The sequence below is a fragment of the Phoenix dactylifera genome, chromosome 12, assembly GCF_051530095.1.
Source record: "Phoenix dactylifera cultivar Ajwa chromosome 12, Ajwa_hap1_PhDact_Kaust_v1.1, whole genome shotgun sequence".
In the NCBI taxonomy this organism is placed as follows: domain Eukaryota; kingdom Viridiplantae; phylum Streptophyta; class Magnoliopsida; order Arecales; family Arecaceae; genus Phoenix; species Phoenix dactylifera.
This window is the reverse complement of record NC_143201.1, coordinates 12,450,747-12,594,925: the sequence shown is the minus strand read 5'-3', so window position 1 is coordinate 12,594,925 and position 144,179 is coordinate 12,450,747. Positions and strand designations below refer to the sequence as shown.

The 144,179-nt window shown below is 40.3% G+C and overlaps 3 protein-coding genes, 2 long non-coding RNA genes and 1 pseudogene across 10 annotated transcripts; 3 read left to right on the top strand and 3 right to left on the bottom strand.

Moving 5' to 3' along the window:
• The first annotated feature begins 27,775 nt into the window (after nucleotides 1-27,775).
• On the top strand, nucleotides 27,776-53,344 carry LOC103721879 (uncharacterized). The gene is made up of 16 exons (XM_008812251.5): nucleotides 27,776-28,282; nucleotides 33,545-33,639; nucleotides 33,896-34,009; nucleotides 37,410-37,514; nucleotides 37,615-37,686; nucleotides 39,994-40,106; nucleotides 40,180-40,314; nucleotides 40,388-40,456; nucleotides 40,695-40,782; nucleotides 40,888-40,959; nucleotides 41,047-41,147; nucleotides 50,941-51,058; nucleotides 51,186-51,245; nucleotides 51,348-51,458; nucleotides 52,885-53,002; nucleotides 53,104-53,344. Exons 1-15 carry the CDS (start codon nucleotides 28,120-28,122, stop codon nucleotides 52,990-52,992), a joined length of 1,524 nt encoding a protein of 507 aa, XP_008810473.1. The 5' UTR covers nucleotides 27,776-28,119; the 3' UTR covers nucleotides 52,993-53,002; nucleotides 53,104-53,344.
• Nucleotides 53,345-53,546: 202 nt separating this feature from the next.
• On the bottom strand, nucleotides 53,547-67,160 carry LOC103721884 (uncharacterized protein At4g14100-like; annotated as a pseudogene).
• Nucleotides 67,161-70,088: 2,928 nt separating this feature from the next.
• On the top strand, nucleotides 70,089-75,410 carry LOC120111862 (uncharacterized). Its single transcript, XR_005513271.3, has 3 exons — nucleotides 70,089-70,651; nucleotides 70,821-70,994; nucleotides 75,070-75,410. It is a non-coding gene; the product is annotated as an uncharacterized LOC120111862 (long non-coding RNA).
• Nucleotides 75,411-76,962: 1,552 nt separating this feature from the next.
• Nucleotides 76,963-99,996, bottom strand: LOC103721880 (serine/threonine-protein kinase CDG1-like). Of its 5 annotated transcripts, none has more exons than XM_088708452.2 (9): nucleotides 98,594-99,993; nucleotides 97,329-97,538; nucleotides 96,975-97,204; nucleotides 96,367-96,493; nucleotides 96,206-96,277; nucleotides 95,818-96,004; nucleotides 95,472-95,586; nucleotides 82,651-82,705; nucleotides 76,963-81,852 (listed from the first exon to the last, which is right to left on the bottom strand). In XM_088708452.2, the coding sequence occupies exons 2-9, from the start codon at nucleotides 97,477-97,479 to the stop codon at nucleotides 81,839-81,841; spliced, it is 951 nt and encodes a 316-aa protein (XP_088564578.1). In that variant the 5' UTR covers nucleotides 97,480-97,538; nucleotides 98,594-99,993; the 3' UTR covers nucleotides 76,963-81,838. The 5 variants fall into 5 exon arrangements, with proteins under 5 accessions (XP_088564578.1, XP_026666128.1, XP_008810476.1 ...); XM_026810327.4 differs by lacking the exon at nucleotides 82,651-82,705 and having other exon boundaries at nucleotides 76,963-77,434; nucleotides 98,594-99,164; nucleotides 99,721-99,977; XM_088708451.2 differs by having other exon boundaries at nucleotides 77,264-77,434.
• A 10,299-nt stretch (nucleotides 99,997-110,295) lies between these two features.
• LOC103721881 (NAD(P)-binding Rossmann-fold superfamily protein) lies at nucleotides 110,296-128,986 on the bottom strand. 2 transcript variants are annotated; one of them, XM_008812257.5, is made up of 5 exons: nucleotides 128,750-128,986; nucleotides 128,379-128,637; nucleotides 117,138-117,209; nucleotides 111,577-111,771; nucleotides 110,296-111,342 (listed from the first exon to the last, which is right to left on the bottom strand). In XM_008812257.5, the coding sequence occupies exons 1-5, from the start codon at nucleotides 128,845-128,847 to the stop codon at nucleotides 110,944-110,946; spliced, it is 1,023 nt and encodes a 340-aa protein (XP_008810479.1). In that variant the 5' UTR covers nucleotides 128,848-128,986; the 3' UTR covers nucleotides 110,296-110,943. The 2 variants fall into 2 exon arrangements, with proteins under 2 accessions (XP_008810479.1, XP_008810480.1); XM_008812258.5 differs by lacking the exon at nucleotides 117,138-117,209 and having other exon boundaries at nucleotides 128,750-128,984.
• A 485-nt stretch (nucleotides 128,987-129,471) lies between these two features.
• On the top strand, nucleotides 129,472-129,939 carry LOC148700430 (uncharacterized). The gene is made up of 2 exons (XR_015971916.1): nucleotides 129,472-129,611; nucleotides 129,699-129,939. It is a non-coding gene; the product is annotated as an uncharacterized LOC148700430 (long non-coding RNA).
• The last annotated feature ends 14,240 nt before the right edge of the window (nucleotides 129,940-144,179 follow it).

The window sequence follows — 144,179 nt, the reverse complement described above, 5'->3', positions numbered from 1 at the left end:
ATTAAGGGGTAGTCTAAGAATTATGGTGATGTCCTCTGAGCGGAAGACCAAAGTTTAACCTCCCAATTTGAAGCCTCTCCTACTCTTATCCCAACTATGGAGAAGATGGTCTATCACTACCCACTCCTATGTTATAACCAGGATGCCGAGCATATAACAGAAAGATGTTTGCCCTATCAACACCCTATGAGCATTCGTCAACCTCTCACGAATGCCTCCTAACAAAATCTTTATATCTCTTCAGATGGCACCAACAATTTATCAAATGCAGGAGAGCTTTGTTCTCCTTCTTTTGCTTGTTGGCGTTTCTTAGCAGACTTCGTACGAGCCATCTACATGAAAGAATAGAAGTTGATTAGTTTGTTGCATCAACCTACTAAAAAATGTAAAGAAACAAAAGGTAATCAATAAGTTATAGCATGCAGTAAGTACCAAAACAAGAGTGATATACCATTATATGGTTCCTAAAGTAGCTATCATACATAATTTGTTTCAAATCAAATCAAGAATGTCGTTGCCAAGTTCTGCACTGTTATGGTATTGGAGCATATTGCATACTGGTCATGTACCAGTACAAAATATACTACAATAGTATAGTGATCATCATTCTTCTCTTTTCTTTTTATTCTACTCAACCTTTTTATATAAGACATGTAATATGGTGATTGGAAATCTCATTAAAATGCTCTATTAGATTTTCAACATTTTTCTACATGCCCAAGTCATATCCAGACCACCCTATGGCAATATCTTTTCCTAATTCTAGGAAATCCAAAACCATGAATCTGTCCTTGCCTCATATCCAATATATTCTTCAAACTTTGTTCTATTTAGATGTGATTAGAAGACCCATCAAAGACTTTTCACCAAACCTAAACTATTAGCTTCTAATATTAGTGACGATAGCCTTTAGATTGCATTAATTTCTAGTTGAAGGGCTTTGAATGCAAGGGATGAAGCTTTAGTTTCATATTGTTTCAACCACAAAATAGTATTATTAGTGTTAAACACTTCTATAGATGTGTTTCAAATTTTCTCTTTTATATATTTAGGAGTGTGTGCACATGTGTGGGCTAATGAAAGAATTTTTTTACAAAAATATCTTGTCAACTTAGTCTCTTATAGAACATGTTTGTAGATCAAACTTGTTTATGTAAGTAGATCAAACTTGTTTATGTAATATTTAATTTTTTCTACTGAAAGAAATTATTAAGCACACTTAACACTGTGACACTTCGAATTCGGACCCTTACTACTTTTTTAGGTACTTAGGTAATATTTAGTACCAAAGATATTGCTATGGTATACCAACTACCCCTACCAACCTTGGATTCTAGTTTTGTTGGTGATATTTGGCACCAATGTCCTTGCAAATACTCTAATATATGCTTTCTAATCCTCAAGCATCATCTAAACTTATTTGATATGAAATACTTGCCAAGTATCATCAAGAAACATGGAAGTAATAAGAAGTTCCATTGCGGTACTTGCAATATAAGGATATAGGAAAATTTAAGCTAGTTAGAAACATTATGAAGGTGAAAATGTGCAGAAGTTGTGAAAAATTAAATGTTTAAAGGTCTTGTGGTTGCACTTCTTGATGTCAACCAACCATGTCATAATAACAAAATATACACAAAGATGCACATGATAGACTTAAACTAGGAAAGAGTATAGGGTTTGATTGCCCTTTACATGAAAGGCTAAAGTTAAAGATATATGCAAAATTGTTACCTCTGGGCTACCAAATTGGAGCAGAGAGGAAGAGAGTTTTCTTCTAGCGAGGATGAAGATGGCTGCTTCCTTTGAGAGAGGGGGTGTTGCCCAGAGGTGCAGCCCAAGATGGGGGGGTGGGGGGTGAATTGGGTCTTTTAAAAAATAATAGCATGAAGAAAATGAGTTATTGTTATCTTCCAATAACTTGTAGATTTAGCAGCGGAATTAAAGTTGCACAAATAAAGCAGTGGATAAGATTAGGAAAGCAGTTAGAAATATACAGTAGAAGAAGAGAAATAAACCACACACACAAACACCAGAATTTATAGTGGTTCGGTGCACTCTCAGCACCTACATCCACTCCCTAAGCCTAGCTTGAAATTTCACTATAACTCAGCAGATTACAGCCTGATTATTTTCCGGGCTCACAATCAAAAATCCAGTTAGTTTTCCCAGGCAACCAACCAAAAATCTATAACCGTTTGTTTTCCGGACTCACAAACAACCTAGTTGGTTTTCAGATAAACCAACCAAAAACTTTACACTATTTATTTTTTCGGGCTCACAAACAATCTAGTTGGTTTTCAGACAAACCAACCAAAAACTTTACACCTTGCTGAATACTCCCGATTTAGCAACTTCCAATCAAGACTTGGAAGAGCCTTGACAAGTTTCAAATGAATGAAACTGTTATAGCAACAGTTAATCCAAATAAATGAATGTTGTAACCAGAAAACTTAAAGCTTCAGAGTATATAGAATGTTTCAATAAAAATGAAAGCTAAAGTCGATGAAGAGGTTGGCTGTGGAAGAGTGTCCCAATGCTCGAACACCAGCTCTTCTTGATGTGATGAGAAGCTTCGACTAATTTCCTCATAGAAAAAAGTTTCAGATGAATGTCGATGGGGATGATGAACTGTTTAGCTTTTTCTTTTCCTTTCTTTTTTTTTGTAGAAACTTCTCTTGCATTGATAGAATATTTCTTTCTTTTCCTTGTTATTTTTCTTCTAAGGTTTTCTTGAATTTATAGACGAGTTTTTCAGCAGGATTTGAATTGTTTTCTTTCCGTTCTGATGGAAATCTTTTCTGTTACAGAAGAAAACAAAAGTTGTTGCAAGCTTTCTATACAGGGGTCGACTCATGTAACTCAGGGGTCAACTCATGTTTATCCTGGGTCGGCACTTCAAGATGTTGAGACGGCTCTTGCTGTGATAACTTTAAAGGGTCGACTCTTTAACCTTAAGGATCGACTCATCTTCTTCAGGAGTCGCCTCTTTAAACACAAGGGTCGGCTCATCTTCTTCAGGAGTCACCTCTTTAGACACAAGGATCGACTCATGCAATAATTTTTCTGGCGGACGTTGAGACTGAACTAGGGTCGACTCTTCAAATGCAAGGATCGAATCTTCAATTTCGGGGGTCGACTCATTTGGAACAAGGATCGACTCTTCAAACTTTGTCTCAGGCGGTAAAAGCTCTCTGTTTAATTTGAACCACACAAGGGTCGACTCATGTTTTGCGGGGGTCGACTCATTACTATGCCATTTGAAGAAAACATGCTATAGTCAACTCAAACTTATCCTTTTTTTCTTAGGGGTCGACTCAAGTTTTTCAAACAGAAAACTTTAGACTTCATCTTTGATCTCCATAGATTAGATTAAGATCATTGTCCTTTTAGAACATATCCCATGAAGTGTTTGCGAAGAACTTATGATTTTGCAGTGCTTCATTTCTTCTGATTTTTCTTGACTTATAAAACTTCACAATTAAGCCAACATCATTAGTACACAACATCATCTCAAGTGTTTTGTAATCATTAAAATTCATCCTTTAGGGTTGACAATCTTCTCCTTTTTGATGATGACAAAATCATTGAGTCTAAAAGAATTTTGCAACAAAGCAATTATGAGAATTTTGTAATAAAGTTCAGAGCAAATATGACATTCAGAGATCTATGATAATTTCCATAAGTTGAGGAGAAAAATCTCCCCCTATCAGTTACAAACATTTAAATTATGCAGAGTTCTTTTTCTTCTTCTTTTCTTAAGGTTTTTCTTGATAGTGCAGTATCATTACCATTCCATATATGTAAATTACAATTTAAATCTCCCCCTATATATTATCTTTAGTGTAGAGATTGGAATTTTGAATTCTTTTCACATATCTCATTTCTTATATTGGAATTTTATTCTCATTTCTTTCCCTTTTTGTCATCAACAAAAGGAAGGAACAGAAAGAAAATTTTAATTTCCTTCTTTTTTTAGCTTAATCATTTAGGATTAATTATCAGTTGTGTTAAGAAGAGAGGTTATCAAACTTAATATATTTTAATGTATCAGAGCAACAAATATATTTCAAGAAAGGTAAGTATTCATTGCAATTGATAAATGAAGTACACTTGATGAAGGAAAAAAAAGTACAATTGGTATCAGTCAGCATACAAGTGTGCCAAAAAGAGATGAAATATAGCTCAGTACAAAGTTATGTTTTGAAAATATGGCGTTCATTTTAAGTTCAGTCTAGGTTCAGTCTAGTTTTAAGATTTTGAAGATGAAGGTCCAGACTGATCTTTCTTTTGCTCTTCCTTTCTCAATCTTGTTGTTTAGTGCAGAGATAGAGCCAGTAAGCTGAGTGTGTTCTTCTTTCAGTTCTTGTATAGAGCCTTGAACAGAATTTTCTTGTTCTTTCAAGTATTTTTCAATTTCAGTAATTCTTCTTTGTTGCTTAGCTGCCAGTTGCCTCAATCCTTGCAGTTCAGCTTTTACTTTTTTTACCAAGTCAGTGAGATCAATAATCGAATTCCAGTAGACTCCAGAATTGAACAGTGCTTTAATGATGTTATCTCCAATAAATTTTAACTGCCACTTCTCAAGTCTCAGTGGAGGATCTGATGGTCTTTGAATTGGTGGGGGTTGACTGACTGAAGGCTCTTTTGGAGATGCTTGAGTAGGGATTCTTTTGCCTTCAAGTGGTGTTGGAGTGTCTTGACCACTTTCATCCTAAATTTCTTTTCCTTTATGAATCCATTTGCCCTCAGTTTTGACAAATCTCATTCTCTTCAGTGATTTGTCATTGTAGAAATCTGAGTACAGTAATTCCTTCTTGATCTCCCCTTCTAGATTCAAATTGAAGTAAGTGAAGACTAATGTCAGAACCATACCATAGAAAAGTGAAGCTCCTTTTTTAATCCTTGAGCTTCCATGTATCTAATCATCAAGCAGGGTAGATTCAGTGGCAATCCTTGAATGACATGATGCATAACTAATATGTATCTCTCTGAGACATGATCAAATTTCTCTGTCTTTGGAAAGAACATCTTGTTGATCATGTGATGCAGCAGACGCATCTCAGCATTTAGTTGATTGGCACTAATTTCAGTCCAATCTTCCGTGACTTCTCTATTCAGAATGGTGCTTATCCCTTCGTTCCTATTCTCTAAATGATCTCCATTCTCTCCATCATTTGGAATCCGAAGAGCATCTCTGAGAATCTCTTCTATGATCAAGATAGGAATTTCTCTAACCTTGGATGAGATTTGACCTTGGCCAAAATGGGCATTGCTGTAGAACTTCCGTACCAAATCTGGGTAGGTCGGCACATTCAGTGAGCACAAATATTTCCAACCCATCTCCTTTAGATTTTGCCCTAATGGGAAGTTCTCCTTCTCTAAAAACTCAAAATTCACTCTTCTTCCGGTGGAGACATTTCGTATGGAGAGGGGACCTTGCTTTGAAACCGAGGACGGAGGTGACAGAGGGGTCGAAACGGGTCGAGGTGGCGGCGTTTCTTGTCTTTGTGGATTCATGCCTTTCTCTACCCTAGCCTTCGTTCTCCTCTTTGTTTGTGGAGTGGTATTCTTCCTCTTTGGTCCGGATGTAAGTTGCTTTCTTCGACCATTGGAAGATCAATCGGGACCTCGGAAAGGTTTCCTAGGGTTTTTGAAGGGTTTTTTTGTTTAAAAGAGTGTTTGAAGACTGAAAAAACTCTAAAAGGTATGAAACATTTCAGGTTCAACGTTTCAGAGAGAAAGTGTCCTTAGAATCCATTTCAAATAGTTCCTCTTTAGTCGACTCATTCAACTTATGAGTCGTCTTCTGTAAATTAGGGGTTGACTCTTTCAACTTAGGAGCTGTCTGATGTAGGTTAGGGGTCGACTCTTTTAACTTAAGAGTCGTCCCTTACTACATGAGTCGACTTCTCATGTGTATGAGTCGTCTCCTCAAACAGTTTAAAAGACAAAATCTTTTTAAATAAGATTTAAAAATCGATTGCAAACCATATATCAAATCAACTAAAATTCAACCAATAATAGTCAATCAAAATATGCAATTTATCATTCATAATCAGTCGTCAAAATGGATCACAAATGCATAATTTACCTCTAAATTTACATAAGACTTCTTCATTAAGAGGTTTAGTAAAAATATCTGCAATTTGTTTATCAGTATTTATAAATTTCATTTTTATATCCCCATTTTGAGCATGATCTCTTATGAAATGATGTTTGATTTATATATGTTTAGATCTTGAGTGTTTTATGAAATTTATAGTTTGATTTATGGTACTAGTGTTGTCACACCTTATAGGAATCTTATTTTGTTTTATGTCATAGTCCTCAAGTTGTTGCTTAATCCATAGGATTTGGGCACAGCAACTTTCTGTAGCAATATATTCAGCCTCAGCTGTAGATAATGCTATGGAATTTTGCTTTTTGTTAAACCAAGAGATTAAGTTTGTTCCAAGAAATTGATAAGTTTTTCTTGTACTTTTTCTGCTAATCTACTACCAGCAAAATCAGCATCTGAATATCCAATTAAGTCAATTGTAGATGTCTTAGAATACCATAAACCTAAATATTGACTTCCTTTTAAGTATCTTAATATCTTTTTAATAGCAATTAATTGTGATTCTTTAGAATTTACTTGATATCTTGCACAAATACAAATACTATGCATTATATCAGGTCTACTTGCTGTAAGATAAAGTAGAAATTCAATCATTCCTTTATACAGTTTTGAATCAAAAGATTTACCATGTTTATCTTTTTCTAATTTACAAGAGAGGCTCATAGGAGTACCTAATGATTTTGAATCTTCCATACCAAACTTCTTTAAGATTTTCTTTGTGTATTTACTTTGGCAGATGAAGATTCCATCTCTTGCTTGCTTGATTTGGAGTCCAAGGAAGAAGTTGAGTTCACCCATCAAACTCATCTCAAACTCACTTTGCATGAGCTTAACAATTTCTTCACATAAACTTATTAAATTTTTCTTTTTAATAAATAGAGTTTTATCAACATTTTCTCTTGAAAAATTACTCTTTATTAAAAAGTTGCTTAATCTATCATACCAAGCTCTAGGAGCTTGTTTCAAGCCATAAAGTGGTTTGTTCAATTTAAAAACATAATATGAAAGTTTATGATTTTCAAATCCAGATGGCTGTTCTACATAAACTTTTTCAGTTATAAAACTGTTACGGGGGAACTAAGCCGCCATGCTCCACGTGACCGGCACGCGCGCCCATGAAGACTACGGCTGCCCTTCGATCCAGCAGTCCGGCCCCGAGTCGGACATCTTCGGCTTCGCAGCCCGACCCCGAGTCGGCTGCCCCTTAATCTAGCAATCCGACCCCAAGTCGGATATCCTCAGCACCGCAGCCCGACCCCGAGTCGGCTGCCCCCTGATCCAGCACTCCGACCCCGAGTCGGAGATCTCTTGATAACGACAGGCTGCTTCCCAGAGGCACGCCGAGGCCTCCTGCTCCACTACTCCCTGCAACGGCTGTATCCGATGCTGTTCCACGATCTCCTGTATCAGCCGTACAAAGCGGAACTCCACTACGCCCTATCATGGCCGTACCCAGCGCTGCTCCACGACGCCCTGTAACGGCCATGTCAGTGGCCACTCCATCGCGCCCCACGATGACAAACCCCCCTGAGAGACCCCCCAGCCAGGTATATATGCGGCTGGGGAGAGAAGGGGGGGTAAGCAATATCTTCCAGAGCACTCTCTTGCTTGCGATTATTATCTCTCCTTCTCCTCCAATCTCCTCTGACTTGATCGTCGGAGGGCCCCCACTACCCCAGTGGTGGTGCGAGGCTTGCTCGCAGGTTTCCCGGTGGAAGGTGGAGCACAATCAACATCGACCAAGGCAGCTCAGACGGAATCCCGTTCACACCGCTGTGCCAATCGTTCTCGGTTTGGACCACCAGCAACAGTTGGCGCTAGAGGAAGGGACCCTGATCTCAGAGCGATCGTAATGGCACGGCGAGGTGGTCGTGGAGCTTCCAATGCCTCCGGTCGCGGGGCCTCTCGCGCCTCCGGCCGGGAGGCCGCTGCGTCTCCAACACATTCTCAGCAACACTCAACCGTTCCACCCCCGATTCAGATGGTCGAAGCCGCTCAGTTCGACCAGTTAGCCCAGCAGGTTCGCACCCTCGCGGAGGTAGTGCAGAACCTGCAGGGTGTGATGTCTCGAGCGCCACAGCGGGCCCAGGAGCTGCTGCCCCCCGAGCGCTCACCTGTCTTCCTCAACCCGCGCTCCTTCCTCTCCCATGGGGAGGAGCGCCGGCGCGAGGAAGGTTCTCGAGCACGGTCCATTCTGCCAGGACCTTCTCATCGAAGCTGCGCGGGGTACGAGAGGCGGACCCGGGCGCGTTCTCCGACCCCCCAGTCCTCGAGGGGCCCGCACTCCAGTCGGTCCCCCTCGCGCCGCTCCTTGTCTCCCACCCACCGGTCGCGCTCCCTGGACCGGCGGGTGGACGATCTCCACAGACAACTCCAGGTCCTGAAGGGCCACTCCAAAAATCTCTTCACCGACTTGGAGATCTCCTCCCAACCGGCGCTTGCCTCGAGGATCCTGCGGACCCCAAATCCGCCGGAATTCAAAATGCCGGCGATCGAGCCCTATGACGGGGCGGCGGACCCGCGGGATCACGTGGAGAGTTTCAGGACTCTTATGCTCCTCCATGGAGCATCAGATCCCCTCCTCTGCAAGGCCTTCCCGGCGACCCTCCGTGGCCCAGCCAGGGCGTGGTTCGCCGGCCTGGAGGCTGACTCTATCCAGTCCTTTGACCAGTTCACTCGCCTCTTCATCAGCCATTTCGCCGTCAGTAGCCGGCGGCGATTGGTTTCCGACTCCCTCTTTGATGTCCGGCAAAACGAGGGAGAAAGCCTGCGGGATTACCTTACCCGCTTCAACAAGGCTATATTGGAGGTCCGGAACCTGAGCCAGGAGGTGGCTCTCTCAGCCCTGAAGCGTGGCTTCCGGAAGGGCAGACTCACCTTCTCCCTGGACAAACGCCTGCCGCGGAGCTTCCAGGAGCTGTTGTCTCGGGCGAACCAGTATGCAGACGCCGAGGAGGCAGCCGCCCACCGGAACAAGGAGGCCGCCGAGGCCCCTCTAAAGCTCGGGAAGAAAAGGCGAAAAGAGGCACCCCAGAGGAGGAGCCCGACGCCTCAACATCGGCGCAGAAGCCCGTCACCGGCGAGGAACCACGGCGCCCCACGCCCTCGTTCTCCGCACCGACGCTTCAACCGGTACACCCCACTCCTGGCCCCCCGGGCCCAGATCCTTATGGAGGTCAAGGGGCGGGAGAACCTCCCGGTCCCGAGGCAGATGAAGAAAATCCCTGGGAGGAGGCCCTCTCGGGCGTACTGTGAGTACCACCGAGACCACGGCCACGATACCGAAGACTGCTTCCAGCTTCGGGACGAGATCGAGGCTCTCATCCACCGAGGGCGTCTCGGTCGATATGTAAACGACCGACGTCCTCCCGCAGACCCGCGTCCGGCCGACCCGGCCCCTCAGGAGCCTCGGGAGCAGAATCGACCCGTCGCGGGCGTAATCCACACCATCACTGGGGGCTGCTCTCGGCCCGTGAGAAACGCAGGGGGCTCGGTGGAAGCATCAGGGGTGGCCGTCGCGAAGAGGCAGCGGGTCGGAAATGTAATCACCTTTTGTGATGAGGATGTAAAGGGGGTTCAGACCCCCCATGATGATGCCATGGTGATCTCCCTCACTATGGCGAACTATGATGTAAGGCGTGTTCTTGTGGATAGTGGAAGCTCAGCTGATATTTTGTTTTACGAGGCCTTCCAAAAGATGAGCTTGTCCCGACAAGTGTTGCACAAAACATCCACCCCCCTCATAGGATTCACTGGAGACGCTATCTCGGCCGAAGGTGTCATTGAGCTGCCTGTGACTGCGGGCGTTGCACCCGCAGAAGCCACGGTGCGGCTCGGGTTCTTGGTCGTCCGTGTTCCCTCGGCCTACAACGCTATCCTCGGACGACCCGGACTGAACGCCCTTCGCGCGGTAGTCTCTACATACCATTTGCTAATGCGGTTCCCCACGGCGGCCGGGATTGGAGAGGTCCGAGGTGACCAACCGACCGCACGGCAATGTTTTCTAGCAACTCTCAAAGGGAAGAAGCCCGTGGAGGCCCTAAGCGTCGAGTCCCTTGACGCCAGAGACGAGGTGGCTTTGCGGCACGGGGAGCCGGCCGAGGGTGTGATCGAAGTTCCCCTTGAAGAGGGTCGCCCGGACCGTACGGTCCGGGTCGGTGCCAACCTCGACTCGGAAGCTCGGCTCAGGTTAGTGGAATTCCTTCGAGCCAATGCTGATGTATTTGCCTGGTCGGCGGCCGATGTACCCGGGATCGACCCGGAGGTCATTTCTCACGCCCTCAACGTCGACCCGACCCACCGACCAGTAAAGCAGAAGAAGAGACACTGTGCCCCGGATCGGATCCGGGTGGTCGACCAGGAGGTAGACAAACTCTTGGATGCAGGCTTCATAAGGGAGGTGAGCTACCCCGAGTGGCTGGCAAACGTCGTACTTGTCCGGAAGGCGAGCGGGAAGTGGAGGATGTGCGTCGACTACACCGACCTGAACAAGGCGTGCCCCAAGGATAGCTTTCCGCTTCCACGGATAGACCAACTGGTCGACGCGACTTCCGGATATCAGCTGCTGTCTTTCATGGACGCCTTCTCCGGCTACAACCAAATAATGATGGCTCCGCAGGACGAGGAGAAAACTGCCTTTATAACAGACCGGGGGCTGTACTGTTACAAGGTAATGCCCTTTGGTCTGAAGAATGCTGGCGCCACTTACCAGCGCCTCGTCAACAAAATCTTCAAAGGGCAAATCGGCCGGAACATGGAGGTGTACGTGGACGATATGCTGGTGAAGAGCCGCCATGCCGACCAGCACATCGCGGATCTGGAGGAGACTTTTGCCACCCTGCGGAAGTTTCGCATGAAGCTGAACCCAGCGAAGTGCGCCTTTGGCGCTTCGGCCGGGAGGTTCCTCGGTTTCATTGTCAACCAGCGGGGGATCGAAGCCAACCCTGACAAAATCAAGGCCATCCAAGATATGTCCCCTCCGACCAAAGTGAAGGAGGTTCAGGAGCTCGCTGGAAGGGTCGCCGCGCTCGGACGATTTGTGGCAAAATCGGCCGAACGCTGCCAACCGTTCTTCAAGGTGTTGAAGCGCCCGAAAGACTTCCTTTGGACGGCCGAATGTCAAGTGGCATTCGACCAACTCAAGGAGTACTTGGCGTCTCCTCCCCTGCTGTCCAAGCCGCAAGAGGGGGAGATGCTCTACCTCTATCTGGCGGTCTCCCCAACCGCAGTCAGCGCAGTATTGGTTCGGGAAGAGGCAAAGCTCCAGAAGCCTGTGTACTACATCAGCCGGGTCCTACGGGATGCCGAGACGCGGTATACGAAGGCGGAAAAGATCGCCTTCGTGCTGCTCACCGCGGCCAGGAGGCTTCGCCCCTATTTCCAGGCTCATCCCGTCACCCTCTTGACCGATCAACCACTGCGGCAGATCCTCAGCAATCCTGAGAATGCGGGACGGCTGGTGAAGTGGGCAGTAGAACTTGGTGAGTTCGACATCCGCTACCAGCCCCGACCCGCCATCAAGGCCCAGGTGCTCGCGGACTTCCTCACTGAGTGCATTGTGCAGGAGGCGGAACCTAGGCCGCCGAAAACACCCAGCCTCGACTTCCCAATCTGGACGCTTCACATTGATGGGTCGTCGAACCCCGAAGGTGGAGGGGCCGGGCTGGTCCTTACCAGTCCCGATGGAGTGATAGCCGAGTATGCCTTGAGGTTCGGATTTCCAGTGACCAACAACGAGGCGGAATACGAGGCCCTAGTCACAGGACTCAAACTCACCAAGGAGCTCGGCATCCGGCGTTTGAAGGTCTTCACCGACTCCCAGCTGGTGGTCGGGCAGGTCCGAGGGGAGTTCGAGGCTCGGAGCCCGACCATGCAGAGCTATGTCTGGAAGGTGCAAGCACTCATTCCCGACCTCGGCAGTGTTGACATTCAGCAGGTCCCGAGAAGCGAAAATGCCAGGGCCGACAGGCTGTCCCGCTTGGTGGGCGCAGACGCGCACAACTTGTCGAGGGCGATCTACCTGGAGACCCTGGATGCCCCGAGCATCGGCGAGGCCGGAGCGGTGATGGCGATTGATCCGGAGCCATCTTGGATGGACCCGCTCGTCGCCTACCTCGCCGAAGGGATCCTCCCAGAGGACGAAGATCAAGCTCGGCGACTCATCATGAAGTCCGCCCACTACGTACTCTATGAAGGGAGGCTGTATCGGACCTCGTTCACCGCCCCCCTCTTAAGGTGCCTCCGTCCCTCGGAAGCGGCCTACGCCCTCAGCGAAATCCACGAAGGCATCTGCGGATCGCACCTGGGGGCTAGGTCCTTGGCGCATAAGATCATGAGGCAAGGCTATTATTGGCCTACCTTGTTGGAGGACTCAAAGGATCATGTGCGGAAATGCGACGCCTGCCAGCGCCACGCCAACGTCCAGAGAGTCCCTTCTGTCCCCTTGGCACCAATCACTGCACCCTGGCCCTTCGCCCAGTGGGGAATGGACATCCTCGGACCATTCCCCGTCGCTTCAGCTCAGCGGAAATTTTTGATTGTTGCAATCGACTACTTCACCAAGTGGGTGGAGGCAGAGCCGCTGGCCACTATCACGGAGGTGCAAGTCCGGAAGTTCGTGAAGAAGAACATCATTGTCCGATTTGGGGTACCTCGGGTCCTCATCTCGGATAATGGGCGACAGTTCGACAACAAGCATTTCCGTGACTTCTGCGAGGAGTTCGGGATCGAGCATCGGTTCACATCTGTGTCGCATCCCCAAACCAACGGCGAGGCCGAGGTCACAAATCGGACAATCCTCCAAGGAATCAAAGCGCGAATCGGTCGGACGGGACAAGCTTGGGTCGAAGAACTCGAGAATGTCCTTTGGGCGTATCGGACCACGCATCGGACCCCTACCGGGGAGACGCCTTTCAGCCTAACCTATGGCACGGAAGCCGTTGTCCCCGTGGAGCTCGGACTCCCCTCACCTCGGGTGGCCGCGCACCGACCCGAGGCCAATTTGGAACAACTCCGAGGGAACCTGGATCTCTTGGAAGAAGCGAGGGAAATGGCGCAGGTTCGGATGGCGATGTATCAGCGGAGGGTGGCCCGATATTACAACTCCAAGGTCCGACCGAAGCTTTTCAGAATCGGAGATCTGGTGCTAAGGCGAGCTAAAGCATCTCGACCTGCGGAAGGTGGGAAGCTAGCGCCAAATTGGGAAGGCCCATATAAGGTTCGCTGGGTAAACCGACCTGGCTCCTACCAGCTGGAGGCCCTAGATGGTCGAGAAATTCTAAGGAGCTGGAATTCCGCTAACCTGCGGATGTATTACCAGTAGAACGACGATGCCAGAAAGACAGTTCAAAAATGTATAACGCTTTGCATTTCAATAATTTCTGGTTACAACGGCGTGCTCGTGTGATTACAAGGAATTCCCAGGGGGGAATTAGGGTGTAAAGAAAGTAAAGAAGAGGTGGAGACTCCGAGGAGCTGAAGATCTGGGATCCCGAAACCTCCATCTGAAGCGGTTGCAATCCCGTCGGAAGTGGGTGCTTCCAACCGGAGGCGCCATCGGCGTCTCACGAAAGAGACGAAGAGCCGGCGCGGATGAAGAAGAAGTGGACGAAGGAGAAGTCCACACTGCCTCCAACCGGAGGCGCCATCCACGCCCCACGAAGAGGATGAGGAGCCGCCGCCGACGAAGCTCCCGCTGCCTCCAGAGGAACGCCACCTCCAAGGGATATTCCGGTCCTCCCCAGTGTTAGGGGAGAGAAGGAATACGAGGGGGAAGAGCATATGGAGGCGCGGTCCCGGATCAGGCGTCTGGTGCAGAGCTCAATCGGGAGGCTGAACTTCAAGGAGGGGAGATGTGATCCCGGATGAAACGCCTAGAGCGGAGTTCCGCCGGGGAGACCCTCCTTGCTGATCCCAGATGAAACGGCTAGTTGGCTGAAGTCGCGAGGGGCGCGCCTCCCGTTCCTTCGGCAGGAGTCTCTCAGCCATGCGCCAGAGAGAAGGTCCACGATCCATGGCAACTTGAACAGCTCCGGCTTGGCAGGCTCCATCGCACCTGCACCTATATTTATAGCCAAACTGCGGCCCCCCGGTCGTTCCGATACGGGTGGCTCCAATAAATGCGGGCGCATTGAATCCGGAGCCGATCCGGCTCTCAAGGCGTATCTTCCCGCGATTTTCTAAGCGTCATTCTCCTTAATCGCATTTTTTGTGCAGGACACTCCGGGTGCCCTGTACCCCTAGGTCCACGTATCTCCGCCCGCGCCCAGGCCGCATCCGCCTCGAAGAACGCGCGCATCGCGGTCGCTTAACTGACACTCCTCGCAAGCAGCAACTGGCGATCCGATTTCCCAGGTAACCCCTCAATTAGCATTTAATGCCCATCTGGTGTTCCCCAGGCGACGCTTGGAGAGGAGGAGAAACACGATCGCAGCTGGCCACGGAGAAATCCCGTCGGGCGGCAAGCGACAGGCGCACGACCAGCGAGCGGAATTTCTCGAGGCTCGGCCCTCGGATGCCAGGCTAACCCGATGATCATCCCGGGAGCAGACTAGCCTGAAGCCCCGACCGGTCGCCTCGGCTTGCGCCAGCCTTGGCCGACCAACGAGCGGAATCTCCCGAGGCACGGCCCTCGGATGCCAGGCTAACCCGATGATCATCCCGGGAGCAGACTAGCCTGAAGCCCCGACCGGTCGCCTCGGCTTGCGCCAGCCTTGGCCGACCAACGAGCGGAATCTCCCGAGGCACGGCCCTCGGATGCCAGGCTAACCCGATGATCATCCCGGGAGCAGACTAGCCTGAAGCCCCGACCGGTCGCCTCGGCTTGCGCCAGCCTTGGCCGACCAATGAGCGGAATTTCCTGAGGCCTGACAACCCTCAGATGCCAGGCTAACCCGATGATCATCCTGGGAGCAGACTAGCCTGAAGCCCCGACCGGTCGCCTCGGCTTGCGCCAGCCTTGGCCGACCAACGAGCGGAATTTCCTGAGGCCTGACAACCCTCAGATGCCAGGCTAACCCGATGATCATCCCGGGAGCAGACTAGCCTGAAGCCCTGACCGGTCGCCTCGGCTTGCGCCAGCCTTGGCCGACCAACGAGCGGAATCTCCCGAGGCTCGGCCCTCGGATGCCAGGCTAACCCGATGATCATCCCGGGAGCAGACTAGCCTGAAGCCCCGACCGGTCGCCTCGGCTTGCGCCAGCCTTGGCCGACCAACGAGTGGAATTTCCCGAGGCCCGGCCCTCGGATGCCAGGCTAACCCGATGATCATCCCGGGAGCAGACTAGCCTGAAGCCCCGACCGGTCACCTTGGCTTGCGCCAGCCTTGGCCGACCAACGAGCGGAATCTCCCGAGGCTCGGCCCTCGGATGCCAGGCTAACCCGATGACCATCCCGGGACCAGACTAGCCTGAAGCCCCGACCGGTCGCCTCGGCTTGCGCCAGCCTTGGCCGACCGACGAGCGGAAGAATTTCCTGAGGCCTAACCCTCGGATGCCTGGCTTAGCGCCGGAAGAATTTCCTGAGGCCTAACCCTCGGATGCCTGGCTTAGCGCCGGAAGAATTTCCTGAGGCCTAACCCTCGGATGCCTGGCTTAGCGCCGGAAGAATTTCCTGAGGCCTAACCCTCGGATGCCTGGCTTAGCGCCGGAAGAATTTCCTGAGGCCTAACCCTCGGATGCCTGGCTTAGCGCCGGAAGAATTTCCTGAGGCCTAACCCTCGGATGCCTGGCTTAGTGCCGGAAGAATTTCCTGAGGCCTAACCCTCGGATGCCTGGCTTAATGCCGGAAGAATTTCCTGAGGCCTAACCCTCGGATGCCTGGCTTGGTGCCGGAAGAATTTTCTGAGGCCTAACCCTCGGATGCCTGGCTTAGTGCCGGAAGAATTTTCTGAGGCCTAACCCTCGGATGCCTGGCTTAGCGCCGGAAGAATTTCCTGAGGCCTAATCCTCGGATGCCTGGCTTAGCGCCGGAAGAATTTCCTGAAGCCTAACCCTCGGATGCCTGGCTTAGCGCCGGAAGAATTTCCTGAGGCCTAACCCTCGGATGCCTGGCTTAGCGCCGGAAGAATTTCCTGAGGCCTAACCCTCGGATGCCTGGCTTAGGGCCGGAAGAACTTCGAGAGTTAGGAGTCGGCAAGACGCTGCCAAGAGTTAAAAAGAAAAAAAAAGAGGAGGACGAAAGCGAGATGAAGAAACATTCGACTTGTATTAATTTTCATTGTTTCAGGGCCAAGGCCCATACAATTTGGCAAAACGCCGACATACAAAAAAAAGAGGACAACGAAAGGTACAAGAGGTCAGCTTGGAGGAACCCCCGGGTCGGGAGCGTCGGGCTCGTCCGCAGAGGGTAGGGAGGCGGTAGGAGAATCAGCAGGCGATGGCGCCGGAGAGGAGTCGAGAAGGGAAATCCCACTCAGGTCAACTTCGGGGTACTTAGCCGACACCCTTGCCAGGCCCTCCTCGAAGCCTAAGATGAAGGATTCGGACCCCGCGTCCGACGCGTCACGGATGAACTCGTCAGACTGACGATAGGCCCGTACCGCCTCCGACATATCACGGGTGAACTCGGCGGACTGACGATAAGCCTGTACCGCCTGGCGCCCGATCTCCGCACTCTTCTCGGCCAGCGCCGCCTCTGCTCGCTCCGTAATCTGAGCCTTAGCCTCCAAGACCTTCGCCACAATCCGGTCTTCAGCCTCGGAGGAGACCCTCAGCAGATTAGCCTGAGCCTCCTTATGCTTCGCCTCGGCAGCAGTGCGAGCGGCTTCAGCTTCCTCCAGGCGCGAACGGAGCTCTTGGTCGTTCGCGCGGGACCTCTCCAAGGCTGACTCCAATTCGCCCAGTTTGGCTTCAAGAGACCGGGTTCGGTTGCGGGCGCTGTCGGCAGACCACTGAGCCTTCTCCCACCTCTCTCGATAGTCCGCGACCTTCCGGGACTGCTTTTCAGCTCGTTCCTCCGCCTTCTTAACCCTGCTTTCGAGGCCCGAGGCGACTTTGAGTTGCTCCCGAGCTTCCAACAGTTGCTTCTCGAGGGCGGCGAAGCCGAGTGCCCGCTCTTCGGCCTCCCGGAGCCTCGCCTCGAGGTCCCCGGTCGTCCTGCCCGCCACAGCCTGGCCTCCCTCTTCCACTGCTTTCAGTCGGTCCTCGGCCTTCGCCAGAAGCCCCGCCTGTTCCTTGTAGCACTCCTCTAGACGGATCATGTACTGGGCGAGCTAAGAGATAGGAAAAGTGAGGGCGTCAGGCGGAGAACAACAGAGCTAATAAATGGTGAAAAGCGGCCAGAAGAACACTCACCGACATGAGACAGACGCAGCTGGCAGCCCCGACGTCAGAGACCCCCAACTCCCGGACCCGCCGACGGTCCTTCTCCAGCAGCACTGTTTCGATGAGGCTTCGGGCGCCATCGGTAGTGAAAGCCGACCCCGATTTCTCTCCGGAGCCGGATGGTGGTTCTGCAGCCTTACCCTTATCCATCGCCTGGGGAAGAGTCCTGCTGATTGTGCTCGGGGCGGGGGTCACTCCAGGAATTGATAGGGCCCCGCTCGGCCGGGGCCTCGGCGCGTCCCTCCTTGAATCATTAGGAGCCGGCTGAGTCGAAGGCCGGGCCGGGGACCGATCACGTCCGACCCGTCCGTCTCGAGCGGGCTCGGATGATACCTCCGGAATAGCGGCAGTCTCACCACCGAAGGGCTGATACAGCGTCAGCTGCCGATCCGTGCCCACGGCGTCTCCCTGATCGGTGGGCCCGGACTCGTCGGTCGGCGTCGGAGGCACCTCCTTGCGGGACTTCTTCGCCGGCGGGGCCCCGCTCGGAGGAGCTCGTTTCCTCCTCCGGACCGCTTCCAGTAGGGACGACCTACCAACAGCCGGTCCCTTGTCCGACCGCATGACGTCGTCAATCTCTGCAACAAGAACGAGATGGTCGGGCTGAGAAACCGAAGGAAAGAACGAGACGGAAGAGGAGAAAAGAGTCAAAAAAGAAATGGTGGCGGGCTCACGGTCGGTGGGGACCGAGCTCAGACCGACATTCACCAAGGTATCCTCGGAAATAAGGCGGGCCACCGGGGGGAGCTGGCCCTCGGCAACCAACCCCTTCAAGGCGGCCAAGCCATCGGATTCCTCCCTCGACAGTCTCGATAGGCCGATCGGGGACTTCATCGGCGTCTCCCAAGTCGCCCTGATTTCCCAAGAGGGATCTACATCGATGAAGAAGAAACGCTCCTTCCAGCCGTGAATGGAGGAAGGAGCCTCTTTGACGAGGCCGCACCCTCGCCGTGCCGCAAAGCACCACCACCCTTTGTCCTGGGGGTGGCCACTCAGGCTGTAGAACTCCCAAAAAACATTCAGAGTGGCGGGAATCTCGTGCATGCGGCAGAGAACCTGGAAGACCGTCAGGGCACGCCACGAGTTTGGCACCAGCTGCATCGGCGCAACTCTTAAACCCCGGAGTACCTGCACGACTAAGTCCGAAGGGGGAAAGCGGAACCCGGCCTGGAGAATGCCCTCATTGATGGCGATCTTCCCTGGAGGAGGATGGGACATCCTCTCCTCAGGCCCCGGGAGCGTAACGTTGCAGGCCTCGGGAAGGTGGTACCGAGCCACGAGTTTGTCTAAGTCTTCGGCGACCAGCTCCGACTTAATGTGGTCTGCTCTCACTTCGCCCATTCCTAATGGCTAATAAACCTACGGTCAGGACGGGGACAAGAAGGGGGGAAAGGCCGGGACGACTGGGGTACACTAGTACAAAAGGAGAAAGTATGGAGAGCCCTAAGTAGAAGAATGGGGTAACTCACCGGAGGAGAAGGAAGAACGACTCCGAGAGCGTCAAAGGAGAAGCAAGCGAACAGTCCGACGGCAACAACGGCAGCGCAAAGGGGAAACTCGAAAATGTCTGTGAAGAGGAAGACGGACGGGGGAGGGCCCCCGGTTAAATAGGCGGAAAGGCGGGTGATGCCTTGATGACGCCAGAGGACGTCTGGCCGCCGAAGGGTCGCTCGCGCCCCAAAGGCGAATCGACACCATTAAGGAAGGATGTCCGCCGAAATCCTCAGACTGCCAGGTCAGCAACAACCGCCATACGCCATAAAGAAGGCGGGAAGCTCGAAGCGCGCGCGCCTCTCCGAGGGATGGCGGCAATCTTGAAGCATCACTCCCTTCACCCGTTCCCCTTCTGGTTCCAGGCTCGGAAGTGGGGGGCTACTGTTACGGGGGAACTAAACCGCCATGCTCCACGTGACCGGCACGCGCGCCCATAAAGACTACGGCTGCCCTTCGATCCAGCAGTCCGGCCCCGAGTCGGACATCTTCGGCTTCGCAGCCCGACCCCGAGTCGGCTGCCCCTTAATCTAGCAATCCGACCCCAAGTCGGATATCCTCAGCACCGCAGCCCGACCCCGAGTCGGCTGCCCCCTGATCCAGCACTCCGACCCCGAGTCGGAGATCTCTTGATAACGACAGGCTGCTTCCCAGAGGCACGCCGAGGCCTCCTGCTCCACTACTCCCTGCAACGGCTGTATCCGATGCTGTTCCACGATCTCCTGTATCAGCCGTACAAAGCGGAACTCCACTACGCCCTGTCATGGCCGTACCCAGCGCTGCTCCACGATGCCCTGTAACGGCCATGTCAGTGGCCACTCCATCGCGCCCCACGATGACAAACCCCCCTGAGAGACCCCCCAGCCAGGTATATATGCGGCTGGGGAGAGAAGGGGGGGGTAAGCAATATCTTCCAGAGCACTCTCTTGCTTGCGATTATTATCTCTCCTTCTCCTCCAATCTCCTCTGACTTGATCGTCGGAGGGCCCCCACTACCCCAGTGGTGGTGCGAGGCTTGCTCGCAGGTTTCCCGGTGGAAGGTGGAGCACAATCAACATCGACCAAGGCAGCTCAGACGGAATCCCGTTCACACCGCTGTGCCAATCGTTCTCGGTTTGGACCACCAGCAACAAAAACCATTTAGAAATGCACTTTTGACATCCATCTGAAATAATTTTAAATTCATAAAGCATGCAAATGCAAGTAATAGTCTAATAGCTTCAAGTTTAGCTACAGGTGCAAAAGTTTCATTAAAATCAATTTCTTCTTCCTGATTATATCCTTTGGCAACTAATCTAGCCGTATTTCTAATTACAATTCCCTCTTTATTTAATTTATTTCTGAAAATCTATTTTGTCCTAATTATAGAAATATTTTCAAGCCTTCTAACCAAATTCCAAACATTGTTTCTTTCAAATTGATTTAGTTCTTCTTGCATAGCCATTAACCAATAGTTATATTTTTCAGCTTATTCAAAAAAATTTGGTTCTATTTGAGAAACAAATGCAAGATGATTACAAACATCTCTAATAGAAGATCTAGTCCTAATGCCATGTGAAGGATCACCAATTATTAAATTTCTAGGATGACTATGTGCATACCTCCATTCTTTTGGTAGACTAGTCTTACCTTTAACCATTTGATCTTCTTCTTCTTGATTTTCATCATGTTCTGAATTTTCAGATGCAGAAACATCCTTTAGCGTTAACTCTTGGATTTGTTTGTTGAGTTGTCCTGCATCATCATCGAGATCTACATTTTTTCTTGAAGAAGGATCATTAGATTCATCAAAAATAACATGTATTGATTCTTCTACAACTGAAGTTTTCTTGTTGAATATTCTATATGCTTTGCTTGATGAAGAATATCCCAAAAAAATAGCTTCATCTGATTTGAAATCAAACTTTTCCAAGTTGTCCTTACCATTATTTAGAACAAAACAATTGCAACCAAAAACATAAAAGTATGAAAGATTTGGTTTCTTATTTTTTAAAAGTTCATAAGGAGTTTTCTTTAGAATAGACCTAATAGTAGCTCTGTTAAGAACATGACAGGCTGTGTTTATAGATTCAGCCCACAAGTACTTAGGTAAGTTACTTTCACATAACATTGTCCTAAGAGTTCTATTCTTTCTTTCTACAACTTTATTTTGTTGTGGTGTTCTTGGTACAGAAAAGTTATAATCAATACCATTTTCAGTGCAGAAATTTTCAAAGTCATGATTTTTAAATTCAGTTCCATGATCACTTCTAATCTTGATGGTTTGCAATCCATGTTCATATGAAATCTTTTTATACAGTTTAATAAAAGCTGAAAATGCTTCATTTTTGTGCTCCAAAAATAAAACCCATGTGTATCTAGAAAAATCATCCACAATAACAAAGCCATAAAGTTTTCCACCTAGGCTTGCAGTTCTAGTTGGTTCAAATAAGTCCATGTGCAGAAGCTCTAAAGGTCTAGTTGTGGAGATAACATTTTTAGATTTGAAAAAAGCTCTGGTCTGTTTTCCTAGGTGACATGTAGAGCAAATTTTATCTTTTTCAAATGATAATTTAGGCAAACCGAAAACAAGTTTTTTTTGAATAAGCTTGGAAATTAAGTCCATGCTTGCATGAGCTAATTTTCGATGCCATAACTAGCTAGCTTTACTATTTTTGGTTTTCATAGCTACCAAACAATCCATGTTTTTTATGAGTATTTGATCTAAATCAACCAAATACACATTTCCATATCTATGTCCAGTAAATATTACACCACTATCATTAGTACTAGAAACTAAGCACATAGATGATTCAAAAGTCACAACATATCCTTTGTCACAGAATTGACTAATGCTTAGTAAATTATATTTTAATACATCTACCAATAAAATATTTTCAATAAAAGTTGTTGGAGTGATTCGAATGTTACCAATACCAATGATTTTGCCTTTTCCATCATCACCAAAGGTAACCATTCCTCCATCTTTCTTTTTGAGGGACATGAATTGAGATTCATCCCCTGTCATGTGTTTAGAGCATCCACTTTTCAAATACCATTTTCTGTTTGATGCTTGGGATGCTAGACAAACCTGCAAAACAGAAATTTAATTCTTTATCTTTTTTTTAAAAAAAAAAGGTACCCAAGCTTTCTTGGATCCTTGAATGTTAGCAATAATGGTTCCCTTTGGAACCCATATCTTCTTAATTGAAACATTGCTCATAAGATTCTGGCTTATAGGATTGCATGTAGTGTATTTCTATTTCAGTTTGTCTAATTTGAATAGTACAGATTTCGATTGAACATAAGTTGGCTTCACAAATATGTTTTTCAATAATTTCTATTTTCTCCAAGGATTATATCCTAAACCAGCTTTATCATAGACAACTTTCTGACTTTTAAGAATTAGATTTAATTTCTCAGAACTTAGGATGAATTTGTCTACTATAGGTTTCAGTTTTCCAACTTCTTTAGCTAACTTCTGATTTTCTTCATTCAGTTCCTTTTCATTTTTCAGAAGCAGAACATTTGCTTTTTCCAATGATTGGTTCTTATTTTTCAGTTCCTTATTTTTTAAGCTAAGTTTTTTATATTCAATCATTAGTTTAAAAAAAGCATCTTGAAGATCATCAAAAGTGAAATCATATTCAGTATTCAAATATATCTCATCTTTGTATGCCATTAGACATAGATTTGCAGCTTCTTGTTGCTGTTCTTCTTCTCCAGAGCTGGATTCATTACTATCACTCCAAGTAGCCAGCATAGCTTTCTTCTTTAACCTTTTCAGAGCCTTTTTCAATAGAGGACAGTCAATTTTGAAGTGTTCTGACTTTTTGCACTCATAGCAAACATATTGCTCCTTATGATTGTTTTTTTGCTTTGCTCCTCCTTGATTACAGGCCTTTTCTTGAAGTTTTCTCTATTTCTTCTGAAAATTTTTTTGAACCTTCTTGTAATCAGGGTCATTTTCTCCCTATTGTCGGGTTCAGAATCCTCGCTCTCATCTTCATGTAGAGTGGACTTAAGAGCAAAGGTTCTGCGCTTCTTGGGTTCGTCCTCCTCAAGGTTCTATTTCATTGAAAGCTCATGAGTCATTAAGGAACCCAGCAGTTCTTCCAGTGGGAGAGAGTTGAGATCTTTGGCTTTTTGGATGGCAATAACCTTTGCTTCCCATGCTCTAGGAAGAGATCTAAGAATTTTCCGAAGAAGATCACTGTTAGAGTAAGATCTACGAAGGCTTTTCAATCCATTTATAATATCAGTGAATCTAGTAAACATTTTAGTTATAGACTCACTTTTTTTCATTTTAAATAATTCATATTTATGCACTAGTATATTGATTTAGATTCTTTGACCTGGTTAGTGCCTTCATGTGTAACTTTCAGCCTATCTTAGATTTTTTTAGCGGTCATGCAAATAGATATACGATCAAACTCATTTGCATCTAAAGTGCAGTAAAGAACATTCATGATTTTTGCATTCAGCTGAGCCATTCTTTTATCAGTGTCATCCCATTCAATCTCAGGTTTAAATAAGGTGACGCCATCAATAATCTTAGTTGGTGTGTGAGGTCCATTGACAATAACAGTCCATAAATCATAGTCAAATGCTTGAATGAAAATATGCATACGTGTTTTCCAATAAGTAAAGTGTGTGCCATTAAAAAGTGGCGGTCTGTTGGTAGATTGTCCTTCGGCAATAGAGGATCCTATGGTGGCTGCCATGATCTTTAACTCTTGATTGTTAGATCAAAAAGTTACTGTGAGTACCAGGCTCTGATACCATTTGTTGCCAGAGGTGCAGCCCAAGAGGGATGATGAATTGGGTCTTTTAAAAAATAATAGCGTGAAGAAAATGAGTTATTGTTATCTTCCAATAACTTGTAGATTTAGCAGCGGAATTAAAGTTGCACAAATAAAGCAGTGGATAAGATGAGAAAAGCAATTAGAAATATGCAGTGGAAGAAGAGAAATAAACCACACACACAAATACCAGAATTTATAGTGGTTCGGTGCACTCCCAGCACCTACATCCACTCCCCAAGCCTAGCTTGAGATTTCACTATAACCCAACAGATTACAGCCTGATTATTTTTCGGGCTCACAATCAAAAATCCAGTTGGTTTTTCCAGACAACCAACCGAAAATCTATAACCGTTTGTTTTCCGGGCTCACAAACAACCCAGTTGGTTTTCAGACAAACCAACCAAAAACTTTACACCGTTTGTTTTTGCGGGCTCACAAACAATCCAGTTGGTTTTTAGACAAACCAACCAAAAACTTTACACCTTGCTGAATACTTCCGATTCAGCAACTTCCAATTAAGGCTTGGAAGAGTCCTTACAAGTTTCAAATGAATGAAACTGTTACAGAAATAGTTAATCCAAATAAATAATGCTGTAACCAGAAAACTTAAAGCTTCAGAGTATATAAAATGTTTCAATAAAAATGAAAGCTGAAGCTGATGAAGAGGTTGGTCGTGGAAGAGTGTCCCAATGCTTGAACACCAATTCTTCTTGATGTGATGAGAAGCTTCGACTGATTTTCTCACAGGAGAAAGTTTCAGATGAATGCCGATGAGGATGATGAACTGTTTAGCTTTTTTTTTTGTGGTAACTTTTCTTTCTTTGACAGAATATTTCTCTCTTTTCCTTGTTATTTCCCTTCTAAGGTTCCCTTGAATTTATAGACGAGTTTTTCAGCGGGATTTGAATTACTTTCTTTCCTTTCTGCTGGAAATCTTTTCTGTTACAACAGAAGACAAAAGTTGTTGCAAGCTTCCCGTTGTGGTCCCAGCAGTACAGGGGTCGACTCATGTAACTCAGGGGTCGACTCATGTTTATCCTGGGTCGGTACTTCAAGATGTTGAGACGGCTCTTGCTGTGATAACTTCAAAGGGTCGACTCTTTAACCTTAAGGGTCGACTTATCTTCTTCAGGAGTCGCCTCTTTAAATATAAGGGTCGACTCATCTTCTTTAGGAGTCACCTCTTTAGACACAAGGATCGACTCATGCAATAATTTTTTTGGCGGACGTTGAGACTGAACTAGGGTCGACTCTTCAAATGCAAGGATCGACTCTTCAATTTCGGGGGTCGACTCATTTGGAACAAGGATCGACTCTTCAAACATTGTCTCAGGCGGTAAAAGCTCTCTGTTTAATTTGAACTACACAAGGGTCGACTCATGTTTTGAGGGGGTCGACTCATTGACTATGCCACTTGAGGAAAACATGCTATAGTCAACTCAAACTTATCCTTTTTGCTTAGGGGTCGACTCAAGTTTTTCAAACAGAAAACTTTAGACTTCATCTTTGATCTCCATAGATTAGATTAAGATCATTTTTCTTTTAGAACATATCCAATGAAGTGTTTGCGAAGAACTTATGATTTTGCAGTGCTTCATTTCTTCTGATTTTTCTTGACTTATAAAACTTCACAATTAAGCCAATATCATTAGTACACAACATCATCTCAAGTGTTTTGTAATCATCAAAATTCATCCTTTAGGGTTGACAGGGAAATTCGTTCTGGCAACCAAGAGAGAGGTGAGTGGGTTCAATAAAGAGAGAGATAGGGAGAGAAGAAGGTTGGGGGGGTTGGGCTTCCTTCGGCCGAGAGAGAGAAGTAGGGTGGTTGGGATTCTAGTGAGGGAGAGATAGAGAGATGGGGGGTTGGGGTTCCAGCAAGAGAGAGATAGAGAGGTGGGAGATTGGGCTTGTTCTGGCGAAAGAGAGAGAGGTGGGGATTGGGGTTCCGACAATAGAGATAGAGGTTGGGGGTGGGGGTTCCGGCAAGAGAGAGGGGTCGGGAGTTTGGGTTCCGGCAAGAGAGAGATTGGAGGTTAGGGTTTCGACGAGAGAGAGATATGGGAGGTCTATTATGGTGAGAGAGAGAGAGAGAGAGGTAGTTGGGGGGTTGGGCTTTCTTCCAGTGAGTGGGAGAGAGGTAGAGAGTTGGGGTTCTGACGAGAGAGAGAGAGAGAGATGGAGAGGTTAGAAAGGGAGTGCTGTGAGGAGAGAGGTAGGGGGCTTCAAATGGAGAAAGAGGGTTGTGGAGAGAGAGAGAGAGAGCAGCTTTTGACGAGAGAGAAACAAAGAGGTGGAGGGGTTGGAATTCCAATGAGAGAATGATGAGCGTGGTCTTCTATGGAGAGAGAGGTTCTATAGAGAGAGGTTCAAATGGAGAAGGGACTGGGTGCGCATGTTGCTTCTCGTCCCATCTCATTGAATGCTTTTTATTATTTTTTGTTTTTCCTCAAGCCAAATAGAAACTTACCGCTGCTGGGGTTGTTGGTAGCTGTGAAATCCGTGCAGATTGGATAGTGGGAGATTTGACCGAATTTGGTTCCAAATCCGGTTGAAAGGAGCCCAATCTCCCTCTATATATACACATACATAAATACATACTTACATATATGTATATATTAACATGCTCCATTCTTTTAAATATCACATAGATATTATAGATAAGGTTTGATAGAGACCATGCGACATTATTGTACCCTTTAAGCCAACTTATGGCCTTTTCTTAGATCTTATAATATTAGGCAACCAACCACCTCTTAGAAAACTTAACATGCTTCATTCTATTAAATATCACATAGATATTATGGACAAAGGTTGGTGGGGACTATGTTGGCATTATTATTCTCTTTAAGCTAATTTAAGGTGAAACTAGAGTCCCTATTAATCCAATAGATATTCATTTGAATTTAGAGCAGCAATATATGCAAAATAGATATTCATTTCTAAGAACTTTCTAAGTTATTCTTATTCTTCTTTAGGTTTCTTCGAGATGGCTTTATATAGGCCATCTTGCCAATATAATGTTTAGCAAATCTTAGCTATCCATCTAGCAATCATTGTCTCTCTCTATGCGAACTCTTTAGCCCCTATGATTTATTATAAGGTATAGAAGTATTGTTTGAGTATAAATTTTTGAACTAACATACAGATATAATTTTTGACAAGTTATATATTTAACTCAAGTTTAATTAAAAATATAATCAAAATTTTCTTTTCCAGTTCTACATTTACACTTATATTTTCACTTGTAATATAAAAACTAAAAACATGGATCTCTAGATATTGTCTAAATTATAAAATTATATAAACAATAGGTAAACATTTTAAAAATCATTTTTGGGTAATCTTATGAAATAAAGCCAGGTTCGTGGGATTAGGAATACCCAATCGTAGGGAGAGAGAGAGAGCTCCAAAGATCTATGGATAGAGGTTCAAAAAATGTACGAAGACAGTAAACATTTGGGGAGGTCCATCATTTTCTTCTAGTAGGAAGGGGTTGGGAAGATAAGGTGATATGAGAAAGGCAGTACTTGTGATATGCTTGGACTCGTTTTTGTACATTGATTTTTTTTTCACTGGAATGTTTTTTCTAAAAAAACAATTTTTGAGAATATGATGCTTAGAAAATTGTTATTTGGTTGATTATAAAAAAGTGTTATATTATAGAGTGACTTATATTTGGTTGAGCATTTACTTTCATAAAAAAATTATATGAAATGCCTATTATATTTTTAATAAAGAAAAATATCTTACCCATAAATTTTAATGGCTTAAGGTACTTTTGAAAAAAAAGATCACAATTTCTAATCGGTAGAAAGTAGCTTTTCTATGTTCTCCATGCATTTTTCTTTCCTATGAAATATATGAATTTTATTTCATAAAATTATTATTTTTCTATCTCTTTTCTTTAAAAACTCAAACTAAATTTATATATATATTATATATATATATATATATATATTTTTTTTTTTTTTTTTTTCGCCAAACCAAACAACTCATTTGCATTGAAAATATTGTTGGCGGTCTCATCCAAACATGCCCTACCTAGGTGCAATATCACAGCCATCTGTCCATCCCATCACGACTGCACCTGCTAAACTGTTGGCAGAAAATTATAATTTGATCCAATTTAGTTTCAAATTTTAGTGAGACAGTTTTTGGCACAAGCGGTGGCTCGAGGAACGTTATGGAACTCTCTCTCTCCACACATCAAAATTAGTTCCATCCTTCCCTCGTCATTACTCTCGCTGTCGGTTGCTCTTCGCGGAAGTTCGATTGCTCTTTAGCTGTACTTCCCGTGACTTTTAGGCACCATTTATTCCTGTCCCACGAAGCCCCAATTGTCCTTCTTCTCGGCCTCTTCCAGTCTCGATCTCTGATCTTCTGCCGGCCGGCGGCAGCGATGGACACGGCGGAAGCGGCGATGGACTCGGCGGCGGCGGCGGCGGCGGCGGCCGTGGATGGAACGAGGAAGGGGAAGAGCAAGGATGTGATCCGGCTGGAACGGGAGTCCGTCATTCCCATTCTAAAACCCAGGCTCATTATGAAGCTGGCCTACCTCATAGGTACCAAAGCTTAGATATCTAGGTTTCTTTTCCCATCATTTTAAGTGATTTTTCTTCTTTGTTTTGTAGTTCGGGTCGTGTTTATTTTCGAGAATTTGAAACGATTTCTCCTCAAAATACAATTTTGATTGGTTCGGGTTCAGAAGGTTTTCATCAACTTCCTCTGGTTTGGTGGGGATTTTCGATTTCGGATGTTTGATTTGAGTTCCTGCAGTATACTGACACTTTGAATTTTCTAAGTGGAGAATTTTGTTTCGGTGAGAAACTCTGTGGTATTCTTTTTTTTCCTCTCCAATGGATGTGTCATGGTATTTCTTCGGTTTGAAGTTTTTATAAATGTCTTTTGACTGTTTACATGAATGATTTGTTATGGTGAGTGTCAATTATTAGGACAGTGCGTCACATGCTACATTCACTTGATAATTTATAGCTATATATTTAGGAAAAATGGCTTCAACTTAGCACTGCGGAGTGACTGGAGTCAGTGAAGTAGATACAAGAAGCACAAGTGGAGAAAGAATGTTGAGGAAAGTGACAGAAAAAGATCGACCCTGTGAAACAAGAACGAGTTAAATGTGAACAATTTCTGTATTGACACAGCTGTTAAAGGAGTGAGGTCCCTAATGTCAGAGTTTGGTATTTAATCTAGAATGTCTAACTTTATGTTTTGCCAGAGTAATATGATGCCAAGTGCTATACATGCTACAATTAGTTTGATAAAGTGAAAAAATATACCATACGAAAAGCATCGAATCCAGATAGTCCCATTGTGAAATTAGGAACCTACCACTGAGTCCCATCTTGTTCTGAAATTAGCAACAGGAGGGGCACCACAGCACTTAATCCTGTGTTTCTTTCCTCTGGCATGCACGAGGGTGCTAATCAAAGTTAAAAATTGAAGACGACAGTCAACTTAAAATCAGCATGCTGGCCAGCAAACACTGAGTAGGTGGATAAGCAAAGAACATGGAGAATACAAGACAGTCAAGAATTTCTGAACAAGGTGCAATATCTCCATTCTAAGAGATTTTATCTAATGCAAATACTCTAGTATCATGGGCTTAATCATTTTATGGGAATATATAGGAGAACATTCAATATTCATGAAGGTATTAAATGTTATGTGGTTCTTAGCCACAAAGCATGATATCCACAAGACATATATGTACCAAGATATGATGGAAAATATGTTTTCTTACTCAGCAATTATTAAAACTACAAGCTACAGATATGAAGAGGATTACAAATTGAGCTGAAGTACTTTGAAATACCTCTAGGGGCCCAACAACCATAGAGTTGGTGGTAGCTTGGGTACTTAAAAAAATGGAAATGCTCCCTCTGAAGTCATTGTAAAAGCTTTAGGATGAGGAGAGAATGCATCAAAGATAGTTTTGGTTGAAAAATGGGTAAACTAGAAGGCCTTGAAGATACAATAGTCAATAGTGTCTCTTACTATCCTTGTCGAGACCTTTGTATGAGTGACCGTTGTGCCCAGGGTAAGCTGAACCTTGTCGAGTCAGCTGGTTCGGGGCATACAAAACTGGATTGGTCGGCTATTGGCGTGGTTCAACCAATGGAAACATATTAAAAGCATCGGTCAGTCGGTCAGTCCATTTTCTTTGTTCGAAGCCTTGTTCAAAGCTCTATTTGAATCTTTCATTCCTATTCGAAACCTTCAGTCATCATTAAGCCTGTTTGAAGTTCGCAGTCACCGTCGACGATGACTACGTAAAACAATGATGATCCAAGTGAGTGTCTCCCTCTCTCTCTCCCTCTCTTGTTCTCCATTGCCAGATCCAGAGCTCTCGAAGCTCTCAAACTTGAAACTCCTTGGAGGTCTCTACCTCTCTCTATCTCTCTCCCTCGCTCTCCTTCTTCCTCTCCCCCCTCACCGTCTCCCTCTCTCTCTCTCTCTCTCTTCATCTCTCCTTCTTCTTCTCCCTATTTTGGTTTGCTCCGACATGGCATGGTATGGATTTCATACCTTGCTGAACTGGTCGCTGGCCAGTATGAGCTCTGGTACCAGTTTGAAAAACTTTGGTTGTGCCTTTGAAAGATCTTTGCTGCTATCTTTGGAGGGTTTTCTAAAATAGAGCCAATAATGGAATTAGTTGGAACTTGACTACCAGAAGAACCTTTTTAAAATGCAGATAGAGGAAAGTCATTTTCTTAAAACCCTTCATGGTTTCCACATCCTTATCTTGGAATATCTGTGAGTCTAGATTTGAACTTTAGCGTGCTTTATCTCCAAATTTTTTCATAACTTGCTTGTTTGTAATGTTGTCATGGAAATCATTGTGCTCAATTAAGGAGTGGAACATCTCCTTCATGAGTGGAGTACTTTTGTTTCAAGATGACAAAAAAATTATGGTTTGATTCGACTACAATTATAACTCTTGTAAAAACAAGTTTTTGTCTTATGCACCTAAAAGAACAAATGACAACTGATTTTCTTTGTAATTATAAAGGAGACTAGATGGCTATACTCAGTTTCCTTACTTAATGTGGGCCTTGTGGGCTATGTTATGTGGGTACTTATATTCGGCTCAAAGAATGCATGTCGGAATGCGTATTCGAATTGAATACGTGTGAGATACTTGGATACTTAACTTTTTTGTTTTTTCAGTTACTAGAGATAGGTCGGTAATTGGACTGATCCAAGAATGAGTTCAACCCACCAAAGACAATGTTGAAAGTGACATATTTTCCTTTTTAGATATTGTTCGAGGATGAAGGTTTTGAAATAACTTTGAAAATGTTCTTTTTCTTGTATGGCTTTTCTAAGTAGGAAGTTTGAGAAATATATATATACTAAAAGACTCTAAAAATGTTATCTTCTATAATTTTCTTTTATATGGTATTTAAGAAAAAAATTTATAATTTAGTTAAAATTAGTTTTTCTACATACCCCCATTCACCTTTTTCCTTCTTGCCAGACACTTGGATATGTGTTTGAATCATATTCTTCTATCGATGTCCACACAACATCCCTCATGTTTATTCCCAAGTGACGTTAATGAAGTATTTGATGGCTGCAAAGGAATTTTAGGTGTTTGAAAATGAACCTTTAAGATTGAGACAATTTATGGTGTTATAATTCTTTTAACAGAAAGGATTAAGAATTTGTTTGAGGACGTAACCTCCATTAATATTCTAGTCAAAATAACCAACCAGCATATTTCTTGGCTTTTGGCTTTTCAAAAGTGTTGCTTATTTAACCCAACACTGCCACCCCACCAACATACCCAAGAAAAGAAAAAGGAGGCTTGCGTCTTTAATTTTGCTAAGGATCCTTGTTGATGTGATTTTGGGTCTTGTATGCAAGTGCCGAACCACATTGAGTGCTTCCACCTTAGCTAATTACTCAGGCTAAATTTGTCCGTGGCTCTTTTGATAAGCCTAATATCGGGTTCGAAGAGTGATTAGAGACGATGGTACTAGTACTCTTTTGGTGGCATTTGGACCTCTAGGGTGTAGATATTACAAGAAGTGGAGGCAAGAGCCATTTTTACAATCTTTAGGGCATGTTTGGTATGGCTAAAAAAATTCTTTTGTTGCTTTTAAAGCAAAAAAACACTTCTTAATTTGGTAACATTATTTGAAAAGTGCTTTTACAAGAATAAAAGGTCAGAAAAAAGTGTTTTTAGGAGAAGCTACAGAACCAAGCTTCTGGCTTCTCCTTCTCTTTTTATAAAATAGAAGCTTTATCAAACATGCTCTTGGTGTGCTTGGCTTTCTGTTATTGCATTTCTCATTGGGTGATGTTATTTTTGGGGTAAATGTAGGGAGACATCATCCCCCAAAAAGGGTGAAGAACTGTCTTTCATACTTACCACCATTACGACGTAGCATATCACAAATAGAGTGAATGTTTTTTCTATTCATAAGGGAAGCCCATAAGCTGGAGGTTTCTTTGCTCATCAGAAAAGCTGATTTTCGTCAGAGGGAAACCTTCTTACCTTGGTTAAAATTGGAAATCCTATTTAGTAGCTCTTGTAACATTTGAATCCAACTTTTTTCTAATAAAATAATATAGACTGTTTATTAAATAAATTTTCTTTTAAACTAATACTGTAGAAACATCCCACATAAATATAACTCCTAAACTAATATTATTCCAAACAGATGTGATAAAACTCATGTCACAGAGAAATGGCCAAAAATAGTCTCGAAACCCATTGCTTACATTGTTTCCAGATCCAAAATTTCAGAAACCTTCTTCATGCTCACATCAATTATTGCTGACAATGATATTTCTTTGTAAAATTTTATGTGAATTTTAATTAGAAGTTGGCCTTAAAAGATTGCATATTGTGTATTTTGTTACACAAAAGGAAAAAATGAATGAGCTACATAAAAATAAAAAAAATCTTTGAGAAGCGTAGAAAATTGTTTCAGTTTGTCCCTATGAGTTGTACTTTTTGTCATCTTTCCTGATTGTGTGGATGCTTTCTAGCTCTTAAATGATCCTGTAGCAAGGCTTCAAATCTCGACCATTTCATGCCGTTTCAACATTGTATCACATCTCATGTTGGTACGGTGTATCTCCAGTGTGACAAATGTGAGTAGACAGGAGGGGCACACTGCATCTCGTACCTTACTGCTATGTGAACAGTAGGGGATTTTATATGAGATTTGAAACCTTGCCTCGTAGGATTGCTTCATGGTTGCATGAGCCTGGACTCTGTACTAGTAAGCTAGGTATCCTTCCCCAGCAGCTGGCATTTTATGTGTCAAAAATGGGTTCTCTTGTCCGAACAAGCCTTTACCAGGAATTTTTCTTTATTTCTTCAATGGTAGATGCCATGTTGAGAGCTGGTTGTAGGTTATTCTCATTTTTTGATGTATTCCGTAATTCAAAGAGATGAACCATATTGGTCTGTAATTTGTGTGGATTAAGGTATATCTATTGCGAAGTCTCCCAATATGCATGTTTGTTAGGAATCTCTGTCCACATGTCTCCTCTCTGCATCCTTTTGTTTTCCTGCACGTGTCCTTGCTGTTGAAGATTCAAGTCCTTCCTCAGTTTTTCTTATAGATGAATCCTTTTTCTTTTCCTTTTTTCAAAACAAAAGGCACACATGCTCCACTCTAGTTTCTTATTAACTAGAATGCTGTTGTTTACTTGGATATATGTGCTTTTAATATTGTGCTTCTCATGTTTATAGAATTGGCATGAAATGCTTTTGTGAATGACTCACATTTACCTTATAAATGCATACTTTTCTGCCATTTGCTACCATCAACCTTAGTCTCTTGCAGAGCATGATTCTGACAAGGCAGAGTTTATAAAACTCTGTAAGAGAGTTGAGTACACTATTAGGGCATGGTATCTTCTTCAGTTCGAGGATCTGATGGTATGCACTTTTTCTATTAAATTAAACATATTCATGGACAAGGATATCTGGCATAGAAGGATATGCATTTTCATGCAAGAATGCATCTGCTTCCACACATTTTTTTATATGTGCATGTGTATAGGCCTGTAATGGTACCCATCAACTTGCACCTTTGCTGACGTAAAAGTCATGATGTTCGGTCAAATTTAGTTTTGCTAAACTATATGTAATCAAGCTTGGGGTATTCAAATTTAGGGAGTGTTGTATTTTTCAGCAACTGTATGCCCTATTCGAACCTGTTCATGGTTCTGAGAAACTGGAACAGCAGAACTTATCTCCAGCAGAGATTGACATTCTTGAACAGAATTTTTTGACATATTTCTTTCAGGTTAGTAATCTCTCTGCACCTTGTAGCTGCATTTTTACGTATCTTTGTTATCACCAATTTTGCTATTGTATCATTATTATGATTTCTTTGAAAATTTGCTCTGCTGCATTGTAATACTCAAGATGGTACAAAGCATCAATAACTTGAAGAGTTAGATTTTTAGAGAACAAGATGTTAAAAAAACAATTGAAGACAAAGATAATTTCTAGACCGATTTTCATGTTCATTTAGAAGGTTCTAGACAATTAATAATTCAAATTTGTGTTGACCTTGGTATTTTTGTCAGCAAATTTTTGTGAAGGTAATTGGAGGATCATTCTAGCTTGAACATCATATGCATAGCACTTGAATCCTTGCATTTTCCATCATGAAATATTTGATAACAGATTTATGGATGCTATCCTTCAAGCAGACGATGATCTGGCTCATTTATATTAGTTCCAAAATATAACAGGAGACATTTTCATGATATGGTAAAGGACTGCTGATTTGCAGGTTAGTAATAGATAACAATAGAATCAAGATGGATTCAGCTAAATCAGCTGAGGTTGGAGAAAATTATGGTTTCTTATTTGCTATAATATGATCGAGGAAAAATATATGATCTAGTTTTGAGTTGTTCTTCCTTCATATCAAATTTACTAGAAGTTTGAGTTAGGCTTGATTTTAATTCACCATTGTAAGCATAGGCCAAGGATGTTTCCTTTTCTCTTTTTGTTGATTGGGAAGGTGTTTATTTCAAATCAACTCAAATCAATTCAACTCAACTAAGACTTAATCTTAAACTACTTAGGATTGGTTAGATAAATCATTATTTTCCTCCATTCTTTGTTTAGGGCCATACTTTCTGAAAGAAGAAGTGATATCAAGTCCTTTGCTAGTACTTCATCCGATGTGATTCAGTTTACCTCTACCCATCTTTCTTTCTACATGTATTGCATCACTCCTTTGTACTGGTGCATTTCCCTGCCTACGATGTATATGTTAAAATCAGCTAAATCGTCTTTCTTTCAATTTGTTCTTGGCTAGTGCTATCTCTATCTTTCTACAAATGACTTCATTTTTTCTTCTATCTTTTCTTGTATTACGGTGTGTCAATCTTGACATTCTCATTTCGACAACACTCATCTTGGGCACATGTTTTCTAATTGCCTAACTTTCTGTACCATAACCATAAAGATGGTTTGTTATATGCTTGTCATATCTTGGTTGCACTTCTTCATTTTCTCCAACTTCTCTTCAATTTCGATAACTAAAATGTTGGTTGAGTCCAAGTTAATTAGCGTCTTTGATTACATAATCTTGAGTCTTCTATGGTTGGTGGGCTATATTAAAAATGCATTTCTCTTGCCTAAAGCTATCTGCCAGTAGAAAAATTCATCGGTAGTGCTGAGGATGAAATGAAGGATTTGTGGTGCTTTGTTCATCCAATGGGGCATTAAAGTGGAAATCTAAGTGCAGCCTTTCTGTGTGGAAAACTAATGACACATGTTGAGGAGTCTATGTAGCAAGGTTCGCAATCTCGATACCTGATACTGTTTCAGTATCTTATTGGTTTGGTACGGTACGATATGTTATAGTACGATATACTTCTGTGCCGAAATAGCTCTCGTATTTTCTTAATTTTAATCTTGGTACGCCTCGGTACGGATTGGTACGCACCTCGGTATGCCTCGGTACAGGTCGGTACGCCTCGGTATGGGTGGGACGGGGCTTGTACTGACTTGAATGTGTGTTTTATACGGGGAGAAAACCGATACGATACGGTATGCCTTGTATCGGGCTGTATGGGGTGGTACGGTAGACCTTGCTATGTAGTGGTGGAATGAAGTTTAACCACTTAGGAGAAGGTGTATCTAGTAGTCAAGGGGAAAGTTCTATTTTTAGTGTCATCCTTGTGTCTAATGGTAGGAAATAGTTTGCTTTTGAATATCTCTTTCAAAAAACATTTTCTATTGCTTGTCATTTGAATCAACTTCTGAAATCTTTTTTCTTTTTGGGATGCTGAAGGTAGAAAATTCTTGAATTAGTTTATTGGAAGATGTTTTTCTAATGATATTAATGCTTTAAATGGGGAGGTTGATGAACTCCAATTTAGCATTGCTAACCAAGTGGGGTGATTATTTATTTTTTTAATGCCATAGTCTTTTTTTGTGTACTTTGTCGGTGGAGAGATAGATCCAGATAAGCTCCTGCTCTTTGTTTTTCTTCCAATTTTTTTCATTCGTGGCTGCCCTAGAGAAAACTCCTATTCTCCTTTTTAGCCAAAAAATAGAGTTAACTCAGCACCCCTTTTTAGCCTGGAAAATAATTATATTCTTGTTAATCAAAGAAAATGAGTTAAACCATATAGAAGATTTTATTTAGATATAGTTATGCATTTCTTCTTCAGGGCCTGTTTAGGAACAATACAACATATCGATGGAGGGGGAGAGGAGGCAGTGGGAGCATAGAGGGAGAGGGCAAGGAGTTAGGTACCCTGATCCCGTTGGATTAAAAAAAAAAGACCCCGAGAGGTCTTCCTTTTGAATCTTGCAGGGACCGGCGATATCCTTCTCTCTTCTTAAGCTACCCCACTCTCTCCCCCTCCGGTGCTCTCTTCCACTCCCAATCCTGCCGGATCTGGTGGATCATTGCCAAACAGGTCCTTAATACTATTTATTATCTTATTTGTCATAGCATTTAGGGGATTGTGTTTCAAATTTTCTCTCTCATAATTTTTTCCAAAATGATTTTACTTCTTTTGTCAAGCAAGCCTTGTTTTCTTCCCTAATCTTGGCCTGTTTGAAGTCCAGAGGACATTAGTGGCTTTCTCTTTAGTTGCATGATTTTGCACTGTGTATGCAAGAAGGTGGGATTTTCTTCTCGCTAGAGATTTAATGTCTGTTCCTTCTCTTGTTGGAATATCCTTGACCTAGTAATTTGGCACTGGCTTACAGGGTTGAGGTTGAAAGCTGGTAATGACATCTTCCGAACATTTAGAGGTTTTATATTGATTCATATAGTTGTTCTTTCATGAATGTAATGAAGATTTTTGGCTGTTTAATATGGAAGTAAATGTTCACACATCTGCGCTCCAGATTCTTATATTTGTTCTCCCGTGAATGTGATAAAAATATTTGCTGTTTAATATGGAAATATATGTTCATACATCTCCTCTCCATTATTCTTTTTCTGGAGTATCATGCAGTTATCTATAAATGGTTCTCATTATAAAGAAATAAAAGAAAGAATTGACTTAATGCAGTGAAACTTGTGCAAATGTCCTGTCAGCTTTTTGTTGCAACAACCTCCTATCTAGTCATACTTGAAATATCTTTGACAATTCTTAGATGACTGAGTTTTCTTTGTTGGAGTTTTTGAAATTTGAGCTCTTTTGATATTGCTTTACATGAAGCAGGTAATGGAAAAGAGCAACTTTAAAATAGTGACGGATGAGGAGATTGATGTTGCACACTCTGGGCAGTATTTATTAAATCTTCCTATCAAAGTGGAAGAATCTAAGGTTCAAATTAATTCTGAACATTTGTATTCACAACCTTATAATATGGCACATTTGTTGAATTTTATCCTTTAATTTTTCTTATTTTGTTTGTGGAATGCAGCTTGACAACAAGCTCTTGTCAAAGTATTTTAAAGAGCATCCTCATGAAAACCTCCCTGAATTTTCAGACAAGGTACCAGTCAAGTCTAATGCAGAATGATGATTATAATAACTTAGATATTTTTGTTGATATCAAGCACAATGTTTTCTTGCTATGTGCAGGTAGAACTAAAGCATGAGGCTCTCAATTTTCTAGTTGTTTTAAATTCATCATCATCTTGATAGTTTAGTTCATTGAGACTTCTTGTCCATTCTCTTTATTCTATTTCATGTTGCACAGATTTCCTTATCCCTCAATTAAGGTTTTGCTGCAGCTCACATCCCAAAGATCAGAATATTACCAATTTTAAATGCACTATTTGAGTGTCTTTTATGAAGGAAATCTCCTAGAACTTATTCTTTTAGGAGTTTATACAAAATTTTAGTATTCTTCCCTGAAATTTGATCTAGTTTAACTACTTTTTGCATTGGTAGCATGTCTTGCACATCATATAGTCATGGTTAATCCTCATTCTCCTGGAAAGTGATATCTCTGACTTTTGATATTCTTGAAATATCATTTAGTCAATATTCCAAATTCAAGAATGAATTGTTCTAGATAACTGTCAAATTTGAGGATTTATAGATTGAAATATAGAAGTGCAATTCAAAATTGTAATTTGGTTGTTCTGTGGTGATTTGGTCATATCATGGTTCACTGTACCAGCCTGAATGGATGGAAGGGACGTACCATACCGATATCCGGTATGAGTGGCATACTGACACTTGGTATGCCCAAAAAACTCCATACCATACCATACAGTAGTGACACAGTGCTAGTGTGGTACCGGTATGGGGTCTGATATCGAGACAACGAACCTTGGGTCATATCTTCTATATATCATGCAATTATTTGCTGATATATTCTATTCATTATCTTATGTAAAAAATCTGCATCTACACCATTCAATTTCACTGCAAGAACTTTGTTGTGCAAATGAAAAGCTTACCACCATCTTGGTGAGCATTTGCAATGTGTCTCTTAGATTTCAGTATCATCTATTAACTAACATCTGGTCTTGAAACTGTAAGAAGGGCATGCATAAACCAAAACCTTCCCCAAGATTTTGCATGTGCTGGATAACTAATATGTTTGATAAGTATGAGGTTGGTTGTGCACCCGCCCCCCCTTTTTTTTTGTTTTTTGGAGGTGGGGGACTTATGTAGCATCTGATCGTAATGCAGATATATGGTAAGGGCTTTCTCTTTTGTTCAAAAATTGTCTTCACTATTATGTGCAGTACTGCATTAGTAGCATCTAAACGATTCTCTTAATAATTTATCTGCATACAAAAGGAATTGAATTGCTTTTGGCTATATTTATATCTTTGCTTTCTATGCCTCATCTCTAGAATTCATTGCATTTTCCTCTCTACTCAAAGCTACCTCGTGCTGTCCACCATGCTTCATCTTCCACATGCCTCACTCCTTTGCATCATGGGTCTGAAGATAATGACACCTAAAGCAGAGGGATGACCAAGGTCCGCAGAACATCCCAAACTGTGCGGTTCCGTCTGTTTCAAGCCATACCAGTGGCTCACCGGTACGGTTCCGGCTGTAAAAACGAGACGTTTGCAGGAGCCGGAGAAGGAGAAGGAGAAGGAAAGAGACACCGAGCGGGAGAGGGAGGGAGAAAGAGAGGGGGTGGATGCCGGCAGAGGACCGGCGGAGGCTGCGGCAGCCGAGGCCGCGGCCGGTTACCCTGTTTCACATGAAACAGGGGTCTGGCCGTAGCTAAAAAATTTCGGGTTGACCACGTAAAGAGAAGGAAACTGGGGCCTGGATTAGTATGAGAAAGGGCTAGATCAAAGGATGATGACAGAAAAAACGTGAGATTTGTTGGCTTTTGTTTCTGTTTATCTCATGACCTCAAAATGTCTTCATTAATGTGCATGAAGGTGCAAATAACATGGGCTATGCAAATCAGCTATTGAAGCATCCCTGATATAAGCAAAAGAAATGCAGCATGGGGGAGGGGAAGGGGGCTGCAGAGCCAGATGCTTGAGCAAGATTTTGCGTGCCTTAAGGCCTTTGGTTCAGTGAGATAGAAAGCCTGCACACCTTTTTGCTACCATAAATTTGAGTAGAATTTCTTTCTCTTTTACTATATGTTATATATCTCATATTGAAAAAAAAAAATACTTCTATTATCTTATTGCTTTCTCGTGAAATGCCAGTTTATGTACATAGTGTGATTACCTATCATGTAGCAAAACTAGTTCTACAGTCTCATATTTTTTTTCTTTATTCCACTGATATACATCTTATTGAGTTAATTAGAAGTGTAACTATATATTTCTTCTAATTCTTCAACCATTCTGGTGACCTTGTATGTACAAAGTACGTGATTTTTCGCCGGGGCATAGGAATAGATCAAACGACTGATTATTTTTATATGGAGAAACTGGATATGATCATAGCTCGCATATGGATGTGGTTCCTCAAAAAGACCAGGTACACTAGAAATAATTATTTCTCGAGTTAAAAGGTTTTCCAATTAAGTTACTGAATTTAATGGTTACTGCAGGCTGCAAAAGCTCTTTTCCAAGAAACCAAGTCCAAAACCTAAGAAGGATCCTAAGAAAACGGATGAACCAAGTCCTGATACAGATGAGCAGGACCTATTTGTTGAACGTATTCGTATCGAAAACATGGAACTAAGGTTCTATCAGATCTCTTAATTTTGGTCCTTTTGGTGATGATATTAATTTTAATATTTTCCTTCTACATTCCAGCATGAAAAATCTACTTGGCAAGATCATGATCCAGGAACCAACTTTTGATAGGATGATTGTTGTGTACAGGTAGTTCTTTTGTCTTTCTTTGAGCATAGTCATCTAGGTTTTGGTGTGAAAAAATATTGGCCTTTTAGTATTGCCTATTGGCGATGATCCTAGGAAGGGAAAGTGCAGAGTATTCAGATATTGTCTAATTGAGCAAATGTAACAACGTTGTTATCCATAAGTATCATTGATAACCTTTCTTTATTCCTGATGAATTATAACATGTTCCTATTGTCTGTGTTAATTGGTATCTTTACAGGCGGGCTAGCACCAATAACAAGGTGGACCAAGGGATTTATGTAAAACACTTCAAAAATATACCTATGGCTGATATGGAGTTAGTACTGGTCAGTTTTCCTGCTCGTTGCTTTGCTAAAAACAGAAATCCTTCAACTTGTTTACCTTTTTTTTTTCATTGTTGACTTAGTGAGCTGGAATTATTAATTTTGCAGCCTGAAAAGAAAAACCCTAGTTTAACTCCTATGGACTGGGTCCAGTTCCTTGTTTCTGGCATAATTGGACTTGTAAGTTTCCACTTTTGAAATGATATAGTTGAGTAAATTTAGCATTATTAGTTTCTTTCCATTTTATGACATACTCATTTTGTTCAGGTCACTCTTATTAGTTCACTTGAAATGCCTAAAGCTGATATCTGGGTTGTGATAGCTATCCTTTCTGGTCTTCTTGGTTATTGTGCTAAGATTTACTTCTCGTAAGTACCTGTCTTTTAGTTTTTTTTTTCTGATGGGTTAGCTGGGTCTCTGGTGTAATATAACTTGCTTTTCTGAATAAGATTTGCTTGAGTCTTTTCTTTAACAAAATTCATTTTAATTTTCTTTTCTCTAACAAAATTCATTTTAATTTATGTAATGCAGATGTGCTAAAAGATGAACCACCATTCTGATTTTTGAATTCTTAGTTCTTAGTTTAAAAATCTATAATCTTTCTTTGTGTATGAAAGTTTAGTGATTATAAAGCACTTTATGTTTATTTTTTAATTTTTACATCAACCATGTACAACTTGGCTTTATTATTTTGTCATGTGTCCTTTGTTTAATTTCATATTACATATGATGAGCATAATATAGATGAGACAAGTACCATTGGAATGAAGATTTCACTGCTTTTAAAGCTACTAATTTGGTTTAACAAGTTATTATGCCCTGATACACTTGAGCATTTTTATAACTTGGCCATAAGCAAATAGCTACATATGATTTCATTAAAAGATAGGGCATGCATAGCAGACTATACTGGATCATTACCCCAACATGGCTCCCACCCCACCCAAAAACAGACACGCTGTTGTGCCCTGAGTCAGTCACCTATTTCTTCAAAAAAGCTTTGTCCCCCTGTGTGCATGTGTTCCCTCTCTAATTCTTTTCAAATGATTGCATGTGAATTCAGTTTCTACAGATTTGAGGTACAAGTTAGACTGGTTTTGACATTTAAGACCATTTGATTTTGTCGCCTGTATTTTTATGACCTTGATCCGTAAGATGTAAATTAAATTTCTGGCTATTATTGTTTTTCTTTATATTTTATGTACTTTTGGGATTTACCAAATGCTTGAACAGTATGATAGCTTCTGGAGAGTTTTTAGTTGGTTCAAAATTTCCTAGAATAAGAAATGTCAAGCTTGGTTGGGCAGTAGATAGTTCTGATGTAACCGTGAGGTTCTACTCTCATTACATCTTCTATTTTGGATAGAGCATTTATCAAAGGTGTCTTTCTTTGGTAACAATTTGGTTACTTGGCTTCCATAAGTCTTAGATATATTGAGATTATATTTAGTATAGTTTTGAGATCTTTGTAAAAAACTTTTGACCAAGATCTGGAACCTGTAACATCCACAAGTAAATTTCTTTTCTTTTATCGTGGATTCCACAAACTTATGGTATGCTATCTTCTTTTTTTCTTTGTTTAACTTTTGAAAGATTTCTGTCCCCTAGTCACTCTTATTTCTTCTTCATTTTCTTTCACAATTCTCCATCTTCTTCCTCACCTCTTCTCCATCTTCTTTATGCTGCTTTCCTCCTTTATTTTCCTTCCTTCCTCTTCTCGACAAACTATACCAATGAGTTCTAGTCTGTGGCTGCTAAAAAAGGGTGGCCCATTGCACGAGGCTCCCACCACTGCAGAGTTTGGGAAGGGTCAGACGTATGCTGCCTTAACCTCCACGTGCGGAGAGGCTGTTTATGTGTTTTGAACGCTTGACTCCCACATCACAATGGAGCAACCTTACTGCCAATGTCTGCCGAACTGGGTCGAACTGCCTGGTTTGGGCAGTGCCAAGTCGACCCGGTGCGAAACCGAGTTGGTTCGACTGATATTTTTGGTTCCGGCCCTGTATCGGCAGGAACCTCTATTGAATCGGGCGGTTGGTGGCCGGTTGTACGGAGTCAATCTAGTTCTGAACCTGGTTCATACTGTTCCTTGAATGATTGCCACCTGATGCTTTTAAGCATCAGGTGGCCATTGGGAAAGCCCGAGAAGGCCTTCCCAACAAAATTTGAAAGCGGCTCCGCCCCTTCTTCCTAAATACTTTAAAAATAACACCGATTTAGGCTATCAGAAGGAAGATCTAAGGCTAAAAGCATCAGGTGGCCATTGGGAAAGCCCGAGAAGGCCTTCCCAACAAAATTTGAAAGCGGCTCCGCCCCTTCTTCCTAAATACTTTAAAAATAACACCGATTTAGGCTATCAGAAGGAAGATCTAAGGCTAAATAAGGTGTGCTTCCTCCCTCCTATCTCATTCTCTCTTTTGGATGGCTTGAAAAAATAGCTCAAAAATTGCAAAATAAGAAAAGATAATGTCAAAATTTTGGATTTGAGCTTAATTTTTTTTAAATTTTGTGATTTTTCAACTTCACTTAAAAATTTTGAAATTATTTAAGCTGTGGCTGGACTCCTGTTTTGTTCGAAACAAAAGAATCGACTATGGTAGGTGCCGCGGCCTCCATCGCCCCCCCGCGGCCCTCAGTCGGCGTCTGCCACCCTCTGCCAGCCTCCCTCTCTCTTTTCCTTCTCTTTCTCTTTTTCTCTCTTTCACGGTACCGTGCCCTCGTCCGTACAGGCCCGGCACAGCCCGTCCCGACTTGTGCAGCCGAAAAATTGATATGGTGCCCAGTATCGGTTCCTCCGATCTTTTGTTAGGAACTTTTGGTAGGAAAAAGAAGTCATTGAGAGAGATTCCACCAGCAACAGTAAACTATGATTTAGGCCCCATTTGGGTGAGCTATTAGCAGTAGAGTTTTTAGAAGAAGAGCTTTTGGAAGTAGATCTTTTAGAAAAGAGCTTTTATAAAAATCTATTTACTATTTAGTAACTATATTTCTAAAATGCTGTGGAACTTTAACATGTGTTTGGTAAACAAACTGAGAAAGTACTTTTGGTATGACAAAATGACCATAAAGGACATTATATAGTATTATATAACAGAGCATAATAAAATATTCTATGTATTAATATATAAATGTATAATATAGTATAATATTAATGTAATGTAATATAATATTATCATAATATAGTAATATAATATTGTATACTATAGCATAATAATTTAATATAATATTAAATTATTTAATATAACATATCAATGTATTATGATATAATGTAATATAATATTATATTTATAGTATAATATAATAATAAAAATATAAAATAATATAATTATTAGCGTAAATTAATTTTCCATCCTCTTAATGACTGTGGTATAATATAACATAATATTAAATTATTTAACATAACATATTACAGTATTATGATATAATATAATATAATATTATATTTATAATATAATACAATAATAAAGATATAAAATATTATAATTATTAATGTAAATTAATTTTTCACCCTTTCGATGACCATGTATCTTTCTGTGTAATTATTATATTTTATTATGGGTATTTTGGTCTAAAGAGAAAAAATATTATAATTAAAAACAACTTTTCGATAATTTCTAAGGTACTTTTTTGGAGAAGCTCCATTTTCTTCTCCCAAAATGCTATTTTAACTTTCTAGAAAAGCTAAAACAACTTTTCGAAAATTTTACCATACATCCTTGTTTGATCTAAAAGTGCTTTTGGAGGGCCAGAAAGTGGTTTTTGACCCTCCAAAAGCTTTCCTAAATGGGGCCTTAGATCCTTATGCCTTCTGCAGCAGAGATTCGAAACAGCAGTGAGTTGACTCAATGCTAAAGAAAGATAAGAAGAAGGATATGTGGCGAGCTATTTGATTCTATTTCTACTTCAGCCATATTCCAGTGAATGTGGCAGACAATACGTACTATAGGTCTACCATTTCCGCTATATAGTCTTTCGGTTTCGGTGTAGATCCTCCAAGCTCGAACGATATATACGATGAGCTTCTTGACAGTAATAAGTAATAAGGAGCTAGAGAAATGGATTGCCTCCTACAAGAGCAAGTGGTCCATATATGGACTGACTGTGATGTGTGATGGTTGGACCGGTCCTACCAGATGGAGCATCATTAACTTTCTGACATACTGTGATATGAAGACTTTCTTGCACAAGTCAGTTGATGCTTCTGATCAGGTGCACGATGTCATATACATCCTTAATTTGATGGAGGAGGTGATTGATCAGGTAGGAGAGAAGAATGTCGTGTAGGTCATCATTGACAATAGGCTGCAATATAAGGACGCCGAAAAGATCTTGATGAAGTGGCGACTACATATTTTCTGGACCCCATGTGCTGCACATTGTATCGACCTCATGTTGATGAACATTACGAAATTTCATAAGGTGCAACAAAAAATGGAGACAACCCAAACCATCACCAGGTATATTTATAACCATATATGGTCCTTTCACTAATGAGGAGGTATGTAGGGGGAGAGATCTTGAGATCAGAAGTTACATGGTTTGCCACTAACTACGTTGCACTTGATAGTCTTTTTGAGAAGAAAGTAGCCTTACGTCAGATGTTTGTTAGTCCCCAGTGGCAGAAAAATAGATATGATTGATGCAGGGCAATGGGCAATAGGCTGAGCACAATATTTCATGCATTCTTGCAGCTAATTAGCTACAACCACAGCCACAGGGGAGCCAGTCATCATATGACTTTTTGTCCGAGACATTCTCTCAGAGATATGATTGATAGATGCTTAGACGAGGCCATACATCCTCTCAGCATGGCTAGGCAGAGAGGGGCACGAAGGGTAAGAAGGCAGCTGCCCAACACACCAAAAAAGAAAAATAGCAGGCACCTGTAGCTCGAAGAGAGAGTGTTGTGGAGAGTGAGTACACTCAGATTTAGACCAGGAGCAACAGTGATGATAGTTCTGGTGGTCGTGCATCTGCTGGGCAGAGAGAAAGTGGAGGACATAAGACCACTATTTATGAGACAACCACATGGTGGTCTTCGATTCATCGGTGAGTCCCACTTTACGCATACTATATAGGATAGTGACCACGATGTACGATCTGGTAAAGCCCGCGAGGATATGATTGCATATAGGAGACGAGCTCCTCAAGATCATTTAGGAGAATACGATGCAACTGTAGATGACCTTGCACATGAAGTAGGATCCTTAGACGTATCGAATTTCGATTCGTATACAGAATCATATTACCAATAGTCATAGACAGCCCATGACCCATACGGATATGGATATGCATATGGTGCGTCTGAGGTATTTTCCAGTGGCTACTATCCTATGCAGCCCGAAGTATTTTATGGGTCATATTTTTATGTTGGCAATTTCGGATGGGCCACTCCGCAGTCGTATTATCAGCCAGAGGATATCTTTTAGAGTCAGAGCTTCAACGAGAGAGAGTGCTTATAACTCGACGTACGTTACTTATGGAATGAACGTACAAGACTACAACGCCGTTTGGTTAGAGGGGTGGGCTGATGTGCCTCCTCACTATGCTGATGATCCAAATATCTACGAGTCGGCAACCACAAGTAGGCTGGATCAAGCTTCTTAATTATAGTCATGCTTTATAAATTGTGCTCTCGTCACTTTTGTACATTATTATGATCTTTGATATGTTTATATTGACTGAATGGCTGTAAAATTCTATGCCTGATGTAACTGATTTGGCAGTTGGTGAACCTCTATCTTCTCACTCTTTTCCATACTCATTACTAGCAAACTCGCATGTACAATGCAAGATTTGACAAAATTTAATGATAATCAAAGCATGGTATTATTAGATTATGTTAGGTTATATGATAATATATTTTATTTATTTTATTGTTTGATCGAAATGAATGTACAAATAGGAGAAAGATAAAAGATAAACTAAAAATAGAAAAAAAACATAAATAAGATTAAAGAAAATAAATTAGAAAAAAGTCATAACACAAAATAAAAATGAAATGAATTAAGAAAATTGAATAGAAGAAGAGTAAAAAATGGATCATCTGCAAACTACAATAAACAATTTAAAATATAATGCAATAAACTAGATTTAAATATAAATGTAAATATATAAAAATAAAATCATAAAAATGCAAACCAATATAGTAAAACAGAAAACACTAAGTAAAAAGTTCAACATCCAAATACAAACAATATTAAAAAAACGGGGTAGATAGTAAAGCACAAATAATTCTGAACCAAAGATACAAAACAGGAATTCACAAACAATGTAAATGAATTAAAAACTAGCAAAATAAGTTAACTCAAATAGAATAAAGTAAATAAAAATATTAAATAATTGATATAATAATTAGAATTATTAAAAAATTGATATACACAAGATAAATAGTAATTTGGAAATGTAAAACTACATATAAAGTGTTTTTATCAAAATTCAAAAATAGAATAAAATAAGAACTTATAAGCATAAAGACATAATGAAACATACGGTACATAGCAAAAGAACAAAAATGACTCAATTAGCAAATGACACAAGAAAAAAGATACAATAAAATGTACTAAATTAAATATAAAAAAGATATACATAAAAGTAAAACTATAAAAATATAAACACAATTAATAAAAATAAAAATATAAAACAAAATAACTAAAATAAGTATATAGTAAGCAATAAAAGATGCAAATAAAATTCCAATGAGAATGTATAAACAATATTAAAATTAGGATACAGAATGAAATAAACAAAATTAATAACATTATTTCAAATATGAAAGTTAGAAAATATATAGAGCCCTTAGAGTGGAGAGGTGGCAATTGGGATTCATGGGGATACAAGAAGGAAGAGTTCAGGTGAGAAGATGGAGGAAGGGAGATTGGGCCAATGAGGTGGAGAGAAAGCCTGAGAGGGGAGGAAGAGGATGAATCAAGAGTAGGTGTGTGCAAAAAACTGGCCGAACTGTGAAACCAAACCGAACCGATCTTTTTTGTTCGGTTTATATCATTTTTTTAAAATTCGGTTTGGTTTCAATTTGAGAAAGTCTTGAACCGAAAAATTTTAGTTCGGTCTCGGTTTGTGTTTTCAGAAAACCGATTCAAACCGACCCAACCTGACACGTGTATATATTCAAATATATATACTCAAATTGACCCAACCCCACCCATATATGTCTATATATATAAATTGCAATTTTTTATTTTTTATTTATATTTTGTTTTATGTATAAAATAGAATGTCAACCTGATAAACTGAACCGAACTGAATTTTCGGATTGGTTTCAAGCGGTTTTTGTAGATGGTCGGTTCAGTTTTGGATTTGGTTTTAGGAAACTTCTTTAAATTGGTTTGGTTTTGGGTTTAGCTCCAAACTGATGCGATTTGATCCCTGCACACCCCTACTCAAGAGTGTGGGTGGAGTTGGGCTATGAAATGGTAGGAGGGGAGACAAAGAGAGTCGGAGATGTGAAGGAGAAGGTTATTGTGTGCAGGAGGGGAGAGAGAGAGGGGAAAGGTGAGAGTGTGAGGGAGAGTAGATAAACAGGGGGCATGTGTGTCTCGGAGATTTGAGATCCTCCTTTGTTGGGAAAGAAATTTTGCTTTCAAAAAGAAAATATTATGAATGGGAGGTGATATAGGTGAGAGAGTATTTTCAGAATAAAATATCATAGATGGAATCAAAGAAAGAAAATTCTGCAATTCACAATTCTCTGTTATATAGTATAGATAAAACACATGCATATGAATGTGTACTCAATGAAAATAATCATAGATGTTTTCTCGACAGGTAATGAAAATACTCTTAAAGGGAATTGCAATATTATTGGACCATCCAATGGTTGGAGAGACGGATCTAACAGACCCTATGCTTTTGAACTATGGAATGTTATCTACTTCTCTGAGTCAATATGAGTTATCCAAAAGTTGACCCTCTCCAAGTTCAATATGTTCATCATTATGGGAGCAATGGGTTTTATTATTTGGACATTTTAAAATTAACTTGTGTGTCTAAGTTTGGAAATGAGTACTTTCCTCATAAGAAATGTTTGAATCTGGTGGTCTAAAGCTGGAAATGGACAGAAATTGCAGCAATCTTGTAAATTTTATTAGTTTTGATATTGAAAGGGAACTTTGTATCATTAGTTATATCTGATATTGAAAGAGAACTTTGTATCATTAGTATAACTAACATAACTATATTTTCTTTTCTTAGTCATTGGTTGTTATCTTAAACCAGAGTTTCCCTAATGGATCAGATGTTAAGTGGTTATGTGGTATCTCTTGAGTCGTTTCTTTGTTCAACAGATTCTATGCATCTCAATAATACATGTTACCCATCCTTGCCCTTTTTCTCTATCCCATTAACTTTGATTACTTCAAAAATTCTACCTATTGCTTTTTAGGCAGCCATTTATTTCTTCATCACTTGATCTCCATCTCTGGAGCTGAATATCCTCTTTCTACATGTTTGAACTCTCAACACTAAAAACGTAGTAGTGCCAATGTCTATATCCTATTAATCTTCTGATAAGAACTCTTCTCAAGTAAACCTAAGGGCTAAGGCATCAATAATATCTAAATCAAATTAGTCACCTGATAAGAAATCATTAATGTTTGAGTTTAAACCTTTGTCACTCATTCAACAGTTAAAAATAATTTTTATTCAATCAATAATGATTTGGGCAAATTAAGATGTTATTGTTATTTTTTTTTATTTATGGTCATAACAAAAAATCAAAACCATTTCAAGTACCAAATTTTTGAAAGAGTCTAGGAACTTTTGAGCAAATAATGGCCATTATAATTGTGATAATGGTCAATAATGTTTTCCATGTTGGTGTGTTATAATAGGATAATGGCATTATTGAACCCCTGATCCAGATCATAATGTATAATAGCCTAGGGTATTATTTGTTGCTCGTAAAGTAGTGCATATGGTTTGTTAGTTTACTTTGTATGATATCTTATTACTATACACCTATACTGCAAATAATCTTCCTCTAAATTACTCCTATAAATGATCATTTCCGATAAGTTATCATTTTCTGTTTAATATACTAGTACAATGTGTGTCTCCAACTGTTTCCGAGAAGTCTGTAAAGCTATTTTTCCTTAGCCAACTTCAGTCTGATAGAAGTTAGTATTTTATTAGGCTTAAGGATTTTTAGACATTTGGGTTTGGGACTCTTAAGGGAACAAAGAATAGTCTTTATGTGGTAGCTCAAATGATAAGGTTTGGAGATATTTTAGATTTAATAACAGCCATAAATATAGATCTAGTTTTTCCGATTGGTGCTCCATGGTGTTAGAATGGTTAAGGCTTTGGATTTGTATTGTGATATTATTTAAAATATAGGACAATCTAAGGAAAGGGCTTGTAATGGCCTAGGACCTCATTTGAAAAGGCTAGCCAAAAGGTTATTAATTGGGGTCCTTGTCTCTGCTTGACTATTGAAGGCTTCCCCAACATGCATTTAATTGTGGTACTAAACACATGCTGTGTGCACCCATTAAGCTATAGCATCATCGTTAGGGAAGGGTCCCATCACAAATACCATTATCGGGTTAGGCTCAAACCAAAAAGGGTCTACGCTATAGTATCCCCTAGCTATATGGGTCATAGGCAAGGATGACTCAAAGAAGAATTGTAATTACACAATACCTCACCTATAAAGGGCTAACCAGAAGGTTATTAATTGGGCTCCTAGACCTCCCAGCACACACTTGATGTGTGACTCAATACACGCCTTGCACATGTCCTCACACGGTTATTTAAAATGTAAGGACATTTTGGAAATTGAAAATTTAGAAAATATAGCTGTTTTATTAATGTTAGGATAGGGATATTCTAGTAGAGGGCATATTTGAGAACGGGAAAGTTTTTGCATGGAACATTAGCACACTAATATAGTTTTAGGACTATACCTTATCTTGTGAGTTAAAAATTCTGTTTGTCTGCATAGCCATTGTATATATTTCTTTTTCCTTGTAGTCTATTAATTCTAGTTTTGATTGTCTACGTTTTCCCATGTTTTCAGGCCTTTGTATGATTTATGAGATGATAGCACTGTTTTGCCACTGGTTTCAACTGAAGTGGTTATGGAATTTGACCATTTTTGAGTTTATTTAAGCACTATGCTTTCTATCCATTTTCATACAGGTTTCAGCAAAACATGGCAACCTACCAAAACTTAATCACACGATCAATGTATGATAAACAACTCGATAGTGGGAAAGGCACGCTTCTACACTTGTGTGATGATGTAATTCAACAGGAAGTAGGTACCATACATAAGGAGTAATGGCAACATAATTTTTCATACAAAATATGGACAACTTGTATTGGACATCTCAACAATCGCTAACATTCAATTTCATGTGTCATTTGATATTTAAAATTTACAGGTCAAAGAGGTGATAATTTCTTATTTTATCTTGATGGAGCAAGGGAAGGCTACGATTAAGGTGCATAGTTTTAATTTTTATATCCATTTTCTTTTATTGAAATTCAGAAAATGGACCTTGTGAGATTTCTTCACTTTCCTTCTAAAATATACATATGTTTAGGATCTTGACCTCCGGAGTGAAGAACTTATTCAGGAAGAGTTTGGCATGCACTGCAATTTTGATGTTCTGGATGCTGTCCAAAAGTTAGAGAAGCTTGGCATTGTTGCACGAGTGAGTTCTCGTTTAACCCTTTTCTTTTTAATCTGAACAAAAGCATATCATTTGTGTCGCGTCATGGATTTCCTTTTCTATGTTAATATTGACAATTCTTTGCCAAGTTAAGTATGACTAAGTTGGTTTGACTAGTCATTAGAGACACACAATTCCTTTTTTATATAAGCAATATTTTACCAAATTTCCTATCACCAAGTAAGTTGGTTTGAAAGATTGCTCATTAGAGGCAAATGATTTGTTTTCTACATATTGATCTCTAATCATGTTATAAGAATTGCTAGTTTGAGCAGTTTTTTTCCCCTTTTACTAAGGCACAGCTTTTCACTATTAAACATTCTGGAGTACAAAGCTGGTTGGCTTCCCTGCAAAAATGGGAATTAATGACTTTAGGGACATTAGAAAGAAGGTGGCAGGCATCTCTCAGTATTGGGCAAGATAACATGGTGCCAAGCTGATCCTTTTGGAGGCTTTTGAATGACCATTCGAGTCTCCTTTGACCCAAAGTTCTCGAGTCTTAACCTGAAGGAAAGCAAGTTTATGCCTTTCTAAAGAGGTTGCAATTCAGCTACAATGACAGAGGAGGTAAAAGAACTGGAAGGCCCTTCATCAACATACCTGCAGTACTGTTTCTAAAGATCCAGCACCTCCTCTTGACTCTGATGATTGAAAGCATCATCAGAATTCAATTTTATAAATGGCAGACTTGGGAGCACTGATTTGAAAAGAATGGCTGTAGAAGAATGGATACACAGTCCAAAGATGCCCCAGCTGTGCAACTGTTGAAACTCAATGGAAGATATAGTTGTATGTTCCTTGCTGCCTTCAGAAAAGTCAATGTTCTGGGCTAGTTTGAACAGTGTTAGGAGTAAGGAATGGCAAAATAATTTTTGACTAGGATTGGAAAAATCTACTGATGGGTAAAATAAGGTGTCATGTGACTGGCTGAGAAAAAAATAAAGAAATGTATATGAGAAAAAGCTTTGCTGGTGATCAACCATGGATTCATGGTAAATTTTTGTTCTGGTCCAAACATGGAATCATGGTTCACTGTAGTCCAAAATGGTAATCTCTACGTGTCTCTGTTCATGACTTGCTGTGCTTTCTTTGCCAAAGTACTTCCTGTAACTAGGAGGTCAACTTGCAAGTGGGCTGGCAGAAATCACTCGGCTCTAGTTACACTCAGAAAATGGATTGTTGCTTAACATGATTCACCACCCTTAAACAAGTAGATACTATATAATTTCAACTCAACTTTTTAAATGCATAACCTATTTGCATCACGTCGAGCAGTTATAATACTAATTAACTAAATTTCTTCAGAGCTGGCTTGCTGGTCTTTTCTGATTATGTACAGACATGGATCAAATTAGTAAAGTTAATTTTGTGTCTTCATCATAAATAAACTTATAACTTGTACCTTCAGGACTCTATTGGAAGAGTCTATTGTTTGCCGTTGAAGCGGGCCAATGAGATCATAGGCCCCACTACTGAAGAACTGGTGTTAAAAGCCAAACAAAGCACTAGCGCATGATTTTTCCAAGGTAATCTCCTTCCTTATCCCATTCCTCTTGCATATTTTATGTTTACATCTCATTGACGATATTGAGAAAAAGACTGCTTTTCATATAATTTCTGTTTTCAGCTTGCGGCAAATCAAGACTTCTCGAGTGGAAGGATGTCATCTACATCTATCCTAGTTCCTTATGTAAGAAGATGAAATCGTTCATCTTTAAGCTCACTCTTTTGTTGACTATTGAGTAGTTTCTATGTTGTTGCACTGTTGTAGCCATATATTTTCATGTGCGAGTGCATTACCGATATGCAAAACAAAATGATGTTTACACGGAATCCTGCATTCTTTTGACAAGAATATTTGGTCTTCAGAGATTTCCTACTTCATGTAGAACTCATTTCTGCAATCTACCTGCATGTTTCTATACCGATTCAATTACGTACGAATGCGAAGTATTGCTATGATTTGAGCAGGATTGTTCATGAAACAGGGACATGCATCATTAATTAGATTAAAAAAGAGATTAGTGTGCTCAGAAGAGAGAGCAGACAAGGGTTCCAGCATCTGGGCTCTGTAGCATTCAAAACTCCATCAAAGCTCTCAGAGATCTCTTCTCCATCATTCTCTGCTGAAAAGCATCAGAAATGATGGATCGGAATTCTGCGCCCGCTTTTTCCTCCTCGTCAAAACAGTAGGTGGGGGCCTGCCATTTAGCATCCTCAAGCACTGCTCCCACCTCGAATGTCATCACATGAGCAGCTCTTCCTGCAAATGTTAGAAAACCAAGATCAGGATTCATTCATATGACATTTGAGAGATATAGGTGTTAGGGGAAAAACTAGGTTACCCCGGAACGATTAGAAGGCGCCCGGGCTAGTGGCAACTAGCCCGGCTCGGCACCCGACCAGAAGGCGCTCGATCAGCGAACATTTCACCCGAAGGCGCCCGGCCTAGAGGCAACTAGCCCGGCTCGGCGCCCGACCAGAAGGCGCTCGATCAATGAACACTTCACCCGAAGGTGCCCGGCCTAGAGGCAACTAGCCCGGCTCGGCGCTCGACCAGAAGGCGCCTGACCAGACGCTTGTTCCCAAGACGCTCCACCAGATCAGCCGATCTCAACCAAATCTCCTTTGGGAGCCCACCTTTTAAAACCCGATCTCTCCATTCGCCTACTGTCGTCACGTCCCTCGGTAATTCGGTCACGGCCATATCCTATTTCGCCGCCTACAATTAATGCGCATGGCCTCTGCTGATCTTCGGTTCACTCAACCATTAAAGCGTATGGCCTCTGTTGATCTCCGGTTCACTCAACAATTAATGCTCATGTCATCTACGGACCTCAGCGTCTCCACGGCAGGTAGTTGAACCACTCCACCACGTCTGATCAGCCACGACGACTCACTGGCTCCGGTCTGACTCCAGTTTGATCTCCCACGACACCATTAATGCACATGATCGTGTTCAATTATGACAAAAAGAACAATCTACCCCGTCACTCCACAGGTAATACAATACCCCTCTATAAAAGAGGGACCCCTCCACCTTGTAGAAAAAGACTCTGAAGCCCGAAAAAATATCTCCCCCCTCCTTCTACATATTAGCCCCCTCTGACTTAAGCATCAGAGGGCCGGCGCCGGAAACCCCAGCCACCGGCTTCTTGCAGGTCTTCCGGAGGACGTCGCCCGCCAACTGACCGCTGCCCCCCATCCGAAGCGCCGGATCTCCTCCTCCTCAGCCGATGGCCGCCCTCGGGTCCAATTTCCAGCAACAGTCGGCGCTAGAGGAAGGGACCGAGTCGTAGCCATGAAGTTGAGAAGTAAAGGAGCCTCCAATGCTTCTCGGCATCTCTCATAAGTCCCAGACGCTCTGTCCGGAATTCACCACCCCCGGCTGATCCAACTCCTCAAGTCCAGCCGGAACAGTTCAACATCCTGGTGCGGCAGGTCCAGGCACTAGCCGTCGCCGTCCAAAGCCTGCAGCATGAGGAAGCCCCGCCAACGCTACCTCCGCAGGCCCAGGTCCAGCCGGCCCAATCCCCCATGGCCAGAATCTTCACGGCTCCTCCAGGGCTAACAATGAAGAACGAGCGTCTCTCCGGAGAGAATTGCCGGGGAGGAGCACAGACAGGAGGCCACAGTTTTCGGAAGCTGAGTCAGCCCCGGACCGCCGTGAATCGGAGCAGGTTACTGTGGCAATTCCCCAGGTTAGGGAACTCGACAGAAAGGTCGAGAATCTTGAGCGCCAGATTGAGGCACTCCATGGCAGAAGGGTAAGGTGTGAGGGTGACTTCGAATTCACAACGAAGTCCCCCTTATCCCGCCAGATCGAGGACGAGCCGGTTCCGCCCAGATTCAAGATGCCCCAAGTAGAGCCTTACAACAGGACCACCGACCCCCTCAATCATCTGGAGAGCTATCGAGCCCTTATGGCGTTGCAAGGGTCTTTGGAGGCTGTGCTCTGCAAGGCCTTCCCAGCAACTCTTAGAGGAACTGCTCGGCTCTGGTTTTCGGGGCTAAAGCCGGGCACAATCTCCTCCTTTGAACAGCTCGGCAGGCAGTTCGCTACCAACTTCGCTGCCAGCCGGCGCCAGCGGCGAACGTCAGACTCCCTCCTGGACGTCAAACAGCGGGAGGGTGAATCTCTTAGGAAGTACCTCGACCGCTTCACCACTGCAACCTGGGAAGTTCGCGAGCTCGACTAGTCGATAGCCATGTCGGCGCTGAAGACTGGAGCTCGCTCCTATAGATTTCTCTTCTCCATCGAGAAGAGTTTCCCTGCTGACTTCACCGAAATGCTGGCCCGAGCTCGGAAGTACGCAAAGGCCGAGGAGGCCATCTCCTCCAGGCGGGGTGCGTCCGAGTTGGCTTCAAAGAAGCAGAAGAAGCGCCGCGAGGAGCGCGGCCGTCAGCGAAGCCCATCTCCCTGCCGAAACAAAATTTTGCAACGGTTAAGGAGCCCACCCCAGCAGCAGGGACAGTGCAGACCAAGGTCCCCACCCCGACCGAGGTCTCCAACACGGCCATGAGTTCCGCCGGGGAGGTATGAAAACTACACTCCCCTCAACGCTCCCCGGACGGAGATCCTCATGGAGATCGAGGGCCGGGATTATTTCCGGCCTCCATCACCGATAAGAGATCCTGGAGCCTACCGCAATCCTAGGAAGTATTGCAGCTTCCACCGAGACCACGGCCACAACACAGAGGATTGCTTCCAGCTCCGGAACGAGATCGAGGCACTCATCCGTCGCGGAGTACTGAACTGGTTTATACAAAACCGATGCGAGAAAAAGAGGCCAGCAGAAAATGCCGAGCAGCCAGGAGCTTCAAATGCCAATAGACCCATCGCAGGCACCAACACCATCGAAGGGACCTCGGTCGGAGGATTAGCCGAGGAGAGGGACCCCCCGAAGCGCCTGCGCACTTCTGAATCCATCTCGTTCTCGGATGAGGACTTGAAAGGGGTCGAAACCTCCCATGACGATGCGGTGGTAATCTCTATGATTGTAAATAAGTTTGATGTAAAACGCGTCCTGGTTGATAATGGAAGCTCGGCAAACATTTCGTATTATGATGCCTATCAAAAGATGGGGATGGCAGAAAACCAGCTTTGGAGACTGAATGCTCCGCTGGTCGGATTCACCGGGGATTCGATCCCGGTGGAGGGCGAAGTTGGCCTCCTGGTCACGGTCGGGCTCGCTCCCCAAGAAAGCACCGTGAAGATGGACTTCCTTGTAGTCCGCCTGCCCTCAGCCTACAACGCCATCCTTGGACAACTAGGGCTGCATGCCCTCCGAGCCGTTGTCTCAATCTACCACTTGCTCGTGCGGTTCCCCACCGACCAAGGAGTAGGTAAAGTTCGTGGGAACCAGCTGATAGCCAAGCAATGCTACACGGCGGCCTACAAAGCGAAGCGACCGACCGGAGCATCAGACCGACAGGAGGTACCGGCCGAGGTGCCAACTCAAGCAATGGACCGCACGCTGCCCATCGAAACCTTGGAGGTGCGGGATCACCCTTGGAAAAAGCGAGTAGAACCTGGTGAGCTTCTTACTCAGGTTCCTTTACAGAAAAATTGCCCAGAGCTAACCGTGCAGGTCGGCTCCGACCTGAGTTCGCTCGAAAAGGAGCAGCTGGTCGGATTTCTCCGGGCCAACAAGGACATCTTCGCCTGGTCGCCCGCCGACATGCCTGGAATCGATCCCGAGGTCATGGTCCACCGGCTCCAGGTGAAGCCAACCAGCAGACCCGTGAGGCAAAAGAAGCGGGGCTCCGCCCCGGAACGACAGCAAGCAGCAACCGAGGAAGTAGACAGACTCCTCGAGGCTGGCTTCATCCGGAAGGTCTCCTACCCGGACTAGCTCGCTAGTGTGGTCCTCGTGAAGAAAGCCAATGGGAAGTGGCGTATGTGCGTGGACTACACCGACCTGAACAAAGCCTGCCCGAAGGATAGCTTCCCCCTCCCCAGCATCGACCAGCTCGTGGATGCTACCTCGGGACATCAACTGCAAACCTTCATAGACGCCTTCTCGAGATACAATCAAATCCGAATGGCGCCAAAAGACGAGGAGAAGACAGCCTTCATCACTGACAAGGGCACTTATTGCTACAAGGTGATGCCGTTCAGGTTGAAGAATGCAGGAGCCACATATCAAAGACTGGTCAGCCAGATCTTTAAGGACCAAATAGGCCGAAACATGGAGGTCTATGTGGACGACATGCTGGTAAAAAGTAGGACAGCCGAGCACCATGTAGCTGACCTCAATGAAACATTCTTCAAGCTCAGGAAGTACCAAATGAAGCTGAATCCGGCAAAGTGTGCGTTCGGAGTCACCTCGGGCAAATTTCTGGGCTTCATAGTGACCCAGCGTGGAGTTGAAGCAAATCCCGAGAAGATCCGGGCACTGCAGGAGATGGTGCCACCAAAGACAGTCAAGGAGGTACAGCGGCTCACCGGGTGGATAGCGGCTCTAGGAAGATTTGTCTCCAGGTCGGCCGAGCGGTGCCTCCCATTCTTCAAGATCCTCAAGAGACCGAAAGACTTCTTTTGGTCGGAGGAGTGCCAACAAGCTTTTGAAGAGCTTAGGCATCTTCTCGCCTCTCCGCCGCTGCTCACCAAACCCCAGCAGGGTGAACTCCTCTACCTGTACTTAGCTATTTTCCCAGTCGCAGTAAGCTCAGTCTTAGTCCGAGAGGAGGACAAGCTTCAAAAGCCTGTTTACTATACCAGCCGGGTCCTCAGAGATGCTGAGACCCGATATTCAAAACTGGAGAAGACAATTTTCGCCCTGATCATCTCGGCTCGGAGGCTCCGACCCTACTTCCAAGCCCACACAGTGGCCATATTGACCGACCAACCAATGAAGCAGATTCTACAACGGTCAGACCGTGCCGGGAGGATTGTCAAGTGGGCAGTCGAGCTCGGGGAGTTCAACCTCAACTATCGTCCGAGGCCGGCAATCAAGGCTCAGGCGCTTGCTGATTTTATCGTGGCGTGCACTTTGTCGGACGACCCCGAGCACCCACTCATGCCAACAAAAGAGACCCCGGGGCAGCCATGGGTCCTATATGTGGATGGCTCCTCGACCTCGAGGGGTAGCGGAGCAGGTCTTATCCTCACCAGCCCGGATGGAGTTGTCGCCGAGCAGGCTCTACGCCTCGAATTTCCAGCCTCAAACAATGAGGCAGAATACGAGGCGCTTATTGCCGGGCTCAAGTTGGCAAAGGACCTGGGGGTAGAAGACCTGAAGGTCTTCAGTGATTCACAACTGGTCGTGAGCCAGGTTCTGGAAGATTTTGAAGCAAAAGAGCTGTCGATGAAGAATTACCTCCAAAAGGTGCGAGACCTCACCTCTACCATAAGCACCTTCAACATTCACTACATCCCTAGAACGGAGAATCTCAGGGCCGACCAGCTGTGAAAATTGGCGACCTCCCGCATGAGCGAGCTCCCCAAAGCGACGGTGCTCGAATATCTCCGAACACCCAGCACAGAAGAACCTCAGCCAGCCATGTGCATAGACACCGAGCCAAGCTAGATAGATGAGCTCGTCAACTATCTACAAAATGAAGTCCTCCCCAACGACGAGCTCGAAGCTCGCCGGATCAGGCACCAAGCTTTCCGGTTCATACTATATGAAGGCAAGCTCTATCGAAAGTCTTTCACCTCTCCTCTCCTCAGGTGCCTCCGCCCGTCAGAAGCTGACTATGCTATGCGAGAGGTTCATGAAGGGATATGCGGGAACCATCTGGGAGGCCGAGCACTGGCCCATAAAATCTTGCGCCAAGGATACTTTTGGCCCACCGTCCAGAAGGACGCAACAGACTTTGTCCGAAGGTGCGACCGATGCCAGCGAAACGCCAACATTCAGCGCCGACCTTCGGCCCCGCTGACTTCGATCAGTTCACCTTGGCCGTTCGCCCAGTGGGGCATCGACATCCTGGGGCCATTCCCCCTAGCGACCGGGCAGAGAAAATTTCTGGTCGTCTCCATCGACTACTTCACCATGTGGGTCGAGCTGAACCGGTGGCCCGGATCACCGAGCAGAAAATGCAGAACTTCGTCTGGAAATCGATCATCTGTAGATTTGGACTCCCCGCATCTTTATATCTGATAACGGCCGTCAGTTTGACAGCATCCGTTTCAGAGAGTTCTGTTCCGAGCTCGGCATCGACCACCGCTTCACCTCTGTTGCTCATCCTTAGACAAATGGAGAAACCGAGGTGACGAACCGCACCATCCTTCAAGGGCTCAAGGCCAGGCTGGATCGATCCAAGGGGCAATGGGTTGAAGACCGCTACAATGTCCTTTGGGCCTATAGAACAACGTTTCGGCTTCCCACCGGCGAGACCCCCTTTAACCTGGCATATGGAACAGAAGCTATCATTCCTCTGGAAATTGGGCTCCCCTCGCCAAGGGTTAAACACTACAATGCAACCTCCAACTCGTCCCAACTCAGAGAAAATCTGGACCTCATTGAGGAGACCAGGGAGGCGGCCCAGGTTCGTATGGCGAGGTATCAACAGAAAACAACGTAGTATTACAACTCCAGAGTAAAAGCCAAGCTCTTCAAGGTGGGAGATCTCGTCCTCAGGAGAGCTGAGGCTTCTCAGCCCATCGAGCAGGGGAAGCTAGCCCCGAACTGGGAAGGACCTTACCGAGTCGCGCGAGTCCAGCGGCCCGGAGCTTACAAATTGGAGACTCTTGAGGGGACTTCCATCCATTTATGATTTGTTTATGCTTCTCCATTAATTATTTCATACTCCTGACACTGGGACACTCATAAATCCTAGAAAATCCCGACCAAGCTCGGATATCCGACAAAGCTCGGATGCCTGACCAAGATCGGATGCCCGACAACGTTCGGCTGCTCGACAAAGTTCAGACGCTCTACTGATCGGCAAATCTCAAATGCTCCAGTTAAGCCTGAAGCGCCCCGCTGCGCCACTATCGAGCTCGGTCTCGATCTTCCTCAAATACCTCGACAAAGTTCGGGATGCCCCGTGAGTCAATAGTAGAGTCCCAAACTCCCTCGACCTCGGAAAACGTCGCAGGTCGACAGTGCGTTTTCAGACCCCTCGACCTTGCGCACGATCTCCCGACAAAGCTCGGGATGCCCCGGAGTCGATAGTAGAGTTCCAAACTCCCTCGATCTCGGAAAGCATCGCAGGTCGACAATGCGTTCCCAGATCCCTCGACATTGCGCACGATCCCTCGACAAAGTTCGGGATGCCCCGTGAGTCGACAGTAGAGTCCCAAACTTCCTTGATCTCGAAAGCGTCGCAGGTCGACAGTGCGTTCCCAAACCCCTTGACCTTGCGCACGATCCCTCGACAAAGCTCAGGATGCCCCATGAGTCGATAGTAGAGTTCCAAACTCCCTCGACCTCGGAAAGCGTCGCAGGTCGACGGTGCGTTCCCAGACCCCTCGACCTTGTGCACTATCCCTCGACAAAGTTCGGGATGCCCCGTGAGTCGACAGTAGAGTCCCAAATTTTCTTGATCTCGGAAAGCATCGCAGGTCGACAGTGCGTTCCCAGACCCCTCGACCTTGCGCACGATCCCTCAACAAAGTTCGGGATGCCCCATGAGTCGACAGTAGAGTCCCAAACTTTCTCGATCTCGGAAAGCGTCGCAAGTCGACAGTGCGGTCCCAGACCCCTCGACCTTGCGCACGATCCCTCGACAAGGTTCGAGATGCCCCGTGAGTCGATAGTAGAGTCCCAAACTCCCTCGACCTCGGAAGGCGTCGCAGGTCGACAGTGCGTTCCCAGACCCCTCGACCTTGCGCATGATTCCTCGACGAAGTTCGGGATGCCTCGAGTCGACAGTAGAGTCTCAAACTCCCTCGACTTCGGGAAGCGTCATCGGGTCAACAACAAGCCCGAGCACCTTCAACCTCATTCATCCTTCGGCAAAAGCCGGAACTACAAATGTTGACAGCGATTTTCTCCAACTACGGAAAGACAAGAGCTGGGACCTTTGCGGGCTCTTCGACCTACAGAGGTCATCACCTGCGGAAGCAGGTTACAGGCCAAAGAATGCCTCTTGAAGCCGATCGCAGCGCGGAATCGGCTATCTCAACCTGAAGTGCTCGGCTCCGACGGTGCAAAAGGTACTCCTCCCCGAGCACCTACATTATTGCATTTACCTTATGCACCAGGACAGTCGATAAAATCTTGGCTGAGCTCAGGATCTTCCCGACCAAGGTCGGGTACCCTGCCAAGCTGAATACAAGTCAAGGAACGAGCATGGAGCGGGCTACGCCATGACGCAAGGCTCCGACTAAAGCCCCCCCTCGTCCTCCCACTGATGACATTACTCGCGGAAGCATCGTCTCTAGGCCAAAGCGCCTCTAAGAGCTAACTACAGAGCGGGGTCGGCTAACCGCAGAGCAAACTCTCAATGGTGCGAAAGGTACTCCTCGCCCAGCAGCTATGTTATTGCATTTACTTGCTTACACTATAATGTTCGACAAAGTCCCGACTGAGCTCGGAAGAGCCTCCGACCAAGATCGAAATATTCATTCAAGCCAGCCATAAGCCGAGGTCTTCCGACCTCAGGCATGCCTTCACCGCCAGTCTACAAGTTGATCTATGCAGATCCCTGAATAAAGACTCGGCCGACTTTAAATGTCGGTCTAGGCCGCTGCACACTTGCGGCAACGACCTCAAGCCCAGACATTCGAGTCATTATGTTTCGGTTCTACCAATTGGTATACCAGCCGAATTCGGGGTTAATCACCACCAAAGCCTTAACGATAGCAGAATTCTGACTCACGATCCCGCGGGGTCTGACTCCGAAATTCTTGCGAATCTATATCCGAAAAGCCGAGCTCAAAGACGGCCAAAACTTTCGAAAAATTGGATCCTAAGTCCTAGGGCTCGGCGGGATTCGACTCCGAGCTCAGGGGCTCGGCAAGACTCAAAGTCGAGCTCAAAAACATCGAAACGCCCCCTAGTTGGCCTATGCTTAACAAGCGCGAACGGGGCTCGGCCGAGCCCGAAAAACTTATCAAAGGGGACTAGTTTAACTGATCGAAAATTTACATAGAAGGAAAAGACAGCACCGACGTAGATTCAGAACAAACTCAGGACAAACACAAGTTTAGAAAAAAAAAAAGAAATTTCCATTAATAAAAGCCCGAAGGCTAAGTACAAGATTGAGGTTCGGCCATACACTTTAAAGAGCCGACCTTGCTTACACAGAAAAACAAAAACAAAAAGGGGGGGCAAACAAAAACCTAGGAGGCGGGCGCAGTGGAAGTCTCGGCCTGAGCGACATCGGCAGCTCGGAGGGCGGCATCGAAAGCTCCTTCTGGATCACCCTCGGCGGGTGCCTCACCCTCCTTGGTCGCCTGAGCTTCGACCCCAGCCGGGTCTTCAGGCGCCTCGAGCCCTTCGACTCCTGCCCCAGGCTGGAGCAGACTAAGGTCAAACTCGGGGTAGAGCCGCTTTAGTTGATTACCGAAGTCCTCGAAGCCACGGACGAGCCCATTCACAGCTTCCTCCTCCAGTAGATCGTGAAACTCTTTCGATTCTCGGAAGAGTTCGACCCCATGCTGAGCTGCGTGTCGAGCCTCCTCTTGGGCCCTCTCCACGCAGCCCTCGAGCTCCACAGCCCTGAGCTTCGCGCCCTCCGCCTCCTGCTCGCACGCAGCAAGCGCCGACTGGGCCTTGCTCAAACGCGACTCGGCGGCGCGCAGCTCCGACCTAGCCAAGGCGTGCGCGCCCTTCTCCCCCTCGAGCTCCTCGGTCCGCGACTGGAGCTCGCCCTCGACGGCCTCAACTCTTGCGAGCAGTTCCTCTTGCAAGAGCTCAACCTCGCCAAGCCTCACCTCGGCCTGGCGAAGTTTCTTTTCGGTCTCCTCCTACCCACGTTGGTATCGCCGGCCCCGATCTCGATAGTCTGATGCAATGTGCATCAGAGTCTCGATCTCGTTGAGACCCTGTTAACATAGAAGAAATGAGTCACGACTAAAAATCAAAAGATGGAAACAAAAATTCAAAGGCGAACTTGCCCGGACTGCGGAGCAGTAGACCCCATCTATGAAGCTGTTGTAGCTCTGCGACCGGATCTTGGCCTGGTCGGCCGAGAGCAGCGCGACGTGAAAAACTTGCCGCGCCATGGCAGGATTGTCAAGGGCCGAGTCGCCCTCAAAAACCTCCCACGAGGGGAGGTAAGGCCTCCTCTCCTGGCTGCTCCCTGGCTCAGGATCCGAGCGTCGCTGCTCGGAAGCCGAGCGCCTCTGCTCGACGGGATGTCGACCACGGCGCTGAGAAATGGGGACCGGGCAGGCCAACATAGCCGATGCCTCCGCAGATCCCGAGCCCCTATGATCGGTGCTCGGGACCTCTTGAGCGGGCCTGGAAGGCCCGACCTGGGCCGCAGGCCTGGAAGGCCCAACCTGGGCCGCACTCGTCTCGGGTCCGGAGAGTCTGGCCTTTTTCTTTGGCTCGGGCGAGGTCCGCTGATTTCTGCCGCCCTCTTTCGGAAGCGCGCGTAAAGGGCAGCATCTTTTGTCACCATCTTCACGACGTCTGTAAACAGGAGAAGGATTAGGTCAGAACGACAGAAAATAGACAAGCAAAAGCAACGTAAGAGGGAAAGAGAGCACCACCACCCTTACCCTGATGGCGCGCCGAGCTCAGGCCCACGTTGACCAAAGCATCCTCGCTTATTAGGCCGTTCAGAAGAATGCTCTCCTCGAGGCCATAGAGAGCGTCGGGGATCTTCTGCTCGGACCCGGACAACTTTGGGAGTCTGTTGGCAGTCTTAAGTCGAGCTTGCCCCCATCTGGGGTCGAACCCCCATATCCGCTCGGAGGACAAAAAGAAAAACTTCTCCTTCCACCCATGAATGGAGGTCGGAGCACCCCGAAAAAATGACCGACCGCTCCGAAGAGCAATGTACAGCCATTCCCTATCCCCCGGGTTGGACTTCAATAAGAAGCACCACCGGAAGACATTTACAGAGATCGGTATCCCGTGCAAAAGGCACAGGGATAAGAAACCGATTATCGTCCTCCACGCATTCGGAGCAAGCTGCGCTGGGACAAGCTGATATGTCACCAGCAGCTCGTTCACGAATCCATGGAAGGGGAACCGCAGGCCGGCCCAGAGTGTTTCCAAGTACGCTCTGATCCGACCCGACGGAGGCCTCGTTATCCTGTCACCAGGCCCCGCAGGTTCCAGATGGAACCCTCGCTAAGGAAAAAACCACTCCTCAGCCATCTCCATCTCCCCCTCACTCATAATGGATCCGAATTCATCCGGACCACGACCCATCCCAAAGAAATAATCAAAAAGGAGGAAGAATCCAAAAAACCAAAAACAAGAACTCTCCGAGCAGACAGAAAAGGGGGGGGGGGAGGCACCTACTAAGACCTCGCCGGAGATGACAACGAGCGGCAGGGGAGCCTGAGTAAACCGCTTCGGGAGGCCGCCGAAAAAGAGAACAAGGGAGTACTGGAAAAACACTAGGCTATGGCAACCAGATAGAAACCCTGAAACCGGATCAGGGGTTTATATAGGCCTCTCCGATGGTCCGGATCGGTGGGACAGAATCCTGCCTCCCGTTCTGATTATGCCACGCGTCGGCTCCTGAAGTTCAAAGCGGCGTATCCCATTCAGATCGACGCTTTGAATATCGAATCAAGGCGGCGTCCCATCGGATCGTGGAGCTCCATCATAAGCCCACGACACGAGGACGTTTCAGATGACGAAAAGGCATCGTCCCACCTTCTCCTATTAATGACACCTAGAAATGTGCGGAGCACCGTAAAAATTCGAAATTACCTGGCCCCTACCAATATAGCATTAATTGACATGGAGCGCCGTTAAATCACTACTTCCCACGCTCGAGCTCGCAAGTGGCTCGGACTAGAAAGTCGGGGGGTAGTGTTAGGAAAAAAACTAGATTACCCCGGAACGATTAGAAGGCGCCCGGGCTAGTGGCAACTAGCCCGGCTCGGCACCCGACCAGAAGGCACTCGATCAGCGAACATTTCACCCGAAGGCGCCCGGCCTAGAGGCAATTAGCCCGGCTCAGCGCCCGACCAGAAGGCGCTCGATCAGCGAACACTTCACCCGAAGACGCCCGACCTAGAGGCAACTTGCCCGGCTCGGCACCCGACCAGAAGGCGCCCGACCAGACGCCTGTTCCCAAGACGCCCCACCAGAGCAGCCGATCTCAACCAAATCTCCTTTGGGAGCCCAACTTTTAAAACCCGATCTCTCCATTCGCCTACTGTCATCACGTCCCTCCGTAATTCGGTCAGGGCCATACCCTATTTCGCCACCTACAATTAATGCGCATGGCCTCTGCTGATCTCCGGTTCACTCAACCATTAAAGCGTATGGCCTCTGCCGATCTCCGGTTCACTCAACAATTAATGCTCATATCATCTACGGACCTCAGCGCCTCCACGGCAGGTAGTTGAACCACTCCACCACGTCTGATCAGCCACGACGACTCACTGGCTCCGGTCTGACTCCAGTTTGATCTCTCACGATATCATTAATGCACATGATCCTGTTCAATTATGACAAAAAGAACAATCTGCCCCATCACTTCCCAGGTAATACAATACCCCTCTATAAAAGAGGGACCCCTCCACCTTGTAGAAAAAGACTCTGAAGCCCGAAAAAACATCTCCCCCCTCCTTCTACATATTAGCCTCCTCTGACTTAAGCATCGGAGGGCCGGCGCCGGAAACCCCGGCCACCGGCTTTTTGCAGGTCTTCCGGAGGACGTCGCCCGCCAACCGACCGTTGCCTCCCGTCCGAAGCGCCGGAGCTCCTCCTCCTCAGCCGACGGCCGCCCCTGGGTCCAATTTCCAGCAACAATAGGAGAGGAGGCAGAATTCGAAGAGCCCAAGATAATACGACCTCTAACAAATTGCCAAGGGATAGATAGATAGATGAGGTTATTGTAGTTCTGATCAGTTCGAGATCAACTTGTCGAAGCAACGAGGCAGGAAAAAGAACAAGAAACTGATTCACAGCGTGGCATACTGTGAGAAATCAACCTCATTTTGTTACCTGAGTAGAAGACCCATTGCACAGGGCGCTTGGTGGCAGCATCCTCATAGTACCAGATGAAATCAACCTTGGTCCACACATTGCAGAGGAATCCATCGACGTACTCCTGGCCGAGGTAGGTGGCGCCGGCGAGCCAATTGGGGCGTAGGATGCCGACGTCGAGCTGCGTGGAGCGGCAGGACAATGGAGAGGAGAGAGTGTAGAAGAAGGAGGTGCCGTTGTTCCACTCGAGGTCGTAGAGAGGTGGGCCGTCGAGCTGGGCCTGGATGATGTTGAAGTTGCGGCCATTGGGCCAGTCGTACCAGAGGTCGATCATGGAAAGGGCGCCGCTGTAGTTCATGAAGAGGAGGGCGTGGAATTAGAGGGGCCATGGGCGGGGGGTGGGCTCCGTTCCTGATGCTGTAGATGATGCTGTTCTTGGTGGTCTTGTGGGTGGTGTTGCCGATGATAAGGGGATGGGGATGGAGAGGAAGAGGAGGAGAACTAGGGGTGGGAGGATTGAGTAGTTTGGGGCCATGGTGGAGGATTGTGTGGTCTCAATACTCTGGGCATTGGAGTTTGACCTTTAATCTATTTATGCATAAAGGGGCAATCTCTCTCTTCCCAGACTATTGATTAGTCTTCGTGGATAATAACGAAAAGACTTTCAACAGTTAGGTCACTGTAGTAAGATTTGAAGCTAAAATAATCCTCTCTTTTATTTCAATAAATCCAGCTCACTTCTGTATCTTCTTATTTTAGTTTCCCGAAAGGACAAAATGGCACTGATATCTGGCAACCTCTTATTATGAATCAGTTTTTTCTTTTCTTTTTTTTAATAGCCACGAGAATTCCAACAAAAGTTTTTTTGCGTTTTGTTTTGTTTTGTTTTTCTTTTTGAACAAAAGGTTGAATTTCTGGCTGTTTCTCCAAGTCCCTATTTCTTCTACCCTCGATCTTCCTTCATTGCATGGCTATAATTTTTAGCAAAACTTCCACTCAATGGACATAGTGGACATGGTTCGAGCCGTCCAAAACATGGCAATGAGGTTTGATTTTACGCAAACTTTTACATTGCTTAGTTGAGGAGATAGCTAGACCTTCCAAAGGAGGAATACCTAACCCAACCTGATATCGAGTCAAGATCCTTCAACTGGTACTCACTTGTGAATCAATAAAACATTATATGACCCACTTGACTAAAAAATTAATCTGATTTTTTATATCAAAAGAGGATTAGTCAATCATGACAAGTAAGATTGTTCATAATTTAATCTAATATATGTAGTCTCAATCCAATAGAGATATGACTCGAGTTCCGTTAAAGCTCTGACCATATTAAACCTATTCAAAATTTGGGTCAAAAAAACCAAAATTGAAAATTCCTAACCTATTCCTAGCCTAAACAAGGTAAGATGAGTCAGGTTACTACGTCAGGATAATTTTTCCCACGTCTTAAGACCAAGCTAGATCTCAAAACCAATTTGGAAAACCATTACAAAACAATTATTTGGTTTTCTGCAAGATGATTGGAATATCAATTTTCTTCCAAAGAAACATAGATAATTTTTGTAAACTCGGCTAACAAGAAATTGATATCTCAAAAGGCAAGGGTGCATGGAATTTGTTGACTGATAACATGAGCGGGTTGTGCTAAGTATAACAAGACTTGGACTCAATTTACGAGTCTAAAATTTCGAGTGCGATTAGTTAACATATGATCACCTATATCATTAGGAAACTTAATCCATGAACCACCACATGGACGAATATAATCTTGAAAACTAATGGTTATGATATAGTGACTATCCTTCATTTTGGATTTGGTCATCATACAATGATCCTAACTGGGTTCATCGCAGTGTACAAAGCTCTTGGATTGAATTATAGCCCTTAACCTAATCCATCTCCTCTCTATGAAGTCCTGACCCTCTAAAGAAACATAACCCATGGAAAGACACTCTCCTACATCTCAAACCTCTATTTGTACCACCTCACAAATCATTCCTCAAACCTCTTAGCTAATAAGATTAAGCCACTCAATTCCTCTCTCCTAGTCTTAGGATTGAAGAAAACTTTGCTCATTAAATCCTAGCCTTAGGATCTCTCATCTTTTGCTATAAATACCCCCTCTCCTCTCTCCAAATCCTTCTATAAGAAAAAATCCATAAAACAAGAAATTCTTTAGAATTAGGCTAGGATGGGAAAATCCACAAATTTCTCTATTCATGTGGAAAGTAGCATGGGATTGACTACTTTGTTAAACCATCTTGCACTGGCAAAGTCTTTATATTTCAACACGTTACAATTTTTGTCCTAACATTGAGGAATCCACTTCTCATATTATTTTGTACTGTAGGTTGGCAATCCAAGTATAGAGGCAAGCCCCCTTCCAAATTCATCTATTATTCCTTCCCTCTCTCTGGATGATTTTCTACAGGTCATTAAGGGATTTCTTTAAGAAATGGATGAAGGCATGGGAGTATTCTTATATGTTATATAGCTTACCATATTTGATTAGCTTAAAACAAATGCAAATATGCTTCAAAGCACCAGATTGATTATTATGAAGGCATGTGTCCAGGCTTAAGCATATATTTAAGTTATTACTATGGAAGGATCTTTGATATTAGGAGAAATTTGTGGCTCCCCATATTGCAAATTCTGTGCTTCTCCAGGTGATTCATTTTTTTTAGGAGCCACCTCCCCTCTTTTCCTCATGATTAATTTCGATAGCAATATTCAAAATATAAGTGCTTATGCCTGATCATATTTTGTCATAAGAAACTCTACGGATTTATTAATAGCTATGGGTGGAGTTCGATTTTTTGATACTACATTCCTAATGATAGAACTATGAGAAGCATGGGAAGGTTTGGTATATGCCATAAAAATTTTAATAGCCCCATGTATCATTCTAGAGGGGGTTCTTTGATGGTTGTGAGGTCGCTCTTAGATTTGTCAACTGGGAGGCTGGTTACCATCCATTATTAAAGAATTGGAGGCAAGTGCTTGCTACCCCACTCTCTTTTTAGGCAACACATATTGATAGGGAAGTAAATAGTACAGTTGATTGGGTTGTAGCTTATATAGTTAATTAAATAGGAAATACTTTGTAGATTTCTACAGCAGTACCTCCCATACAATTTTTGAATATTTTGTATGTTGATTCTCATGGATGTACCTGTACAAGACTTGCATAATATTATCCAATTTACCAAAAAAAACCCTTAGATAAACTTTACTTCTTTTGAGCTTCTCCAAAACCTAGTCATCTCTCTCACCACCTTCCTTGTCCTCTCCCTACCAAAGTTTTATCCTCCGCTCGTTATTTGAAAAAGGAAGGAAGAAAGAGCATCGAAGGAGCACTAGGCATCTACACCCGAGCTTCTACATACTTGTATCCTCTTCCTCCCCTTCTCTTCCTCTTTTCTTTTATCTTTTTTCTACTCTGGCCATGCATACAATATAGTTTACAAGATCTATTATGTTTTAAGATCTCCTTATTGAATGGGTGATAGGGATACAGACTCTCATATCATTAAACTAGATCCTTATGCATAAGCCTAATCTTGTTGATAGATTTTTAGCAACTTATCTAGGTGGCGACTTTAAATCAAACCCTAGATCTTAAGTATCACAGACTGATAATTTCATCAAATACTTCGTACACAAATTTGTCTCTTAATCATATAAAAGGGACTCCAAATAATTAAAGTTATGGAGGCTTATGGATTTCTCTAGAAGCTAGTGGAATTGACAAGAAAGCTAGATATTTGTAGAATGTTTCTAGGCTTTTATGGAAGAAGGTGGGAATGTTCTGGAGAGGGATCTAGAATTATCCTAACCATTGGTTTTGTGACAACTGTATATAATTCTAACCATTCATTGTATATAATTGAGACTATAAATGGGAAGTGAGAGGTCTTATTTAGCCAAAATCACCAAGTAAGAAGCTTCTAAGAGTTTTCTAGTAGAATATTACTCTCCATTCTCCCAAACTCTCTCTCTCAAACCCTTCTTCTTTCTAAGAGGTCTAGCTTGTAATGCTAAATTGGTAGGCTGACCCAAAAATGTCTGTGGGCAAGCAAAGCTTCTAAGTATCACATGGTTGCTTGAGAAATAATAAGCCGGTGACATAGGAGAGCCACAAACAAAAGGGTGACTCCATGAGAAAAATCTTGCATCTAAGCCTAGAGGATAGTCTAGGTTTTCCTTTCATTTGTAGATTAAGGCTTTTGCTTCTTTATTTATAGCTTATAGTAGCAGTACCTCTTTTTACTTCTCTTGGTGTCCTTCTGTGCTAACTTTTTTCTATTTTTTGTTGAAGGTCGAAAAGAACATTCAAGAAGAAGGAGAAAAGAGGAAATAAGTGTTGAGAGATAGATCTCAAGTCCCTCTCATAGATTAGGATTGAATGCATGCTCGAAATAGACTCTGCATGCTTTGCTTGGAGATGCCTTATTTGTTTCTACCATGCTTAATAACAGATCTTCATGTCTAGGTTAGTCTAGTATTTAGCTTCCCTATATTACTATTGTTTAGCTTTATAGTTGCATACTTAGTTTACTTGAGACATTTCATGCTTAGTTTTGTTGAAATATGCCATGATACATATTCTGCTTAGTTGATACATGTCATATGATATAGGCGTTACATGCCATGCTTAGTTTATACATTCCTTGCATACCATATTTAGTAGCATTATGGCATTATCATGATAGCTTAGATTCATAGCATATTTATATAGCTATGCATATTTATGTTTATATGTTTAGAGTAGACGATTACTTGATAGTCATGACTTCATGCTTTAATTCTTAGTTTACTTGATTGCTAGCCTTCTTGCTTGTTTGTTTGGACATTTAAACCTCTAAAAGCAAAACAAATCATAGGCTAATGTATCATCCCTTGCAGTCCTATCTTCTACCCTAAACCCTTGAGATGAGTAGGCGTACTCTTGTGTTTCCATAACCAAAGAATAGCATTAAAAGCATCAAACCTTTTTTCCTACCTTAAGATAAAACCATGCTCATATAGTTTACCACACCCCTAAAGCATCACTAAGCTCTAGGACATGCCGAACTTGTAGGTTTTTGCATAAGAAAAAAAAAGATCCTCTATTAACCAACACGATCAATAATCATGCTGTATCAGCAAACAAGTCTAGCCCCATCATGGTGGGCCCAAGTTAGAATAGATTTGGCTTAGCCTTTCTCCCTACAGTATTTGGTGTGACTAATAGTCATGCTAGTTAGCTACAGTACCCACACTGAACATAGGGTGACTCTGTCAAGCTTGATCTATGGCTTGGATTTGTTGCTTATTGATCAAGTGCTCTATAGGGTCTCAATTGGGTTGTTTGATCTATGATTGACTATTATGATTGCTCAGGCTTAGCATGATTTTTATATATGCTATAACCAGCATGACTATAAGTCACATTATTGCTATTTGTTGAGATCCATATAGATTTGAATCATTCTGGGCCTTTGAGAGCTCCGATTACCATTATGGAAAGAACAAAACTCGATCTTGATCCGATTCTGAGCTTGCTTGGTTCAAAACATGGAATCTGAACCAATTTGCCCTTTAATCTCCTCTACCATGGATCGACAATCTTTCCTCGCATATTTTAATGCCCGTCTATTCTACCTTCTACCCATATTGACTATGATCCAATGCAATGATATCTCAATGGTGTGGCTAGTAATATATCCACAAACATAACCAATACTCTAGCTTCCAATGACTAGTCATAATTCACACACAATCTTCCCTAATCCTAACCAAACCATCATCATTCTCAATCACAACCTTACACCAAACCCCTTCTGTTACCCTATCACACAATTAATGATGCAGAGGAATTATAGAAAAACCTTGGCTAGCACCTGTACGCCCTATACGAAACACTTGGAGCTTATTATCTTTGCTTTGCAGTAGCTCATAAACCTAACCAACCTTTCTATCAATATTAATGCCACATCATACTGCTTACTGTGCTCCCATTCCTTAACCAATTCAATGTTCACCATTTCTCTGATTACGTCAGCCCCAGTCCAGCCTTTCACAATTAGTATTTTCAATTGCGTGACAAAATCCAACACCCAAAGGACTATAAAACAAAATGATGAGTTCATATCTGCGAGTTGATATCTCTTCCCTAATGCTATGCTTTTCTTAAAATTTAAGATCATAGATTTTGATATTTATGATGGAACCAAATGCCCTCTCCACATATGAGGGCATGTCATGGAAACATGGCTTAGGTCCCGTACCTTTATGGATACAGATAGAGATATTAAACAGTTAACAAATTAGTATCTATATCTGATTTTATTGGCTGCACCTATACTCGTAGCGTGTGAGCCGTCATTGTACCAAAAAAAAAAGTAGTATCTATATTTGTTCTAAGTGAATATGGATATGAATCAAACACTAGGCATATCCATATTTGTTTGAATGGATACGTATACAAGTTTGTTCTTAGTTTATATCCATATTTTTCTATCATAATACAGATATAAGTTGGATATTATTGCTGTATAAATTGAATTTTTAGTAGATTCAATAATGAAAAGTAACACTAATTATATATTAATATAGGGTGGAGATAAAATGCACTATACAGATTACATGCAACATACAGGTCACTAAGGGTCTAAGGCATAGTTATTAAACTCACACAAAGGCCAACCTGGCTAAGGGTTTAGCACATTGGTCTAATAGGATTTATTCTAATGTATTAAAAATCAAAAATTATGTAAAATAAAACATAATATAAAAATGTTAATATTTTTTATAAATTATTACTTTTTAATTCTAACATAAATGAAAATAATCATAGATTATCTACTGGTAGAGAGCTTGTAAGAAAAATTATATATTAATTAAGAATACATAAAAGTTATTAATATTTTGAATAGTTTTAATAATAAAGCTTTCAAAATATCATAAAGAATAAAATAAAATATATTTATTTTTTATCATAGTGAAAAGAATTTATTTTTTAGAAAAAATAATGATTGAAATATAAAATATTACAATATACTCAAATGATTATTTAGTTATCTGATGCTAGCTATTGGATTCTCCGCTGGTAGGAAAACAGTATGCACGTTTCTAACAGGTTCATACAAGTGCTTGGGCATACCGCCAGTATCACAAATTGAAAAGAAGAGAGTGTAAAGGGTTGGTACCATCGGTCCTGATGTCTTAAACTTCAAGAACATTCACTACTATAATACCGGTTACTCCAAAGAGGAGATAGGCTGTAGCCGGAGCTATGATTCTACTCCTAGAACTACGGATAAACTAGGTTAATTAAAATAAGTAAATTAAGGATAAATGCAAGGATAAAGATGAAGATAAAGATAAAATCAATGATAGATGTTTGATAGGTGAAAAGGTCCTTTCCTCAACGTTACATCCTACTATTTATGCATAACATTGTAGAAGTTATAGTAACTGCTCATTTTTAGTGTCGACCTACATTCACTTCCAATCTCCACTCCTTGGAAACTGCCCTAACCACTCTCTACTCCCCACGTTCTGGAAACTATAGATCTTGTACCTTGTCATGACCCTCCTGCTAGGCCGAAGAAATTCCATGGTTCATCGTATTTGATCGATCTCAAATTCATGGCAGTTGATTTTCATTCAGCCTATCCTTGACAACCATCCAACCTATCCTAGCCCATGCTTGTCTGATTCAGCTTATGGGGCTTTTTATGTCCCATGTTGAACTATACTCAGGATTACTTGATCTATTTTCCTAGAAGGAATCAAGAGGGTGTTAAGGCTTTAGCCTCTAAGTTATCATCTTAGTTAATTGAGGATGGTTGGCTAGAAACCTCTCCATCATTATCTCATCCCGGCCTTGCCAGGTAGTTAGATATGCTTGCACCCTTTGGATGTCATCATTAGGAAAAATATGCCATAAACACTTGAGTTCATATGAATAAATAAAATAAACAACTCATATTAGATTGAGATTGATGTTGTAGCCTGATGGTTGAGGTTTCGTATTCAAACATAATTATCTGGTTCAAATTGGTGGTTATATAGTTCATTCCAGAGAACTTTTCTAAATTTGGATGAGGATTCGATTGGATTTCAGAATTGCTATCCGAATCCAATACAGATATGGAAACATATGTGGTCAGTTTTTATCATACCCATTATCGGCCCTAGTCTGGCCAGATTCAAATTCAATCAAGTTTGAGTTGCATTTGAGTCTTTAAAAATTAAATCTAAATTTGCTGAAGTACATTTTGGTGGCCTTAATTTTGTTCAATTTGCTCTCCTTACCTCATACATTGGGATTTTAAGTGGAGCTTGCATCCAATTAAAACGTTTTGTTTGTCTTTGATGACAAAGTTGAGCCAAATTTTCGTTGTTGTTGATCTCACCACACTGATCATCTCATTGATCACATACAATCATACTTCCAAATTCTACATGTAAAATGGTAATGATGCTCTCTCCAACACGAAGATGGTGATGGAAAAGGAGAAACAAATTACGTTATGACATTGGAACCGGGTGCACCGCTTAATCACTCGTAATTGTGGCAGGCACCATCCTATCGCAGCGACATACAATGTGGAAACAAAGTCAATCCAAGAGGGCCAGACATGAAGTTGCTTCTGATCTCAACTTTAGGAGGCTCATTCGAGCTTTTGAGCTTTGAATCGAAGAGGACTTTGTATTCATCATCTGGTTTAAAGAATAAAAAGTGAGGTCTACTTCTAAAGTTCTACATGGTTCTAAAGTTAAATCCATCGAAAAAGATGCAGAAAGTATAAACAGCTCCAAGATGCATGCCAAGCGAGCATTTTTTATTTAAATTTCAGTGATACTGAAAGTTGCAAATCATAGTTAGGGAAATCAACCTACAGATTGGCTAACGAATTATAATGTTTGAACAGTGAACACTCGAAGTAGTTCTCATATTATGTTCAAAGCATGCAACTCAAGTTGGAAGTCATGCACTCAAAAGCTAAGCAACTTTTAAAGAGTTTTAAAGTCCCCCAACTTATATATCTCAAAACAATCAATAACTTCCATCAAGCTACCTTCTAAAAAGAAATATTAAAAAAAGTCACCTACCATGGCATACAAGCCATGCCACTTTACCTCACCATCCGTTTCAGGCAACCTTTGCACTCAAAAATAAAATCAAAGAAAAGAAAATAAATGCAAACAAATGTTTGAAGTGTAAAATTTTGATATTACAGAAAATCTAAACTATAACAAGCATTTGCAGGCGGGTCGTACTTCCTAGGAACTTGTTCCAAAGGAACTCACACAAACTGTAGTTGCAACCGAAATAAACATACTAGATGATTAGTTAACAACCCTCCAGGGGTGTAAATTACATGTTCAAGGAATCAAACAATATCACTAACAAAGCTTTTCTAGATTACAACGTTGTAAGGAAACAGATTTATAAATTATTTTGGTTTCAATTTTCAAACATATTTGGAACAAAATCCAGTTATGGTCACTAAAACTGGAGCTTCAGAAATTTAGATATTGAGTGAAGGCTTTTATATACACAAAAAGAAATTGAAGATGGGTAACCTCATTAAATCTAAAACATGAGAAAAAGATTTCCGACAAAAGATGTCATTTTAGATTTATTTAAATGTCATTTCCTAATACAAATCCTTCATAATGTATATAAAAAAAATTAGGATCCAGGGATAAGTAGAAGAATGATAGGATGCGAGTGCCACCAAACGAAAGCATAAGGAGACTTCCACTCACCAAATATTTCTCTCTGCTTTTCTCTTTTTATTTTGAGATATAGGAATTTTGTAAATCCATCTCTTTTTTGTTTTCGAAGTGGGGATTCTGTCAGAAATTCTTAATTCAACAATTTGACAGTGTTAGATATAATTCTACTTGAAAAAAGACAGCTAATGAATGGGAGAATAATGTACATGCATGTGTATCAAAAAAAACATAACTATCAGTAACCATAGAAATAGATAAACGGATATGCTAGAGAGTTGGGATATACTTCTCTGATTGCTTGAAGTGCCTTGATGACATCTTAAGTACCTGAAAGGAAGAAAGTCACAATAATTGTAGATAGACAGGAAACACGAGAATAAAAGAAAGCAATTCACTTACAGCCTGATGTTAATAACCAAAAAGAATAAGCTATGCTTTCAGGTTGATTTTTACCTGAGATAGTGCATCCTAAAGAAGTTATCAAAAGATTAACTCAAGATGCCAGCAAAGACTGAAATTTTCTTCTAAAGAAATAAAAACTAAGGGCAGCCATTCATATGATACTATGGACGGCAAACTAGACATCATAGGAGATAGTGATGTAGAAAAGAGTGACTAACAAAATGTAGAAAAGAGAGACTAAAAAACTATTAAAAGTAACCAAAATAGAATTTCATTAGATTTAGACGATGATAAACCTGTCCACATACATAATAAACATACATGAATTTTGAATCAACACCAACATCAATCATATAAATGGGTATAACAACAAAAACAGTTTTTGTACAACATGACTAACATTTATGGTGAAAAAAACTAAAGGAATTATACAGCTATTCTTTCTATACACTTGCAGGCTGATGATCCACTTTACAATTCCAAAACCAAGCTCAAAGATCTGATATACACTTCAGGCAGAACCGGAGATCCTCTCAGTTATGTTGCAGTAAACAGCTGGCTTCCAAGAGTCACAGTAGTACCACCTTCAGGCATTATGGTGGTCAGGCTCATTTCTTTCTCATGTATCCGGTCAAGTTCCAACTCCACATAATTCATGGGTGGACGTCTCTTGCTAGATGGGTTCAAACACCAAGCTATTAGCCTCAAGAACTCATTCATGCCTTCAGAGGTAAAACTGCTGCCCATTCTTTGATCGACAAGGGTAGAAATATTATGTGGCTCCTGATAGTTTTGTGCCTTCAGAACCAAATGATTGTTTATCAAGAAAACTGCAGTTTCAGAATCCAAAATTGCAAGTCTGCACTATAGAAATAGACAACCGAACTGAATTAAACTGCCACATGAGCTGAGTTCACAGTTTGATACTATATTGCTAGCTGAATAAAACTTTTCATGCATATAAACACATAAAACCAAGGCCTGGTCTTATAAGAAGCTGACTTGGCAAGAGATCTACTTCTCATGCTAAAGATACCAAGAATTCTGGGGTGGTGGTTGAGGACTAGACATTGGGTAGAATTAACTCCCAAGCTGCCCTGCAGATGTAAGGTAGCTGAAAAATTAGATAAATAAAAAGGTCTAAGGTCTAAGAGCAGTGTATAAGTTCTGCAGGACCATGGAAATGTCATGTGATCAGTACTGAAATACAATATGTAGAGAAGGATCATTTTTCTGGTCGTAGTTGACTTTTAAAAAATGGTCCTTATATTTACCAAAAAGAAACCTTTTAGTCGGCAAGAAAAGTTTATGTTGTTAGACTTCTTTTTCCAGAAAATATATCTAGATATAGCTTCACCAAATAAATAACAAGGCATGCTCTGTATGAATACATCAACCAACCTCAAACAACTAAATAGCAAAAATTCACTACACAAGCATGGCCAAATAACACCCCAAACTCCAAACCACCTTTACCTAGAATTCCACCATCCTGGCATATCCCAGCACATAGTGTAGTCTATTCTTCTTAACAAAGAAATGACAACCACTTCTCTATTTTTGGACTGTTGACTAGTCTGTGAACTGAAAGAAGTTGGCCATCTCTATTTCCATTCCAAGATTCTGCTTCAGCAAAGAAGTATGAATCCAACAGCACCCATAGAATGCCAAAATCTCCTCATCACCACCCCAAATCTAATTGGCCATTGTAAATAAATAGTATAGAGTGACTGCTTAGCATCAGTAGAGCACATTACAAACACCATTAAGTTTGCATGGCCTCTCCTTAAGATTGTTGCAAAGACTTATCCTGACATTGAAGCACCCATGCACCTAGTCCCAAAATCAGTTTAAGCCAAAGAATGTTTATCTACACAAAATATCATCTCAATTCCCCATAACGTGGCACTTATGATGGAGGATTCTAGTATTTTGGAGAGACATTTCCATATTTGATTGACTATACGAGAGCATTAAATATGGGTAGTTAAGTTCAACTCCATATTTTGATATATGGTGGTCTCTCTCTTGAAAACTTGTTATGACTTCTCGCTTCATATGTTGCCTCCTTGGAAAGTGTTTGCATAGTTAATGTCTGAATGTATTTTCTTACAAATAGTGCAGCAGTGCAATGGGTGGGTTAATTGAGTGAATGAATGAAGAAATACTGTTTTTCTCTTCTTAGAAGAAGTTTCTTCTAGTGACCTTTTTCCTAGCCTTCTTTGTAGATTCTTCACGGCAGGTGGCATTCCCAGCTTTTTCTTTTTAAACAAAAAAAATGGTGAACTCCATAAAGAAAAGAGATTAACTTTTGCTATTTCTTGTTTTACTTTTCTCCAACTCAATCAACTTGCTTCTAACATCAATCAATATCAAAGTATAGGCCATCATGGACTACAACTTTCATGACATCAAATTGGCCATTGCAAGAAAACAAATGCAACTTCTGCACAGGCATCATAGACACTATAGATCTTTGAGACATAATGATACTTTTCACATTTCCAGGCATGACATCCCAAGCAATGATTAGAAGTAGCCTCTCATTAAATGGTTGTGAAGAAGAAAATATCTTAGATTGGACTGAACCTCCTATCCATGATAAAGAACCAAACTAGGATACCATTTTCATATTTTAACACAATAAGCATCAAGTAAAATTGTAACAAACCAAAACCTCACCCAAAAAGGCTAGTCAGAAGGTATTATTTGGGTTCTTTGGTCCTATATAAGCACCAAAGATCTACCCAGTGCATAGCCATGTGGGACCAAACACACGCCCGCATAGGTCCTCACATACTCCCCCCGTTAAGCTTTGGTGTCTTCACTAGATTAAGGCTCCAAATCCATTCAAATCTAATCACATATACCACAAATCCAATCTAAACCTATTATGTAGTGTTCTCTAGTCTATATGGGCCATGGGCCTGGTCAGCTCTGATACCATTTATAACAACCTAGGACCTCACCGAAAAAGGCTAGCCAAAAGATACTATCTGGGTTCATTGGTTCTACATGAGTACCCAAGATCTACTTAGTGCATAGCCAACGTGGGACTAAACACATGCTTGCACATGTCCTCACTAGAATATTACATGGATTGCTTTACAGCCAATAGATGCAAGTTTGTTCACAAGTATCTTGTGATTATTTCTAAGTTGGGACAATATTATGATGGCAAACATCTCACCATTTGCCAAAGTTTCATTTTGATTCAAGACTTAAAAAATCCTTGTGACCCTATACAAACTAGATGAATGAAATCTAATATCCCAAATGATTAGCAACTAATTAAAATATGCATCGAAAGGTGTAAGAACATTACGAACCTTGAATGCAGAAGAAAATGATAGCTGAGTGCCTCAAGAAGAAGAAAGAATCAAAAATGTAGTAGAAATTGTTTGCACGATTACTTCATCAAATTCTTCGATCCTTAAGGCGGTCCTGTTAAAATCAGCTGCCTAAGTGTTTAATTTACCAGCTGCATAAGCCAAGCCCACTAGACCTTAATTCATTAAGAGTTTCCTTCCTCATTTTCTATCCCCATTTGAGCCCCATATGGGATTTTTGCGCGAGAGCAACAAAAAATAAGGCGAACTTAGTGGCAACCATAATCAATAATTCAACAACAATGACAGGTGGCATCGGCCACTGTAGCAGCTAGCACTAGTGCCAATTTGTGTGTGTGCATGTATACACCATTAGCCAGTTATGTTCTCAGCAATCCGGGATCCTAGGAGGGGCAAAATGGGGACAGACCTAATATTTTGCATTTTTTTACCCAAAGTGGCTGTCCTGGGACTCAAATCCATGCCATTGCATTTGTCAGCCCAAGCCTTTACCATTGCTCCAAGGAATGGTCCTTATAATGTGTGTATATATGGATATATATTTGTTCAGACCAATCTTCATTTTATTCTCCTATCCTTCCACTTTTTCTTCTACTTTAAAATCTTCATTTAGCCATTCCACTTTCTTTTCCCTTCTGTTTTGCTTGCTTCCTCCTCCTCCTTGATCGTTGGCTATAACCCCAAATCCTGCTAGCTACTACTTCTACCTTCCTCCTTTTGCTGCTTCCTAGGTGGTGGCTACCTTGCTATGTTCTGTAGCCTGTTGGTTGTTAGATTTGATTCTAGACTTTTGAAGTATGAAAAATAGGTTCCATGATAACATATATGGCAAAGAAAAGGGCATATATGAAATGTGTATGCTTATTTTTACCTTTGATTGAATGTATGCATACTAAAAGCTTGGATGTCTTTTCCCCCTAGGAGACCACCCAAGCATCTAGGCACCCATATGGGACATATAGGGTTATCTGCCATTTGGCCTTGCCTCATCATCATGGTATGCTGAACCGGCCCGTACTGGCCCGTTCAGCATGTGCCGTACCGTTCCGGTCCCGGACCGGTACGATTTTGCAGTGAAAAACGATTTCGACCCTATTTGGGCCGGAACCGAACAGTACGACGTACCTTGGTCAGCAATTTGATAACATTGCCTCAAGGTAAAAAAAGGACTCAAGGATGACTTCTTGTCAACTGAGGAAGCATAACATTAATATGTCTCATGCATCTATCCTAAAATTGGTTCAAGCATAGGGTTATTTTAGCTAAGAAAAAAAACATTCCAATTTCTCAACGAAGTTTCGGTCAATATCAGCAATTTTGGACAGTTTAAGATGAGTGGTTTTGGTCCAATTTTGGTGATTTTGGCCAATTTTGGCAAAAACTAACCGAAAATGGCAACAATTGCTTTTTTAAAAAGCTGTGTTCATGTTTGCCATTATACTCTTGTCATTTTTTTGTTTAGGTACATCAGCTATACTGTTACGCCCCCGGCCCGAGATCGCGAACTGGGGGTCGCGCCAACCGCCGCACACCCATAGGAAACTCTCCCCACGAGCATACAAGGCATCTTGACTAAACATCTCAATTATAAAAGTCTAAAATAATTTAACTGAATAAATGCAATCTTATTCCATCGACTAACTCAAGTCATAAGGTCTCATAGTTCAAAATACGCAGCGGAACAATAAATTACCAACATGCAGAAACCTAGTTCTTAAAATAACAAAACCTTGCAATGTCCAGCAATCATAATAAATGTCCAAGATAACAGATCAACTTAAATAGCCCTAATCTAAGATAACTTGTGCCACAATCCTTCTAGTCGCTCTTCCATTTTTAGAACCCCAATAGACTAGTTCTCGGAATCTGTAAAACAATAAGAAATTGTATAATGAGCTAAACAGCCTAGTAAGTAATGAACATTCTAACTAGATAAATCAAGCAATAATATGTAGAAAATAAATATATATACAGTTCCAAGATACAAGTCAAATATTTCTTAAATTCTTAAGATTCTTTTCACAATTTCGAGATTCTTTCACATGTTCAATTCATCTTGTCGATCCTGAACTATGACCACATGTTCCCTGTGGCAGGTTCATCAACACCGACTAATCTTCTTGCGGTGAGTCCTTCAGGACAGTCAATTGCCAACGTATCTGCCCCCATTGGTGGGGTCCTCAACATAGCCAGGTCGAAGTTCACTTAGTTCTCTATGTCATATTTCAGTTATAAAAACATACAGTGTCAAAACCAAATATCGTTCACATCTTAATTTCTTTCAATTTATCAGATTCAACTCAAAAACCAGGAACTATGACCACATATTCCCTATGGCAGGGTCATATCACCGACTATTCTTCTTGCGGTACCAATGTATTAGCCTCCATTGGCAGGATCCTCAACATAGCCCGACTGTAAGTCTGAATCTATTTCAAGTCATCATCTTTTCTTACATTATGTTCAGTGTTCCAAGCCGAAAAGTACAATGTCAGAGCAATTAAATACAATTCAAATCAGAAGCAAATACGTTCAATCAGAGTCATACAATATTCTAAAAATATACATATAATCCATGCATCAAATTCGAAATCACGAATAATTCGATTCGTAAAACATATATATGGTTTGCCGATAAATCTAGAAAAAGGTTACATCACTTACCTTGCGAACGCAATCCACAACAAATCCAATTAATTCCGCAAATCCCTCGCAGAACCTAATATTCAAAAATCATATTCTTCTTTTAAAATTCATCACAATATATGCATACAAAGACTTAAATTTTAATATCCTCCCATGGCTGGCCCTGCAAAAGTGTCTAGCACCCCGAGTTTGGTTTCATACCCATAAACCACCCTCTTTCTTTATTATTATTAAATTATTTTCCTTTTCTTTTCTCTTTTCTTTTTTCTTTTCTTTTTCTTTTTCTTCTTTTCTCTTTTCTTTTTCCTTCTTTTCTTTTTCTTCTTTCCTCTTTTCTCTTCCGACTCCCCTCTTCTCCTTCGGCGAAACAGGGGATCCGTGACCCCCCGCCGCCCCCTCTTCTTTCCACTCGATCGAACCCAAGGGCGGCTGCGGTGGCTGGCCTTGACAGCGGCAGGAGGTGGCGGAGCAAGCCCGGCCACCCCCGGCAACTAGCGGCGGCGAACACGCCGACGGCTAGAGCAAGCCGTTTTGGACCCAAATCCGGCGATTGGCTGGCTCCAACCCACAACACGTCATGGCCAAGCATCAAAAGAGGAGGAGAAGAAGGCAAGGGACTCTTCCCTCAGTCCCGACGAAGACCGGCGCCTCTCTTCCTCTCCGGCGGCAAGGAAGAAGAAAACCACCCAACGGCCCTCTCTCTCTCTCTTTCTTTCGGCGGCAACACGGAGAAGGAAGAGCCCCCAAACCAAAAGGAAGTCCGGGCTTGGCGGCTCTATCTCGGTGGTCTCAAGGAGGAGAGGAAGCCCTAAAAACAGGGCTTCCTTCTTCTTCGGGATGGAAGGAATCCATCCCATTGCCTCACGTGCCAAGGTTTGGGACTGGGCCGGTCAAATGGACCGGGCCCAGTTCCAGGGTCTCACATATACATTACTAATTTGTGATGGATTTCCCTTTCTCTTCAGTTAAGAGTGATATACAACAAATGTAATTTTTGACGGCCACAGTTTCTAATAGCCTTTATTATGTGCTTCACAAATATTTTGTAAACTAAATATTGTTCATATTTCACAAAAATATCATTTTTTGTATACAACAAATGAAACATTTGATACCTAGCATTTGGGTAACCTATCTCATTGTTAACCTATCTCTATTAGACAAGAATTTAAATATTGCATAAATGATACAGTACCATTGGTGGTACCATATCATTATGGCATGAAAACGGTCACTCGAGCCCATGCCGGCTCGCCGAAATTTAAATTGGGATGTATTACCCATCCTGGTCAATATTGACCAATAAGGCTGGTACGAAGTGCATTCCCATCTGGAAAACAATTTCTTTAACTTTTTAAATCATAGAAATGGGACAAACCAGCCATCTGTTGGTTATTAAACTTGTTTTTAATTATTGGTAACTTATAGTTTTATTTTTTGTAATTGCATGGTGAGGAGTTACATGTCTTTTGGGTTTTTAGTCATGTGGGAGTTACATGGAGTTATAAGGAATTTATTTAGAGGGAGTTATTTGAGATTTATTTGGGGTTATGAATGGTGTAATGACCAATTCAATTAGGAAGGTTAAAAGACCATCTAATAATGCCTATAAATATCTATGTACTCTAGTTGTTTTTTGAAGTGAGTGGAATACAAGTTATTCAAGTGTGCCTAAAATTCTATCCACTTTTCTTCCATAGAATAATTTGTGAGTGTGAATCCTCTTGATTTCCAACAAAGTGGTATCAAAGCCCAGACTTTTCTTGTGAGAAAGAGCGATGGCAAATGAAATGCTTCCGTTTCTAATGTCGTGGTTCACCAAGGATAACTATGAAGGCAATCTTGGGATCTAAGATTTGCGGGAGATCGTTGACAAAGGCTACACGGAATCGGAGAATGAAGATTTCTTGACTCCAGCTCAAAAGAAGTCCTTACAAACCACAAGAAAGAAGGATCGAAAGGCCATCATGATCATCCATCAATATTTGGATGATGGCATGCTACAACGAGTTGCTAATGCAACTTCTTCGAAGCAAACTTGGAAGATTCTCCAAAACTCCTATCAACGAGTTGACAAAGTCAAGAAAATTTGTCATCAATCTTTGCGTGGTGAATTTGAAGCCTTACATATGAAAGAATCCGAATCAATCTCGGATACTCTTCAAGGGTGTTGACCGTCGTAAATCAACTAAGGAGGTACGGCGAAAATATGAGTAATACGAGGGTTATTGAAAAAATCCTTCGTTTATTGGATCCCAAGTTCAATTTTATTGTTGTAGCGATTGAAGAGTCCAAAGATCTAGACTCCATGACAATCAATCAACACATGGGGTCATTACAAGCTCATGAAGAGAAAGTTGTCAAGAAGCAAGAGACTTTAGAGCAAATGTTACAAACAAAAGTCTCTTTGAAAAACAAAGAAGATCGTAGTTGGAAAGGCGAAAGAGGTCGTGGACGTGGAAATGGACGTGGTAGAGGAAGAGGTGGTCGTGGATCATCCAACAAAGAAGAAAAGAAGCAAGACTGGTATCAATCAAGAAGACGTGGAAGAGGAAACAATTCGAGATCAAATGGAGGGAGGTATGATAAATCTCGAATTCGTTGCTATAATTATCAAAAATATGGTCATTTTGCTTCGGAGTGTAGAAGTCCTCAAAATGCCGAAGAAGAAGCTAACTATGTTGACAATGAAGAGACGGAGCAAACTTTGTTGTTGGCATACAAAGGAGAAGAAAATGGAAATCATGATTTATGGTATCTTGACAATGCGGCTAGCAACCACATGTGCGGTGACAAAAGCAAATTTGTGGAGTTGGATGAAACTGCAAGCGGTAATGTGGTTTTTGGAGATTCTTCCAAAGTATCGATCAAGAAAAAAAGTACAATTTTGATTCCCTTGAAAAATGGTGATCATCAATTTATTACTAATATTTTCTATATCCCAAGCATGAAAAATAATATTTTGAGCTTAGGACAACTCTTAGAGAAAGGCTATGATATTCAAATGAAAGATCTTAGTCTTTTGATAAGAGATTAAAAGGGAAGTTTGGTGGCCAAAGTTAAAATGACAAGAAACCGCATGTTTTTGCTCAACCTTCAAACCGATGTTGCTAAATGCTTGAAGGCTTGTGTTGAAGCTCCAAATTGGCTTTAGCACTTGAGGCTTGGACACTTGAATTTTGATGGGCTAGAATTATTGGCCAAGAAGGATATGGTGAATGGGTTGCCCTTTATTGACCACCCAAATCAACTTTGTGAAGGATGTCTCTTTGGCAAGCAATCAAGAAAAAGTTTTCCAAAAGAAGCTAGCATAAGAGCAAGGGAACCACTATAACTTATTCATTCGGATGTTTGTGGTCTATTCAATCCACCATCTTTTGGTAAGAACAAGTACTTTTTCTTATTTATTGACGACTTTAGCTGAAAAACTCAGGTGTATTTTCTTAAAGAAAAATCGGAGGTGTTTGAAGCATTTAAAAGATTCAAGGTACTTGTTGAGAAACAAAGTAGTTTTGATATAAAGGCTATACGATCCGATAGAGGAGGTGAGTTCACATCAAATGCTTTCAAAAATTTTTGTGAAGAAAATAGAATTCACCATCCTTTAATGGTTCCAAGATCCCCGCAACAAAATGGGGTTGCGGAGAGAAAAAATAGAACTATCCTTAATATGGTTCGGAGTATCTTAAAAAGCAAGAATATGCCCAAAGATTTTTGGACCGAAGCCGTTAATTGTGCAATGTACTTATCCAACCGGTGTCCCACCAAGAGTGTGCCAAATCAAACACCACAAGAAGCACAAAGTGGAAGAAAACCAAGTGTCTCTCATTTGCGTGTTTTTGGAAGCATAGCCTATGCATATGTGCCGGATGAAAAGCGCTCTAAGCTAGATGTCAAGAGTGAAAAATTGGTCTTCATCGGTTATGATGCAAGGTCCAAGGGTTACAAGTTGTACAATCCAAGAAGTCACAAGATCATCACTAGTAGAGATGTTGAATTTGACGAAGCAAGTTCATGGGATTGGAATTCTCCAAAAAAAGAGTATGCCTTTTTTTCTTTCTTTGAAGAGGAGGAGCCCCCTTCTCCACCTTCAACACCTTCATCATCCGCTCAAGTGCAATCATCTCTATCATCAAGTGAGGCAAGTTCAAGTGAAGGACCAAGAGGCACAAGGAGTCTTCAAGACATATATGATGCCACGGATGAGGTAACAGAAAGATTAAGTGATTTAACACTTATTGTCTTTTTGCCGGTAGTGAACCTCTAAGCTTTGAAGAAGCAACTTAAGACAAGAAGTGGAAAGATGCTATGAATGAAGAAATCAAAGCCATAGAGAAGAATGAAACTTGGGAGCTCACCACTCTTCCGGAAGGGTAAAAGGCAATCGGAGTCAAATGGGTGTACAAGGCAAAGAAGAATTCAAGAGGAGAAGTCAAGAGGCATAAGGGAAGATTTGTTGTCAAGGGATACAACCAAAGGCCTGAGATCGACTATGATGAGGTATTTGCACCCGTTGCTCGTTTGAAAACTGTTAGATTAATTATTTCTTTGGCGGCACAAAACAATTGGAGAATCCATCAAATGGATGTGAAGTCCGCTTTTTTGAATGGTTTTCTTGAAGAAGAGGTTTATGTGAAACAACCTTTGGGATATATTGTGAAAGGGTAAGAAGACAAAGTTTTGAAAATAAAGAAAGCCTTGTATGGCATGAAGCAAGCACCAAGAACCTGGAATACCAAAATTGACAAGTATTTTCAAGACAACAAGTTCACCAAATATCCTTATGAGCATGCCCTTTACACAAAGGTCAATGATAATGGAGATATATTTGTGGTTTGCTTGTATGTAGATGACTTAATTTTTACCGACAATAATTCTATTATATTTGAAGAATTCAAGCAAGCTATGTCTCAAGAGTTTGAGATGACGGACGTTGGCCTTATGGCTTATTACCTTGGAATTGAAGTGAAGCAAATGGAAGATGGATTTTTTATCTCTCAAGAAAGTTATGCTAAAGAAGTTCTCAAAAGGTTCAAGATGGATGATAGCAACCCGGTGAGCACTCCCATGGAATGTGGAGTCAAATTATCAAGATATGAGATGGAAAAAAGGTAAATCCTACATTCTTCAAAAGTCTTGTTAGAAGTTTAAGATATTTAACTTGCACAAGGCCGGATATTCTGTTTGGGGTTGGACTTGTTAGTCGGTATATGGAAGCTTCTACTTCATCCCATTTGAAGATGGCCAAGAGAATTCTCCGCTACATCCAAGGTACCCTTAATTATGGCCTATTCTATTCATTTGTTGATAACTTCACACTTGTTGGATATAGTAATAGTGATTGGGTCGGAGATGTGGATGAAAGAAAAAGTACGACAGGATATGTTTTCTTTATGGGAAGTACGGCTTTTACATGGCCTTCAAAAAAGCAACCTATTGTTATACTTTCTATTTGTGAAGCGGAGTATGTTGCCATCTCAAGTTGTGTTTGTCAAGCCATTTGGCTAAGGTATTTGTTAAAGGAGCTTCATATATTACAAGAAGAACCAACGGAGATTTTTGTGGACAACAAATCAGCAATAGCATTAGCCAAGAATCCAGTGTTAGCAAGCATATCGATACAAAGTATCATTTTATTAGAGAATGTATGGCTAAGAAGGAAGTGAAGCTCAAGTACATGAAGTCTCAAGATCAAATTGCCGATATTTTCACTAAGCCCCTCAAGAGTGAAACTTTTTGCAAGTTAAGGAGTTTTCTTGGAGTTGCAAAACCAAGTTTAAGGGGGGGGTTGGTTATTAAACTTGTTTTTTAATATTGGTAACTTATGGTTTTATTTTTTGTAATTGCATGGTGAGGAGTTACATGTCTTTTAGGTTTTTAGTCATGTGGGAGTTACATGGAGTTATAAGGGATTTATTTAGAGGGAGTTATTTGAGATTTATTTGGGGTTATGAATGGTGTAATGACCAATTCAATTAGGAAGGTTAAAAGACCATCTAATGATGCCTATAAATATCTATGTACTCTAGCTGTTTTTTGAAGTGAGTGGAATACAAGTTATTCATGTGTGCCTAAAACCTTCTCCACTTTTCTTCCATAGAATAATTTGTGAGTGTGAATCCTCTTGATTTTCAACACCATCCTAATAGTTTCCAACCAATACGAGCCGATACCAAGGCTGGTGGGAAGCCCGTCTCAATCAAGACAACAAATTTTTTAGAAAATGCGAAGGGCGATATTGGCTAACCCAAAGCAAAGCATAAAAAACAATCGATCGAGCATTAACAGGTACAAGACCAAACTAAAAATAGAATTATTTAGCTCAATAATGAAAGAAAACATTCATTATTCAACTCAATAATGAAAACAAAAATTCATTATTCAACCCAAACCTAATGTCGACTCTAATAGAAAATCCATAGGACTTTTGATCAGTAAATATCAACTAGTCAGTTGTCAAAGTTTCCCACTACGAATCTTTGGACTTGCATCTATTGACCTAAAGTTTTGACCATGAGTAATAGGGAATAGGAAACAAAATTTACTCCTTTGTACCAAAAGCAATTCACTGCCATAGTTGATTGTACTACAAGACAAAAAAAACCAATCACATCAATATCATAGGCAACTAGATGAACTTCAATTAAATTCATATCCTACATCAAGAAAAAAATAAAAATAGGATTGGCATAATCATGATCTGTTGAACCGGTCGGAACCGACCGGTTCAGCCTGTACCGTATCGGTACCAGCCTCCACCGATACGGTATAGCAGTGCCGGCCTCCATCGGTACGGTACAGCGGTGCCGACCTCCACCAGTACAAAACAGTACAGCGGCCTCCTTTGAGGTCGGAACCGAATGGTTCCTTGCCCGTACTGGTGCGAACCGATGCGGTTCGCACTAGTACAAGCTCGGTACCGGTTGAACCGCACCGGTTTGGGCTTGTACCGGTGCGAACCACATCGGTTTGCACCGATACTTGCGGGGAAGAAGGGAGGAAAAGAGGAGAAGAGAGGAGAGAGGAAAAGAAGACCTCTCGCGCTACCGGGCCTCTTTCTTCCTCCCGAGCACCTCGCGGGGAAGAAGAGCTCCTTTGCTCGCAGGAGAAGGGGGAAAGAGAGGAGAAGAGAGGAGGAGAGAGGGAAGAAGAGAGGAGGAGCTCAGGAAGAAGAAGAGGAGGAAAAGAAAAGAAAAAAAAGAGAGGTCACGAGGACGCGGGCGCAAGTGGGGAAACGGGTCCTCCAACTTGTGCCCGTGTGCGTTCCACGCGGTAGGAATCGCGGTCCCCGCGCAGGGAATCGCGTGCGCACGATTCTTCACCCAAGCTCTTTGTGCGGGGCAACGAGCCCACGCACTGCCCCACGTGGCCGCTTTTAATATGGTAGAGTGGCATTAAATGCCATTCTGCAGCATAACACGGACGCACGCGTCCGCGCATTTTTTCTTTTTTTTTTGGGAACCGGTACCGATCTTCACCGGTATGTCGGTTCGGTCGGTTTTGCGTACCTTGGGCATAATCAGATTACATAACAAAACCCCCAAAAGAATAGAAAACAAAAAATAAAACCAAAAAATAACATCTTAAATTTGCATGCTAGTATTGTATGGATACTCACCACCATCCCAAGAGTTGATACAAAACAGGTTGGTACTGTATTGTTCCTGGGAAGAAGGCTACCACCCTTGATAGCAATAATCCAAACCTTGCTATTGGTGTTCCCACCCATCGTGATCATGATCATGATGACAACTATTGTTTGCACGACCCATATCGCAATTATATATGGTATTGAATAAGTAAACCTAATCTATTTTATACTCCTGTGTATCTTTATTGTTGTTTCATGCTTGATTGATTGATATGGTATTTTACTTCAGAGATTAGGATATTTATGTGATATGTCTAATGCATTAACATTCAACATAGTTTAGTTTCAACTCGAAACTACCCAAAATAGCTTAAATCACAATAAGATGATAAGAAATGAGTTGCTTATATTCTAACTTCAGCTTGAAACTGCCCAAACTATATAAGTTATGAACTTAAATAACTTAAAACACAACCAAATGATGAAAAATTATTTTCGTTAATTTTTTCTTACTTTCTACTTCTCTTTTAGATTTTTTTCTTGATCGAAACTGCGAAACTTGAAGCAAAACTGCTAAAACCACCAAAATCAGAATCGGGTTTCAAAACCTTGTTTGGCATGTCGGATGCACATTTGATGAGGGCTACATCATGGTTTAATATATTGAGATACATGCCAATATTGGTCACTAGTTGGTATTTACATATCATGTGCACCCATGTATTGAGATCAAGGTACGCCGTACCAACACCGGTAGGTGTACCGGTCGCCTACTGGACTGATACGGTACCGGTTTGTACCGGTATCGAACCGGCCTACAGTGCGGAAAAGCGTGCACAAGAACGCCCACGCGGTACGTTAAATGCCACAGAGTGGCATTAGATGCCAAAGCACAGGATGGGTTTGCCCCACGCGCAGGCGCGTTTTTCCACGCTTTTTCGCAAGCGAGCGCGTTTCCCCACGCGGGCACGCCTTTCCCTGCGCTAGACGTGTTTTTCCGCGCCCTGTTCACTGTGGGCAGCGCGCTACCCCGCGCGTGCTCATGTCACAGACTGGCTTTAATGCCACTCTGTGGCATTGGCTCTAGTGGATGCGGGTGCCGGTTCGCACCGGCCGAACCGGATGGAATAGGTTCAATTTCGTCCGGTTCGCTTTTATACCAGCCGGTATCGGCCGATATAGGCTCCGTACCGTTCAATTCCAGCCCAAATAGGGTCGGAACCGTTTTTCACTGCAAAACCGTACCGATAAAGAACCGAACCGGTACGGTACATGATTGAGATAGGGTATTGGTTGATGCTACCAGCACCTTGTGTTGATAATAGGCAGTACAAGCTAGCAATAGTGATACATATCAGAAGATACGAGCTGTACTAATTGGATCCTGAATTCATGGATTGGATGATTATCATCTTTTCATTTAGAGTAGTGTTACCTAAAACAGTAGGGATGTAGGCATCATGTGAATCGGTACCACATCTGGATAATGCTAATGAAGAAGAGTTAGGTGAGATGCTAATTTCTTGGGATTTGGAAGTCGCAATTTCTTAAGATTGTTTCTATCGCACTTTCTTTCCCAATTGATAGCATTAGAGAGGTGAGGTATTCAGTTTTGTTTCATCCTTTCTGGGTTTTATTTGTTGTGTGAATGCATTAGACACAAAAAAGGGTTGGTTTTCTTTTGTTTGTAGATTTCTCTTCTCAGATGCTCACAAGTAAGAGAGTATGTTGGCAATCATAATGGGACAGCTCAGTTTAAATATAGTAAAATGTTTACAAGAGACCTTTCCATCTTCTAGTGATAATGGTATTAAATATGGCTGGTTAATTTAAATTCCACATTTGACTTTTGGGTAGTCTCTTTTGTTATACTTTCCCAATTCATATGTTATCCCTTCAAAAAGTATTGTAGCTACAACATTTGCATGTATTTGCTTATATAGTTTATAGGTGGATTGGGTCAACTGGGTTGATGAAGACATGCTTGCCTTCTCTTCTTAGAAGATGGATTTCTTCTAAGCATCATTTCTTAGCCTTCTTGGTGGATTCCTAAAGGGTAGGTGGCATTCATCTCCTTCTTTTTGGAAGATTCCTTCAAGGAAAGAGAATAACTTTTACTAGTTCTTGTTTTACTCCTTTTCTCCTACTCAGCATCAAGTTACTTCTGATATCATGTGTCAAGTAAACAAACAGCATAAATTCTACATCCACCAATTACCATATTAGCTCCAAAAAAATGATTGAACTTTGAAATAAAGAACATTAGTTTAGAAGGTGTCAAAGTTCTTGACAAAGATGCTCTTGTCAGTCTTCAAAGAACTTTATCAACTTTCCTACCAGAAATAACATTACTTTTAAGAAAAAGTTACCTAGATATCTATTTAGCACGATCATCTTTCCTAAATATGGAAATATTAATATCTACTTGTATAAAGTTTTAACACTGATTATCTCTCATTACAATTTTCCTATTACAAGCAGAATGTCAATTCGTTCTCCCCCCTCCCCTCTCCAGTCAAGACACCAATCTATAATACAATTAGATCTCAAGACAAGTTCTGCAGTTTCCTATTCTTGATACTCACTTTTTCCCTTAAGTTCTCTTGCTTTGTATAAGGCAAATATGCCATTTATTGAATTTTATATTCATTCCATATAGTCTTCAAGACTTGCTTTCAATGTATCAGTTATTTTCTTATCACTTCAGTTCATTCCAATTATAAGTTAACATGGCATACATTAGTCAATTGGTATTAGATCAAGGGTCAAGCATCAATCATGACAAAAATATCTAAAGCAGTGCAAGATAAAAAGCTATTTTTCAATAACTTACTGATGAGCAATGTACAGTATTGTTCTTAAAAATTAGACAGCGTAAAGAGGATTGTCATGAGGTTGATAAAGATCCAGGTAATCATTTTACTTGTGATACAGTTTCCAAGATGTCAACACATTTATGATGTTCTGAAGATGTAGGATCTTAATGAACAAAAAGCCTTTGGAAATATTTTGTTTATGGTTGACCATAGTCAAAAAAACTGTTGCAACAGATTACTGTTGCAAACATCAATTCCCATGCATGTGCTCTTCTTCCAAGATATAAAACTCCTTCCCGAACAATGGATGATAAAACAATTCTCTGGTATGAACATCAAAGTCCTAGGGTAACATGACTCCTTTGCTAAGTACAAGCAATCTATTGGAAATTGTCATTTACAAATGGTGTAGTCATGTGCTTGCTTGGTTTTCAAGCACTTTTTGACGACTTTTTGATGACTAAGGCTGCATTTGGTATTGTTTCTACTTTTCTTTTTTAAAATAATTGGAAACAAGAAATCTGTTTTTCATTTTTTTCAGATTTCTTACAATAAAAAATATGTTTGGTTTCCTCTCTCTCTCTCTCTTTTTAATAACAAAAACAAAAGGCCATGGCAGAAGTTAGAAGCATGGAACTGAGCAACCATCGAGAGGGTGGGGAGTGAGCGACGGAGCAAGTAGGGACAATGTGATGAGAGACTCTTGAACAAAAAAATGGAGCCCACTCGATCAGACCGACGGATGCCAGAAACGGATAGACGTCACCACTCCCTAGAGAATGAATGGATGGAAGACAATGGAAGACAAATGCCAAAAATGAACAAATGGACATTGGGAATTAAAGAATGGGCGAACAATGGTGGAAGATGTACATAAGGAACGAATAAACGGATTGATGGAAGAGGTGGCAGGTCTGAGGAGGATGGTGGAAAAGCGGTGGAGGAAGTCACTAGAGAGGCGGGCAATGGCAGGGAGGAGGAGGAGGCCGGCGAAGGTCTCGAGGAGGCAGAAGGGCAGAGCTAAGATTGGGAGGTTGGGCATAGGCATGAGAGGGGGGTGAAAACCCACTTCTAAAAAAGTGGAAGTGACAATTTTTTACTTTCACTTTTTCTAGAAATAATGAAAGTTATTTAAAAAATAAAAAATAAAAAGAGTGCAACCAAACATGTTTTCTGCATTACATTCCATGTTTCTATTTAAAAAAAAAAAAAAAAAAAAATACCAAGCAGGGCATAAGAAGATTCTATGCAATTTACGGTTTTATTTAGTTTCTAACTCTTAAAAATTATACCTCAAGTTATTTAGTTTCTATTTGTTTTCTGCATTGAAAACAAGCTTTGTTCATTTGAACTGGCAGATGTGAGATGGTATCCAGCATAATTTATATCCATGAACTGCATTATACATCACAGCTGTACAGGGAAAGCAAAAGAAAGAAAGGAATTCTGAGACAAATTGGAAATATGCCAGCCTAGGGTACATAACATTACTCATCAGAAAATATAATGACTCTGGCAGTAGCAGGGTTTTTGGGTTTACTCTGGTTGGGTTTTGCTTGAACCTGAACATAATATATTTATGTATGTATGTATTATGTATGCATGCATGTGTGCATGCATATATCTATGTAATTGCTTAAATTTATCTTAGCTTTTGGGTCAGATTATAACTTTTAAAAAGCATGATTTTCTCTGTGGTAGAGAATTTAATCATACTACACAAAGATTTTAATATAACGGAGTAAAATTGCAGTTTATTGTTGAGCGTGTAAATACCATAGATTTTCATTATTTGAGGTCTAGTCCCCAAGAAATTACATTTTCCTGTGTCTATATTTTTGACCTTTAACCAACATATCTTAGCAACCATCATATATGGTGAGCAGGCCGATTGTTTGGTTTTGCAAGAAATGTTGATCTTTTCATAGATAAGGAAGGAGGAAAAAGTTTAACATAATGAAGATTGAAGAATAAGCATCTAAGTTTGGGGTGATATTAGCAAAATGACTCTTCAGCTGATAACATCATCTTTGACAGCATCCCATTACAAACCATACAAAGAACAATCATACCGACCAAACAAACTTAAATTTGTAGAAAGAGTTTTAAGGTAAATAACATGTTAAAGAACCAATCGGAGGTGTATATTGCTTTCTAAATTGCATATTCTTGCTAAATACTACTTGAAAGCTATACTATAATAAAAGACTATCAGAAATCCAACAACAACATGTATAGTAAAATGAAATATATGACTGATACTCAAATTCTGATTCCCAAGAGCAATGAATATTTAAATGGTAAGCACATTCTTCATCATCTTTATTTTCTAGATTAATCACACGACTGAATTGCTGTTTCATTCATATCCGATGAAATAGCTTATGTTTAACAGAACTAGTATATAGTGAAGAATGCTAAGTAGTAAGTACCAATTCAATGATGCGTTGGTCAGATCTAGCTTCCCGTCCACTTACTAACTCCATAAGAAACACTCCAAAACTATATACATCACTCATTACAGAAAATCTTCCAGATTCCTTCACCCTACACAGATAATATGAGATAGTACAGTCTAATTAATTTCAAGAGAGGATATATTTGCCAAGACTAAAGATTTTATCACATTTTTTCCTTCGATGTGATAAAGAATTCAGTTATTAACAGTACACAGTCAAAATAATATAATAATGATTACTATTCTTTTGTGTGATTTTTTTTCTATTTAATATAGCAGTAATTTCAGTTTTTAAGAGTTCCAGGAAGGTAAGTGGGTACTCAGGATCGAGGAAAGGATCATCTGTTGTCATTCGATAAGATGGACCAGCATCATCAATTCTATCAAGTAAGCTTTGGAGCCCAGCATCTGAAACTTTTGGTATGAAGTCCTCATCTACAAGAACATTTTCTGTTTTGAAGTTCATATGTACAAGAGGAGGATTCATAGAATGCAGGAAACCCAGACCTGACCAACAGAAAGGAACAAAAATTCAGGTCCTGGAACTGTATTGCTTAAAGACACTTATACTCCACAAGGAACTGCTGAAAATAGTACATATGAGGTTTAAAAATTTAGCAACTACGTAGAGTTGAACACTATTCTACTTCACTAGGAATAAACCAATATCAGGAACCACCAATACTCAGTCATTTTGCAAATGATCACCTTTAGCAGCCCCATGGGCTATCAAGAGCCTGTGCTTGAATTCTAGCCTTGCACTTACCACCTGACCGGAACCTACACAATAAACGCAAAGGGAGTTCTAACTGATATGCCCCTATTTTAGATTGGAAATATACAATAAGTGCAAGTGAAGCGTAGGTCACCATATAAGTGAGTGGAAACACTGCCATTTGGTACATACTCATAGATAAGCATTTGCGTATCATTTTCCCGGCAGTAACCCAAAAGGCTCACAAGATTCCTATGCCGAATAGTTGACAAGTAATGTACCTAAAAGAAAACTTGGTCAGAATAACTATAAACTGCTTCTTTGAATATGAAATGAGAAAAAAGAAATAGGAAACTAACAAACAGAAGGAGACAGAGGCATCCTTTCTTGTCATGCTCTCATGTGCCTGGTCAGCGCTCACCCATGCAGCATGTTGCCAAACATTGCTATCAAGTTATTTAACATGAAAATTAACCATTAAGTTACTTACTGGATATGCTAGCCAGGTTCGGAATAAGTTAAGATAAAAAATGTAGATTAAAATGAAATTTTTTTATTAAGTTTACTTGGATAAAAGAATAATGAGAAATTAATAAACTTGAAAAAAATCCTGGATCCCACATATAAAAAAGTATCATATATTTAGTATTTGATGGTCTATATTGTCTATACAATTTGGCAACTAAAGTGGCCATGCAATGCGTCTGCATGCAGGCACTCAATGCACTGTCATCAATCATTTATGACAAAAGCTATTATTACCTCTTCAACGAATTCCTGACGTGGAGCAGATGGCCTTCTTTTAATAGCTACAATCATTCCACCATGAAGCAAGCCCTTGAAGACTTCTCCAAACATTCCATAACCAATCAGATTGATATTGCTGAAATTCTTTGTAGCCACATTCAATTCCTCCAGAGTAAAGCATCTTGCTTCTTGCAAGCCTGGTGGGTAAGAGACACCTCCACTGAAAGACAATTCAATATTTTGTCCTGCAAAAAGTCCAAGGGAGCAGAATGGCAGTCTGGCATCATTTTCTTTGCAGCAGAAGCCTGAGCTTAATATATATATATTTTTTTAAAAAAAAAGAGATACTCTTAGATCAACAACTAGCACCTTGTAGAGATGGTTCTGATGAATTGGTCTGTGAGGTTCTCGAAACACTCCTCTTACGCAATAGGCAGTACCATACAAAAATGATCACTATCCCTACCAATGCCATGGCTCCTGCAGCACCTCCAACAGCTGCTGCAAGAATCCCTAACATGGGTCCACCTCAGTACAGTTGAATGGTGGCTGGAAAATCTGCCTCCCTATACATTGAACCTAGAATGCAAATGCCAAAATGAATTATAACTGAAACCAAGAGAAACAATGAACTGGAAGCAATTAAAATCAGCATTTTGACTTTCTCTTTTTTTTTGTGGGGGTGGGGAGGTGTAAATCACCACATTTCTATCAGTGAACTCAATAGCCACTTATATTTAGACAAGACAGAAAATCATTTTGTGAAGTCAGTAAGTCTCATACTAGTATAAACAAAACTGCTAGAAGCTCTAAAGTACATAAGATACTGAACTGGTCTTTGTCAGTTATATATATTAAAGCCAAAGCAGTAAAAAATTAGTAGATAAAAGATGGAAATCAATATTTTTAAATTTATTTAATTATGTACTTGTTGTCAGCAATAATTCTCATGATGATTCTTTTGACAAATCCAGCATATTTCATGCCAAAGATATAATCATGGATCACTTATTTATTTTTTCAGGTGACTAAGATTAGGCAAGCTGTCACCTTTTTTGATGACATTAGGCAACATTAGTGAAGGTATGCCATGATGAAAATTTAAATGAAAATATTTGTGGTAAATATGACAGTAGCTTTATCAGTCGAACAAAAGTCCATGTCATCATGGGCATCATAGTTGTATGGTAGCAAGAAAAAGCAATTGACATCGAAACATGTCTCCATAAATCATTCAAATCCAGAATACAGAAGGATAGCACATTATAATAAATGGAGCAGCTTGAGATCCAATGCAAAATCACAAGTAATTTATAACAAATTTTTGATAGAACTTGTTGGACTTATAAAAAGCTTTCGAATATCTATGAACCAAGTTCTTAGACTGCAATTTCATTACATGTTAAGGTCCAAATATCCTTGCCAATATGAGTAGAATTAAGATCCACAGAAGGTACATTTTCCAGACTCATCGTCTCCATAGAGTCCCACCGATTAAATGGATGGGCATCCAATTTTTTCCTACCACATTAATCCATCTTAGTTTGCCCCGTTGAAAACTTGGATATTATATTAATAAAATCATAAAACACGAAGCAAATTAAAATTTCCTGACAGATTATAAAATTCAGTACCTGAAACCTTCTCAAACTAAAAGTCTGCAGCTGGTGACTGCATCGCTTCATTCGTTCATCATCCTGATTAAATCACATATTGCTAGCGCACCAAAAGTAAATCTTTTTGTCCACATTGGAACAAAGATATTACTCAAATGAAGAAACCAAACCAGAAATTGCAAAACCACCCCCAGAACAGCACTCTATATGCCCAATTCACCAAGGCCAGTTGAGGATATGCCCCAAGTGGTCGTCGCTGAATCCCAGCCCTTTGATCGCTTCCTCAAGTTGCTGGTGTTCGCTATAGCCGACCGGCCAGTTAAGCCGTAGGCATCTCATCTGTACTTAAAAATCCCACAATAATTTATTTGAATCCCCCACGTTTCCAATCATCATCTGAGTGCCGACAATGCCGACAGACGGTGACGCAGCGCCAACTCGGTATAAGACTCTGTTCTTGTTTCTTTCCCTTCCCCTTCTTCTTCCTCCCCTTCTTCTTCTTCTCCTTTCCTTCTCCCTCGCTTCACTACCAAGCCCACACCAGGTGAAATCAAAGCATAAAAGGAGACTGTTTTCTTCTTCACAAGGCCTAAACACACCAGCCCATCAAAAGAGAAGCCACGAAAAGCCCATTGACAGCGATAAACTCAAGAATGTGGTGCCCATCAACAAAAAAACAATTAACAAAAGTGGGGATCGGAAGAGCTGAATAGAGATTGAAAAAAAAGAAAAGGGGGAAGGAATGAGAGAAAAGGGGGTTTATTTTATGCGCTGTAAAGCATTCAAAAGGGGTTATGTGCAAGTTGGAGTCTTCTGTGAATATATTTCCCTTCTGTCTCTTCCTCTTTCCCATATCCCCCACCCCAAACTGACCTCTGGCCTCTTAAACTATGGGCAGTAGAAAGAAAAATTTAATCTTTTTGAAGTCTGGTAAGGAAAAATCTCATCTTTTTCGTCTCAATTGATAAAATTATAACAGAGGCAACAAGGACAAAAATCAAAAGGAAAAAGAAAAAGGAAAGGTTGGCGTGGGATGGTGGTTTGGATGGAGGGAGAGAATGTTTTGCATTGAGATCTGGAGGGTGGTTGTCACAGCTATGTCTACCGTACAAATTAACGTAAAAGAGAAAAGAAATAACGGCTACCTTTCTAATTGACGATGAGTAGTTCCGCCCAACCCCTCTATTTTTTTTGGTTCTCATGCAAATAATCGCTAATTTTTCGAGGGATTAAAATAGGAAAAGGTTGATCCGTCCTTGTATTCTTCTCTACCGTCCCTTTGACTCATTTTTTTTGGTAGTAGGCATGGGGAAATAGTGCAATACAGCTGTATCAAGATTTAATGGATATATTTGTTCAATTGGGCTTCGAAAAGAGAAGCCCAGCCCATGAATGGTCTAGGTTTTGATGTGCATTATTTATAACAATGATAGATTTCATAGATTTTTTAGAGAGATCGATGAGGATTTGACACTCATGATGTGGGTCCTTCTCCAAGTTCGCTTAGATTAGTGGTGTTGCATCCGTTATGTTCTTTCTTTCTTCTTTTTTTCTTTTTGGTGAAGATCAACTAGATAAATCATTTGTTAGAGGAGGTACAAACATCTGTTGATGGGCTCAAAATGGCACTACCCATAATCTTTAGAAAATTACACCATTTTTTTAAAAAAAAAGGAAAGAAAAGAAAATGTACCAACTATAAATTGGTCATCTCATCCTCCACCCAACATCAAAAGAGAATCCAAGAGCAGTCATCCAAAGTTCCTTCCTTATCACTAAAATATGATGACAAGTCTAAAGTCTTCTAGAGTGATGATTGATAACCTTATCTCTGTATTTGTATACAAGATTATGCAGGCTGGAACGGACTTCCTTTGACAATGCTCATCTCTGGAATGGGTCCAGCTGAAAGCAAGTAGTATGATTGGGCTAGGCCTGCGTCCATGACAGCATCTCAGAACTAGCTTGCTGACATCAACAAGGCACCGGCCATTCCTAGGGCTATTCACGTATTAAAAAATGACTAAGAAACTTACCAAAGTCCACATGAATAAATTAAAACTGTGAGGAAAACTTTTCTCCGCTTTGCGAGGTACAGGGATTTAAAACGTCAGAAAGAGTTGGGTCAGGTGGATCCATCCAAAATCCAATATAAATAAAGATCCAGATATTCCACTATACTAAATATAACTGGAATGCATGCATTTACGCATTTTGTTGGCTTCTTTAGTGAAGTATAACTCCTAATGAGCTAGAATGCTGATAAAGTTGGAGTTGACTTCTGTCCAAATATTGCATGTTTTCAGTAAAATAAAAAATCTTGTGTAGTATCTTATTATTACAAACACCAGGGTATTGTGCTGGGAACAACAGGAACTTGTTGGAATTCAAAATTTATTAAATTGTTTAGCCGTACATGTATGGAGAAAGCAAAACTCGTAAATCTGGCTGCAGGCCTTTGAGGAAGAGACGACAGCTCATGACCTTTTCTTTAATTAAGAAACCCTAACATTTTTATACTAAAGCAAGCCAAAGGTCATAGGATCTAATGTAACATACCTAACGCAAAACATAAAACAACTACCAACAAAAAATAAAACAAATATTTCTTCATTCATGATTTACTAATGCCTATGTTGCTTTCCAAAAACCAAATTTTTCAAAGTTGATTATACTTGTTGCTGCCGGTTCGGAAACCATGATGTGGATCACCTCCGTAAGCTTGCGAGACAACAAACAAAAGGTTAAGGCTAGCTGGATTAGCTTCGGTTGAGCTCTTTGATGCTTATGTTAGTAAAGTTTCTTCAATGAAAAACAAAGGAAAAAAGAAAGAAAAAAAGAAGAATGGAGGAATAGAGCCATCCTAGGTTCAAATTATTACCTCCTTTTTGTTGAGGGTATTTGGACCTATTTATAGTTGAAGTTCTGAATCTTCAAGAATCGCATCCTAATAAACTTGGAGTTGCACCGCAACAAACTACTAAAATGGTGTAATAACCTTGAGAATGTGTCGTAACAACCTGATACGTGGCAGAGTTGGGCGTACCTTTTGAGGCAGTGGAAAGCCAAGTTGCTTTCCTATAGAGGAGGAGCCTTCTTCGTCATGGCCGAGGTCGTGGAGTCGAGTTGGGAAGTGTCAGTTTGCATATCAGATGCTTCTATTCTGCTCGGCCTACTTTCCATGCTTATCCAAGGACGTCGGGCTAAGATGCCTTGGGGGAACCCCAGGTGTGCCGGAATCACCGCATGGGTTGTGAGCTATACGAATTCTTATATGCCACATCATTCTGGTTGTTAATTGCCACAACAGTGGCCCCCCCACTTCCAAGTCCAAAGTGTCGCTCTCATTTGAGCGAAGGAAGTAAGTGCTTTATCAAAATTTGTGCGACTTTAAGGAGGTCAGTAACTCCTGAGTGGTGCTTTCGCGCGGGATGAGTTCAGACACTCTATCTTTTGAGATATTGTTGACAATTTGGAGCAGTCGAAATGCAATACGCATCTGTCAATCTGAATGAAACGATGACCAATCAGATCGATCTAGGCCATTCAAAGCCTTATTAGAAGGTAGAAATGCTTCTGCAAACATGCCACATCTGAGGAAGTTCCAAAAACTCTTTTCGCTGCTGTAAGGAAAGCTTTCATAAAGGCCACCCTTTAAGTTGTTATAAAAGTCTCACCCTTTAAGTTGTTATAAAAGTGAACTTGGGTGGTGCTTCTATCGTTTTTTTCTTTCTTTTCTTCTAGCAGGTTGGCCTTCCTATTAATTCTTTTGCCCTTTTTTTTTTTGCAGGATGGACTCTCCATGGAACGACATCTTTAGAATCAAGTAGAGATGCTTCTACTTATTTTATGGGAGGCTAGGGAGAAGGCTGCTAAGATAGAGGCCAAAGTTGGGTCTCTCAAAAGTTGGATGGCCGTTGAGAAGGGCTGGACCTAGGTGGCGTTGCTCCGAATAGCTGTGGTGGAGGAGGAGTTGTAGGTTGCCCGGTTTCGGGTTGCCCAAGCCAAGAAGAAAGCTCTCCGAGGGATAGAGAAGTTCAAGGCATCAAAGAGCTATCTCGCATGGCTTGTTCTAACCGCAGTCAAATCTTTCATGAAGAGCTTTGATGAATGTTGAAGTCAAATGTCGAAGCTCTTCTCCTGGACCAACTCAGTAGCATCGACCCTATTGTAGATGGCGATGATGAAATCAAGGTGCAGAGTAGCGACAGGGAAGACAAGGAGCCATCGAGCCCCAAACAATAGGCTTCTTGCATTCCTCCCTTTTTCGCTTCTTTGTGCCACCGTGAAGGCGCAAAATGAGGTGAAGGGTGGCTTCTTAAGCTGGCCGATCTTTCCGAATTCATCGACTAGAGCTCAACTAGCTCGAGGTGCCTATCTTTTGTAGCTACCTAGCTTGGTATTTGACCTATTCTGATCACACGTTAGTTTAATGAGATGAAAAAGTTTTATATTTATGCATACATTTTTTATTGCTTATTTTTTGAAGTGCCTACCTGAAGTTGTCGAGACAGACCAAATTAGGCCGAACATATAAATTTCTAAGATCGGCTGAATAAAATTGAGAAGCTAAGATAAACTATAGCCGAATAGTCTCAAGTACTCGAGATCAGCTAAATACTGTAATATAAAGTTGTGATATCATAATATCCTTGGGGACCAACTGAAATGAGAATAAGATCATGACAAGATGAGATCATAATAAAATAAGCTGGGAGGGCAAGCCAGAATAGTTTTCGGGCAAAGATTGTCGAATATCCATGAAATGCCTGAGATCAATAAGAAAACCATAACACACTTGATGGATAACTTACAGATTATCTTGTCGAAATAGAATATTACCCTTTGCAGAAAAAAAATCCATCCAAAATTATCAATAAAGGGGAAAGGGTGAGAATATCAAATATGTCTTATATTTTTTAGCATTATTTGACTTTTCCTCTCAAACGTAAAATAAGGAAAGCATTCCTTATTAGATCTAGGAGACAAATCCCAGCCTTTGAACCAAGCTTTGATCCATCGCGCTCTCTCTCTCTCTTCTTAAGCCAATCCTAGCATGACACTTGCATCATTCCACCATTCTCCAATTCAAAAAAATTCAACCTCTACTGTTGATACCTTAGTTCTTTAGGGCCCCTCTTCTAATTCTTTGATTTATTCACTTCTTGTTCTCCACCAATTCTATTAAACCTATATCTCCTAAAGATAAGGAGTAACCCTTATTTGAGATCTAAGAAGGCCTAGAGCAAAGAGAAGTCCAAGCTAAGGGAGATCCCTAAAAGGTCTCCTCCAAAGAGAGATAGTGAGCCAAATCTTGCCGATCTACACCAAAGAAGTTCCATTTCCCTTTCTTCTTGTGTTTTCTCCAAGTTCATCTTGTGATCTCTATCAATAGCATGTAATTGACTTAGTTTAAATGAAGTTTTTTTCTTATTTATGATGATCATGTTTGTTTCTCCCTTTATTGTTTTCAACTTAATTTTTGCATCTTTGTTGAGCAGCATATAGGTCTTCTTCTTCTTTCTTTTTTATGTTTAATATATATGGGTGGGTGGAGAGGGTCCAAGACCCCTAGAGTCCTAACATCATCGAAACTCTATTGTGGGGTGACTAGATTTTTGGATTTAGATCTTGGCCACCATGCACCTAAGCAATAAGCATATTTTACGCATGCCCTAGGCTCTTTTGCATAATGAGGTATAGGGCTAGGCCTTTATATATAAGACTAAAGGGAATATGCCTCACCTTCAAGGCTACCTCCACAAAATCCTCAAGCCTTACTTTTAGGCTTGGGTTTCATTGACTGTCTTTATCCAGCCTTTTCTTTTGATTTTTCATCTTTTTCTTACTATAAAGAGTTGCTTGCAACTCTAATCCCAACCTGGGCCATTGTTATGCCCTCTTTTTAGAAGTATTTATAGCTCTTTTCCACAATATTAGTAGTAGAAATCCACATTAACACATTTTTTTAGCTTTTTCATAGTTATCTATTTAACCAAATTTCCCTTCAAATTATGTAAAATAATATACCATTTGTTTTATTTTGCATTAAGCATGAATTTGGACCTAGCCTACCTAAGGTTTGAACTGGGTTGATTGAGAACTCGAAAAACAATCAGTAAAGACCTAGGACAATCAAGTGGGTTTGGTTGTGAACTTGAAAATAACTGAGCTATAATCTAAGATATAGATTATAGTAAAATTTTCAAGAGGTCTTGAAAGTGGATATAGGTATAGGGTTAGCACCGAACCACTATAAACTTCGTGCGTCTTCCTTGCTTATTTTTTTTGCTTTAGTTTCTTACATACTTACTTATTGCTTACTTGCTGAAATCATCCTTCATCTGCAAAGGATTCAATTTCACTACATTATTTACATCTTTTTGAAAATCCAATTCACCGTCCCTCTTGGTCTGCATAACTGGGCAACATCATTATTAATGGTGTGGCTTATCATTAATTTCAGAAGATGGGTTGATACAACTGAAAGTAAAATGTAAAACTAGCCCCTTCAAGTCAATGCTTAACAAATCTTTTCATATATCCATATCATATGGCAATATTTTTGGATGAATTTGTTATTAATCATTAAGCTCAAGATATTCGCTTGTTTATTTGGAAGATTAGTTGATACAACCAAGAGAAAAATTATCCCACTAGTAAAGTTTATTTAGTTTTCAAATGAGAAAGTGGTGATTTCCTATATATCGCTAAGTAAAGTCACATGGTTGACTTTGACCTTCTAGATGTGTAGGTAAAGTATAAAGGTTTGACACTGATTTAAATTTGTCACATGCCTTCAATGTTAAGAAACTCCATGTTAAATGGAAAAATTATTGATAACTAAGGCCATGTTTGGCAAGGTCGTAGTTTCAAAAAAAATTTTAAACCGAAGTCGAGTATTATTTGATATTGTAAGTTTTTGTTTTTAACTTGTGCAAACTCTTTATCAATTTCTAGAAATTGTAAAATGGAAAATCTAGTATTCAAGGTTTTCAAAAATTAGGACCACCTGCAACCACCACCACTATTTTTATTGCCACTACTCCTACCATAGCTCATCATCATCGTCTGTCCCATACCTCTTCATCACCGTTGTAGCTTGTCACTGGCCACCACCGCCTCTACCACTACAATTGCCGCTAAATACAAATAGGTTTTGACTTTTAGTTGTTTAAAAAATAAAAAAAAAATTGAACTTTAAAAAGTTGGATATAGAAAACCAAAAACTAGGTAGGCCAAATACTACTTAAATCTCAAAAGATATTTATGTAAAATATATAAAACTATAAGCACCATAGTAATAATATTCTCCAAATTATGGAAAATCTTCTTTTATCCTCGGTTTTCTTTTGGTCGAATAATTCACTGAATTATCTCCATGGAGGGATCATTATAAAACTATATAGTAATTCTTCTTAGACATCAACTTGGTTTGGATATGACCTAGATAGATTAACATCTATATTGGCTTCTAGATTAAATGCGAGAAGAGTATAGGATGGCTCATAGTTGGTGATGAGCTTTAGCTCTCCTATAATTGTTAGGACTCCACCCTTTATAAGGTGCTCTAAAGAAACCAGATACATACTGATTGATTCTCTCCTTTTCCTCTCTTGGATTCCCACCTAGTCAATGTGATCCCCTCTCTCCACTTTTATTTGTTTTAGTGGCTGATGCTTTACCTAAAACTTTACTTAATACCAAAATTTGTTTTTTTGGTCCTAGCTAGTATTGATCCTTCTTCATATCATAGGTTACTTCCATGGAAATTTTTGTTGACAATTATTTTTCTGGATGCCGAGTTAAGACCTATTTGTAATTTCAAATAGATAGTGTATCTTTTTGAATTAATATCTAGCATCAGCATTAATTATGAAAAATTTGGATTAATCTACTTTGGAATAGAAAGAGATTTGAGCTCATTTCGAGTAAATCACTTGAATTGCAAGTAGTTGGTCCTTATTAAATATTTGGGCTTACCTCTAAGACCAGTCCTTTAGTAGTAGATTCATTTCTTTGGTAGATAAGGTTGAAAAAAAATGTTTTGTGAATGGACTTCTAAAGTTCTATCAATTGGTGGAAAACCATTGTGATTAACTCTGTTTTGCCAAATCTACCAATTTGTTATATATCTGTTTTCTGGTTGACTGATTACGTTGTTAACAAAATTGATAAAGACCAAAGATTATTGTTTTGGAATGGCTCTACCTTTAGTATATGGCTGTTCTTGTTTAATTAATTGGAAACAAGTTTGCAAACCAAAGCATCAAGGTGGTCAGATATTTGAATATTGCTGTTTTGGGGAAATGGTGGTGGAAATTCATTAATTATTCTGAACTTAAGCAGAAATATTGGCTTCAAAATATGCATAAAAGAAGAAGATTGCCATTTCATTGCAACCAACCTCAAGGTGTTTCTTGCTTCTGGAATGGTGTTCTAAAGTCAGAGAAAGTTCTACATAGCTTTTCTTTTCTGCTCAAAAGGTAATCGAATTTTGGTTTGGTAGATGGCTTGTAGATATGCCTCTATTTGTATTATTTCCTTGTCTTTTTTGGATTTGATGGTGGACAAAAATCCACTAAAGAGTCTCTTTGATTTGTTGGATGAGGCTCACAGTTGGAACCTCTCATTTAAATGAACTTATATGAAGATATTGCAGAATATACCAATTTACAAGAAATTCTTTGTCCACCTAATAAAGATTTTTTTTTCTTTTTTTTTTCTTTTTTTTTTAGAGAGAGAGAAGTGGGAGATCCACTTGTACTACAATCATTTGAGTCTAAGTTTTATGGGAATGTACCATCAAAGAATTGCACTCGAAATCTTTGGTTGCTAAGCAGAGAGGTGTAACCATATGGCAACTCCCACTATAAAAATTATGAAAAACTTCAATGGTAAGTTGGTGTATGAACTACCTATTGTTTGGAAAATCTTATGCGGGAAAAAAGTCCATATCCTTCTCTAGTTTGATCCGAAAATCTGTTGACAGGCAACTTGATGAGATCCTAGTCTACTCCAAGCTTGTAAGAACCATTTGGAGTTAGCAAGGAATGATCTATTTCTTTGAGCACCATTTCAGGGAAAATCGAAATTTTTTGGATCCAAAATCAAATGGAATGAGTGGCCTGGATCATTGCTTTGCTTGTGTTCTTGGATAACTAAAGCATAAAGAAGAATCAGATCTGGTCCAGACATGATTGTAGCTGCCATTTGGAAAGTTCGTGAAGTTTGGATAGAATCTAAAGATATGGTCAGGAAAGTTTGAAAAGAAAGAAACTCATGAATATTTTGCTTGAACCTAAAATGGAGGCTTTATCAACTGAAGAAGTAAAGAGTATCTGATCGTGTTCTGCTCTTCTGATTGCCACTAAAGTACCTTGTAATGTGGCTCACTTCTTATCTTTTTATTTTGATTGATTTATCCTTTATCTCATTTCATTATCTGTTAATCAAATGCATTCCATCCTTTTCTTGAAAAAAGAAGGAAACAATTATAACATATTTGAAACAATCTGACAAGGCCTGATCTTATTGAATCTGAATATTTTCATTTCAAACTTAGATCTATAATCACTTATTTTTAAATTGTTATAATCATAAAATTTTAATCAACACGCCTGAATTTGAGCCACATAGCAACCAACCTAATCTAAACTCTTATGTTCAACAAATCTCCTGAAGGAAAATTAGTTGTTGAAAACTAATGGCTAGCCTCGTTTTTTTTTCTTGTGTGTGTGAATTTGTTTGGGCGGTGAGGTGGGTGGGGGGGGGTGGGGAGGGTAGTAGCTATGTTGCAGGTCAAAATTTGCCTTTTAAATTAAGTAGCCTAACTTGTTAGCAACCTAAGTTCAATTCTCATATTGGAGAAAATGTTGTTGCAGAAATGGGAAAAGATTAGCTGAGAAGCCTACTGAACCCACAGAAAGAAGAAGAAGAATAAGAAGAAAAACGTTAAGGTACAAGAAGAAGAACAAAAAACCAAGGTAGCCAGGCTACGGTCGCAGGATATTTTGCAACTTTAATTGGTTTGATGAGATTAATCTGAATAATAATATACCTATGGCAAAAGAGAGAGAACCTGGTTATAAAACTGGCTTAGCGCCTAAATCTCCGTTGAGGTTCAAATGATACGGTTGAGGTTACCAGCATCCCCATTTGAAATACCAAACAAAAGGGCTGTAGGGTAGAGGATAAAAAAGGTAGATCAAATATGTCTAGTACAAGCAAACTCCAGTGCCCAGTGGTCTTACAAGCAATTAAAAAAAGATTCACAATTTAAACTTAAGCATGCTGGGATAGTTACTCTACAAGTATTCCTTTTATCGTTTGGGCACTTTTTTTTTCTAAACAACTTTAGTCCATAACCATATCTGTGGATCCTGCCAGATACCAATCTTATAATTCTGTATGGGGAATCTGTAAAGGACTGTGAATGTATGATTCCAAAGAAGTGATTACGAAGCGAGTGTGGATGCTATTGCAAAGAGTTCTCCAAACATGTGTGGCATCCCAAATAGGAGATTCTGGCTGCTAAAACACAATTATTCCCAGTCATTTGTAAGCCTCCTATCCTATTTCATCTCCATAGGCTTCTGAGCTGGAAGACTTCTCTAATTTCTAGACAGTCTGACAGAGATAAGTAATGGCAACATTTACTAGCAGCAGGTGGGTGTCCAAAGACCATTATCTCATCCAATCGTAAGGTTTGTCTCGAGGCATCATTCAGTCTTCATCTTTAAGGTGTGGCCACGAACACATTCCTCATGGTCACCATCCTATTCACTGTAAGCCATGTTCTTGGAAAGCTCATTGATATGCACAAATTTTTAGGCATATGAGGCGAATATCCAACCAAATACGATTATAAAATTGCCATGGCCAACGAGTTTAATCTTTCCCAGTCATGGTCATTTGTTTTATGGCAAATGAGCCATAACGGCTAAGATTAGACAACACCAGCAAGATTGAGATCTTGGTCTCAAAGGAGCCTTGAACAGTGGAGTCAATTTGAAGTAAATTGTGAGTATTGTGATTAATAATGCTCAGTACTAATAGTCTAGAGGTATTCTGTTGACACTGCTAATCAATATGTTTGTTTGCTGAGGGGCGAATGCTCATTTGATAAGTCGAAAGATAATTACTATTTCTAAATGTCCTTGTGGGTAGCTTAATGGAAATATTTGTGCAAGCAGCATTTTATGAATATGTTAAAACAAATACAGTGAAAAAAATTTTATGCCCCAATGAGCTTAGAGCTTGACCAAAGTTGCTGAAATTTTTCCCAGTTATCTTACATAAAGAAGACAGATTAAAAAGCATCAGATCCAAGAACTCGTAGCCCTGATTAAGTGGTTAATCGTACTGGATCAGTAGGATACATATCCCATATGCAGAGGACAAATTTAATAGAAATAAGTGAAAGAGCATGTAATTCTTATTCTTAAGAGTCCCCAGGAACACATGGGATCCCGAGCCCTTCACTGCTATCAAAACCCTTATAGTCGCGCATCATAGATCTCAGTCAACACATCTAATCAACAAAATAAACAGTTAATTGGGCTTCCTTTATTTCAAGGTTCTCAGCCATGGATTTCCAAGGATAGCCGCTGCTCAAATGCCATAGTCACAACTCCAGCTTGTGACAGATTATCCTGATTAATGCAGGATGCTCATTAGGCCATGTGAAGTGATCTACGTCATGAAGAATGATACAATTGTTGATGTCTTCAAAAATTAGAATATTCATAGAATTTCAAGTGAGAGAAATGTGACAGGAACAGTAATGATAAAAGCAACACAGACAGACATTTTGGAATTCCAGTGAAGTGCATTGCACCGTTAATTACATGATCATATGCATAATCCTTTATAGTATACAGAAAGTAGAAGGCATTACCTTACAACTTCCTCCTAGATGCTAGTCTGCTCTTAAAGAGTGCACCCTGCTGATACTCTTTGGTTGTCAAGGATGAGACACTCCAAACTCCAAGATGGTACTAAAACAGCATCGCTAAACTATCAAGCTGGAACATCATTCCCTGCTCTATGGAGTACGAAACATTCAAGCTGCTGAACTTCAGGCTCATCTTTGCATTACAAATCCTTGCTGTGAATGAGCTAAGCTCAATGTCATTCAACCAGTGATCATCATCAGTGAAGACTTCAAGAAAAAGCATGACCCTTTTTCTTATGCCCCTTCAATGGGATTTTTGCAATTGCACTATCCATGATAAAACTGGAATCTTCTGCATTTTTGGTCTTCATAAAGTTTTCTTGGGCTAATTTAAGACCACTGAATAAGTTAGCAAGCCCTGGGACCAAAGACCATAACAAAATGAATAGATTACTTGGCTGAGGTGCGTAGTTTAAAAGCTTATCTCACGCCTCTCAGCGAAAAACTTTCCTGTAATGTCTGGTTGACTGGGTAGCAGGACAACCCAGACTCCGGTATCTGCACCTTCCTCAGATGAAATGTTGCCTTCCCAAGCTGTCATGGCAGTCTTCACCCAGCCCGGACAATAACAATTGATGTAGATCTTCTGACCTTCTGGCCTACTGGAAAACCTCCCTACCATCAGTCTAGTGTAAGCATTGACAGCCAGCTTAGATATTGAATAATCAGTAAACATTTGAGGCCATCCCTTTGATGCCCAACTTCCCTGCTTAACTTGTTCGATAAATTTCACAACCATACCATCAATCAGTTCCTCAGACAAGCACTCATCTCTCAACAGTTGCTCTCTCAAGTTAGCATCACCCAATCTCTGCCAAATAGTAAAATATGTCATACAACTTCAAATAGCTACCATTTAAAAAACATACATAATAGTATCAACAAGGTAAATTTATTTCCATCTTCTGATTTTTTAGGTTACAACTTACAAGCATAAAACAGTGATAATTGTGTGCAACTAAGATACGGATTCTATTTATTTTATTTTTTTTAAAAAAAAGGAGATAGAGAGAGGGGAAAGAAAACACAGTTTTCACCAACTTACATTTCGTCTGCCATTCACACGACCAAGTCTTGAGCTCACATTCAATATGCGAGCACCAAAAGCAGAATGTTTCATTATTGGGATCATGGTTTCAATCATCCGTTTTGTGCCATAATAGTTTGTCGCAATTACCTTTTCAGCAAATTCAACTGAATTATCTGAGCCTACATTAAAGTTGACACCTGCATTGTTTACCTGCAACATGGTTGAGCATGTTATGATGCAAGACTGCAATATTTCCATCATAATGGAGAAAGATAGGAACATCAAGTTATCTAGAAATGTCATGGAGATCATTACCAGGCCAACCGTATATCCTAAGAACAAAGAGCGACTTACTCAGGCAGCTAGCACCTAATTACTAGTACATCTTTAAAACTTTCATATCACTTTTCAGTATATTTGCCTATTATAAGACCATGAAAAGTAAAATTGTCACTTGATATTCTGGATTGGGCTAAGTTGAACCATGCCGAACCGGCTGGTTCGAGGCATACCGAACTAGACCGGTTGGTTACCGGCACAGTTTAGCTAGTCAACATGTAATTTATAAAGGCCTTGTTCAAAGAGTTTATCCTGTTCGAAGCCCTCAATCCTGGTTGAGCTTGTTTGAAGCCCTTGGTCCCCATTAACAACGACGAAGTACGATGATGATGATGACATCCTGGCCAAGTGAATCCTACTCTCTCTCTCTCTCTATCTATCTCTCTATCTCATCCCTGTTGCCGAATTCAGAGTTCTCAAAGCTCTTGAATCCCTTGCTTCCTCTCTCTCCTTCTCTTGCCTCCTCCAGTCTTTGTCCCTTTGCAAAGCCATCATCAGATGCCTTAGCCTCAGTCTCTCTCTCTCTCTCTCTCTCTCTTTCAGAGGTGAGTCCGAAAGCCTTGGTCTCTCTCTCTCTCTCTCCCTCCCTCCCTCTCCTTCCTTTCCCCCTCTCACTCTCCCTTTCCTTGGTCCCAGTACGCCATGTAACGGAATCGTACTTACTGGTACCATACCGATACAACTCTCAATACTGCTTCAACGAACCTTGCTTTAAAAAGTCATATATATTCAAAAGAACAACACACAAAATTGAAATATAGTCTTCATAAATTGTGTGAAGTTCTTTAAATATAAGAGAAGGATTAGCCAAGTTGTTACATTGTTGAATTATAACAATTTCCTATTGTTTTCATACGAAGAGCATGTAGACCAAAAGAACATCCGGGGGAACCCTCAGAAGTGGGTTTAACCCGGTGGAAGTGCTTTAGGTACCAATAGTTTCATAAATCAGACAACATTTTGATGAATTATCCTAGCAATTCGTGTATACAAATCATACTATGAACCACTAGCAGTCCACAAAGCATGTCGTGGGAAATGCTAGCTAATTTCTCCATGGCCCAAGATATCACACTAGTTGAATCATATTTTGACTTTAACTGTTTGTCAAATTCTCTCTCATAAGTTACATCACAAGCCCTAGGGTCGGTCTGTATGGATTACTCACACTCTACCAGTGATGCAAATCAAAGTGACAACTCAATCCTTATTTGATCTACATGAAAACGACCTAAATTCCAAAGAAAGCACCAGTTGGAATTGAGTTCAAGAGCTATTACATGGGAGAACCTGAAAGCTTGTACTCCTTTTCTTCAAATTTCATGAAAACCTCCCTCTGATCTTCCCAAGAAGAGAGTTTACTTTCGAAAATCCTGAAACCTCTATGTATCTTTGTCCTTTGATAATCAACTACTTTAAGTCCTTTATTATTCAAATTCATTGTTATTCTGCAATTAGGAGACTCCTTCCAAGAAATGCCTCGTCTTGCTAGATGAAGTATCTATGAAGAATCAAGAATACCATACACAATGTAGTGACTTATGCCTTATCTAATTAATACGTAACAGCAAGAAACAGTGAAATGTGATACAGGTGCAACAAGGGGTAAAACAAGAGAATAGAGTGACAAAAAAGAACGGAAAGCAAGAATATTCAAACATTAGCCTCAAATCTCTGCATACCTCCAAAGTAATTGATTCTGCCGACATACCGGTTCCCATAAGCATGTGAATAAGATTCTCTAAACCTCATTGGTAGCTCACAGACACTAGTTTCAAAGCAGTCGACAACCCTATCCCATGATATGGAGTTATCTGGATCTCTTTCCCATAAATAAAGGCATGAGTGAATGCTCTACCATCTTAGAGTGCTCATTCCCCAAGTCTCCCAAATTAGGCACAAGTGACATGGACTACTCCTAAAGAGCTCAAGCAGAAGTCCCATCCAAAAACTCTAAAAGAAATTCATGAAATAGCCTAGGAGTTATGCGTAAACATATTCATGTCACTTTATCTTCTTACTCTAAGTTATTGCGACATATAAATATATGAGACATAGCATCGAATAAAAAGTATTTAAGCAAATACTTAAGCAAAATGTAATTCCAAATAAGCTTTCTGTCGTACATTTCTACTCGATTAGATGTCTTGAGGATCAAAGTAGAGACTGTTTTGTTTCTAATTTTTCCTTCATATACTCCTTTCCAAAGCATTTCTGATGATCAAAATGTTCACATCTGGGTCAAGAAGTTATAACTAAATATTGTATTCATAATAAAAGAATTTTGCCAAAAGCACATGTTTCATTTTATAAGTAGAAGTCTTTTACTGATGCTTGGTTTCATGCTTAACAGAGCCATTAATTCATAAATATTATTAATAAATATTTCACCTTTCCTTACAATTCCTAGAAGATCCTGATGTGTGCTATTAATTGCATCATGAATGTCCTCAAATCCCACTGAGACTTTAGTTCATATCCACTTTGTCATAAGATTTTTTGAAAGCTTCAACATGCAAAGAGCCTTGCAGAAGCCAAACATACAATTTGGGCTATCAAACAAACTAGTTGTTCAGGAGCAGCTTGCGTTTGTCTTGAAATGCAGCATGTAATGAGCTTGTTCAATTAGCAAACGAGCCAAATAGGAAATGATTGTGGGCTTGAAACAAGCTGAACTTGAGGCGGGCCTAGCTCGCCTGTATTCAGCTTGATATAGCCCAAATATGTAAAATAATATAAACATTATGTAATATAGATATATTTAATTTTCTATATATATCGTCAGATCTATTACATTGCAATGGTATCATTTTTCTCGGTTTTCAGAGGTTATGTGAGTGAGATCATTAACTTGATAAACTTTGATTTATCTTAGTTGTTATCTCAGCCACTAGATCAATGCCAATGGTTGAGATCAGTAACTTAACAGAAATGGGAAGAAGACAGACACAAGGCTGGACCTAATTTTTATCTTCTCTCAAGTAATCAATCCCCTTAAAAATCCTCAAACCCGCTTCTCTTGATCATTGTTCCCTGCCTACAAATTTGCCTCTACCTAGATCTTATTCTTGCCATCACTAGTCAACTCTCTAACCCCCAAGAAATTGCATTGTTCCATTTGGTCCATGTTTGGATCACCACCACAATCTGCGACACTTGACATCAGTTGTCGACTCCCAGGAGCATGAGCTAATCAAGCCAAGTTTGAGCCTAATTGAGTAAGATTGTTTCATCTAACCCTCTTTTTCTCACCAGAAGAGAACGGCAAAGCAACTCTTTCACCCTCTTAACTTCTATACATATCTCACCATGCATATAGACACAAAAGCTACATATTGGGTTTGGTATAGGGCCAGCCTCTTGAGGGGGCTCTGTCCGGTTGCCAAACCCTACCCACCGTGCCACTCACTTGTTTCTAAGTCCAATCGAAGAGAGAAGGTAGCAGTTTGGGGATATAAAAAGCCCCAAAAAAGGGACTGACATGAAGGACAAGAGAGGGAAACTGGAAAAGAAAGGAGGGGAAAAGAAAAGGTGAAAAGAGAGGGGGGAGAGAGAGAGAATAGAGTGAAGAAAATCCTCTACTCAGGCATTCCAATCTCGGCTCCAAGTCTTGTCCCAGGCATGGGACCGAGTTTCAGGCTGGGCACATGGTTTTTCATCCAGTTGCTCGATCTTGACTTAATCTCTTTATTTTCTCGTTATCCTCCCCAATAGTTTGTGTGGATGATATTGTTTATAGGTTGCATACATGAGTAGTGATCCCTGGGTCAGGATTGATTGGCCTAAGAGGTGAAGTTGCAAAACCTTGTTATCTGTGAATTGTTTCTGGTTGCCCAGTGGTTTCCCCTATTAAGAGTTTTCTAGGTAAAATTCATATGCCTGCTTTTGGTTCGACTTTGTTCTCTTTGTGGTTTGCTTCCCAACACTACATGCTTGAGTAAATCACAAAAAATGTTGGATCTAGATCTAGATATATGCAATAGATCTAGATCCGATCTCCAAGATCACGAACTTTAGAGACTTGCAATCTTGCTGATTATAGTTTTCAGCAGATGAATTCTTGTAGTATAGAACAAGAGAGGAAGAAAGAAGAAACAGAAAGAAGAAGGATAGAAGTGAGACAGGCATACGGGATACATTAATCTGGCCGAACATAAATCTCAATATATTTATATTATTAAGTTAGGGCATCTACAGAAATTTTACAATGACAAAAATACCCTTGACTAAAAGTCCAGTTCAGCATAAGCATATAAAATAACCGGTCAACCCTAACTACATGTCCACAAATATAAGTTTAACACTCCCCCCAGCTGGAGCATAGATGTCATTCGTACCTAGATTGGAACACAAGATCAGAAATTTATGCGGCCCAAGTGCTTTGGTAGAAAGATCTCCCACTGGTTTTTAAATTTCACATAAGGTTTCATGAAATGTTCTTTCATGGAACCCTAGATTACTAGCAATGAAAATTGCTGCTTGATTGACACAGAACATCCTCACAAGAAAGCCTAACTTGAGTAATAGGTTCTTTGTCCAAATCAATTCACATGCAGTATGAACCTTTGCTCTATATTCAACTTAAACACTTGATCTTGGTATGACATGTGAATAACCTGTAACATTTATCGATCTTGCACAATCTGCATATGAATTACCTGTAATAATTAAGTGACCATGCCTCTTGTAAATCAATCCTTTTCTAGGAGCACATTTAAGACAAAATAGAATTTGACATGCAGCTTCCCAATGAGAAGTTCCAGGGAGCATGCATAAATTAGCTGACCACACTTGTGACATATGTTATATCTGGTCGAGTAATATTCAAATAGAATAGCTTCCCTACAAGTCTTGAATATCAATGTGGACTTTCAAGCAAGTCGTGTTCTTCTGGCAACAACTTCACATTTGAATCTTTTGGTGTATCAGCTAGCTTAGCCCCTAATGTTCCTACCTCAGAAATTAAAACAGTGACATATATTCACTAAGACAAATATAAACCAGCTTTAGAACGACCAACTCCAATCCCAAGTAAATAGTGAATCGAGAGACCCCCTTTAGGTAATCTTTCATAGAAACAATGTCGGCATATATGCAAAGAACAACAACACTATATGTCATTTTTTGTACAAAAACAGAATGATCAGCATAACACCCCTGGAATCCATAGGCCATCACACCATCGCAAAATTTATGAAATCATGCTTGGAAAGAGATGGATTTAAGCCATAGATCACCTTCTTCAATTGGCGAACGCTACCATATTCCCCATGAGCAACAAACCCTGGAAGGTTGCTCCATGCAAATTTCTGCCAATATAACTCCATGTAAAAATGCATTTTTGGCATCCAGCTGAAAGAGAGGATAATCTAAATTAACAGCATTGATAAGATTGCAAGAACAGAATGCAACTTAGCCATAGGCGAGAAAGTCTCATTCTAATCAATACCATAGACTTGGGTATAGCCCTTTGCCATAAATTGAGAGTTGAATCTCTTAATGCTTAACTCAATTCAACTCAACTAAGCCTTAATCACAAACTAGTTGCCGTTGTTTGCATGAATCCTTTTTCTCGATTCCACTCTATTTAGAGCCACACTTTCTAAATGAAGTAGAGATATCAAGTTATTTCTTACCATTTCATTCCATGTGATTTTTGGTATACCGCTACACGTCTTTCCTTCTTTATATATCAAATTGTTCCTTCATATAGGTGCATCCATCAGCCTTTGTTATTCATGTCCAAACCGTCATCCTTTTCTCAATTTGCCCACAATTAGTACTACCTCTACCTTTTTATGAATGACTTCATTTTTTATTCTATTTTTTTTCTTTTATTACCACACATCCATCTTAGCACTCTCATTTGGGCCATACTTATCTTGTGCACATATTTTTTTCAATTTTCCAACATTCTGTACCATAAAGCATCACTAGTTATATGATCATCCTATAAATTTTTCCTTCAACTTAGAAAGTATCCACAATCACATAATATTGCAGTTACCCTTCTCCATTTTATCCAACTTGCTTTAATCATATGGATAACATCTCTTCAATATCCTCTTCTTTATGAATGGTCGATCCTAAATATTGAAAATGGTCATTTTTAGAAACTTCATGATTCTCAATTTTTACTCTACCTTTATCTCTATTTCTAATTTTACTAAAACTACATCCTATGTATTCTGTCTTGATCCTACTTAACCTTAAAACCTTTAGATTCTAATGCACTCCATAATTCTAACCTACTTTTAACTCCAACCTTAATTTCATCTCCTAAAACTGTCATCCACAAATAGCATGCGCCAAGGAATATTATACTCAATATGCCTAGTAAGCTCTTCCATGACTAGCATACAAAGGTAAGTGTTTAGACCAGATCCTTAATGTAGACCTATTGTGATTAAAAACTTACTCGTATTACCACCAGTAGTTCTCACACCAGTAACCACTCCATTATACACATCCTTAATCACATTAGTATATGTAACAGAAGCACCTTTCTTTTCTAAGACCCTCCATAAAACTTCTATAGGGACAAATTATATATTTTTTCTAAATCAATAAAAACTATAGGAAGATCTTGTATCTTTTCTCTATATTTATCCACTAACCTTCAAAGGAGAAAAATAACTTCTATAATTGATCTTCTTGGCATAAGATCAAATTGCTTCTCTAATATCTTTGTGACACCTTAATCTATCCTCGATCGTTCTCTCCCAAGATTTCATATTATAGCTTAATGAGTTTAATACCACGATAGAAGAACAATTTTAAATATCACCTTTAGTCTTATAAATCAAGAATTATAGTACTTTTCCTTCATTCATGAGATGCTTTCTTGATATTTAAAATCTTATTAAACAAATTAGTCGACCAAGTTACTCCTAAATCACCTAAAAACTTCCAAACCTCAAACGGGGATTCAATCGTGTCTAACCTCTTTTTCTATCTTTATCTTTTTTGATAGCCTCCTTTACCTTAGATACTCAAGTTCTACAAGTATACTTAATATTTTTATCCTTAATAAAACTAGTAAAGCATCCTAAATAATCTTCATGTATTTCACTGAATAAAGAGAAATATGAAGAAAATGAAAAGTCTACATATGATCTTTATTGATTTAGAGAAAGTTGATGATAGGGTGCCAAAAAAGTGATTTCACGGGTTTTAAAAAAAAGGTGTATACATAATGGTATTTTGAAATAATTGAGGACATGCATAGTAGGGGCATTTAACTAGTGATAAGGATGATTTTGGTGTTACAAGTTTTTTCCCAATCACAATAGGCTACATCAACAATTAGTAGTAAGCCCATATCTTTTTTGTATTAACTATGAATGAACTCATCTAATATTTAGGAAGATGTACTATAGTGCATATATTTGCCGACAATATAGTATTAATTAATGAAAAAAATAGAATAAATACTAAATCGAAACTATAAAGGAAAATTTTAGAGGATAAAGCTTTAAAAATTCGCAGAATAAAGGCAGAGTATATGAAACATAAACAAGAAATGTGGAACCATCCTGAACCGCCCGGTTCAGGACTTACCGAGCCGTACCGGCAGCGGATCGCGACAGTTTTGGCATTCAAAACGGTAAACCGGCAGGAGGGGAAGAGTGAGAAGGAAAGATAGGAAAAGAGAGAGGGAGAGGGGAACGAAGGGAGAGGGAGAGGGAGCGCTGCCGGAGGGACGAAGTAAGTGCTCTGCCCTCTGGACCCCTATTTCGTTGGGGCTCTTTTTTTTATTTTGAAAATTTTAAGTCAGCAAGAGATTTGCCGACTTCATTAAAATTTGAGCCACATTTTATATTTTGAAAATTTGAAGTAAATGTCGACTTCACTTAAAATTTTCAAAATAAAAAAAGGGCCCCGATGACCCCTATTTCGAACAAAACAGAGATCCAGAGGATAGAGCCCTTGCTCTGGCCCTAAGCACCCTTTGGTGCTCCTTTGACGCCCTCCGGAGGCCTCTGGTGGCCATCCCTCCCTCTCCCTTCCCCCCTCTCTATCTTTTCCTCACTCTCGTTCTCCCTCTCCGTTCCTCGCCCTCTCTGCTATGCTGATATGGGCCCGGCAAGGAACGATATGGGGGCATACTGAACCGTACCGTCAGCCGATCTGTACGGGCTCCGGTACCGGCACGGCGAACTTTGAACGTAAATTTAATAAGAATGGAAATGAACTGCAAGATCAATTTAGATTAATGGACACAAGAAACCATATGGTAACTAGTTTCATTATTTAGGATCTACTATACAAAAAATAGAAAGATTGATGATGATATATGTCATAGAATTATAGCTAGTTGGATGAAGTGGAGAGGTGCATTTAGAATACTATATGATAGGTGCAAACTTGGAGACTTAAGAAAAAAGTTTTACAGAACAATAGTAAGACCTGTAATGTTATGGCCCATATTGCCAATAAAGAAAATACAAAAAAACAAATTGTGTGGTAGAAATAAGAATATTAAGATGTTACACGATTAATAGAGCTATAGGAGTTATGAGTTGCACAAATTAAGAAGAATGTACTGAAAAATTGTTTGAGATGGTATGAACATGTACAACAAAGACATGAGGAGACCCCTTAAGGAGAAGTACTTTAGTTTATATTGATGATCATTAAAAAGATAAGAGGTAGACCTAAACTACATGAATAGAAGTTGCAAGGATGGACACGAATGCATGAATGGAGGTAAGAATCAATGTTTGCCATCTTGGTATTAGACTCTGTATTAGTACCATCCTATTATAGTATCGGTATGCGGTATAGTACGAGACGGCAAGGCTTACCGAGTGTCAATATGGTATGAGACTGTGTACCAGTTTGGTACCAGTACAATATAGTACGTCCAGTATGATACGATACTGACTGGTGCGACAAACCTTGGTTAGAATAATATTAGAGCTGGCCCTATAAAGGAATATTTGGCAAATGAGGATCCAAAGCCGACCCCAAATAGTTTGAAAAAGGTTAGATGATTATGATTATGATTAATTGCTTCTCAAGCTATTGCAAGTTAAGCTTAGCATCCTTACTCCCCTCCCTATCTTTTTAATCCACAACCATATCCACACTATACCTCAATATAAGAGCATACTTTCATTCAAGCATTGCCGAACCAGTACCAATTACCGTATCGGTTGGTGAATGGTATTGTATGATACCGATATGTACCGTATCAACACATGCTATGCTACAGTGTACTGATTCGGTACCTATACACTTTTTTAGTTTTTGTTTTTTCAACTACTTTTTAAGGATTAATTTTATAGTTTTAATGATATTTTGATATTTTGAAGGATTATTTTAATGATTGTGGTTGCCTTAATTACGATTTGAATGATATTTTGATTTTTTTCATATGTTATATTAGTCTGGATAGACTATATGATTAATAAATGCAATTGTAATATAATTGGCACAGAGAATGCATGAGTATATGTAATTGAAAATATATTATCAAATTAATTTGAAGTACAAAACACATACCATAACTAATTTCTTATGGAGTGTCTATGTTGCTCATCGATGTTGGGGTTTTGATCGTAGTTTGTGCTTGGAATCTGACTTTAACTCAGATAATGTGTCTATCCCTCCATCCCATAATCTGATCCTCCTGAATAGCCACCCTCATACTGATCCCATATCTAATATTGGGTCAACCATCCCATCTGAGGGAAGATCAAAGTAGCAAAATATGACCCATAACCTAGCTGGAGGATAGTAGCTGCTCGAATATGATGTCTTAAATATGAGATATCCATATAGGTCATAGCATGAATGTGCAAAACAGAAACCGATATATAATTCAAATCCAGATACGTCCAAGGACCTTACTCTGCATGCTAAATCACTTGCAGCAGTAGCATCATGTCCCAAACCACCTCAAAGAGCCCATCTCATATATGCAATCATATCTTCACGGGCTCTAGATCATGTGCTATGTTCCTTATCCTATGTGACATGAGTGACTTATAATTCATTGGTGAATCAACCAAGACCATAGGATTATAAGTTGCATGGACATATGCCATGTCCATTGGAAACTCCCAAGCCACCAGATGCATTATCAGTTGAACTATCATCATCATCATCACCGCTTATATCGTGAGATGATCTGGGTAACTAGTCATCTAAAGGCTTATTGGTCTCAGAATCAGAATGTACTAGCTCCTCTTTTTGTTGACTTGAATCTAGAAGGGAAGCGACTAATTTATAATTCTTCTTTGCTTGTGCTTGATTCCTACGGAATTCCATTAACAAACTCAAAATAAAAAAAAAGCATCCACGCTTGCAAACAGATCAACAATTCTCTTTCCTTCCCCTTCTTGCTGCTTTGAGAAACTATCTTCTTGCCCTAGATTCCTATGCCTTCCTAGCTATGCTAGGTGGCTCGATTGTGTCCACCACCCTAACCGTTCCTCTCTCCCTGATTAGATCGAATACCATCAGCGCCTTTTCTCAGTAACTCTATCAAAATCTCTAAGAGGATGTCTAAGACATAGAGGCTTGCAATGATGATCAGTTTCCTCCTAACCAGGATCCGTCGAACGGTACCGGGACCATACCGATTAGTGGACGGATCAGTACGGTACTGAACCAGTACCATGTCGACACACAATACGCTTAGGCGTGCCGGTTCCGTACTGGCACACCTAATTTTTTTTAGAGTTTTTCAAGTTGATTTAATTGATAATCAATCTTTTTGAACTTTTTCAATGATTTTAAATCTAGTTTGATATTTTTTTGATATTTTTTTATGTTTCTATGATTCCGATTTAACCAAAATGATGCATCTTGTTATTTTAAAATGATACAAAATATAAAATAATTAGTGAGATGTTGCATACTACAAGAAGCAACATGAAATATGCTCAAATCTAGTGAGACAAAAAATATAAAATAATACAATCAATTATATATATTTAAAGTACGATATATATACGATATCTAAAATTTCGTCGAATGGTGATGGCTCTCATAGAAATTCGAATCATTAGCATAGTCAGGAGGCACATTAGCTTACCCCTCTAACCAAGCAACATTGTAGTCTTGTATGTTCACCCCATAAGAAATGCGCTCTGGTTTATAAGCACTCTCGGATCTCTTGTTGAAGCTCTGCTTTGAGAGGTCTCCTCTTACTGATAAACTAGTTGATAAAATGGCTATGAAGAGGCCTATCCAAATAAGCCGGCAACAAAATCCGACCAGAAAAATACTCTAGTCTACGTAGGATACTAGCCATTAGAAGATATCTCAAACGCACCATATCCATATATATATCCGTATAGGTCACAGACTACCTACGGCTGCGGATAATAGGATCCAGTATATGACTTAAAACTTGATATATCTATGGATCCTACTCCACATGCGAGATCATCTGCAACTGCATCGTGTCCTCCTGAATGACCTCCAGAAGTTCATCTTCTATATGCAATCGGATCCTCGCGGGCTTTACCAAATCGTACACTGTGGTCCTTATCCCATGTAACATGCATAAACTAGGACTCACTGGTGAATCGAAGACCACTCTGCGACTCTCATAAATGGTGGTCTCACATCCTCCACTCTCTTCCTAGCCAGCAAATCCATTATCACTAAAACTGCTGCTCTTGGTTTCTAAATCTGAGTGAACTGGCTCCTCTACACTCTTCATTGGAGCTGCAGGTGCCTTTTATTTTTCTTTTTTGGTGTGCTAGGCAGTTGTCTTCTTACCTTTTGTACCACTAGTTGTCTGCTTACCCTTCGTGCTACTCTTTTCCTGCTTATCATTCGTGCCCCTCTCTACCTGGCTATGTTGAAAGGATGTATGTCGTCCTTCTGACCAAGTCTACCGGATAGCGTAGTGGCCTCGTCTAAGCATATTTCGATCATATCTCTGAGAGGATGTCTCGAACAAAAAGTCATGTGATGATCGATTTTTCTGTGACTATGGCTGAAAACTTGAAAGGATGCATGGAATATTGCTTTGTATTGACTCTAGCCTCGCTGGCTACGAAATTGGCCGGTCATGAAAGCAATCCTCGCTCATCAAGTTTTGGCTCATGTTGCTGGCCCACAAGCCATCCGATCATAGGATCATCCATATTATCAACGAGAGCACTATGGATCAAATCTGTATACTTTAGCTCCACTTTCTCCTAAATGCACTTCAACCTCAACCTCAACCTCAACCTCAGATTGTACTAAACATATACAAAGTCGCTGAGGTGCTTTTGGATCAAACGGTTCCTCTGCTTGTTGTGGATGAGGGCGAAAGTGGACCAGTTGCGCTCACAGCCACTCAAGGATACCGTCTGAAAGAGGATTCGGATAGTTAGCTGCTTAAGATTTTTTGCGGATAAACTAAAATGAATCCACCATTCAATGCAAAAATATTTAAAAAAATTATATATATGATAATATCTTATTAGTAACCATCTGCGAAAAAGAACCATATTGTAATAATTAAAAATACCAGTTAACTTACACATGTTATGTAAGTTAACTTATCTCTTTTAGACATAAGACCACGACTTCTGGATCAGACTCCATCTTGTAAATCACATTACGTAGAGTGATTAGAATTTCGTTATCTATATCAATTCTAGCAACGATGTACCGAAACCGAGGGTTCAAGTAGTATACTGTAGATAGAGTTCGTTATTATCTTAGTAAAATTGTATAAGTACAGAAGTAGTCTAATTTTCAATGTTCTTGCTTACCTACTAGATGCAAGTCCCTATCCATCTGGTAGTCCAACCACCACTCAATGATGTTGATGTACTTCTAGATATACATCAGATCTGCCTCCTTGATCTAAATCTTTGCCCTCTCCAATATGTATTACAAGAAACCCATTTGGTGGTACCTCTCGCTATCCACGGTCTGAAGTACTTCATACAATGGTCTGATAGCCTTTACTATTATAGTGGCCCGCTGCCAGAATGTCTGACTCATCATTAAATCCTTGACAATGCTCTCTTCAATGCCGATCCTAGCAAATCTACTTTTCTGCCACTCGGGACTGACAAACTCTGACGTAGGACTACTTTCTTCTCAAGAATGTGATCAAATACAATGTTGTTGGTAGCAAACCATATGACTTCTGATCTCAAAATCTCTTCCTCTACATACCTTTTCATTAGTGAAAGGACCCATGTATGATTGTAAATATATCTAGAGATGGTTTGGGCTGTCTCTACTGTATGTTGTACTCTATGAATCTTCGCAATATCTATCAACATGAGGTTGATACAATGTACAGCATGTTGAGTCCAGAAAATATGTGGTCTCCGCTCCATCAAGATCTCTCCGGCGGTCTTATATTGTGGCCCATTATAAGTGATAACCTACATGACATTCTTCTCTCCTACCTGATCAATCATCTCCATCAATTTAAGGATATACGCAGTGTCGTGCACTTGATCGAAAGTATCAACCGACTTGTGGAAGAAAGTCTTTGTATCACAATATGTCAAGAAGTTGAGAATGCTTCACCTGGTAGAACCGGTTCAACCATCACACATCACTATCAATCCACATGTCGAGCGATATAAGGGTGTCTCGGCGACTCGATAATCGATTTTGCTCTTTTGTCAGCATTTTTTTTGCTTGATCATTCTACAATCGGCAAAGTGCTTTCTTAACATTTGATAGACCTCCTATGGATATTTCTTACAAGCAGCCACATCAGGGTAATTGTTAGCTATATTTTGCTTCAATCACGTTACCCCTCTCTCTTTCACTCCACATCGCACCACTTGCACCTCTAATGGTGATAGATTGAAATCATCAAACTGGGACCTCAATCTATAACATGCTCCCGATTTTTCTTCCTTTCTAGATCCAATACTACAAGTTTGATGAACATGCACCACATATTCTTAGTTAAATTAATGATTGCTAAGTTAATTATTTAGCAATAGATAATTTACATTGTAATGCAAAAAATGGCTAAATTACTTTAGAAAATAGTTTTACATTATTTATACATAATACTAATTTTTCATAATTTTTATAATTTTTAAATATTTTTAATTATAAAATATATGGAAAATTAATTTAAATTCAGATTAATTTAGAACCCTTCCAAAGGTACTACATATTTTTTCAGCCCAAGGGTCTTTCCTTTTAAATTTATTTGAATTCCAGCTTAGGCTTGGATAGCCATAATCATGCCAAATTTTAAATAAATTGCTATCAACGAGAAATATCAGGTAGCACGAATACCCCAAGCATGTTACTGATTTTATAGAAATTTTTTGAATAATATTTATTTAGTATTATTTTTAATCCAAAAATATATTTTTAATCTAAAAAATTATATGATGAGTGAAAAATTATGATTCTTTTGGTATTGTGCAGATCATTCTTAGATCTACAACATGCCTAGGTACCATGCCAAAATTTTGTATTTTGGCATGAGCTACTTTTATTTTCCATATTTTTTGCTAATTTTTGTTATGAAAAAGAAAAAAGTGGAAAATGAGAATGGGGGAAGGGATTATACCTCAAGAAGCAAAAAATTTTGATCCTAACCGGTGAAAATTCAAAGTTCTCCCCTTCTCCCTAAAAATCAAAAAAGAAAAGAATGAGACAGAGAAGGCTTTCTCTACCTCCCCATTTATAATTGAGGGTGGTATAGGCCCCAAGTTGCCCAGAACCGAGTAGAACCAGATGGTTCTGCTTAGGTCGGGTTGGTTCAAGCTAGTTCTAGGACTTTATAGAGCTAAACACCGAAACCAATCTGATAACTAATTAGTACAGGTCAATATGCCCCAAAATGGGTAGTTTGAGATTGTTCGACCTTCCCCATTTTCATCACCTTAGTCCTATCTCCATGTCATACTCCTTATCAATGGCTATACTTGAACCAAAATCCATACAACAAAACATTATATGCTCTGAAGATTTGATATTTATGTGCTTAGCTCTTTACCAACCTTTGAGTCCCATCCAATAATTTTTTTTTTTGCAGCAGCAGATCAAAGGACATATTAAGATGAGCATTGTCCACTTTGTTTTCCATTAAAGGATCTTCACAGAAACAACCAAGTAGTGTTTAAGCACTTCCTTTTCCTCTTTTGTTTCATTGATATTTGTGAGTTATACACTACACACCTCGTAGCCACTCCTACCTTCTCCTTTCCATAAAGCAATAACACGATTATTTAACACATGGATGAGGAAAATTAACCAAAATCCACCAATATCTACCTTGTTTGGGCAAAGGGCAGTAATTGAGCTGATCTTGAAAAATATCGCATCAAGCTTGCTTGACGATAATTTTGAGCTTGGAATGCAGCTCATATCATATCTGATTGAGTTCTAACCTAGCATGTGGTTTGATGCCCTCAAAGTAAACTAGACTCAGACCAAGCTTGAATCAACCACAATTAAACTCAATTCAAACTAGGTTTGTAAACTTGAAATTTGAAGCCTTGTTTATTAATATATTACTTGAGACCAATTAAAACAATAAGTAAGAAAGTACAATATTTGCTAATATATCTTTACCACTTGGGTCAACCTTATCAAGTTGGTGCTCTAGGGTGGCTTGAAATTGATATCGAGACAAGAAACCCCAATCAAGCCTGCCGTTTTGTGTTTACATTTGATTTTGATTGACGCTCGATTCAAGCTGATCATGGGATTTTCACAAGCAGCTTGAATCAATTTTTGGCCCCTACATGGGTGCAAGTCTAACTTTTTGACCCCGTGTTTTAAATGCATCAGGTATTAGTTGGAGCTCTGACCTAATTTAGGTCATGAGGTTAGAGTTTTTTGTGAGTCAGATGGCAGGTCATCGATGTCAAATCGCTTAGGTCTTTTACGGTTGGTTTATCGCTTTGACATTAGTTGTCTAGTTCTCCCTAGAAACACTTCATGAAGTATGTAAGGGATAGAGAATTGTAGTAAAATTGGTTATTAAATGCCCAAACAAAGTAAACATTGTGTCTAATCCAGTCAAGATGGGATGGATTGGGTATTGAGGTTAAGTGAATGAATGGATTGGATCATGAGAAGTCATGAATTGACAGGACAACCATTGATTTCACTAGTTAGAAACAACTCCATTTTGTCTTTTCCTTCAACAAATGCTACAGCATCCCATCTACTAGTTGGAAAACCAAATTGCTTGAACTGCCTAAACAGAAATAAGCTATAAATAAACCAATTTGACCAAAACAAAAGAAAGAACCTGATTTTAAGCCATAAATTGCTTGAAATGCCTAAACCAAAATAAGCTTAAACTCATGCAATCAATCAACTTCGACTTTAATCTATAAACAAACGAATTTGACCACAACAAAAGAAAGAATATGATTTTAAGATGTTACAAGGCATTCTTTACACGAAATATACTAATGTATCTTTAATTCCTATCCTTGATAAGAGCAAAAAGAATAAGATTCCAAGGGTTTTCTTGCACAAGTCATCATGCTTAATAACCCATCAGATGTTAAGCATCTCACCAGGATATCAAGACCGCCGTACTTGAGAACAACCCATTTCTCAAACGATTCAACGGAGGCGGCATCCAAGACATCCAGTTGGTGTGAGTCCACATTGAGACCCTGTTCCCGTAACCCATCCGCAGCTTTGTGACCTCGATCAGCGGCTCTTGAGGCGAGAATGACGCACAGCCCGTGGCCCGCGAGCTGCCGAGCGATCTCGTACCCGATTCCCCGGTTGGCCCCCGTCACGATGGCGACCGTCTCGGACGACCACCATCTACAATAGAACGGAGACAGGCAAATAAAGGGAGAGCACTGGTTGCGAGTCGTAGAGGCATTTCATCAAATGGTTTGTGGGCGATGAGGGGATTCGGGTGGGCGCACAGTACCTTCGCAGAGGGGGGTAGGGTATTTTGCGGAGCTCGGAGATCTCTTGGAGACGCTGAGCCCGTCGCTCCTTGGCTCGCTCCTTGCCCTTCTTTCCCATAGAGAGGGTTTTACAAAGGCTTGGCCTCCGGGTGTAGCCTGGAGCTCCACCAACCAGACCCAGTCGACGTCGACGGCTACGTTCCTGAGTCGGGATCCTCTACTGCGAATGATCCAAACCCTTTTGAAGCAAAACTAAGCATGATGATAATATATTTTATTTTTTTTGAATTTTTTTTTGTATAAATGCTTTTCTAAATATTCAAATTTACGATAATACCATCCTAAAATTTATATTTGTATGCTAAAATACTGTTGTTATACAAATGCCCTTTTAATATAACGGTAGTTTTAACACCGTTTAAAAAAATCCGCTTTATATTAATTAAAAATAAAATAAAAATTTGAAATAATGTTATTGGGATCGTGATCGCGATCCCGCAGAGGCTCGCGATCACGAGCCTTTCTTCACAGCGATCGCGGGATCGCGGATTGCGAGCCGCTTTTCATAGCGATCGCGATCCTGCGGGCGATCGCAATTGCGGGCCGCTCTTCACAGCGATCGCGGGATTGCGGATCGCAAGCCACTCTTCACGGCGATCGCGGGATTGGGATCTCCTTCTTCACAGCGATCGCGATCCAGCTCGTGGCTCGCGATCTCCTTCCTCCCCGTTTCCATAATCAACAGTCCTCCCAGGCCCCAGCTTCCAAATACCCTCTCTCCGAAAATACCCTGTATTTAAAGAGAGTTTGAATCTGGACAGCATGTTTGATCCACCTGCTTGGTCTTTTTGAAAACAGAAAGGATAGCATGAGTTTGTTGAGGTGAGGTTTTGGACTTTTGATTTTTCCTTTCTTGTACATCCGCTTTCAGATTCTAATCCTATTTCTTTAATTTACTTGAACTTACAGTGAAGAGTCAAGTTTATCAGCTGCAGGTTATTCAAGATTTGCGATCATAAAATTCTGATTTGCAAAGTTAAAATTTCATTTTGGCATGATTCTTGCAAAAACAAAGGAAAACAAAACAAAAAAAACAAAAGAAAGGAAAGCCTCCTTCTGCCATTAACATCATGTTATTTGCAGTGAGGGAAGAAAGAAGTAATGACTTAAAATCTGACCAAATGAAACTGAAAGATTGCAAGATAAGCCACTTGGATGAGCTTCATATGAGCTTTGATAAGAAGTATAATTTAGAGAAAGTTTTGGAAGATGAAATGATTTATACAAGCCTTGGTAGAGCTTCTGGAGCAAGGAATCTGGCAGGAATGGAGAACTATAAAAGCATATCAAATCAATTGAGTTTGAAAGCAGGTTATTGCTCAGAAAAGGCCTCTTCCCTTCAGGGAATTTTAGAACCAAATTGCATTTCCTTGTTCAAGAATGAACGCAGACCAGCTAATGTGGCTTCTTTTGCCCCTTCCTGTCCCAAAAGTTCTACAGAAACAAATACCGCATCCCTTGACTACAACATTTTGCATGAAGACAAACTGTTCGACCTTTTTCCTGTTCCGAAATTAAATCCTACTGCAGATTTGATCCAAAGGAGATCCGAATCAAAAGTTCCTTCTGAATGTGAACCTTCTAGCAGCTTCAATTGTGAAATTGTAGAACGACTATCAGGCCCTGGTATTTAGTTCCAGAAGTCAGAAGCACATCCGTTGGGCGCAGGTTATTTTCCATATTTATCTTCTGCAAAGAATTTTCATGTAGATATTCAAATGCCTGATTCATCAGGTCAAAGGAATGCTGACAAGGATAATGGTGACTAAATGTGCAGAGTGCGACAGAGATTCCATAGATTCATGTGAAGTGGAACAAAACATTAAGATAATGATGATCCAATCAATAAGACAGTTGTCACCCTCTCATAAATCCAAATTACATGGAGTTCAAATTTCTACATATCATGCCTCTCCCGTGGTGTTCATTTTCCTCGCAGCTATAACAATAATTAATAAATACAAAATTCTAAAAGTTATGCTATTAAGTAATAAATACAGAGTTATGAAAGCTATCACATTAATTAATGTATTTAAATTCTTTACATCTATTAGTTTTCTTTTTTGCATATATATCCTTCTAAATATACAAAATTGCATGACTATTTTTGTAAAGTTGCCATTTGCTTGTATACCCTTATAAATATCTCTATTTGCACGTCTACCTAGTAAGGATGTTTTAGTTATTTTAATTTGAAACCGTTAATTTTTTAAGGACGTTAGATGGTATGAGTACATATACAAAAATAAGAATTAAAAAAAGAGTAAAATAGCAAAACAAGTATTTTACAATGGTATACATGCAAATATCAATTTGGGAGGATATTCATGTAAAATCCGATATGTGGGAGGGTATTCATGTAAAAAAAAATATAAATATCGAATTTTGCATGAATACCCTTTTCAAATTGATATTTGTATATATATCCTCGTAAAATACTTATTTTATTATTCTACCTTTTTTTCTTTTTATATTTGCATATGTATCCATGTCATCTAACGTCATTAAAAAATTAACGATTTCGAATTAAAATGACTAAAATACCTTTAATTGGTAAATGTGCAAAAAAATATATTTATAAGACGATCCTGATGGAGACAAAAAAAGTAATTTCAAAATTTTATTTTATTTTTAATTAAAATAAATATGGTTTTTATTAACGGTGTTAGAAGAACAATTATATTACGGGCATTTGTGCAAAAACAGTGTTTTATGAGGTACAAAAATAAATATAAATTTGAGAGGGTATTCACATAAATTTAACTTTTTAGAAAGGTATTCATTCAAAAAAGCCTATATTTTAAGAAGAAAAAGAGTTTTGCATATATACCTTGCACAAATGCTCAATTACGTATTGACCTCTAGAATGTTGCAAATTGCATAATTATTCTGTTCTTTTTATATATTTGTCTTTATCATTACTCTCTATTCGACAACACCAGTGAACTGTCGTTAAAGTGTCATTAAATTTACAAAATAATATTTTTACCCTCATAACATCTTTACCACCAAGACAATATTTGACAATAAATTAAAATAATGAATTATTTTACCTATACTAATTAAATTCTGTTATTTCTGCTGACTTATAATATTTGAATAGTTGATTTTTCCCTTTTTGACCAAAAATGATAAAAATACATACTTTATTTTATTCTTTTGGATATATTTAAATATCTACTTTCTAAAACAATTAAAGATATTAATTAGTTTGATTGCTTCTAATTTTTGCATTATATATTAAATTTTTCATTTTTTAAAAAATTTATAGAATTTATCATTATTTTATATTTTTGTTACTATTTGAAGTTAGTGGAGAATATAGATCTATGTGATAAAGAGTGATAATTAAAATAGAAATTTAACAATTGCTATATATTCTTATTTACTTTGACAAAAATAAAAAATAATTCTACTTTACTTCATTCTTTTGAATATTCTGAAAATTTACTATTTAATACAATTTAAATTGATATATTCTTTATTTTAAATTAAATTTTTATCTTTTAGTTTCTTAAGTATTAAAATTTTGAAAGAATATAAAAGATGAAATAGAATATATTTTTCAAAGAAAATAGAATCTGCATGACTTTTTATTTTAATTATTACCCTTTTAGTGAGATGGATCTATAGATTTTAATATTATAATTAATATAAAATAATCATAAATAACGTAAGCTTTTAATCAAAATTTAATCATTGATGCAAAACATACATAGAGATAATAGAACTAATTAATATCATTTAAGGATTTTAAATAGTAAAGTTTTGAAAATATCCAAAAGAATAAAATGAAGTTTGTATTTTCTCAATTTTATATCAAGAAAAACTTTACTATTCAAATGTTATAAAGCGGTAGAATTAATTCAATTTGATCAATATAAGTAAAATGAATCATCATTTTAAATTATGTTTGAATGTTTTCTTTGTAGGTAACAAGTTTCATGTTTACTTAACAATATTATAATTTTAACTTTTAGAGTGAGTTCTATACTTTAACCTCTCATGATAACATCTTTTTCTCTCTGTCCATTTCTAACCATAAAAATGAAAAAGAAAAATTTCATATGATGGACCGTAAAGCGAAACTCTACACTTCTCTCGTCTCTACTATTCTCCCCCCTTCTCCATGCTCTCTCTTTTTAACCTCTCTTTTGCAATTTTCTCTTGGCATCAAATTGAGAGATGCATAGCGTCTCCTCTCTGCCTCCTCATTCCCTCTTCTCCCTCTGCTCTCTCTCCCTCTCTCAAAACACTTTTTGTCTCTCTCACATAGATGCCTATCTCTCCACTCTTTCTCTCTCATATGCTCCTTTCTTTCTTTACACTCTGTTTGTTCCTCAGGTGAAGGCCACAAATTAATAATTCCGTAAACCAAGAACAATTTCTAGTTATTGTTTCTTTGTAGGAAAAAGGTAAACCAACATCTTGGACAATAAGAGGTAGGTTTTGAGGCCTTGATCTAGCTCGAGGTCTAATTAAGGCAAACACTGACTCTTTTATTTTTAGTTTGGTGAAATGTTGTGCTTTATGATAGATTTGAGGAAAAACCTAGATCTAGGCCTTATCACCAATCACCTCCGGTGAGTTTCGAATGACAGTATCTAAGAAATCTAATATTGTAACTTTTATTATTGTTTTATAATATTTATGTACTATTTTTATTATAGGAAAAGAGATTCTAAAGTCAGGAATGTTCATTGAGACCGATTGATTTGACCAAAGCAACTATAAATTAGTTACATTATTTATGTTAAAGGTTTCCAATGAAGTTTCATCATTTTTGAAATTCTATTTTATTAATTATTGGTTTCTGTATTTCGAATGGAATTTTGGGGTTATGTAAATAAAAGAATTTGCTGGGCCATGATGAGGTGCTTAGGCTTATTTTAGTGTTCTAGTTGCTAAATTTTGGTGTGGAGGTTGTTTGTGATTATTGAGTATTAAGAATTGTAGTTGTGTGTAGAGTCCCTTTGTTGGACTAAATGTATTTGGTAAATAACCTTGCAACTCCATGTTTTTAAAAGTATGTTTGTGCCAAGCATTATATAATTATTTAAAAGGAAATAATTGTTGAATGCATGTGACGTACACTTTATCATCTAAGCATGCTACATTGCAAGAGAATTTCTATTTTTGATAATCAGTAATACTTCATGAATTTTAATTGGGAAACTCTTTTTGGATTTACTTGTATTAATTTCCTATTTTAATATATTATGAAATTAGTTTGCAAAAATATCTTGAGGATGTAGTTTATAAACTGCAAAACTCCTTCCTTGAATAAATGCATGTATTTCCACCAAATTCTAAGTGTTTCATACCATGTCAGTCTATACCGCGATGAATCGAAATGAATTTAGCATAGGACACTGGTTGGCACATGAAGAGTGCTACACATTCATATTGGTGCTCTATTAATGGCACATGTTTTAGTCGATACAAAGTGGTACACTACTAGTTGGCCAATGGTATGAGCATTTCAACTAAAACTTCAGCCTTTATTCTTGTGAAAAATGTTTCTTTATGTATATGTAAATTTAATTAAGCAAGTGAAGATTGTTATACTGGAACTCTGGATGTCTTTGAAAAATCGTGTATTTTATAATGACAGATTGCTAAACTTGTATAACAAAAATACTGGAATTGTCCTAATTATTTGGTTGAGACCTTGAAACCTTATACTTCTATATGCACTCTGGATCCTTCTTTGAAGCCACTGTATTTGTTAAATATTTGAAACTCTTTAGATAACTATATATGATTTGAGAATTTGGTAAACTCCGAAGCCATCCTTTGTGATTTGAAAGATAATAATAAAAGAATTTACTTAAAATCTGGTAGTTTCATTTGGACTCTTAGTGGTGTTTATATTGGCACTTTGATAAATCTAGAACTTGATCAATTTGGTTTTACTATGTAGGGTTTGAATGTGGTTTACTAGATCTACTTCACAGGGATGAAATATGGTACAATGGGCCTGTCACACGAATAATATGGCCACAGTCTCGTAAACTAATAAGTCGAAATTATTTCCAGAAAATGTCATAAATTGCTTATGGGAAATATTTTGCTTATGAAATTGATTTTTCAAATGATATTTATAAATTGTACTTTGGAACTATTTGTAAAACATTGGTTTTGGAAGACAGCTTACAAAATGATATTTGAAAAATATACATGTAAGTTTATGTTAAAAATTTTATATTTGTTAACTTAATTATTTTGTTTTATATAGCTCTAATTTATTAAATACTTCTTTTATCGTTCTTGTTTGATCTACCTTGTTATGGTTTTCATTACTTACTGAGCCTTCAGCTCACTACGTTTTCTTCTCTTTTTGGAAGCTTGAGACTTAATAGATGATAGGTAGTGCTTGGGGTGTGAGCTTAGAGTAAGAGTCATAGACCTAGGGTGGACTCGAGCCCAGTAATTTAGTTTTAAGTAAATTACAAAAATCTCTCTAAGATTAGAAATAAATTATATTTACACCCAATAGTATGAAAAACCTACGCTTACCCCTCTAAGGTTTATTTTTATCTAAGACTTTAACCCATAACTTAATATAATGTTAGTCAAACTATTAACTTTTAATGGGACCTAAGTGCCACATCAAAAAAAAAAATAAAAATAACCAAAATAACCTTACAAACCCCACCTAAGATTTACGTTTATTACACTTACACCCAATATTTTGTAAAACCTACATCTAAATTGACAGCTTTGATAAAACCATTTATCTATTATAAAAATTTAAAATTATCCATGTAAGAAAATAAGGCCACTCTCACTTTTCCAATTATCCGATCTCTTCGAAGTCTTCTATCTTTAAGAGTTTCTTCTCTTCGAGATTGAATAGGTAGACTCATTTCGCCACCCCACTGTGAGTGTCCCTTCCCAACGAGTGATCAACGATAAGCTTTCTTCCCAATCAGCATTCAACAACGAGAATCCTTAATTTTCGACCAGCATTCGACAATAATCGTCTTTTCCAATCAGGTCTTTTAATTTCTTGCTTCCCGGCCCACCACGTCATGGAGATTGGGGATGTCGGTATATCAGTTGCTGATTTTGAGTTTTACTTATCCAATATCATAGATATGATTCCTTAATATTGTCGCTATGAACGAGGATTCCTATATCTACGTATAGAATTATAATAGTTCTGGTAACCTATCATCAAAAGGTTCTGAATCAATACATGTGTGAAAACTTTTTTTTTTGGAAGGTGCATCAGTTATGGTTTTATGGCCAAGCTTGGACTATGAATAAGCTGGCTCAAGCTACAAAACTCTTAATACTAGTTTCCTACAGTAAAAAAATTTAGAGGCATCCACTTGCCTAAGAGATCGATATTGCTTTTTTTCTTAGTAGATAGTTCTTTTTTGATGATTCATCAAGATCAAGCTCTAGACTCATAGCACCTCGTGGTTTTTCTTCTCCGTGGGTGGATGTTATATGAAGATCTGCCGAATCGGACCGTATCGCCCGGTTCAGACAGAACCGAACCGACCCAGTGCCAAATCGATTCAGTTCACTATAGAAAAACGGCCTCCTAGAGGCTGGAACCACAATGGTACCGGCCAAAACCAATAATTTTTTGGCCGGAATCAGCCAGAAGCGGACGGTTCCATCCGATTCGACTCGGACCGGTTCACACCGAGTTAAGGAGTGTGCCATTATTGCCACAGCGTAGGCGCTGTAGTGGGCGTTGGCTTTAAAAATCGAATGCCACTAAAGAGAAAGGCCCAAGAAAGCCTTCCCAACAATCAGTCTAAGGCTTTCTTTTTCCAAAAAATCTACAAATAATACTAATTCAGGCTATCAGAAAGAAGAGCCATGGTTAAATAAGGGGTGCTTCCTTTCTCCTATCTAGTTCCGTCCTTTTTTTTGGAGGGACCTTAAAAAAATAGCTTAAAAATTACAAAATAAGAGAAGATCGTGCTAAATTTTTCGATTTGGGCTAGATTTTTTTTTATATTGTAGATTTATGGATGATGTATATGTTGACATAAAAAAAATTAATATTTAGATTATATATAATTTTTAAAAATTAAAAATATAATCTTGGATTAAAAAGCATATTTTTTAAAAAAATAAAAATAAAAAAATTTGATGTCCATTCATTCAAGTTTTGATGTGAACATGCGCATAGTAGCCTAGGCCTAAATTCAAAAAAAATTAAAAAATAAATAACCTTTTATGCATGCTCGAGGGCCTAAAAAAATATATGTAGCATCTATTATTGGGTTCTACATGAATCTGAGATGAAATTAATTTTTTAAAATGTTATTATTTAAAAATTAATTTTAAATATAAAAGATAAATTAAAATATATTATTAATACAAAAAAATAAAAAAGTAGTACGTATTATATAATTCAAAAGTAATTTTTAAGGTACAAAATCATATTTTTTTGAATTTATAAAAATATTTTTTTAAAAAATAAATAAATAAATAAATAAATAAAAATTAGATTTATGTATTAGATAAATCAAATATATTTTTTGAAGTTAAAAAATTATCATCCTCGTATTAATATTATGCTAATTTTAAATAAATGATAAACTGGCATACTTAATCGACCCGGTGTAGGAATAGTGCCATCAAGAAAAAAAGGACCTAAAGCATGATATTGGCTAGGAGCATAGGCAAATACTTTTTCGAGCCGGCACCACTGGCAATGCAATTAGTACAACCCAGAGTTCAGGGGAGGAGGGGTAACCAAGTTGAAGCTGTTGGGAATTGTATCCTAAAAGTCAATCGTCAACCTGTTGATTATTGAGATGTATATGAATTAATAAATAATAAAAGTTATTTGGCATTTTTCATCATATATTTTATATATCTTTATGAACTCATGTAATGTGATTAAGTCCTCAGGACTCTTATAAATAATAAAGGAGGATTTATCTATAAGTCCTTAAACATGTTTACGACCAAATGATATACTATTATTAGGACAATGATATTATCAAGTATAGATCGTCGTGTGCCATATTTGTTGGTTGTCTTCTTAACCAAGGAGTGTAGAGATACTAGTATGCCACACATGTAAAGTATAGGAGTACATTTCACTAAACATGATCAGATCCGGAACACTCAGCTATCATGAGATGTTTCGAGTGGATATGGGTTTAAGTATCCCTCCGACTTGAGATTGCCACGGTGACTAGCAAGCAACTCACTGTACTTTGGTATCGATCTATCTGAATTTCTAATTCAGTGACGAAAGTGTTATCGGTACAATCAAGCACTTGCGAAGTCGATGTGTGAGTCAAGAAGGGATTGACCCCTCCTAGTGATAGGAGATAATGCTCTGGTGTTCAATTTAGCAAAATCTTGCCCAGGGTAATCCTTATGAGGAGTCATAGGATTTGTAAAGTTGAAACACATTTTGGATGAACTGATTAAAGAGTTGATAGTGAACACTGAAGTCATCCTATGCATTTGGAGTCATGGGGATGAATTATACGGTAATCATAGTCCAAAATTTCTTGAATGTTGCTTTGCAATCATTTGGCCTATCCGGACGTCGGGTACCATTGCTAGATGGTCATTTCGATTAGTACAGAAAGTTGTTCTTATGCTACCGGCTTAGGTTCAAATCTATGGGGTCATACACATAGAAGTTTTTAGGTTGATCAATGGCTGACAAACGATTAAGAATCGTCTAGGGGTACATTGGTCAATTCGATTGATAAATTACCCTTAGCAAAGGTTGCAATAAAATAATTATTGAATTATTGAAGAATTAATTAGCAATTAAATTGCTTGTAAACTCAATTTGATTGAATGATTGGGCTTAGATTAAGCCAAATTGAATAAGATTCAATTTGGGCTACATCAGGATTTGACTTAATTGGATTGGATTCGACCCGAGTAGATTGGGCTTGACCCAATTAATAGGACTTGACCCAATTGGATTGAGCTTGATCTAAGTCAATTAGAAGTCCTTATTTGATAAGGATTATGAGTCCAAAAATTCAGAATTAGATAAGGAGAAGAATCCCTAAATTTTAGGAGTCTAGCTTTCTTTCTTGGAGAAGATAGACACCTCGTCAAATCCCCAAAATCCATGGTGCCTCCATTCATTATTTTGGCCAATGGTTGGCATGTGAAATCAGAGGAGGCGTGGGACTTATCTTCCTAAAAAGGTGGCGCCATGAATCCCTAGATGTTAGGGACTCATGGCGTGAAATCATGGCGCAAGGGAATGGGGCGTGCGGCTCTTCCTTTTGGAAGGAATGAATCACCATTTTTTAGGGATTCAAATGCAGATTAAGATGGCCACTCCTCCTCCTCTTTTCCATCGTGAATGGTCCCTACTTAATAGGGATTTTGATTTCCATTTTGATGGCAATTAATTGGTGCAAATAGGGATGAAGCTGTGGGGGTCTTTGTCTATAAAAGAGCCCCCACGCCTAGGGTATTCAAGTGCACTTCTTAGGGGTTTCAAGAGTTCTAAAAAATTCTGAAGCTAGACGCCATCTCTTCTCCTTCTACTCCTCCTCCGTCATCTTCTTCTTCCTCAGCAAGCAATCAAAGGGGTGATTGCCACGAGAAAGAAAAGATCAGCCATTGCAGCACCTTCTCGCAAGCTAGCACTCCCGCAGACGTCAATCTTCCTGGAGCTTCGCATGGACAATCCATAGAGGCCGGACGTGTGTGCGGCTACAGAGCGTAATCAAGGAGTCATCAAAGGCTTCTAGCAAATCAGGTATGAGATTTGATCTCATTAGATGTTAATGTTAGATCTTAACATGGTTGCTGAAATTTCAGGATTGCTGAAATTTCAGAATTGTATACTAGATATACAATCATAATTTCATGTTTTACATAAATATTTAAATCTTGGTATTTATTTTTATAGTAGAGATTAGATCTCAAGCATGCATAAAAGTTAAAGAGTTTAATTTTTAATTGCTTTCACTAATTTCTAGAAAATTTTTAAAATCATGCATGCTACCCTACAAGTGTTTCCTTTCAGAAGCAACACTTAGCTGGTGGTTACCCCAATGTATCTATGTGCCGCAAATACTTACAGGAGGTTCAACTACTGATCAAGAGGTGTCTGCTCTAGATGACGAGGAGGCACAGATCCAGGCTGCTATGTAGGCGAGCCTGGATGATCAGTGGCAGCAGAAGGAGGTGGTCAGGCATAGGGCTCGATTTGGGCCCTCGTACTACGAGCCAAGCTTTGGTTCTGTGAGTAGTAAGGCAAATCCAGAGTTTAAGAAGACCTCCTCAGTCAGGGAGGGCATCAGTAGAGGAGATGGTTGGATTGAATCTATATTGGAGGCTTTTGGTGGCAAATAAAAGTTATCCAAAAAGATTTCATTAGGAGCAGCAATCCATGATTTAGATCCTCATTCCTTCCCCAACAAGCAGCAGAGGGTTGACTCAATGCTAAGAAAGAATAAGAAGAAGGATATGTGGCAAGCTTTTGGATCCTGGTTCCACTGTAGCTACATTCCAGCGAATGTGGCAGACAATACATACTACATATCTGTCATTTTCATTAAACTGGCTGCCGGTCCCGGTGTAGATCTTTCAGGCCCGAAGAACATCTATGATAAGCTTCTTGATAGTAATAAGGAGAAGCTAGAGAAATGGATTGCCTCCTACAAGAGCAAATGACCCACATATGGGCTGACTATGATGTGTGATGGTTAGATCGGTCCTTCCAGGCAAAGTATCATTAACATTTTGACATACTATGATACTAAGACTTTCTTCCACAAGTCGGTTGATGCTTCTAACTAGGTGCATGATGCCGCGTACATCCTCAAACTTCTAGAGGAGGTGATTGATCAGGTAGAAAAGAAGAATATCGTGCTGATCATCACTGATTATGGGCCACAATATAAGGCCGTCGGAGAGGTCCTGATGGAGCGGCGACTACATATTTTTTGGACCCCATGTGCCGCACATTGTATTGACCTCATGTTGATGGATATTGCGAAGATTCGTAGGGTGCAGTAAATAGTGGAGATAACCCAAACCATCACCAGGTATATTTATAACCGTACCTGGGTCTTTTCACTAATAAGGAGGTATGCAGGGAGAACGTTTTTGAGATTAGGAGTCACATGGTTTGCTACCAACTATGTTGCACTTAATAGCTTTTTTGAAAAGAAAGCAGCCCTTCATCAGATGTTTGTCAGTCCTAAGTGGCAGGAAAGTAGATATTCCCAGCACAACATTGAATGGAGCAGTGTTGAAAACTTGGTGATGAGGTAGATATTCTGGCAATGAGCTACTATGATAGTGAAGACTATCAAACCATTGTATGAAGTACTTCGGATTATGGATAGCAAGAGATACCCCTAGATGGGCTTCCTATATTGCATGATGGAGAAGACAAAGGCTTAAATCATGGAGGCATATCCAACACATTTCCAGGAGTACATCGATATCATTGAGTGGCGGTGAGACTACCAAATGGGTAGGGACTTACATCTAGCAGGTAAGATGGAACATTAAAAACTAGATTGCTCATGTACTTCTATAACTTTACTAAGATAGTCTCCACTATATACAACATACTACATGAACCCTCGATTTGAGTACAACATAACTAGAATTGGTATGCATGACGAACTTCTAGTCATCCTGCATAATGTCATTTACAAGATGGAGCCTAATCCAGTCGCATCCTTATGTCTACAAGAGGTAACTTAAGTAACATGTGTAAGTAAACTGGTATCTTGTATTATTAATATAGTACAACACGATTTTTTTCATAGACCAAATTATTTAGAGGGGGCAGCGACAGCTTTGGAGTGCAAGAAACTGTCGTGAGTAAGACAAGTATGAATCTAGGTATGTTACATATTAGGAGGACATTTAGATAGCGTTAAATGATTGCTAATATGGTACTATATAATATCTATTTTTCTTCAATATTTTTGCAGCTGAATGGTAGATTCATCTTGGGTTGTTCGTGAGAAATCTTAAGCGGGTAGCTATCCAGATCCTCTCCCAGACGGTCTCCTCGAATGGCGATGAGCGCAACTGATCCACCTTTGCCCTCATCCACAACAAGCAAAAGAACTGTTTGACACAAAAGCGTCTCAACGATCTTGTATATGTTCACTACAATCTCAGGTTGAGGTTAAAGTGCATTCAGAAGAAAGTGGAGCTCAAGTATACAGATTCGATCCATCACGCTTTCGTTGATGATGACGATGATCGGTTTGTGGGCTAACAATAGGAGCCAGAGCTTGACAAGTCAGGATCACCTCCATGATTGGCCAGCTTTGTAGCCAACGAGGCTAGGGTCAATGTAGGACAATGGGCTAAGTGCAATATTCTATGCATTCCTACATCTGATCAACCACGACTGCAGGGGAACCAGTCACCACATGACTCCTTGTCCAAAACATTCTCTTAAAGATATGATCAAAATATGCTTGGACAAGGCCACTACGCTCCCCAGTTGACTCGGTCAGGAGGGCGAGATAGCAAGCAGAGAGAGGCACGAAGGGTAAGAAGGCAATTGACCAGCAGACTAAAAAAGAAAAAAAAAAGCACATGCAGCCCCAATGAAAAGTGTCAAGGAGGAGTCTTGCAGTAGCAGCGATGACAATTATGGTGGTCATGGATCTACTAGTCATGCAGGCAGTGGAGGACATGAGACATAGCCATAGGGTGGTCTTCGACTCACCGATGAGTATTAGTTTACGCATATTGCATAGGATAGGGCCATGGTGGATGATCTGGTAGATCCTGCGATGATACAATTGCATATAGAAGACGTGCTCCTCGAAGTCATTTAGGAGGACACGATGTAGCTGCATATGACCTCGCACATAGAAGAGGATCCATAGACATATCAATTTCGAGTCGTATACTGGATCCTATTTTCTGTAGCCATAGGCAGCTAATGACCTATACGAATACGAATATGGTACATCTAAGACATCTTCCGGTGACTACTACACTACGCAACTCAGAACATCTCACGAGTCAGATTTTGTTGCCGGCATATTCGGATGGGCTCCTCCACAACCGTATTATTAGCTAGAGGACACCTCTCAAAGCCAGAGCTTCAGCAAGAGTGCTTACAACCCGGTGTATGTTCCTCATAGGTTGAACATACAAGACTACAAGTCGCTTGGTTAGAGGAGTGGTTTGATGTGCCTGCTGATTATGTTAATCATCCGAATATCTACGAGAGGCATCGCCACTCGATCCAATTTTAGATATCAGTATGTATGTTGGACTTTAAAAGTATGTAATTGATTGTATCTTAATTTGAGAATATTTTTTATGTTATTCATTTTATGATTTATATCATTTTAAAGCAATAAGATACATCATTTAGGGTCAATCATAATCATAAAAATATTAAAAAATATCAAAAAAATATCAAAAAATAACAAAAAAAAACATCACATTAGACTTAAATTTACAAAAAAGTTCGAAAAGAGAGAGAGAACTACAAAAAAAAGACGTGCCCGTCCGTGAACCGGCACGTCCTACCGGTACGACTAGTTCAGTTTGGCCTGAACCGGTATCGAACAGTATTGGACGTCGACCGGTACGAATCCGAGTACCGGTTCGGCGGATCTTTGACTTATATCACTTAAGGCTAATTTGGTTATTTTTTAAATTTTTTTCTAATATGGTATTTAGGTCCTATTTAACTTAATGATTTGGCTAACATTTTGTTAAGTTATAGGTTAGTATTGGATAAAAATAAACTTGAGGAGGATAAACGTAGATATTTCAAAGTATTGGATGTAAGTATATTTTATCTCTAACCTCAGAAAGTTTTTGTAATTTACTCATCATCCAAGGACAATTTTGACTTTTTACATGCTGTAGACAAACTCACTAATACCGTTAATTTAACTGGGATAAGTATAGGTTTTACAAACATATAATAAATATAAACCTCAAAAGAGTTTTTGTAATTTACTCTCTAGTTTTTGCTCGGAAAACTTTTTTTTAGAATTATCTTGCAGAACTTATTAAAAGAATTTGAGGAGTTGTTTTATTGATTAGTTTGTAAATTTGTTGTTAGCATGTGGTATTGTTAATTTGTGGTTTTCCTGGATGGCATATGGTCATATCAAGTTCCTTGAAAATTTAGTCAATCTCGAACTGTCTTTGATTGGCTTAGCCTCACACATGCACGGTGAGCTTTCATATGCACGGTGAGTGATCATGTCCCTTAGGGTCAACGGCGTGACAACAACATACTGTATGTTTCCTCCCCGGTTGCCCGCCCATAAGGAGAAAATAGTGCTTTGTTGAAACCACAAAAATTAGGTCAATCATCATAAAAAATGAAGAAAAGAAAAAAAAATGAGAGTCAATTAGGAAATGAGGCAGAATTAAATTATGGTGCCTATGAGCCGATACTGTTGTCCTTAAATAAGA

What these genes read in the sequence shown, in the direction of transcription:
- LOC103721879 (XM_008812251.5), top strand. Translation starts at nt 28,120, where the DNA reads ATGGACACGGCGGAAGCGGCGATGGACTCGGCGGCGGCGGCGGCGGCG. An exon ending in AGGATGATTGTTGTGTACAG is followed by an intron (nt 40,457 to 40,694) that starts GTAGTTCTTTTG and finishes GTATCTTTACAG; the next exon opens with GCGGGCTAGCACCAATAACA. An exon ending in TGTGCTAAGATTTACTTCTC is followed by an intron (nt 41,148 to 50,940) that starts GTAAGTACCTGT and finishes ATTTTCATACAG; the next exon opens with GTTTCAGCAAAACATGGCAA.
- LOC103721880 (XM_088708450.2), bottom strand. Translation starts at nt 97,479, where the DNA reads ATGTTAGGGATTCTTGCAGCAGCTGTTGGAGGTGCTGCAGGAGCCATG. An exon ending in AGCCCATGGGGCTGCTAAAG is followed by an intron (nt 96,005 to 96,205) that starts GTGATCATTTGC and finishes TCTGTTGGTCAG; the next exon opens with GTCTGGGTTTCCTGCATTCT. An exon ending in ACCAACGCATCATTGAATTG is followed by an intron (nt 77,435 to 95,471) that starts GTACTTACTACT and finishes TTGGTTCTGAAG; the next exon opens with GCACAAAACTATCAGGAGCC.
- LOC103721881 (XM_008812257.5), bottom strand. Translation starts at nt 128,847, where the DNA reads ATGGGAAAGAAGGGCAAGGAGCGAGCCAAGGAGCGACGGGCTCAGCGT. An exon ending in ACGGCGGTCTTGATATCCTG is followed by an intron (nt 117,210 to 128,378) that starts GTGAGATGCTTA and finishes TTATATTGGCAG; the next exon opens with AAATTTGCATGGAGCAACCT. An exon ending in GCGTTCGCCAATTGAAGAAG is followed by an intron (nt 111,772 to 117,137) that starts GTGATCTATGGC and finishes ACCATGTTGCAG; the next exon opens with GTAAACAATGCAGGTGTCAA.